Below are 131,656 nucleotides of genomic sequence, written 5' to 3' on the forward strand. Positions count from 1 at the left end.
CACATGCATGCTCGCACACTTATATGCACTTCCCTTTAGTTATCTGCAGTCTGGAGGTACTCAGGACACTTTTATACATAGGAGACCTGTACTCAGGGGGAGGATTGTTGGACCATGACCCACCAAGAGATGGATCATTCAGCCTCAACTCTACTCTACTGAACCACCCCTGTCCTTCTCTACTGAACCACCCCTGTCCTTCTCTACTGAACCACCCCTCTCCTTCTCTACTGTACCACCCCTGTCCTTCTCTACTGAACCACCCCGGCTTTCTCTACTATACCACCCTGGGTTTCTCTACTGAACCACCCCTGTTATTCTCCACTGAACCACCCCTGTCCTTCTCCACTGAACCACCCCTGTCCTTCTCTACTGAACCACCCCTGTCCTTCTCTACTGAACCACCCCTGTCTTCTCTAGCCTTGAGAGGATTGTCCACACATGAAAGACAGAAGAGAATCTCTTACTGTACCTTCTCTGGGTTGTCGTTGGGTGCAGGTTGTCGTTGAGTCCTCAGATCCCACACTGACCCACACTGAGTGCTAAAAGCGACCCACACTGAGTGCTAAAAGCCTTCAACACATGGCTGTACTGGCTCTTCCGTAACACAGGAATTGTTTTCACGGCTGCCTGAGAGTGTCTGAGAAAGGATTTATGTGGAAGGGAGGCCTGTAACAGTTGCAGAGATGAAGGACCCTGGGATTTAGTATGGAGAGAGAGAGAGAGCGAGAGAGGGAGAGAGAGAGAGAGAGAGAGAGAGAGAGAGAATGCTCCTTCATTTCTCTCTCCTCTAAATGGAATGCATCAACAGGTCACGCTCTTCAAAAGAACAAACTGAGATTTAGAGAACAAATAAATCAGTACACCAACAGAACATCTGAGGCTCAGCAGAGGAGATTACGGAAAGAGCCAAAACTTTTGCAGAGCTAATTATGCTTATTTCTCTGAGTGGTTGGAGGTTGGGTGGAGAAGACACTGTTAATTAGCCTAGGGCTGCGTTGCTCAGGGACCATACTTTAGCCTTTAATTACAGTAATCAAAATATCAAATCAAATCAAATGTTATTGGTCACATACACGTGTTTAGCAGATGTTATTGCGGGTGTAGCAAAATGCTTGTGCTTCTAGCTCCGACAGCGCAGTAATATCTAACAAGTAATATCTAACAATTTCACAACATGTATCCAATACACACAACTCTAAGTAAGGAATGAATTAAGAATATATACATATATGGACGAGCGGTGTAAGAGCGGCATGGACTAAGATACAGTAGAATAGTATAGAATAGAGTATATACATATGAGATGAGTAATGCAAGATATGTAAACATTATTAAAGTGGCTAGTGTTCCATTTCTTAAAGTGGACAGTGATTTCTAGTCTATGTCTATAGGCAGCAGCCTCTAATGTGCTAGTGATGGCTGTTTAGATAGAAGCTGTTTTTCAGTCGCTCTGTCCCAGCTTTGATGCACCTGTACTGACCTCGCCTTCTGGATGATAGCGGGGTGAACAGGCAGTGGCTCGGGTGGTTGATGTCCTTGATGATCTTTTTGCCCTTCCTGTGACATCGGGTGCTGTAGGTGTCCTGGAGGGCGGGTAGTTTCGTAATGCGTTGGGCAGACCACTCCTTCTGTGTGTGTGTCTCTAACTGCTTCTATTCAGGTCTTCACAGTGTTTGGAATGACAAAGTTTGTGTCTTTCAAAGATATGAGTGATTGGCAGCTGTCACGACTTCCGCCGAGGCTGCCTCTCCTCCTTGTTCGGGCAGTTTTCGGCGTTCGTCGTCACCGGCTCACTAGCCACTGCCGCTCCATATATCATCATTCCATTTGTCTTGTCTTGTCAATTACACACACCTGGTTCTTATCCCCTCATTAGTCCGTGTATAAGTGTTCCCTCTGCCCCCTTGTCCTTGTGGGTGATTGTTTGATGTGAGTTGAGTGTAGCTCGGTGGAGCTACTCGTACCTTGTATTACCGAGGTAGATTATTCCCCTGTGCCTGTATTTTGTTGTCGCTATCCAGCGCAACTGTGTACGACGGCATAAACTCTGTATTCTGTAATTTACCCTCCTGCACCTGACTCCTTCTAATCACACTCATCACAGCAGCAGTACAGGTTACCTGGGTTTGTTGTCCTTCCAAAATCCACATTGTACCAATAACTTTTCCTTGAAGTTCAAGATACTTAAAAAGTATGCTAACCTACTTTAGGACCTGAGTCACAGGAATAGACTGGATGGAGAGAGACAGCATGTTGGAACTTAATGGAAGGTTCCATCTGAATCAAAGGCTGGAAAGAGAAGCCACTAATTGAGTCTAGTGAGCTGAACTGTAACACATGCTTTTCCTTTCCTCCATTCCATTCCTCTTCACAGTCAACCATGCAGGTGCAGACATTTTATTCTGGAAGTGAGAGTTAGAAAAACATTTCATTACGGAGCTGTTTTTTGATAATGTACATTCACTCCGCGTCTTAATTATAATTTATAACATGGCTGTGTAGCTTTGTTCCTGCCCCAACATGGTTAGAGGCAGCCAATGTTGAATTGCCTTTGATACACCTGTAAAAGCTGCTGGCTGGTTTGGCGGTGATATGAGTATAGATATGAAAAAGGCTGACGCTTTAATGTATGACACAGCTTTCTAAAAATAACAGTCCCTCATCAAACCCTGAGCGTAGGCCATAACTCAAAAAGCATGTAACCAATTACAGGCCTCTCCCTATATTTCAGATTTATAACTAATAAATCATCTCAAATATTGTAGTGATGACGGTGAGCTGGAAGGCTGTGCGGTGTCAATGTGCCGCCCGCCGTCCTCTCACTACACCAAAACATCTCTGAAATGGTTTGAACACATCCTGGCCATGTTTAATCACCAGTGCTGAAAGATGGAAAATGGGGTGAGGTGATCAAAACTCAGGTGATTTTACGCATTAAGGCACTTGGTCACGTGGTAATAGACTCTAAATGACTTAGGTGCTCCATGTTCTAATGGGGCTGGGGTTACTTAATGTGTGTGTGTGTGCCCAATATGTAAGGGCTGTGTATTCCATCATGGCTGTAGTGGAGAGAGGGCTCATGGGAGTCCCTGTCAGTGTGGCGTCCATTACTTTTGCCAAATAGGGTAATCTGTGAGAGGCTTGACATTCTGTACTGCTTGTCATTGGCCAAGTTGAAACTTACTCAAAGATGTGCAGATGCGCTATCTTAATATGACCCTGCTTCTCAAAGCAGGAAAATAATCCTGCTACAACAGGAAATGTGAATTATTATGTGGATTATAATTAATGGAGATTTTTGTAGGGGTTGTTCAATTTTTCTTTAGGGCAAATCTAGTCTGAAATTCTAAAGTGGAAATTACACATTTTAGAAGTCTTTTTAAACCTTGAATAAACTACAATTTGCATATCGTACTGCGCAGGCAAATTCTCTGCGACAACAGATTATTGGCCCTCCTGTAGCTCAGTTGGTAGAGCATGGCGCTTGCAACGCAAGGGTTGTGGATTCGTTTCCCACGGGGGCCAGTATGAAAAATGTATGCACTCACTAATTGGAAGTCGCTCTGGATAAGAGCGTATGCTAAATGACTAAACTGTAAACTGTAAACAGAGTGATCAAATATAGATCTGTAAGAGGCCTGTTGTATCATAAACCTGACCCTAACCCTCACCGTAAACATAAGTTCACGTCCACATACCGGCTCAACCCTAAACCAACCCTAAACCTAACGCTAAGGACCATGTTTTTGGGGCCCAGGTAACAGCCCACAAGGCTCGTAGACTAAACACTGAAGTCATCTAGTGGTGCCCAAGGCAGGAGAGAGTTAGTTCAGTGTTGTTCCATTGGCATTTGCAGCAGTAACGGTGCGTGGGTATAATCACTGGGGAAGCCAAGCCAGAAAAAAAAGCCATATTACAACCTATGTGTTGTGATAATTGTGTTGTTTAATCTATAACCTGTTAGTTCATATGCCTTGACATCGTGATATACAGTGCCTTCGGAAAGTATTCAGACCACTTGACTTTTTTCATGTTACAGCTTTATTCTAAAATGTATTAAATAGTTTTTTCCCCTCATCAATCTAAAACACAATACCCCATAATGACAAAGCAAAAACAAACAATTTATTAAAAAATACAAAAACGGAAATATCATATTTACATAAGTATTCAGACCCTTTACTCAGTACTTTGTTGAAGCACCTTTGGCAGCGATTACAGCATTGAGGCTTCTTGGGTATGACGCTACAAGCTTGGCACACCTGTATTTGGGGAGTTTCTCCCTTTCTTCTCTGCAGATCCTCTCAAGCTCTGTAAGGTTGGATGGGGAGCGTTGCTGCACAGCTATTTTCAGGTGTCTCCAGAGATGTTCAATCGGGTTCAAGTCTGGGCTCTGGCTGGGCCACTCAAGGACATTCAGAGTCTTGTCCCGAAGCCACTCCTGCGTTGTCTTGGCTTTGTGCTTAGGGTCATTGTCCTGTTGGAAGGTGAACCTTCGCCCCAGTCTGAGGTCCTGAGCGCTCTGGAGCAGGTTTTCATCAAGGATCTCTCTGTACTTTGCTCCGTTCATCTTTCCCTCGATCCTGACTAGTCTCCCAGTCCCTGCCGCTGAAAAACATCCCCACAGCATGATGCTGCCACCACCATGCTTCACCGTAGGGATGGTGCCAGGTTTCCTCCAGACGTGACGCTTTGCATTCAGGCCAAAGAGTTCAATTTTGGTTTCATCAGACCAGAGAATCTTGTTTCTCATGGATCTGAGAGTCTTTAGGTGCCTTTTGGCAATCTCCAAGCAGGCTGTCATGTGCCTTTTACTGAGGAGTGGCTTCCGTCTGGCCACTCTACCATAAAAGCCTGATTGGTGGAGTGCTGCATAGATGGTTGTCCTTCTGGAAGGTTCTCCCATCTCCACAGAGGAACTCTGTCAGAGTCACCATTGGGTTCTTGGTCACCTCCCTGACCAAGGCCCTTCTCCCCCGATTGCACAGTTTGGCTGGGCGGCCAGCTCTAGGAAGAGTCTTGGTGGTTCCAAACTTCTTCCATTTAAGAATGATGGAGGCCACTGTGTTCTTGGGGACCTTCATTGCTGCAGACATTTTTTGGTACCCTGCCCCAGATCTGTGTCTTGACACAATCCTGTCTCGGACCTCTACGGACAATTCCTTCGACCTCATGGCTTGGTTTTTGCTCTGACATGCACTGTCAACTGTGGGACCTTATATAGACAGGTGTGTGCCTTTCCAAATAATTTCCAATCAATAGAATTTACCACAGGTGGACGCCAATCAAGTTGTAGAAACATCTCAAGGATGATCAATGGAAACAGGATGCACCTGAGCTCAATTTCGAGTCTCATAGCGAAGGGTCTGAATTCTTATGTAAATACGTTAATTTTTTATTTTTATAGATTTGCTAAAATATCTAAAAACCTGTTTTCGCTTTGTCATTATGGGGTATTGTGTGTAGATTGCTGAGTTTTTATAAACATTTAATCAATTTTAGAATAAGACTGTAACGTAACAAAATGTGGGAAAAGTCAAGGGGTCTGAATACTTACTGAAGGCACTGTATAGGCCTAAAGCTGAGACAATAAGAAGACACAGTGGCAGAATAAATTCAACCACACATTTCATTCATTACAAAACTTGAGAGCAACATCTGTCTGGAGAAGTCCACAAAACATATTGCATGTAACAAACAGTTACATGACCTACAGCATGGTCAAGCAAGGTAAACAACTATTGATTTAGAACCATGGAGAGTTACCGCAAGTCGCAAAGAAAACAGGAGCTGCCTCCACTATTCCAGCACCATTTCAACTTCAGCATTTCAACATCATCTAATCACCTATGCTTAGTCTAATACAGTGACAACTGTACCAAAAACGATTTAGTCCAACCAACGTAAGCTAAATATGATGTAGCTGTCCATGGAACTGATTTCTGTGTGTTCGGTGTGTGAGTGCGTGTAAGTATGTAGAAAAAACATGTTGACTCACCAATGCCATCCTCCTTTTTCATGTTACCTAAACGGTCTATGACTCTGTCATACAGTACACGCTTTTAGTTGTTGTTGTCCTAGGCTCCCTGGCTAAAATGCTTGGTTGCTGGCTAGCTTAACTTCCTTCCATGGGCAACGTTAGCTAGTTAACATTAGCCTTCTACAACTAGCTATATATTAAACTTCAGAATCAGCGTTATAATCATTGGCCAGTACGGAGAATTAAGTAAAACCACAAGTCTAAATCCTTATCTCCATCCATGGCTAATTTAGGAAAGAGGTGATTTTAGCTAGCTAGCTAGCCACCGTAAGACAACAACACAACAAGATGCAACAATTCAATTTTTTCTGTCAATGATATTTGGCTTCAGATGTGATGTGATTGGTACTGTATGAAGCCAAATCCAAACTGGTTTCCCGTTACTCTTTTTTTGGTGTGCCAGGACCATTCACAGCTGACCCCACTCAGCTTAGCTCAACGCTGATTGGCATATTTAAAAAAAAAAAGATATATATCAAGCGAAGCCAAATGCTCGCTGGCTTCCGTTGCATTCAATGCTACGGGCGACGACAATGTCATACTCATTTTGACCAGACAGCATCAGATAGATACACTACACATACTGAGACAGAGGGGCACTGTTTTGTTCGCTCGGATGCTTGCTCCGGTGAGATACATTAATCATCTTGCGAATTTAAGGACATTTCTGAAACACAGAGAGACAAAATAAAAATGATTTTGTATGTTATTTTTGTTGTTTAAAAAAAAATACAAAAATTGGGAAGCCTGGCTTCACTTGGCATCCATGAATACACACCACTGATCTGCAGACTGAGGACTGAGGTGTGAGGGGTGACGTTTACCTCTGTGAAACAGACATAAGGGAAAAGAGCACAGGGGAAACTGTGATGGCATGGCAGCACACATGGCTGTGTTGGGGCGGTGAAATAAAACTCTCCCCCTGTGGAGCTCTACCCAGGCCATGTGTTTGACGTGAAACATTCCAGAAGCGTTAAATTATTCCTGAATGAAACCCAATCCATCCCCCTTCTCGCCCAGTGCTAGCTCCAGTTCGGTCGGGTTTGATCATGCCACCGCAGTTCAAAGTTGTCCTCTGTTAAAGGCTGCTGTTTTTTCCCCTGGTTACTTCCTGCATTACAGGTAAACGTCCATAATCATTTATGTCTCTTGGTTTGGGAGCAGAACATCTTTGATGAATGAACCACCCATATGAAAGGGGACCAGGAAGTGTCTCTGGGGAGCTTAGGTTATTCATCAAAGATCCTCCATGCTCCACCAGAACCAGAACCTCCATTACCTCCCTCAAACAACACACAGACACACAGCAAATACTTCTAGAGAATTTTAGACTGGAGCCCTGATAGAACACCTGAAAGACCTGAAAGAGAACTGACCGCTGGGAAATTCCCTATCCAGCAGCATATCACAGAGGCATGGTGTAGAGTGGAGGTCTGTTGCTCTCAGAGCTCAGAGACTAATATGTAGCATGTAAATACCTTACTTAGATATATCCTTTACTGCATCTCAGACCTCATATATCAAAGTCAATACTAAAAGTAGAGAAAATGAGACATTTATCCTCAACTAAGTATTATTGAGACAGCTATTTAGCATAAAGTGAGTGTAAGTGGATGTGACTTTACGTTACGTGCATGGGTGTTGCCAGACTTTAAACTATGTGTTTCCTAACTATAGAGAGTGTTATTGCCTGTGACTTAAGAGCATGTGGGAGTTTAGTTAGTGTGTGGACTGAGGTTGTGTTTGTATATTTTGCCCTGACTCAGGGCGAGACAGAGAAGGACAGAGGGCAACTTAATGAGATGTACGAGACGTGACTGGATGACAGACGCCAACGGGGGGGACCTTATGCAAACAAACCCACTGAAGACAATGTCAATCAACAGGCCCAGATTAGAGCTCAGAGTTTCAGGCTATTACGCAATACTAAAATCCTTCCTCTCCCCTTGAAGAGAACAGTGCGCAGAGCTAAGAACTGAACTGACCCATATATAGACTACTCTGGATAAGAGCGTCTGCTAAATGACTTAAATGTAAATGTAAATGGACAGCGCAGCACATTGGAACAGGCCGCAGATATAACTTCAGTCCCATATGACTGTGAGAACACTGCATTTTTTAAGGCTTGTAGATCCATGTGTTTAGGGAAATCGCTCAATAACAGTGATCACTGTTTCAGTCCATAGAGCTACTATATCATGGCCTTCCATAGTGACAGATCTCATAGTGATTAAGGCAAGTTGATGGTCAAAGTTTTGCTGTTTAAAGCATCTGGTCTGTGTGAAGTTTATAAAGGCTGTCTGACTGTCTCTGGCTATTCCCCAGAGCCCCACACATAGAGATTTCCATTGCAAGAAACCAGGTGTTTGTTTATAATTGGCTAGCTGGGCGAGAGATCTGAAATACCAGACTTAATCCCTCAAGTACCTAACTACCATGGACAGGAGATTGTATTTCAGCCATCAATTGAAATACAGTATTCTGTAAAATATTGATGCTGGAATGTTTACAATTGCTGCATAAGACTACTTCTTCGGCTTGGCCACTGTTCTCATGATGACGGAAGTGAAATTATGCATAATCAGATTAAAAAGAGAAAGTGGGAAGCAACTTTCTGATATCATCTGATTAAAGAAACATTCTCTGTCGATGTTTACAAAGCCTCCATGCTTTTGTCATCCTGGGAAGTCCCCCTCTACTGATGGTGAGGTGAATATTTGTTTTTCTATGTTTAACGGACAGTATGTATTGTTCATGTGACGTCTGAGGTCAGTAGTGTGGTTGCTTGTACAACTTGTACAGAGTAAATGCGGAAAGCAGGAAGGTAACAGAAATTACCTCAACGTCTCACCAGTTCATATTAGACAATGTGGTATTCTTATCTTTTCTTACTCCATACTGTTTGAGTATCGGGGTAAGGATGTGGATTCCTTTCTCTATAAACTATAAATCCAGACCACTGTATAAACCGCTGGTACGCTGACATGAACCCTGGCACGCTGACATGAACCCTGGTACGCTGACATGAACCCTGGCACGCTGACATGAACCCTGGCAAGCTGACATGAACCCTGGCACGCTGACATGAACCCTGGCACGCTGACATGAACCCTGGTACGCTGACATGAACCCTGGCACGCTCACATGAACCCTGGCACGCTGACATAAACCCTGGTACGCTGACATGAACCCTGACACGCTCACATGAACCCTGGCACGCTGACATGAACCCTGGCACGCTCACATGCACCCTGGCACGCTGACATGAACCCTGACACGCTCACATGAACCCTGGCATGCTGACATGAACCCTGGCACGCTCACATGAACCCTGGCACGCTCACATGAACCCTGGCACGCTGACATGAACCCTGGCACGCTCACATGAACCCTGGCACGCTGACATGAACCCTGCCACGCTCACATGAACCCTGTCACGCTCACCTGAACCCTGCCACGCTCACATGAACCCTGGCATGTTCACATTAACCCTGGCATGCTCACATGAACCCTGGCACGCTCACTCGCACAAGCGCAGTCACACTCACACACACACATACACACAGACAGACACACACACAAATACACACACACACATACACACACATACACACACACATACACACACACACACACACACATAGTTGCTTCAGGGGTGAAGAGTGCATAAACACGTGGGATTCCCATCGTCTCTGCTCATAGTTAGCTCTGTTTTACAGCCCTGCTTTATTCACGAATCTACAGCTGGTCCTTGGGTGATTTTTTTGTATTAAAGTGAAATCACACATTTTATACATTTATAGATCTCACAAGCTCTTTTCCACACTCCAGCTACACTTGTAAATGCAATCTCTCTCTGTGAAGGGTTTTATGGTGTAACCCAATGAATTGCAAGAGGAGCAATAATGTATTTGAGTTCTTTCTCAATAGCTGCATGTGTGTGTCAGAGCAGGTCCGGTAATGTACAGAATACATGTATGTGACTTGATAACGATTGGGAAGTCAGATCAGAGTTGGAAAAATAGATCCACCTGGTTTTCAACCACAACTAACTATTTTCCGTAACAACATATTTCTAAACAAAGTTTTCCATCAGTGAATAATGCTGTAAGTCTCTCCGTTGTTTGACTTAGTGACAGGGCACAAGGTCACTGTATCTATGACATTAGTATGGACCTTTTGCTCTCTCACTGAAATCAAAACTACAGAGAAAAACACTGGAAACATTAACTTTATTTTTGCAGTACTGACTCCTCATGGGCCACTTTGTATTTAACCACAAACTACAGTGCCTTCGGAAAGTATTCAGACACCTTGACTTTTTCCACATTTTGTTACGTTACAGCCTTATTCTAAAATTGATTAAATTGTTTTTTTCCTCATCAATCTACACACACTACCCCATAATGACAAAGCAAAAACAGGTTTTCAGACATTTTTGCAAATGCATTACAAATCTCCAGAGATGTTCAATCGGGTTCAAGTCTGGGCTCTGGCTGGGCCACTCAAGGACATTCAGAGTCTTGTCCCGAAGCCACTCCTGCGTTGTCTTGCCTTTGTGCTTAGGGTCATTGTCCTGTTGGAAGGTGAACCTTTGCCCCAGTCTGAGGTCCTGAGTGCCCCTCGGAGCAGGTTTTCATCAAGGATCTCTCTGTACTTTGCTCCGTTCATCTTTGCCTCGATCCTGATGAGTCTCCCTGTCCCTGCCACTGAAAAACATCCCCACAGCATGATGCTGCCACCACCATGCATCACCGTAGGGATGGTGCCAGGTTTCCTCCAGACGTGACACTTGGCATTCAGGCCAAAGAGTTCAATCTTGGTTTCATCAGACCAGAGAATCTTGTTTCTCATGGATCTGAGAGTCATTAGGTGCCTTTTGGCAAACTCCAAGCAGGCTGTCATGTGCCTTTTACTGAGGAGTGGCTTCCGTCTGACCACTCTGTCTATATAAGGTCCCACAGATGACATGCACTGTCATCTGTGGGACCTTATATAAACAGGTGTGTGCCTTTCCAAATCATGTCCAATCAATTGAACTTACCAGAGGTGGACTCCAACCAAGTTGTGGAAACATCTCAAGGATAATCAATGGAAACAGGATGCACCTGAGATCAATTTCGAGTCTCATAGCAAAGTGTCTGAATTCTTATGTAAATAAGGTATTTCTGTTTTTAATTTTTTAATCAAACCTGTTTTCGCTTTGTCAATATGGGGTATTGTATGAAGATTAATCAGGATTTGTATTTATTTAATCCATTTTAGAATAAAGCTGCAATGTAACAAAATGTGGAAAAAGTCAAGGGGTCTGAAAAACTTTCTGAAGGCACTGTATGTGTTCATCAATATTCAATTAGTTCTCTCAATAATTCAGTTTTTTTGAAATAATCGCAGAACGTGTTCTAGACATCAGCATCTTTGTCAAATTAGACGAGAGAATATCTCATGATGTAATTGCATGCATTTTTCTTACAGAACTCATAATCATCAAACCTGAAATCATATCATGTTTTTTCCCATTTAAAGCATAACCTCTATTTCTGTACCAGACAAATCCAACATGGCAGCCGAACACAGCCAGCATAACCTAAACAGGCGACCCAATCACAGCCAAAGAAAATAGTTACATGGCAACGTAGAGTAAGACAGTTCCTCACTTCAGCGTTGGCATGTGCTAATATACATTTATACATAAACATCAGGCATTCCAGGGCTTCTGAAGGTTCCTCTCTCCACTTACAGAGGCTACACTGAGACACATGATACATATGCTGTATGCTGCTTATTAAACAGAGCTTACTGTAATTAACCCTCACAGATGCTTCAGTCTTCTCCTCTCAGAGTGATGAGTGAAGAGTAATGGGTTTCATAATGTGTTACAGAGAAATGACAGCCTGTTGAAAAGCAACGGGCTGCTTCGATACAAGAACACATTTCCAACAAACTCAATTAATCCACACACTGTTTAGCCCTGCTTGGTGAATTTGGTAAATTATTCACAAAGTCCTTGATTAGAATCTGTCGTTAAAACATAATCTTCAAAGTTGTTAAACTGCCACAGTATTGATCAAGTCCCTGTGAAGTTAATGTAAGTGATATGGCAGTGTAATTATGTCTTATATTCAGTAATATAGGAGAATGAATTATACATTATACAGTACACTAGACGTGATTAAAGACAGTGCTGTGCAATATAGCTAATGTGAAAAATCCTCTTATCAGTCAACATGCATGCCATGGTAGGTGAAAACAGGGGAGGCCGTTGAGATTGAGACGGGATAGCCCCAAACCCTCCTGTAGTGAATGACATGATGCTGGATGCAACTCTGCTTCCCCCTCTGACATCATATAAACAATTTATGAAAGGTCTTTCTCTGTATTTACCTGTTTACACAGGGAAGACAGAGCAGATAAGAACAAGTCAATCTGAAGTGAATCACCATGTTGAAAGATTAAGAATAAGATTGAGATTGGGATAAATTATACCGTTTTTAATCCATCAGCATCCTTTGTTTAAAACACTAAAACACTAAAACAAGGAAGCACTGTAATTAAATTAGTATAACTTCAGTGTACATTTACATTTTAGCAGACGCTCTTATCCAGAGCAATTTACAGTAGCAATTAGGATTAAGTGCCTTGCTCAAGGACACATCAACAGATGTTTCACCTAGTCGGCTTTGGGATTCGAACCAGCGACGTTTCAGTTACTGGGCCAATGCTCTTAACAGAAGTAAATAACATACAGGTACAGTATTAAAGCTGAGCAGACAGACTAAACGTGATGCAACATGTAACCCAGCCATGCAGAAAGGCATTAAGCAAGGTTTGCCCTACTCTTATTGCAAGCTAAAAATGGTATCAGGAACTGGTCCTTGACTGCAAGTGGTCCTGGTTCTGCATGTCTAGGCCTCCAACACCTCACTCTGGACCTGCAAAGCACACAGAACACAGAACGTGTTTTACAGAAACATCTGGCAGCATGCAGGTCTTTCTCTCTCCACTCCCTTGCCAATTAGTGTTTTTCCTCACTTCAGAAACCGCACTCCTCATTATTGCATGCAGAGCACAGCACCTTCCTCTCTCTGTTCTATTCTGTTCTCAACCTGCTCTCCCTCACCAGTCTGGACACACAGGGACACAAACATGAAGAAAAAAAAAAAAACATAAAAAGGGCTAATCTCCTCATTTTAAAACATGGAGAGTTTATTTTTACAGTCTCCAGCTGGACTTCTCCTTCAGTGTGTGGAAGCAATCAGTAAACAGAGAGAGAAAGAAAGAGAAGGAGAGAGAGAAGGAGAGAGGAGGAGAGAGTGAGGAGACTGAAAGCGAGAGAGAAAGAGAGAGAGAAAGAGGAGAGAGAAAGGGAGAGAGAGGAGAGAGAGAAATGAATAGAGAGAGAGAGAGAGAAAGGGAGAGAGAGAATGAAAATTGCGCGATCACAGACTGGTGCGTCACCAAGCCCCTAGGATAACTTATGGAACTCTTAAAATGCTCTTTGAAATACATTCTGGTGTGAGTGCTTAGACAATTGTCTCAGCAATTGATACAGCATTGTTGCTTTTTTGTCTGTGATGATGAAGGGTCAGTTTGTGAAAATTTAAACATTTCCTTTGTGTGTCTGGCCTACATGCCCCTCATCAGCCCTGGAAAGCCACTTCAAAGCCTGTTAGTCACTCAACGACTGGCCCAATGGAGTGGAATGTAAGAGAACACCATTTCCACATCTTTGCCTCATATTGGTTCTATTGATGTACCCAGGAAGTAATTGTCAACCATATGACTGAAATGATGTGACTGTGATTTGTGTGTGCATGACATATGAGTTGGCTTCAGCATTTTAATAGATCAACCAACCGCCCATCCAATAATGGCTATTTATTGTCTGTGTTCTCTGTCATCCAACATTTTATGAAAGTGTGTCCCAGTGGAGTACACTGGTAGAGACGTAGAACCACTGTGTCCCAGTGGAGTACACTAGTAGAGATATAGAACCACTGTGTCCCAGTGAAGTACACTAGTAGAGATATAGAACCACTGTGTCCCAGTGGAGTACACTAGTAGAGATATAGAACCACTGTGTCCCAGTGGAGTACACTAGTAGAGATATAGAACCACTGTGTCCCAGTGGAGTACACTAGTAGAGATATAGAACCACTGTGTCCCAGTGGAGTACACTAGTAGAGATATAGAACCACTGTGTCCCAGTGGAGTACACTAGTAGAGATGTAGAACCACTAGTGGGAGGGGAAATCCCTCTTTGAACAGGCAAGAATGTCTTCATCCACCACATGGGGTGTGAGTGAATGTGTATATATGAAATTACAAATATACAGTAGTGAGTAATTCAAGTGTGAATTTCTCTGTGTGTGCATATGTGGTATGTAACTCCATGCTTATGTGGATTAGTATGTATGTGAATGTCTGTTTGTAGCATCGGTGAGATAAAGAAGCCTCTTTAAACCTGGCTAGGATACTTGGTGCTAGGATACTTGGTGCTCCCAGGGGCAGAGTATGACTCTGCTGTGCCCCTGTTGGGCCTGTTGGTCTGATGGATGTGTTCTGTCCAGGCAAGGTGGCCCTGTGCTTTCATCAGGCCCTCTACAGGCAGACAGGCAGACAGGCCAGGAGCGATGGAGAAGCATCACATGCTTCCTGCACAGGAGATAAAACGACCATCCTATGTCACCACGCGGGAGATAAAACAACTCTGCTCTTCACAGATCATACATCAACGTTATGCAGACTGACGCCAGGAAACTGCAAGGCATGCTGGGTAAGTGACACACCTTAGAGATGGATGTCTTTAATCTGAGCAGTAAACACATAAATTATCCTGCAGCACAGGAGACTCTTAACCATGGGAAGAAGTTTTTCAAGTTTGGAGATCTAGAGATGTATGTTGAAGTGCAACAGAGAATAACAACAAAAATGACCGTAATAACCATACAAGTATTGGTAATACTAATTATGCTATCTGATTCTGATTTCTTGCTGTGAACCTGGCATGTTTTACGGTATAAATCTGATATCTGACATAAGACATTTCCTTTATGTTAGTATACGTGCGTCAGTGCCCAGAGACGCCCCGCTGGGATTTGCCATGTACAGACTGAGTAAAAGGCATAAGCTGACGCACACCCAGAAATGTTTTGTAGAGGTGCTGACTAACAGAGAGTCAACTATAAAAAATAAAAAAAATAAAGTGAAGAAACGTTGGTTGCTATACCCATTTCAATCAAGTACAGGCTTAAATGAATGAACAGAGACAGAATGCAATATGTGATTTTATTAAATAATTTGGGGTTTGCTCCTCAGAGCCAGATTCTGATGACAGGTAGCCCTTTGCTGGGCAGCTGGCATCGAACCTAGGGTAAAGGAGTTCCAATGACGGGCCTTAATGTTATTATAGCTGGTGGTGGTGGTGGGGAGGTGGATGGTTGTCGACAACTGTTGCTGTAAATCAACAAGTGAGAGAACATGGGTAAGTTGACATATAAATATATCCCAAGATTTACACCCATTGGTTGAGAGGGAGGAAAGTGATAATTGCAGGAGTGAGCCCATAGGATAAACAGCAAGCATGCGGAATGTGCATTATTGTGCCATGCTTATAGGCTAAAGGTAAATAGGTGAATGACATTCCGCACATGGCTAAAAGGAAAGAGAAGAATGAGACGTTCGTATTCATGCCCACTATGCCAGTAGAATAGGAAACAAAGTGAATGATGTTATGCTGCTTGATGAAGTTAAAAGAACATTCAGACCAGCCTTCCTGATTTAACTTTCATTACATTAAATGTTTGGGAGCATAATTACAGTGTGCGACTTTCTTTCTTTATGTACAGACTGAGTGACAGACTGACAGGCACTCTCTCATCCCCATCTCCCCCAGTGATACTCTTCATCTGAAGGTAAAAATATTTTCCTGTCCCTGGCACCATAGTGACCATAGCAGTACTCTTTTACCCCCTTTAAAGATATTCTATGAGAACGCAAATCAGCTGTCACCCCAACTTAAAGAGGTCTCTTCAGCCCTCTTATCTGCGTGTGTGTGTGAGCGTTGCTGGAGACGGATAGAGTTGTGGACGGTAATAATATACTCTGGGTGGAAGGGGTCTGACAAACAGCTGACAGACTCATTTGGCGGTTCCTCCTGTGTTCTCCACATTTCAAGAACAATTACACTTGATTGTTCTGTTATCCAGTGAGTGCACTGAGCTCCAGCCACCCTGTCATCCTCCTCTTTGCCACTTACCCAAATGTGGTTTTCATCTCCCTAACATGGTTTAGATTTCTCAGAGGAGCAGGGCTGCGTTTTCCCCTCTCTGTGACCGTGAACTGGGCTGCTGGGTGGATTACGGCGTGGTTGAGATGCGGGGAACTGTTTTGCTGCAACACTACCACCCAGACGAGAGCACTACACGCCTTAACTATTGGAGTTTGAAATGAGGCACTATTAAAATGAATGACCTCCATTAAAGCAGTATTAGCTAGAGGACAGATGCCTTTGCTGGTGGGGTGAACGTGGATCACAAGGGGGGAACACTTGACCAGACGCACAAGTGCCTGAATAAACAGCTCGGCAGGTTTTTCTTTCTCTCCATCTCTTTTTCTAAAGTCCCACTGCGACTGCCATCAAGATTACAACCACCTGGCAGTGCAGTCCAGCTCCCCCCTTCACCAAACATTTTAATCATGGATGAAATTCATTTATACGTTGCAATAATTGTCCCTAATTGTTTCTTTGAAGGGGAGTGAGGCCGGCAGCATCTGGCTGACATATGGCTGCCTGCCCGTCCACCCTGCCTGGCTGTTGGGAGAGTGACTTTGTGCCCAGCGTGAAACTGCGGGCCCTAATCCTTCCCCTAATGCCCTTTGAGCCGTAATGGAGGTATGTCTTGGTGTTGACCTGCTGGCTGAGGAGGTTGACTGAGTACCCTGGGTAGGTGTAATGTGCTAATCCTCTCCCCCAGTGTGTGTGAGCCCCAGTGGAGCTGTGTCACAACAGGGACTGGCTGTCTGGTCTGGACCTGTTCTTTAGCTCAGGAATTCAGCAGCCCTACTCCTTACTCTGGGGTTCCCCTGTCTGATTATACATTCCATATGAGCCACTTAGAGCTGGATCTGCTACTCAAAAGCACACATTTACTTCAGAAAGTATTCACACCCTTTGACTTTTTCCACATTTTGTTGTGTTACAACCTGAATTTAAAATGGTTTAAATTAAGATTTTGTGTCACTGGCCTACACGCAACACCCTATAATGTCAAAGTGGAATTATGTTTTTAGAATTTTTGACAAATAAAAAATGAAATGCTGAAATGTCTTGAGTCAATAAGTATTCAACCCCTTTGTTACGGCAAGCCTAAATAAGTTCAGGAGTAAAAATGTGCTTAATTTTACTGCAGTGGGTAAAATCAGGGTCATACAGAGTGTTTCTTGGTAGTCTTAAACAAATCTACTTTGAAACAAAAGTATACTACCTTACACACATGGCTATGGGCTTAAAGAAAATAAGACACATGTCTTATATAGAGTTGAAATGTATTACATTTTGAGTTTCCATCCCAATATTACACTTTATATACATCACAGAAGATTGAAATATATAGTTGAAGTCGGAAGTTTACATACACGTTTTTCAACCACTCCACAAATTTCTTGTTAACAAACTATAGTTTTGGCAAGTCGGTTAGGACACTTTGTGCATGACACAAGTAATTTTTCCAACAATTGTTTACAGACAGATTATTTCACTTATAATTCACTGTATCACAATTCCAGTGGGTCAGAAGTTTATATACACTAAGTTGACTGTGCCTTTAAACAGCTAGAAAAATTCCAGAAAATGATGTCATGGCTTTAGAAGCTTCTGACATAATTTGAGTCAACTGGAGGTGTACCTGTGGATGTGTTTCAAGGCCTACCGTTAAACTCAGTGCCTCTTTGCTTGACATCATGGGAAAATCAAAAGAAATCAGCCAAGACCTCAGAAAAACAAATTGTAGACCTCCACAAGTCTGGTTCATTCTTGGGAGCAATTTCCAAACGCCTGAAGGTACCACATTCATCTGTACAAACAATAGTACGCAAGTATAAACTCCATGGGACCACGCAGCCGTCATACCGCTGAGGAAGGAGACGCATTCTGTCTCCTAGAGATGAACGTACTTTGGTGCGAAAAGTGCAAATCAATCCTAGAACAACAGCAAAGGACCTTGTGAAGATGCTGGAGGAAACAGGTACAAAAGTATCTATATCCACAGTAAAACGAGTCCTATATCGACATAACCTGAAAGGCCGCTCAGCAAGGAAGTAGCCACTGCTCCAGAACCGCCATAAAAAAAGCCAGACTACGGTTTGCAATTGCACATGGGGACCTCTGGTCTGATGAAGCAAAAATAGAACTGTTTGGCCATAATGACCTACCTTATGTTTGGAGGAAAAAGGGCGTGGCTTGCAAGCCGAAGAACACCATCCCAACTGTGAAGCACGGGGGTGGCAGCATCATGCTGTGGGGGTGCTGCGCTGCAGGAGGGACTGGTGAACTTCACAAAATAGATGGCATCATGAGGAAGGAAAATTATGTGGATATATTGAAGCAACATCTCAAGACATCAGTCAGGAAGTTAAAGCTTGGTCGCAAATAGGTCTTCCAAATGGACAATGACCCCAAGCATACTTCAAAGTTGTGGCAAAATGGCTTAAGGACAACAAAGTCAAGGTATTGGAGTGGCCATCACAAAGCCCTGACCTCAATCCTATAGAACATTTGTGGGCAGAACTGAAAAAGTGTGTGCAAGCAAGGAGGCTTTCAAACCTGACTCAGTTACACCAGCTCTGTCAGGAGGAATGGGCCAAAATTCACCCAACTTATTGTGGGAAGCTTGTGGAAGGCTACCCAAAATGTTTGATCCAAGTTAAACAATTTAAAGGCAATGCTACCAGATACTAATTGAGTGTATGTTAACTTCTGACCCACTGGGAATGTGATGAAAGAAATAAAAGCTGAAATAAATCATTCTCTTTACTATTATTCTGACATTTCACATTCTTAAAATAAAGTGGTGATCCTAACTGACCTAAGACAGGGAATTTTTAGTGGAATTAAATGTCAGGAATGAGTTTAAATATATTTGGCTAAGGTGTATGTAAACTTCCGACTTCAACTGTAACAAAACTGTTGGACATAGAAACACCAGATTTTCGTCGCCAAAAAAATTACTGATCTTTATTCATTGTGAAATCATGGAAAATATTAATACAATTCCACCCATGAGGTCAAAGAGTGCGCTTTTGGTCATTTACTGATTTTTTAATGACTACATCATTTCTGTACCCCACATATACAATTATCTGTAGAGGTCCCTTGGTCGAGCAGTGAATTTCAAACACAGATTAAAACACAAAGACCAGGGAGGTTTTCCAATGCCTCGCAAAGAAGGACACTTATTGGAAGATAGGTAAATGTATATCCCTTTGAGCATGGTGAAGTTATTAAATTATTGCACAAAGAGTGAGTCAATGAAACGTATTATGTGACTTGTTAACCTTTTACTGCAGTGGGCTAACTCAGGGTCACACAGAGTGTTTCTTGGTAGTCTTAAACAAATCTACTTTGAAACAAAGGTATACACCTCACACACATGGTTATGGGCTTAGAAAAAATAAGAAACCTGTACCATGTCAGATATAAAGTTGAAATGTATTCAAATGTTTGTTTGCATCCCAATATTACACTTTATATACATCACAGAAGACTGAAATATAACAAAACCGTTTGACATAGAAACACTGGATTTTCGTGCATTTTATTTTAAATATATACAGTATATATATATTTGCTAAAATTGCCAGCTTCAGTTAGCTGATTTTAGCCATCCTTTATGGTTAGTTCTAGTTGGGCAGCTTAGTCTCCACTTTTGTTAGTGTCTTATTGGTCAAGGTCACGCCAAATACTTATCACCACATCTCGTTTAGCCTATCAGCAGCCTTGATTCCCGGGACTTCAGTTTCACTTAGTCTATGACACCAGCACACTGTGTGGTCAGAAACGTGCTTTCCCCATCCTGATGAGCACTTCCACAGTTTTTCCTCCTGCTGAACTTTTCCTCCTGTGGACTGAATCCCTGTATGTCTGATGTTTAATTAACCATAGTTAATGTCAGTTCTCACTAGACATGATTCTCAGTTATCTGAACCATGAGTGGTCAGATGTGTGTGTGATGTGTGTGTGTGTGTGTGAATGTGGACATCTTCTTCAATTAAACTCCCCTTAACCTGGACATCCGCCTCATCCTTGTTCTGACTGGACATTCTGTAGTGGTCGCTACTGGCGTTAAGCCAGCAGCTAAGGTTTCTTACTACATTCATGGTCCTTTGATTCTCTACAACCCTACCACTATTTTTCAATAATGTTTATTAATTATGAAATTATAACCTAAATTATAACCCAAATGACAGTGAAAATAAGGAAGCCTGTACATAATAAAAATATTCCAAAGCACGCATCCTGTTTGCAATAAGGCATTAAAGTAAAACTGGTTCCGTCTACTTTTCAACAGACACTGGGAGACAAATTCACCTTTCAGCATGACAATAACCTAAAACACAAGGCCAAATACAAACTGGAGTTGCTTACCAAGACGACATTGAATGCTAGTTACAGTTTTTACTTAAATTGGCTTGAAAATCTATGGTAAGACTTGAAAATGGCTGTCTAGCAATGATCAATAACAAATAATGTGCAAATATTGTACAATACAGGTTTGCAAATCTCTTAGACACTTACCCAGAAATACTCACAGCTTTAATCACTGCCAAAGGTGATTCTAACATATATTGACTCAGGGGTGTGAATACTTATGTAAATTAGATATTTCTGTATTTCATTTTCAATACATTTGTTACAAATTCTAAAAACCTGTTTTCACTTTGTCATTATGGGGTATTGTGTGTAGATGGGTGAGAAAATAACTATTTAATCCATTAAGAATTCAGGCTGTAACACAACAACATGTGGAATAAGTCAAGGGGTATGAATACTTTTTGAAGGCACTGTATGCAAACAGATTGAGACACACGTTCTCTCAAGACATGCACAGACATGCTGATAAACATACAGAAAGGCACTGGCACAAACTCTAACACGTAGTCGCACACACAAACACACGCACATGTGCGCCCTGTTTTGGTAGGCAATAATGTTTGTTTTTATGGATAACACCAGTGTGTGTGTGTGTGTGTGTGTATGTGTGTATGTGTGTGTGTGTGTGTTTGTGTTTGTGTGTGTGTGTGTGTGTGTGTGTGTGTGTGTGTGTGTGTGTGTGTGTGTGTGTGTGTGTGTGTGTGTGTGTGTGTGTGTGTGTGTCAGGACAGTCCCGTATCCTGGAGACAGGAGGCCAAAACAGTTCAGCCCGGATTTAGCGCCATCCTTAAACTATTCTGAAGTAATTATGAGGCACTAAGGGCCCGATTCAGACTTAGGAAGTAATTATTGAGATTTATGCCTTTGCTACGCAGGCCTTTCCTACGCACTTCTCAGTAGTTGGTATTCAGACTTACCTTATGCATGTGCGTAACGGACTTTGCAGGCGTGGTTCCCTTGCATGTGCTGAATAAATGTAATTCAACCACTGAAAACCGTCCCACTTGCTGGCCAACAGATTTTCTCATGGAGTTTTCATTCAATAGTGTTTTCAGTACATTTATCTAAAGCCATCCCTTTAAATACAGTGTAAGACCTACCTTTAATTCGAATTTTCTTGACAGACTCACTAGAACAGGACTGCCCAACCCTGTTCCTGGAGAGCTACTGTCCTGTAGGTTTTTGCTCCAACCCTAATCTAGCACACCTGATTCTAATAATTAGCAGGTTGATAAGATGAATCAGGTTAGTAACACCTTGGGTTGGAGCGAAAACCTAGAGGAGGGTAGCTCTCCAGGATCAGGGTTGGGCAACCCTGCACTAGAATATACACTGAGTGTACAAAAGATGACAGACTGACCAGGTGAATCAAATCAAATCAAAATCAAATCAAATCAAATTGAATCCAGGTAAAAACTATGATCCCTTATTAATGTCTCCTGTTAAATCCACTTCAATCAGTGTAGATGAAGGGGAGGAGACAGGTTAAAGAAGGATCTTTAAGCCTTGAAACAATTGAAACATGGATTGTGTATGTGTGACATTCAGAGGGGGAATGGGCAAGACTAAATATTGAAGTACCTTTGAACAGGTTATGGTAGTAGGTGCCAGGCGCACTGGTTTGAGTGTGTCAAGAACTGCAACGCTGCTGGATTTTTCACTCTCAACAGTTTCCTGTGTGTATCAAAAATGGTCCACTACCCAATGGACTTCCAGCCAACTTGGAGCCAGCATCCCTGTGGAAAGTTTTCAACACCTTGTAGTCCATGCCCCGACGAATTGAGGCTGTGCTGATGGCAAAATGGGGTGCAACTCAATATTAGGAAGGTGTTCCTAATGTTTTGTACACTCAGTGTATATCGAGAGAATGGTTTCAGAATAGGGATCAATGAAAGAAACCATCTAAATACACGCATATTCAACTCCTTTTCAGTACCAATTGTAGGCTACAAATTGAAGGAAGCTATCAGGCACTGCACTAAAGTGACAGTTATTGTGTATATTGGTATTACTGACGGTGGCTACCGATAGTGGCTAACATTTAATATGATAGAAATTGTTTTGAAAAAATACTAAAAGTCCAGGTATATAATTAAAACATCCTAGAGTGCATAAATCAACTTGGTAAGTTCGGCACTAATGTCAGTGCGCTCAGGTTTCCGTAGGCTACAGCCTCGGCTTGGGTCTCCAGATTTCAGCCCCGCAAATTCTGAAGCCATAGGCCTACAATTACAATTCTGAATAACGACACAGCTATTGATACTTCACTTTGTGCAAAAGACGTTGAAATTCCTGTCATGTTGACCTTTTCAGTTTGCTGAAATATGACTGCTTTCACATTGTCTTCAGCGATCATAAGATAGATCTGAAACAATTCTCATTTATATTTACAATTCCCTTCTCCAAACGGCTTGCTCATTTACCTAGATCTTATCAATAGCTCTTATCAATTTAAAAATTACAGTGCAGGGAGAATGGTGTTATTTCTATCAGGAAAAATACACTATAAAGTTCATTCAGAAAAGAATTCAGACCACTTCCCTTTTTCCAAATTTTGTTACGTTACAGCCTTATTCTAAAATTGATTAAATAAAACATTTTCCTCATCAATCTACACACAATACGGCATAATGACAATACAAAAACATGTTTTTAGAAACTTTAGCAAATGTATTACAAATAAAAACAGAAATACCTTATTTACACAAGTATTCAGACCCTTTGCTTTGATACTCGAAATTGAGCTCAGGTGCATCCGGCTTCCATTGATCATCCGTAAGATGTTTCTACAACTTCATTGGAGTCCACCTGTGGTAAATTCAATTGATTGGACATGATTTGGAAAGGCACACGCCTGTCTATATAAGCTCCCACAGTTGACAGTGCATGTCAGAGCAAAAACCAAACAATGAATTGTCCATAGAGCTCCGAGTCAGGATTGTGTCGAGGCACAGATCTGGGGAAGGGTACCAAAACATTTCTGCAGCATTGAAGGTCCAGAAGAACACAGTGGCCTCCATCATTCTTAAATGGAAGAAATGTGGAACCACCAAGACTCTTGCTAGAGCTGGCCACCAGGCCAAACTGAGTAATCGGGGGAGAAGGGCCTTGGTCAGGCAGGTGACCAAGAACCCGATGGTCACTCTGACAGAGATTCAGAGTTCCTCTGTGGAGATTAGGAGAACCTTCCAGAAGGACAACCATTTCTGCAGCACTCCACCAATCAGGCCTTTATGGTAGAGTGGCCAGACGGAAGCCACTCCTCAGTAAAAGGCACATGACAGCCCGCTTGGAGTTTACCAAAAGGCACCTAAAGGACTCTCAGACCATGAGAAAGAAGATTCTCTGGTCGTATGAAACCAAGATTGAACTATTTGGCCTGAATGCCAAGTGTCACGTCTGGAGGAATTCTGGCACCATCCCTACGGTGAAGCATGGTGGTGGCAGCATCATGCTGTGGGGATGTTTTTCAGTGGCAGGGACTGGGAGACTAGTCAGGATCGAGGGAAAGATGAACGGAGCAAAGTACAGAGAGATCCTTGATGAAAACCTGCTCCTGAGCGCTCAGAACCTCAGACTGGGGTGAAGGTTCACCTTCCAACAGGACAACGACCCTAAGCACACAGCCAAGACAACGCAGGAGTGGCTTCGGGACAAGTCTCTGAATGTCCTTGAGTGGCCCAGCCAGAGCCCGGACTTGAACCCAATCTAACATCTCTGGAGAGACCTGAAAATAGTTGTGCAGCGATGCTCCCCATCCAACCTGACAGAGCTTGAGAGGATCTGTAGAGAAGAATGGGAGAAACTCCCCAAATACAGGTGTGCCAAGCTTGTAGCATCATACCCAAGAAGAATCAAGGCTGTAATCGCTGCCAAAGGTCCTTCAACAAAGTATTGAGTAAATGGTCTGAATACTTATGTAAATGTAATATTTCAATTTTGTATTTTTAATCAATTTGCAAAAATAAAATAAAGCATGTTTTTGCTTTGTCATTATGGGGTATTGTGTGTATATTGATGAGGGAAAAAAACCAATTGAATCCATTTTAGAATAAGGCTGTGACGTAACAAAATGTGGAAAAAGTGAAGGGGTCTGAATACTTTTCCAAATGCACTGTATTTACAAACGTATGTGAACACCCCTTCAAATTAGTCGATTTGGCTATTTCAACCACATCCGTTGCTGACAGGTGTATTAAATCGAGCACACAGCCATGCAATCTCCATAGACAAACATTGGCAGTAGAATGGCCTTACTGAAGAACTCAGTGACTTTCAACGTGGCACAGTCATAGGATGCCACCTTTCCAACAAGTCAGTTCATCAAATTTCTGCCCTGCTAGAGCTGCCCCGGTCAACTGTAAGTGCTGTTATTGTGAAGTGGAAACATGTAGGGGCAACAACGGCTCAGCCGCGAAGTGGTAGGCCACACAAACTCACAGAACGGGATCGGCGAGTGCTGAATTGCGTAGCGCGTAGAAATCGTCTGTCCTCGGTTGCAATACTCACTACGAGATCCAAACTGCCTCTGGAAGCAACGAGTTCCAAACTGCCTCTGGATGCAACGTTAGCACAATAACTGTTCGTCGGGAGCTTCATGAAATGGGTTTCCGTGGCCGAGCAGCCGCACACAAGCCTAAGACCACCATGCACAATGCCAAGCGTCGAGTGGAGTGGTGTAAAGCTCGCCGCAATTGGACTCTGGAGCAGTGGAAACGCGTTCTCTGAAGTGATGAATCACGCTTCACCATCTGGCAGTCTGACGGACGACTCTGGGTTTGGCGGATGCCAGGAGAATGCATAGTGCCAACTGTAAAGTTTGGTGGAGGAGGAATAATGGTCTGGGGCTGTTTTCATGGTTCAGGCCCCTAAATTCCAGTGAAGGGAAATGTTAACCCTACAGCATACAACTTGAGGTCCATACAGAAATGGTTTGTCGAGATCGGTGTGGAAGAACTTGACTGGCCTGCACAGAGCCCTGACCTCAACCGCATCCAACACCTTTGGGATAAATTGGAACGCCGACTGCGAGCCAGGCCTAATCGCCCAACATTAGTGCTCGACCTCACTAATGCTCTTGTGGCTGAATGGAAAGCCTAGTGGAAAGCCTTCCCAGAAGAATGGAGGCTGTTATAGCAGCAAAGGAGGGACAAACTCCATATTAATGCCCATGATTTTGGAATGAGATGTTCAACGAGCAGGTGTCCACATGTAGTATATGTTGTTCCACTTTGAAAGGAGGTGGAATTATGAGTGAATTAAATCAAGGTTAGAATATGGCGTATTTGTAAACACACCTCCGCCACACCTTCCTTTCTTTGATCTCCACCCCAAACGAATAGTGTGTGAATAGCAGGCTATTCTCATGCTTAAATTCAAGGTCAGAATACACGTAGAGAAAAAAGTGAATCAAAATGGAATTATGTTCCATTTATGCATGCTTCACTTGGGTCGGAATTCCCCCCTAAACAAAGAGATTGCCCTGTCGCCAGTGGAGCAAAAAGTCACTCCACATTAAGGTGATTTCAAGAGATGCAAGGGCCTCTGTGCATTGGCTACAGGGCTGACTGAGGGGTCTCCAAGTGGACCTCACACACACACACACACGCTCGTACACACACACGCAACAGGGGTAATGGTCTGCAAGAGGACAACACACACACACACACACACACACACACACACACACACACACACACACACACACACACACACTGGTGTTATCCATAAAAACAAACATTATCATCTACCAAAACAGGGCGCACATACCAGACTCAATCGGTGCACTTACACACACATAAACTGAAACATGCCCTTGTGTTGATAGACAGACACACAGGTTGCCATTGAAGAGGCGATTATTGTTCTCTCTCTGCCTGAGTGATGTTTCAGTCCACTTTGAGAGCCTGTCACTCATCCCCCCTTCATTGGATGTCCTTGATGATGACATGTCACATCTGGAAGCTCTTCTGGTTGTTTGATACATAGACATTCTCATAGACATTTATTTGCTCTGCTAGGCTTTCCCATGGGTCGGGTTGAGAAGCTCCTGTGATGATGTGTAGAGGGAAACCAAGACCTCCACGACAGCAGTCAAGTCAATTGAAGTCATTCTGTTATTCACCACCTCAAGTTTTTTTTTTTCAAAGGTAGGACATTTTGGGAAATGTGAGTCTGTGCCCAAAAAGAGCGTTTAGGGCAGTTATTTAAAATCAACCATTTGATGCCATTTGATTTCTACAGGTTTGGCTGCAACCTAAGTAAAGCCAACCTTTCCTACATACAACATAGCAATATCAGTGGGTTCAGTGAGTCCTGTACACTGTTGTCAGTGTCACACCGGGTCAGTTAGGTCTGACAGTGAGATGTTTGGACCCTTGGTTCCTGTGGAAAGTGTATGGTAAGTGTGCTGTACTCTGTCACAGACGTGGGTGTTTCCTCAGCCAGAGGAGAGAGTAAAATAACCATTCATGGGTCTGAGGGGTGTAATGTGCTGTGATGATGTCATGCACACTGAATAAATGTGTAGCCGCTAGGCCATGTTAGACTAGGATATTGTTTCACAGGAGAAACTGACTGGTCCAGATTGACTCCTAGGCTCTGAGACACACACACACACACTTTGTTTTTGTGAAATTTCAGGACTTTCTGGAGTGTAAAAATGTTTGACATAAAAAATCGTATTTTCGCTAGCCCCAAACCAAATCCTAATACTAACCCTAACCTTAATCCTTAACCTAACCCTAACCTTAACCCCAAAAACCATAACCCTAAACCTAACCCTAACCCTAAACCTAAATCTAACCTTAGCCCTAACCTTCACCCTAAACCTAACCCTTAAGCTTAAAATAGCATTTGAACAAATTCAGGACCTGAAAAAAACAGACTTTTCAAAAACGTTTTGTTTTCCTACCTTTCCAGGACATTCGAGTGAAATGTTAGGACTTTGGGGTCCTGACACACACACACACACACACACAACACTGATGTAACAATGTCCACACATCCACCCAGAAGAGGCCAGTCTGCTTCCAGTTTGATTGCACACAGTTACTGTTGAACTAGCTGGTGTACAAAGGGACGGATCCACTTTCAGGACATGCTTTTAATGAAACTCAAACTGGAACACATTTCAGATCTCAGAACAAAGAGGGAAAATCAAAAGCGTAAGAGGAGGTGACCTGGGGTAGAGCATGCTCTCCGCTCTAAACACAGCGCCTCACCATGATTGTCCAGCTGTAAACAAGACCTCTCTGAAGCCCAACTGAATTACACAAACAGGTGGGGGAATGAAAGCTGCATGTTTTAATGTTGGTATTTCGAGTTAAAGCTCAATGAAATAAGCATAAACTAGAATTAAAGTCACAGCAGTAGAGCCTGAGAGAAGAGGCTACTGAAACTAACTGGCAAAGCTTTGAAGATGATAAACTATTTAAAAAATCTGTTAAATGAATGTTAATCCTTAACAAATGTGCTCAGCTGCCATCGAGAGTTGAGTTATCTTAGACGCAGCGAGGACACATGAAAAGTATCGAACACAAATGGAACAATATGTACGTCGGCAGATAAGTTATGACTTTTCAGCAGCTTTGAAAAACTCCATCTTAAACAAACATATGTTGCTGTGCAAAATGATGGAGTGAGAGATTTATTGGAAATGAAAACTCTTTGCCGAATGTTATAAATCACTACAGTCTCTGTTGTTAAGTAGTGGGCTGTTCCTCCCAGAAGAACCAAAGGAAATGCCATGTAGCCTCAAACCCACCGCCTCAGTAGTACATTACACTACCAAAAAACAGCTTGTATCTTGTCAGTGCATCATGGAAAAATTTTGATTTGATTATTGAATTGTTTACCTGAATAGATTTTTTTTCATTAGTCTAAGGATTCATAGATCTTCTCTTTAGATTGCAGAATGGGTTTTGAATTATGTAAGTTTACTTTATAGAAATTGTTTACAGAGTTACATGTGAGGTTACGAGAAAAGCGCCTCAAGCAAGTTAGATTGTGGGTGCTGATATTCTTTGATGTACTTATCTAGTGCATCTTGTATCATCAGCCTACAGTATACATCCTCAGTGTAACTACTCCACGTAGACTATAGGCCTTCAAGCCCCGAGCCCTGAGGCCACAGAACCCCACAGCGTTGTATTGTACAGCCCTGTCCTATTACCTCTCCCCTCTGAGACCCCAGTGTTTGGTGGCCACCAGGCCGCCCCCTGGAGCCCTGGTTGGTGGGTCAGAACGCACCTGTGGCCAGCGATGTTCAGAGCCGATAAATTCTCCTGCTTAATGGAGCTTGGGAGGTGGCGCTCGCTGCTCATTGGCCGTGAAGAACACGCCATTTGAAATGGCTCGGAGCAAAATGGTTCTTACAGAGTGGTATAGCGCTGCCCAGCGTGAGTGGTCCCCAGTTGTGTTGTGCATGAGTAAACTGGTGATGGTATCAGTTTAAACTGAGTGGCGGGATAGAGAGATGTGAGATCAGTGGTTGTAAAGGTTTGCTGCAGAGGTTAAATATGTGGGTTGCCCACATTCACAGGGAGAAACAAGCGGAACCATTGTGTGTGAGGTTTAGGGTTTAGACACAGAGCCCTGGCCTACACCACGCATCAAAGACTATCTCAAGAACATAGACATAAATGGTCTCAATCACACATGCTGAAACCTGAGGATGGGATCAGGGTGTCTTTCATTTTTTTTCAGATTCAATGGCTGTTTAGATTCAATGTTCTGATGAACACAAACAACAGTAGCTATGTCATATTTTGGTCTGTTTTTAAACTCTTCATTGTGCTCTGTTGTGTGTAATCCTTTTCTTCCTTGCCAACATGATTCACATGATGCTATCAGCTATTGACTGTGGTTTACTGTACACAGATGCTTGATATTTTCTGCATCTTCTTCCAGTTGCCGAGTGTGGACAGAGTTTTTATTTATAACAAGGGGATAATGGATGGTTGTGTGAAGAGCCCGGCCACTCTGTCCCCAGGTCAGCCTCTCTCTCTGTCTCTGTCTCATAAATCCCGCTCACTATGGCGGCACAGAGGCAGTAAAGGAGAGCACTATCTGATCTCATATGTGTGCTGCTGCTGTTTTTAGACATTGGCAATGTACTGTGACAGAGTTACCTTTATACTGTACTGTTATAGTGCTGTCTTTTGTAGTACTGTTTAACTTATCTTTAGATGGATTGTAATAGACAGGTGCCAGCCATTTACTGTAGAAAGTCTCTCAGTTGGTTTGGCATCTTTAGTTCATAGTCTTTGAATTATGTCCAGGGGCCAACATGGAGTTTTCTGCAAATTCAATATGGCGGCCAAAGTAGAATATTGAGTATGGGGCGGCCAACTCACATCTGATGTGACGATACTGCCACATTTTTCTGCCGTCATGTCATAATGTCCATGTCCACAGAATAAACAGCACTAAGCACTTACAGTACACATGAGAGTATGTGTGTGTGTTTAGACAAGCAGCTCTCAGTGCAACAGAGGCAGTCTGTGTTTGCAAAGCACTGAAGCCACAATGTGTGTGGGAGTGAGGCATCTTTTATGAAGCAGGACCTCAACCTTGCTCATCCGTCTCCACTCCACAGTAGCTGTTACCGTGTGTTTGTGTGTTTGCGTGTGTGTGTGTGTGTGTGTTTGTGTGTGTGTGTGTGTGTGTGTGTGTGTATGTGCGTGTGTGTGTGTGTGTGTGTGTGTGTGTGTGTGTGTGTGTGTGTGTGTGTGTGTGTGTGTGTGTGAGAACTGTGTTTGAGTGTGTTAGACAGATACGGTTAAATGGCTCAAACAACAAGACAGGAAAACTGGATCCATTACATTTGTTTGACCAATAACTTCCTGTGAAAGATAGATGTGTTTTGGCCCAGGCAGCTGTTCATTCTGACAGCAGAGTCACTCCCCTTGTATGATGTCCCTGTATGCTGGGGGAATTACCATTCGGTTCACGTATGTGTGTGTGTGTCTGCCTGTGTGGTCTGGGAGTACCAGGTTCAGCGTGCCTAATGTAAAGAGCTCAGACAGAGACCCTGTCTCACCTCACATAGCCGCGCATAAAGGACAGAGACACTGGAGGCCATTCTCAGCGTCTAAGTCACAGCTCTGTGTGTGTGTGTTTATGCGTAAATTCTTGCCTGCTTGTGTGTGTGTGTGTGTGTGTATGTTTGTGTGTGTGTGTGTTTTCAGTACAGGGTAAATCAGCAGATGAAAGGTGTGTACCCCAGGGTCGCTCCTCTCTCTGCTCTGACGGGAAACAGACCATAAGTCTGGTGTTTAGTTTCTCCATCTCTCCCACACGTGTGATTCTGTGCAACCAGCTAACTTTCAAACATAAAAACAAATCTAAAACAGAACTTCCTGCAAGAAGACAACTACATAATTGTCAGTGTTAACATACAACTCTTTACATTTTCATTCCTGTCACTCTCAAACAACAACAAACCTAAATGTGTAGTTTACTACACAACATGACATGTATTTACTTTGTGTTTGTGCGCTCCTGTGTTGATAATGTTTCAAGGCACATATGCCTTGAGTCAGTCAATGGCTACATTTACCAGTGCTATTGTGCATGTCTGTATGGGTGAGTGAGCCCTATTCCTCAGTGTATGTCTCTGTGTGTGTTCTTAGGAGATTTGTGTTGGGCGTTTCAATATAGCCGCACCCTAAAAGACGGGTATGGGAGGGTAGTGAAACAGAACGAAAGAGAGAGGGAAGAATGAAGGAGAGGGAAGAGGATGGTAAAGGGATGAGTAACTGTCTGACCAAAGCAAAAGAGAAGAAATATGGTGGGTCTCTCATCACGTTCGCACAAATGTTTTGACTAGACCATTTAAGACTTCTCTGTCATCACCAATCACCTAGCGGTAAATCCCAGAACAGCTATGGGTGAACCTCGGTGGGAATGGAATAAGACGGGGATTCCGGAAAGATGGCTCTGGTTTACAGAGGAGCGGCAGCCATTACACAGCAGAATTCAAAATGAATAAAAGAACGTGTTGAATTAGATTATGCGGCGGCTCTTGACATTTGTTTCTAGTTTCCTGTGCTACAACGAACCTTGGCAACCGGTCAGAATTTGATAGGATCTTCTGTTCAAGTAGTGGATTTGTTGTTAAGGACATTTTAAATGGAGAAAATTAAATTGTGTTAGGTGTTATGTGATGTCGGAACTCTGGTCATTGTATCTATAGTATATACTGTATGTAGTTCTCTCCACAAAGATCTCATCCTGAAGGACACATACAATGTCTTTGTTAGTGTAAAATGAACAGAGTTGAGGCAGTGGAGATTCTCCTTTTCTTTAGGTATAATAGTGTGCTTGACGACATTCCCCAATTGTCTCCCCAGTCAACAGCCTATAAGGTGCAGACAGGGCTGTGGTCACTAATGACACTGCAGGGTGAAGGCACACGCAATGCACCTGATGACAGGACTGAAGACCGCTGGGGCTATAGAGGTGGACTTACTGACTGATGCCTTTTACTCTCCCAACAGTCATGTTTTCTGTGGTATTTTGCTTTTCTCTCATCCTCTGTCCAATTCTCCTTTTTCATAATTTCTCTCTCTCGACTGTGAGAAAAAGAGGGGAAGAGTGTTTGTTGGATCAAGAGAAAGCTCAACACATTTGCCAGATATTGGTTAGAGCCTGGGTATAACCCAGGCCTGAAATACAGTTACTGCTCAGAAGGAACATAGTATCTGATAGTACAGGGAAGACAGTTGTATAAAAGCTGACATTCTTGAACTTGAACATTCTGTTTTGGGACAATGCCTGTCCAGATTTGTTCTCTGTACATTGTCACATTCATGGTGTTTCTCACGAGCCCCAGCTTCAGCCTGGAGTCTGAGACACCTTGTTTAAATCACATCCCAAATCCTGGCAGATACAGGGCAAACAATAAGGATACAATATCTGCCCTCCAATCTGCATCTTCTCAAACTATGTGAGAACACCACTATTCCTTTCTCACGGGTTATTTGCAGGAAAATAATTGTTGATGTATCTCAGTTCCCTGCATCCTCCTTTTAAACTGAAGGCTTTTCAAGACAATCACTTAAATGCAACTTGCTTGTGATACTGGGCTGAATTATGTCAGAGGAGGATTTGGATTACACACACAAACGCGCATGCATGTACACACGCACGCACGCATGCACGTACACACACAACAAGGACAGATTCATACTAGTGTGATGAGTTTGTATTGCTGCAGTGCTTTCTTAGACCAGCAGAGGCTCTGAGGTCAAACCAGAGATGTATCACTTCATTCTGTTCTTTAACTTCAACCTTCTCTCCATCTCTCTACACCTATAACTTTCAATTATCTTTACTACACTTTTCTATTACTCTTTTTCCTGCTGGTGTTGTCTTACTCACTGTCAAATTCTTGACCTCTAAGTGGTTTTGGTCATCAGGGTTTGTTGTTACCCATGAGTACCACTCCCTTGGTTTCGATGGACGCAGGCCCTCAGCTTTAAAGGAATGTCCAGGAATGTTGGAGCGGACACCCAGAATAGACCCGCACACCCTTCCGTATACATATAAAATGCCCATGGATGGCACCCTTCACGCGGGGCACCCAACAACCATTCCCCTGGTCACGGAAGTGTTCCAGACTATCTGTTACCACGGCAACGACGGCCAAACACAGTGGTGAGACAACCTTGTCCGTGTCATTCCCAACGTGACCGTGGTTTTGCCATAAACCCAGGCTGGCGTGGTAATGACACTCCATGGCGGTGCAGCAGGGCAGTGGGCATGGCTGACTGGTGTGGGGAGCAGTGGGTGGACGCTGGTCTGGTCTGGGCCCAGTCTGGCCATACTCACAGATGGGGAGGCACAGCAGGAAACGTGGGCTTCCAGTAAAAACATGCAATTAGAAACACATTGACTCGCTGGGAGCCCCGGTGTGTATGGTACTACAGCTCTGTATGTGGCAGTGGGGGCTGTCCCAAGAAAAGGGAAAAGCCTAAATATTTTAGAGCCATCAACCCTCTAAACTCTGCGTTGAGGTGAAGGAGGAAAGGAGTATTCCACGGTTGAAAAAAGTACCCATACTTTGTTTGGAAAACATTTTTAAAATGCCACTGTGTTTGAGAGTGTCAGCGCGGCCCTGAGGCCTGACCACTAAGAGCAGGCAGCGGGCAGACAGCAGGCACAGCTGGACCAGTGGGCAGCGTGGGCCAGGGCCCTGTGTGCAGGCTGAGCCACGCCCTGCCTGGAAGGCCATGTGGTGAACCCAGTTCCAGAGGGAGTAGAGGTTAACATGGCCACATCTGATCTGAGAACCCTGCAGAACAGTCAGCCACCCCAGTCCTCAGGGACACTGGGTGTGTGAGTGGTGGAGATGCGCCTGTAGAGGCACATGTGTCTCTTCCCATATCCACAATCTCCCATGAGTTTAGCAAAGCAAGAGTAGCATAGGCCTAATCAGTCTCTGGGGGGGATAGGTGTTACCCTGTTTTCTACATTGATTTATTGATTGATTTTACACCAAATCCACATAAACAAGCACCCAAACACAGAAAATAGACATACCGACTGTATTGGTTTTATTAACCGGAGTGTGTGTTTGAGGAGACTGACTGTCAAACATGACAGGATTTATAGCCACTCCAACAGCACTGCAGCCTATTTGATGACAAGCTTAGAGACTCCCAGCTCTGGGAGTCTGATCCAGGATCCAACTGCCATTTAGGAGATTCTCACAGACTCAGTAAACCCTACAAACCAATGCCTTTGAGCCCTTCAGGAGCATCAGCAGTGGATGAGTTTGAGAAATGAGTCTGAGTGAGTCCCTTTATAGAGAGAGCAGCGAGTAGAGCAACTATCAGAGAGACTCTTTAGTGAGTGGCTTTAGATCAGGCAGAGTGGTGATCAGAATGGTGATTGTGGCCTCTGAAAAAAAACACTTAAATTACCTCAGGCTCTCAGCAGACTCCCAGCCAACCCAAGAATAAGGGTTAAATTAACAACAACAAAGTGAACAATTTTAACAAACTCTCAAAGTGTTTCCGAAATACCCCAACGTCAACAGTTAACCGACACGCACTTAGAATTAACAGAGTAAATGGCTGTTTTGTAAGTAATGAGGTTTTTATGACGTTAAAACAGGGAAGTGTGATGTGAAATATTCACAGTTTGACATGAACAGTAAAAGAGAGGGAATGTGTAACAGTTTGTGGAATACAGGAAGGCTATGGTCTGGTCATATAAAAACTACAGAGAAACAATCAGAAATGCATCATCCATTAAATACATTTTCCATTTAACCTACAGGATTACAAAAACAGGAGTGTAAACACATAAAGAAACTACTTGGTCCCTCAGTATATGAAATAACTATTAAAAAAAGTCTTAGCGGATATGAAATATGAAACATTTTGAAACATATATGAAACATTATTCTTTTGACAAACAGTAACAGTAACTTTGACAATGGTAATTAATTGTACAGCCTATGTGTGGGCTGAAGGGAGTAGGCTGGCTGTGTTTGGTAAACATCTTTGGCTTGGAAACTTTTTGGAAAGTTTGTACCTGGTCACAAGCATATAGTTGTGGCAGAGTAAGACACCTGAGCAGAGGTGGCAAAGGCACTGTATGGTTGGCATGAGGTGGGAACCTAGAAGCAGAAAGTGAGATAGAGAGTTTTTGAACTAGGCTAATTATTGTATTGTGCTGCATTGTCTGGAAATGTCAATCCCAAACGTTCATATCAAAAAAAAAAATATGTAAACTATAAACAGGGAAAGAAGGGCGGTTTGGAAGCAGATCAGAACTGTGTGGGTCTTGTGCCTCAACCCCCTGTGAATTTAATATATAATGTTCATACTCCATCATTCATAAGTACAGGATATGTTTCAATATTTAAATGTATTCTTTTCCATATTCTTCATTTGCATATACAGTATTTAATAGCAACGAACATTGCTTATTGCTACATATGAAATGCATAGCAGGTCATCCTGCATGTATAACTGTAAATATAGTATACTGTATCTGTATCTTTAGTAAACTGTCTCATATAGATAAGTCCCCTAGCCCTCGGTCTCTCCATGAACATTCTCCATGTGCACTTTGAGGTAGTCGTTCCTGGTGAACTTCTTATGGCACAGCGAGCACTCTGCCATGGGCCTGTTGGGGTTGTGGGTCAGCTTGTGCCTGCTCAGCATCTTCTTCAGACTGAACGACAGATCACACACCTACAGAGAGCAGAGGAAAGAGAAGTGTGTTAGTTAGCTCTGTTAGAGAAGGGAATTATCACACCTTAAATACGGTACATACAAATCTCTGTTTTAGTAGGTCGCTGATGGAACTTACTTAAATAATTCAGTCCTAAACTAAAGGACTATGTTGCAGAGGAATATTAAGCTATGAAATCCCAACCAGCTAACTGAACCAATCACATGAGAGAAGGCTTCAAGGCAGAAATCATATTTTCCCAGTAAAGCAAAGGGGATATAAATTAAACTAAACATCCATCACAAATGATCCATTTTACACCCTACAAACGACTCCATATCAAACTATCAATCATATTAATCCTGCATTGGCATGAGCACAGCAGTTCAACACATGGACTCAGGCTTCCCAGCATGTCTTCTTCACACTCAAATACTGTATCATCCATTCAAAATGCAAACCGTGGAGAAGTACCCTAAAGTCCACCTGCAGAGAATCTACGGCTTTCTGTGACCGAGTGCGTGAGTGTGTGTGTTTCTGTGATTACGTCATCAACCCGGTTTAATCAAATTTGTGATACACGTCATCACACATAGAAGGCTGGAGATACCAAAGAAAAATAGCGATCAAAACCTTTAATACTGAATTAAGAAAGAATTTCATCAACTGAATTCCAAAATTATTACAATAAAGAGATGGCCTTAACTGAGATAGCCATCGTTTCCCAAACCCCTTAGTGCTAACCCAGACCCCCTAGTGCTAACCCAGACCCCCTAGTGCTAACCCAAACCCCCTAGTGCTAACCCAGACCCCCTAGTGCTAACCCAGACCCCCTAGTGCTAACCCAGACCCCCTAGTGCTAACCCAAACCCCCTAGTGCTAACCCAACCCCCCTAGTGCTAACCCAGACCCCCTAGTGCTAACCCAGACCCCCTAGTGCTAACCCAGACCCCCTAGTGCTAACCCAAACCCCCTAATGCTAACCCAGACCCCCTAGTGCTAACCCAAACCCCCTAGTGCTAACCCAGACCCCCTAGTGCTAACCCAAACCCCCTAGTGCTAACCCAAACCCCCTAGTGCTAACCCAGACCCCCTAGTGCTAACCCAAACCCCCTAGTGCTAACCCAAACCCCCTAGTGCTAACCCAAACCCCCTAGTGCTAACCCAAACCCCCTAGTGCTAACCCAAACCCCCTAATGCTAACCCAAACCCCCTAGTGCTAACCCAAACCCCCTAGTGCTAACCCAGACACTTTGTCCTTAAAGGACCCGTCATGTCAGACAGTTCTGAGGGTTAAGGAAACAGCCAATTAGATTGGCTTTGGGATTTAAAACTCTCTTAACTTAAAAAGACACAATTGTGGTTCTTCCATAAAACAGAATAAAACCAGTGGAAGGAAATATTTTTTCAATGTCCAGACATGGTTAGAGGAAAGTGAGGGGGATACAGAGACTTTAGAGACTTAAAGATTCTTCCAGAGCACCAGCAGGATCCTCGGTCGCGTGTTTCTCTCTCTGAGAATCATTATTACTCCTGCGGTATTATAAACAGAAGGTAATTTCTCCCTCTGATCCCCTCACTGTGTTTACGTGAGATCAGCCGACTACGCCTCTCCAGAGGAGAGAGATCTTTATCTTACTCAGCCCACATCTGGCCACATGCCACAGACTGGCTGAGTAGAGCACTGGCACACGCATACAAAGACATACATGGACATAAACACACAAACACACACCATTTGGAGTTATGGTTAGGGTTAGGGTCCAGAGAAAGGTGGTTTGAGACTCACATCACACTGGAAGGGTTTCTCTCCGGTGTGGGTCCTCATGTGTTCGTCCAGACCTCTCTTCTGACTGAAGGCCTTGTTACACTCACTGCATTTATATGGCTTCTCCTGCAGGGACACACAGACAAACACACACCTTACCGACAGATCACCTCTCAACATAACAGGGCTCGGCAGCAGGCGGCCCGCGGGGGGGATACTGTAAAATCACCAAGGATTCAGCTAAAAAGGTGTTTAATTTAGGAAATCTGTGTGTGTGTTTCTCAGTCTAGGTGTGTGTCTGACTTCAGGGAAATAGTTTTGACACTTGAAAGCTTTGTTAGAGTTAAATAATAAGCCCTGAGATAGCAAGACTTCTTCTTTGAGTGTCAGTCTTTGGGTGTCAGTCTTTGAGTGTCAGTCTTTGAGTGTCAGTCTTTGGGTGTCAGTCTTTGGGTGTCAGTCTTTGACAAGACTCACTGATAGCGAAGTCTCTACCCATTTAGGGATCAGTTGTCAAGGGTACGGGGTGAATGCAGGAAGTTAGGGTCCTGGGAAAAGGGCTATCATGTGGGCGGGACAAGGAGTGCCCAGAGACACAGGATACAAAAGGAGGTAAAGATCAGGTTCAATGCACATGTCTGCGTGAGTATGTTTGTGTGTGTGAGTGAGAAAGAAAAATAGACACGCCTAACAGAGTGTATGGGGGGGGGGGGGGGGGTGTGAGAAACTTGGGTGTGGAGACCAAACCAGAACATACAGTGCCCTCCACTATTATTGGCACCCCTGTTTAAGATGTGGTCGAGGACTTCCAAAAATTCTCCTTTTTTTTTAAACAACATAGAACCCAAATGCAAAAAAATAGAAAAATCCAACCTTTTATTTAAGTACATTACTTTGGTGGTAAAAAAAAAATCACACATTTAGAAAAAAAATAACTTGAAATCATGTGTCCCACAATTATTGGCACCCCTAACAATTCCGCTGAAAATTTTAATTGATTTTTTAAAAAATATATTTTTCCGTAGTTGCTAAAGTTGGTCAGGGTATCTAGGAACTTTTAATTAGTAATTCATGACTTCCTGTTTCCCTGGGGTATAAATATGACGTGACACAGAGGCCTAATTCTCTTACCCATTTGTCAACATGGCAAAGACAAGAGAACACACCATTCAAGTAAGGCAGATTTGTGTCGACCTTCATAAGTCAGGCAATGGCTACAAGAAAATAGCCACTCGCCTTAACTTGCCCGTATCTACAGTCAGAGGAATCATTAAGAAGTTTAAAACAACTGGAACAGTGACAAACAAGGCTGGAAGAGGTCCCAGGTTTATCTTGCCACAACGCACAGTGAGGAGGATGGTAAGAGAAGTAAAAAAAAGTCCTAAGCTCACTGTCACAGAATTGCATCAAAGAGTGGCATCTTGGGGTCACAAAGTCTCCAAAACAACCATCAGACGCTCTCTACATGCCAACAAGCTGTTTGGGAGGCATGCAAGGAAAAAGCCTTTTCTCACTAACACTCACAAACGTAAACGTCTGGAGTTTGCTAAGCGGCACTGGGACTTCAACTGGGATCGTGTGCTTTGGTCAGATGAGACTAAGATTGAGCTTTTTGGCAACAAACACTCTAAGTGGGTCTGGCGTAAAACAAAAGATGAGTATGCCGAAAAGCACCTCATGCCCACCGTGAAGTATGGTGGAGGATCTGTGATGCTGTGGGCCTGTTTCTCTTCCAAAGGCCCTGGGAACCTTGTTAGGGTGCATGGCATTATGAACGCTTTGAACTACCAGGACATTTTAAATAAAAACCTGATGGCCTCTGCCAGAAAGCTGAAGATGGGTCGTCATTGGGTCTTTCAGCAGGATAATGATCCAAAACATGTGGCAAAATCTACACAAAAATGGTTCAGCAGTCACAAACTCAAGGTCCTCCCATGGCCATCTCAGTCCCCAGACCTCAACCCAATCGAAAACCTGTGGGGCGAGCTAAAGAGGAGAGTGCATAAGAGAGGACCCAGGACACTGGATGATCTAGAAAGATTGTGCAAAGAAGAATGGTCAAGGATCCCTCTCTCAGTGTTCTCCAATCTTGTGAAATGTTATAGGAGGAGATTAAGTGCTGTCTTGTTGGCAAAAGGGGGTTGTACAAAGTATTAACATCAGGGGTGCCAATAATTGTGGGACACATGATTTCAAGTTATTTTTTTTCTAAATGTGTGATTTTTTTTTTTTTACACCAAAGTAATGTACTTAAATTAAAGGTTGGATTTTTCTCTTTTTTTGCATTTGGGTTCTATGTTGTTTAAAAAAAAAGGAGAATTTTTGGAAGTCCTCGACCACATCTTAAACAGGGGTGCCAATAATTGTGGAGGGCACTGTAAGTGACGGTCTGTGTACTGTAAACCACCAGTAAAATCTGCTAATTAAATAGGTATAACTTTTCTAATAAAGCCTCACTTTCCCACTTGAGGGAAATCTTTCCCCTGAATGGCATACAAAAAAAATACAAAAATAGTTAAAGTTCAGAGTTTAGGAAACACATGGATGTAGAGGGGTGATGTGGAGGACCCAGAATGCATCACTGTGGCCCCAGTAACATCTAACATCTGTACCTGGTGACCTCCGCTCTTCAGCAGCTGTCCACCCTAGTGACCTTTGACCTGTGCCTCTGACTGGCTCACCTCTGAATCTGGCCACTCAGGAGTCTGCAGGGTTATGAATGGGATAAAGCTCTGTTTATTTACTCTGAGAGAGGCAGGAGGATCACATTTCATATCAAAAGTGTGGTCAATGGTCATCTCTAAACCAACATGGCCACATGGCCACATGGGATGTCCTCATCTTCTGTTACCCAATACAAAATCAAACCCTTGCCCCTATACCCCTAGGCACTTCGTATAGCTCTGAAAGGATTGGAGAGGTATTAGCAATATGGTGAGAATTCCACCTAGCCTACCAGAGGTCAAAGTGGAGCAACTGCCATATTGCTAATACCCATTTAAACTGGTCCGATCACTTAATGCTGTGATGAACCAATCAGAGACTGCTATACTGGATCAATAGGAACCAGCTGTAACTGACCAATGGAAAAGTATTACAGTAAAACCCTTTTAGAGGTTTTCAAACTGAAAACAGAGGTACTTGGAAGATTATGTTGGAACTATCAGAACTCTGGGCCAAAGTCAAACAAAACCGAACAGGCACCCCCCACAGAGAGAACCAGTGGAATGTTAATCAGTGTGTTTACAGTCAGATCACTCTTGTCACCATCACAGAACCTTAAAGAGATTAATAAAAATCTCTGACCAGGCAACATGTCAGCAGCTTTATAGGAATCACGTGTTCTCATTGTTGCAGATGGTTTGGTATGTGGGATAAACACAAAACTCTAAACAGATCCATCTCTAAACTATACATTAACACTGAGCTGGAGCTCCTTCAGCCAAATTACATTGTTCTGCTGAGTAGTGACGTCAACGTCCAGCTCTCTGCTATGTGTCACAGCTCAGCCCATATTTCACTACTGCAGTCCCCGTGCACTGAGCAAAGACAGAGCCGGGAACACACAAAGCCATGTCTCAATTCAAACATTAACGTTTCATCAAGTCCTCTCTAGAGAATTGGATCTGATAGGAGTTTCCCGGTCCCGCCAGCTGCCTGTTTCCACTGTACTGTTTCAGGCCTGAAGCTTTATACCGTACCTGCAGCTCAGGTTCATTGGATGCAATGAAATGGTTTGAGCTTGAGCAAACAGGAAATGTACTCGAAACGTGTCAACAAAACCCTCAGGCCATACCCATATTAATTAATGACCATGTTAAAAGTCATAAATAAATACTGTACATGAATATACAGTCCCATATGGCTATAACCACACACACAAACACATGCACACACACACTTCAACACACATAGCTCATGGAAAACTGTGAAGCGGTGGAGAACATCAGTGGGTAGAGAAGTAGTGCAGAGGTACAGGCAGTAAATGACCTCATGAGAGACCAGTGTGAACATGCCCTTCCTCTCACAACACTGAGCTCTGAGTCAGGTTACATTTACAGTGCATTCGGAAAGTATTCAGACCCCTTCCCTTTTTCCACATTTTGTTACGTTACAGCCTTATTCTAAAATTGATTACATTTATTTTTTCTTCATCAATCTACACAAAATACCCCACAATGACAAAGCGAAAACATGGTTTTCGATTTGTTTTTGCAAAAAACAGAAATAGCTTATTCATATAAGTATTCAGACCCTTTGCTTTGGGACTCAAAATTGAGCTCAGGTGCATCCTGTTTCCATTGATCATCCTTGAGATGTTTCTACAACTTGATTGGCATCCACCTGTGGTAAATTCAATTCATTGGACATGATTTGGAAAGGCACATACCTGTCTATATAAGGTACCACAGTTGACAGTGCATGTCAGAGCAAAAACTAAGCCATGAGGTCAAAGGAATTGTCCGTAGAGCTCCGAGACAGGATTGTGTCGAGGCACAGATCTGGGGAAGGGTAACCAAAAATGTCTGCAGCATTGAAGGTCCCCAAGAACACAGTGGCCTCCATCATTCTTAAATGGAAGAAGTATGGAACCACCAAGACTCTTCCTAGAGCTGGCCGCCAGGCCAAACTGAGCAATCGGGGGAGAAGGGCCTTGCTCAGGGAGGTGACCAAGAACACAATGGTCACTCTGACAGAGCTCCAGAGTTCCTCTGTGGAGATGGGAGAACCTTCCAGAAGGACAACCATCTCTGCAGCACTCCACCAATCAGGCCTTTATGGTAGAGTGGCCAGGCGGAAGCCACTCGTCAGTAAAAGGCACATGACAACCCGCTTGGAGTTTGCCAAAAGGCACCTAATGGACTCTCAGACCATGAGAAACAAGATTCTCTGGTCTGATGAAACCAAGATTGAACTCTTTGGCCTGAATGCCAAGCGTCACGTCTGGAGGAAACCTGGCACCATCCCTACGGTGAAGTATGGTGGTGGCAGAATCATGCTGTGGGGATGTTTTTCAGCGGCAGGGACTGGGAGACTAGTCAGGATCGAAGGAAAGATGAACAGAGCAAAGTACAGAGAGATCCTTGATGAAAACCTGCTCCAGAGCGCTCAGGACCTCAGACTGGGGCGAAGGTTCGCCTTCCAACAGGACAACGATCCTAAGCACACAGCCAAGACAACGCAGGAATGGCTTCGAGACAAGTCTCTGAATGTCCTTGAGTGGCCCAGCCAGAACCCGATTGAACATCTCTGAAGAGACCTGAAAATAACTGTGCAGCGAAGCTCCCCATTTTTTATTTGTAATACATTTGCAAACATTTCTAAAATCTGTGTTTGCTTTGTCATTATGGGGTATTGTGTGTAGATTAATGAGGAAGAAAAAAAAAGTCAAGAGGTCTGAATACTTTCCAAATGCACTGTACATGCTCATCATATCAACACTAACGATACCTGTCATGTCCTCCGCTCGTATACAGTCAGGAACCCAATCACTGTCTTTCAATAAGACTGTACTCAATGTCTGCTATGAGATTGTTATGAGATGTGGATGTATTCTAGTCTACCATCTACAGCTCTAAGTAGTCTTCATTATCCTCCCCAGTCTTAAAGAAATTCACTGTGGGAGCAGCCTAAGTGAGGGTCCTGGCCGCACCGCATTGGAAAAAAGAGCTTCAACGTTCATGTTTGCAGAGCTAGACCATGACTGGAAGACAGGACTCCTCTCTCCCTCCCTCCCTCCCTGCTTGGCGGCCTGGCAGAGGTGTGTGAACCTCTATTCCTGGGTGTGTTACGTTCTACAGCTTGGCTGTGCACTGAGCAGATCAACCAAAGCACTGGAGATGGAGAGATAAGCCTTTATGGACACCTGGGAGTTGGTACCTCAGGAAATACTCAATGCACACACACAAACACACACTCGCAAACACAAAAACAGTAGCATGTGCAGATTTTCCTACATCTATAAAAAGAAAAAAGTATGCTTAAGGATATTTCATGTGACTTATTGAATACATCATAACTCATGTTGTGGTCAGAAGTTATTTCCTAATGGCCAGCTGGTTTAGAGATTAAAAACCCCCATCAAAGAAAACAGCTCACAACGAAAACAGCTCCAGAATGTTACTGCTATTCCCTGGATTTCATGACAGTTTTCTTTTACTCACATACATAAAGACATACGTGACCACACAGATACACACACACACACGCACACACACACGGGTGTGGGGAGGTGGAGGAAAATACAATAATTTCCATGCGGGCTGGGTAACACCAACACCTCAAACTGTTCCTGGAACAAAAAGAGGAGAGAGTGTGGGAGGAGTGGGTGTGGAAAGGAGACTTACCCGAGTGTGTGTACGGATGTGCATCTTCAGACCATCATTCTTGCTGAATGCTTTGTCACAGTAAGGGCACTGGTATGGGCGCTCACCTAGGGAGAAAACACACATCAGAGAGAAGGAAACATACAAAACTACCCAGAGCGTAATACAAAGACAATGTACAGATGCTCTTAAGTAGTTAACATACAGTGGGGAAAAAAAGTATTTAGTCAGCCACCAATTGTGCAAGTTCTCCCACTTAAAAAGATGAGAGAGGCCTGTAATTTTCATCATAGGTACACGTCAACTATGACAGACAAATTGTGATTTTTTCCCCAGAAAATCACATTGTAGGATTTTTAATGAATTTATTTGCAAATTATGGTGGAAAATAAGTATTTGGTCACCTACAAACAAGCAAGATTTCTGGCTCTCACAGACCTGTAACTTCTTCTTTAAGAGGCTCCTCTGTCCTCCACTCGTTACCTGTATTAATGGCACCTGTTTGAACTTGTTATCAGTATAAAAGACACCTGTCCACAACCTCAAACAGTCACACTCCAAACTCCACTATGGCCAAGACCAAAGAGCTGTCAAAGGACACCAGAAACAAAATTGTAGACCTGCACCAGGCTGGGAAGACTGAATCTGCAATAGGTAAGCAGCTTGGTTTGAAGAAATCAACTGTGGGAGCAATTATTAGGAAATGGAAGACATACAAGACCACTGATAATCTCCCTCGATCTGGGGCTCCACGCAAGATCTCACCCCGTGGGGTCAAAATGATCACAAGAACGGTGAACAAAAATCCCAGAACCACACGGGGGGACCTAGTGAATGACCTGCAGAGAGCTGGGACCAAAGTAACAAAGTCTACCATCAGTAACACACTACGCCGCCAGGGACTCAAATCCTGCAGTGCCAGATGTGTCCCCCTGCTTAAGCCAGTACATGTCCAGGCCCGTCTGAAGTTTGCTAGAGTGCATTTGGATGATCCAGAAGAGGATTGGGAGAATGTCATATGGTCAGATGAAACCAAAATATAACTTTTTGGTAAAAACTCAACTCGTCGTGTTTGGAGGACAAATAATGCTGAGTTGCATCCAAAGAACACCATACCTACTGTGAAGCATGGGGGTGGAAACATCATGCTTTGGGGCTGTTTTTCTGCAAAGGGACCAGGACAACTGATCCGTGTAAAGGAAAGAATGAATGGGGCCATGTATCGTGAGATTTTGAGTGAAAACCTCCTTCCATCAGCAAGGGCATTGAAGATGAAACGTGGCTGGGTCTTTCAGCATGACAATGATCCCAAACACACCGCCCGGCCAACGAAGGAGTGGCTTCGTAAGAAGCATTTCAAGGTCCTGGAGTGGCCTAGCCAGTCTCCAGATCTCAACCCCATAGAAAGTCTTTGGAGGGAGTTGAAAGTCCGTGTTGCCCAGCGACAGCCCCAAAACATCACTGCTCTAGAGGAGATCTGCATGGAGGAATGGGCCAAAATACCAGCAACAGTGTGTGAAAACCTTGTGAAGACTTACAGAAAACGTTTGACCTGTGTCTTTGCCAACAAAGGGTATATAACAAAGTATTGAGAAACTTTTGTTATTGACCAAATACTTATTTTCCGCCATAATTTGCAAATAAATTCATTAAAAATCCTACAATGTGATTTTCTGGAGAAAAAAAATCTAATTTTGTCAGTCATAGTTGACGTGTACCTATGATGAAAATTACAGGCCTCTCTCATCTTTTTAAGTGGGAGAACTTGCACAATTGGTGGCTGACTAAATACTTTTTTCCCCCACCCTAAGCACACATTTGTCTACACACTAGGCAATAGGCAACAAATTCTTTGAAACACAAAATACTATATGATGATCAAACATTAGACATGTACAGTGCCTTCAGAAAGTATTCATACCCCTTGACTTATTCCACATTCTTTTGTGTTAGACTGAATTCAAAATTGATTCAATGTTTTTTTTCACCCACCTACACACAATACCCCATAATGACATAGTGAAAACATGTATTGAAAATGAAATACAGAAATATCTAATTTACATAAGTATTCACACCCCTGAATACTTAAGGCACACATGTCCACCCAAAACTACTATGACCATGGTAATCTTCAAACAGAGCAGATCTGAGCTTAAAAGAGGAACTGGAGGCATGAAGAAAGGGAGGAAGAAAAACAAAGATGTTGTGCTGCGCCCGGCCACATGCAGAGCCTGATCAAAGTTCTCTGTTTCCTGCCAGCTGGGCCTCCAGCTCTTATGCAGCACCACAGAGAGAGGAGAGGGGAGGTCTACATATTTATGCCAGCCCTGCCCCAAAACTAGAGCCGCTGGCGCTGCCATGCCCGGATGCACTACACTGCACTCTGCCACTGAGCCTCCTGCTAGCTAGAGCATAAATCTGGTTCTTCTGAAGACCCCTCTTCTCCCTCCAGTCATGCTGCCTCTGTGCTCTGATGCTCCTCCATGCAGGAAGACTCTTCATCTCCAGGCTGTAGGTCCTCACAGGAACTAAAATGACGATGGGATTCTATGGTTGTCAGGTTTGGGGTAGAGGTTATTATAACGTAGATGTGTTCTGAGAAGACCCTCATTGTACAATGATGAAGCAAACAAACAGAACCCCCACAAGCCTTCTCAGAATCAGATTTAGTAAAATACCATTTTATCTTATTAAATGTTACACACACATCTGCCTAGAGTTTTATCTGAGAAAATGTGTATTATTAGTAATGTGAGAAAAGGTCCCACAGTCAGTAGTACCGCTTGTCACGTGAAAGACCATAGTCCCAGAGTAAGGACACACTACAACCCATTAGGGGTGTGAACGTTCAAACATTTAAACGAAATTGAATTGTTAACGTTAAGAAAAAATCCCTAATTTAAATCCTAGTGTAGTTATCACAAAACTACCACTAACCGGTCCCGATCATCATCATAAAGGGAAAAAATTTAACATATAGGCCAACCTAACGTAACAATGGTGTAAGGTTAGTAAAAGGGGATGCATCTTTCAAATGATTTGCCACAGATATAAAGCGCTCCACACATCATCGTCATAAAACTTTGGGGAAAAAGCGCTGATTACAGAAATTATTGCAGTTGATATCAGCCAATGTCAATGGCCTACTTGAGTTGCGAAGGTAATTTGACCGCGACTCATGCTACTGAAACAGGTGCGTCTTTCTCATCAATATCACTTTTCACCGTTTACTCCTGTTTCAACAGGGTGTTATTCACTTTATAATGGGAGTTGAGACATGCAGTGTCCACATCACTAAGGAATTAACATGGTCCACACACACCAACACAGTCGTGAAGAAGGCACGACAACATCTCTTCTCCCTCAGGAGGCTGAAAAGATTCGGCATGGGCCCTCAGATCCTCAAAAGGTTCTACAGCTGCACCCTTGAGAGTATATTGACTAGCTGCATCAACGCTTGGTATGGCAACTGCTTGGCATCCGACCACAAGGCGCTACAGAGGGTAGTGCTTACGGCCCAGTACATCACTGGGGCCGAGCTCTCTGCCATCCAGGACCTCTATACCAGGCCGTGTCAGAGGAAGGCCTTAAAAATGGTCAAAGACTGTTCTCTACCGCAACTGCACGGCAAGCGGTACCGATGCACCAAGTCTGGAACCAACAGGACCCTGAACAGCTTCTACCCGCAAGTCATACGACTGCTAAATAGTTAACTATCCTGTTGCCTAGTCACTTTACCCCTATCTATATGTACCTATCTACCTCAATTACCTCATACCCTTACACATTGACTCGGTACTGGTACCTTGTTTATATAAATTTTTTACATTTTAGTCATTTAGCAGACGCTCTTATCCAGAGCGACTTACAGTTAATGAATACATTTTTTTTTTTTATATACTGGCCCCCGTGGGAAACGAACCCACAACCCTGGCGTTGCAAACGCCATGCTCTATCAACTGAGCTACATCCCTGCCGGCCATTCCCTCCCCTACCCTGGACAACGCTGGGCCAATTGTGCGCCGCCCATGAGTCTCCCGGTCGCGGCCGGCTGCGACAGAGCCTGGATTCGAACCAGGATCTCTAGTGGCACAGTTAGCACTGCGATGCAGTGCCTTAGACCACTGCGCCTTAGACCACTGCGCCACTCAGGAGTAACTTGGCTATACTCAGGAGTATAGCCAAGTTATCAATACTCATTGTGTATTTATTCCTTGTGTTATTATTTTTCTATTTTTCTTTCTGTATTGTTGAGAAGGGCCCGTAACTAAGCATTTCACTGTTAGTCTACTACTGTTGTTTATGAAGCATGTAACAAATACAATTTAATTTGATATAGTTAACAGCATTAGAAAGTTAAAATTCTTCCCTTTTCAACCAGGTGATACCCGCATGAGTTTCCTTTTCCCTGTGTTTGATTTGTGAGCTTTGGTTAAACATGAAACAAAGTATCCCCTAGACTAATGAATATGCTATTTGCCTTCATCAAAACAACGTTTTTCTTGCATATTTCAGTCTGGAACCTGTCTAGGTTTTGGCGGGGTTGTAACCTATTCTAAATGGCACACTAGCAGTTCACAAAAAAGCCTAAAATAGACATCTATTATTCCAAAACTGCGGCTTGTGGTTGGAACACATATTTCCCTACTTTAATCAACCAGTCCAGTTTGAATTTGTGATAAAGGTGTCATGATTTGGCAAGGAATGCTGCTTGTCTACAGTTTGGTTTTTAAAGACAGTAATTTCTGTAGCCCTATAGAGCTTGGGAGCGCAGCACCCGTGCGTGTAGAGGGAGCGGTCGAATTGAAATTGAGTAAGAGACACGTAACACAGGGAAAAGAGAATGTAGGGAGAAGTTGGCTAGGTTTATTTTTTGTGGTGAGTCGCTAATGCACATAACAAATGGAAGGAACACGAGTCAACGTCAATTAACGGTTGTCTTCGGGACAACATTTCACCGGCCCATTCGAGCACCAACAAAGTAGATTCCAGATGATTAAAGCCTCGAGCACAACAATAGCGTCCACCTGTAAGTCACCTCATGTTTCAGCATTATAATGCACGGCCCCATGTCACAAGGATCTGTACACAATTCCCGGAAGCTGAAAATGTCCCAGTTCTTCCACGGCCTGCATACTCACCAGACATGTCACCCATTGAGCATGTTTGGGATGCTCTGGATCGACGTGTACGACAGAGTGTTCCAGTTCCCGCCAATATCCAGCAACTTCGCACAGCCATTGCAGAGGAGTGGGACATTCCACAGGCCACAATCAACATCCTGATCAACTCTATGTGAAGGAGATGTGTCGCACCGCATGAGGCAAATGATGGTCACACCAGATACTGACTGGTTTTCAGATCCACGCCCCTACCTTTTTTTAAAGGTATCTGTGACTAGGGCTGTGGCGGTCATGACATTTTGTCAGCCGGTGATTGTCAAGCAAATAACTGCCGGTCTCACGGTAATTTACCGTAATTAACATAAACACATTTAGCATCTCCTGGATTCCACGTATAGCCTACAAGCCATTGATGCAGACGTTTGGAACGTCTCCATTTTAAAAAGTCAAATAAATCCATTTAAAATAGCCTACACCATCACAATAAATCCATTATTTATTTTAGACAGGTCTAAAGAAACATGATATGAAGAAAATGTAGTCTATTTCAGAAGAACAGAATAGCATACTATTGAGTTGTCCTTATGTTAGGCCATGATCTGGCTATGCCATATGGCTGTGGGCTACACTAGTTTAGCAGACAAGATTTGCTTAGCATTCCGTGGCATTATTTTATAGTGTGAAGAATACAATTGAACATACAGTACCAGTCAAAAGTTTGGACACACCTAGTCATTCAAGGGTTTTTCTTTATTTTTTTATTTGTACTATTTTCTACATTGTAGAATAACAGTGAAGACATCAAAACTGTGAAATAACACATATGGAATCATGTAGTAACCAAAAAAGTGTTAAACAAATATTTGTTATATTTGAGATTCTTCAAAGTAGCCACCCTTTGCCTTGATGACAGCTTTGCACACTCTTGGCATTCTCTAAGGCTGCATGATGAGACTAATTAAGATTTCAAAAAAGTTGCATGAAAGGCATGAGCTCTGCTTAGTTTTTTGCACAGGCTGCACACACGTCATCAGTCTCTCATTCACAATTTGACAAGCACTTGATAATGCCTCGAATTTCCCGACGGCACCCCCTTTGTGTGGCCGTAATGCCCCCTAAAAAAATCCATGCCTTTTGTGGCCAGTGGCCGTTGCGCCCTTGGGCTGAATATAATAATTATAATTCCCTTCTCTCGGCTGCGTGCTCTGAAGCACCTCTCACTCACATGGCTCTCTCAGATATCTCAATTCTTATTAGCCAATGCCCGTCACCTGATCGGGTCCTTCTCACAGGCATCTCGAATCCTTCTCACAGGCTACAAGTGAAGACAGACACATCGGGGAAGCAACTGCACGTGTCCTTATCGAATTCCGAGGCGCACATTGAAGATGTTGGAAGAACTGTCCACATTTACTTTTCATCAGCCAACAAGATGAGTAGGCCTAACGAACAGCAAAAGCACTGGCCTATGTCAATCTACTATCCCCCATAGTACAAAAGTTGACCTATTCTATTGGTCAACTTGCCCTTCTGTGCGAGAAAGAAATATTCCAAACATAGTCTGGGACAGTTGTGGGATGCGATAGATCCCAAATTAATACAACCTCTAGCATCAAATAAAACTTTTAAAAGCAATGAGGCTGATGCAACAGATCAGAACACTTAGCTTAAAATGTTGATTAACTATTAGGCAATTTCTTCACATTATAAGCGCAGAAATGTGCACACGGCAGTAGGCTATAAGTGCAAATGTTCCAAAATGCAATCAATTAGCGGGAAAACACAATTCTCAACAGTGACCGCAAATGCGATTATGCACGTGATGCTTTATTATAAAGGTGCATTTTTATGGTGAAAATCATCTTTCCGAAACTTGAAACTCATGAGTCACCTACAGTGGGGAGAACAAGTATTTGATACACTGCCGATTTTGCAGGTTTTCCTACTTACAAAGCATGTAGAGGTCTGTAATTTTTATCATAGGTACACTTCAACATTGAGAGACGGAATCTAAAACAAAAATCCAGAAAATCCCATTGTATGATTTTTAAGTAATTAATTTGCATTTTATTGCATGACATAAGTATTTGATACATCAGAAAAGCAGAACTTAATATTTGGTACAGAAACCTTTTTTTGCAATTACAGAGATCCTATGTTTCCTGTAGGTCTTGACCAGGTTTGCACACACTGCAGCAGGGATTTTGGCCCACTCCTCCATACAGACCTTCTCCAGATCCTTCAGGTTTCGGGGCTGTCGCTGGGCAATACGGACTTTCAGCTCCCTCCAAAGATTTTCTATTGGGTTCAGGTCTGGAGACTGGCTACTGAGAGATGCTTCTTACTGAGCCACTCCTTAGTTGCCCTGGCTGTGTGTTTCGGGTTGTTGTCATGCTGGAAGACCCAGCCACGACCCATCTTCAATGCTCTTACTGAGGGAAGGAGGTTGTTGGCCAAGATCTCGCGATACATGGCCCCATCCATCCTCCCCTCAATACGGTGCAGTCGTCCTGTCCCCTTTGCAGAAAAGTATCCCCAAAGAATGATGTTTCCACCTCCATGGTTCACGGTTGGGATGGTGTTCTTGGGGTTGTACTCATCCTTCTTCTTCCTCCAAACACGGCGAGTGGAGTTTAGACCAAAAAGCTATATTTTTGTCTCATCAGACCACATGACCTTCTCCCACTCCTCCTCTGGATCATCCAGATGGTCATTGGCAAACTTCAGACGGGACATGCGCTGGCTTGAGCAGGGGGACCTTGCGTGCGCTGCAGGATTTTAATCCATGACGGCGTAGTGTGTTACTAATGGTTTTCTTTGAGACTGTGGTCCCAGCTCTCTTCAGGTCATTGACCAGGTCCTGCCGTGTAGTTCTGGGCTGATCCCTCACCTTCCTCATGATCATTGATGCCCCACGAGGTGAGATCTTGCATGGAGCCCCAGACCGAGGCGATTGACCCTCATCTTGAACTTCTTCCATTTTCTAATAATTGCACCAACAGTCTGTAATAAAGCCTTTTTGTGGGGAAAAACTCATTCTGATTGGCTGGGCCTGGCTCCCCACTGGCTGCACCCCTGCCCAGTCATGTGAAATCCATAGATTAGGGCCTAATGAATGTATTTCAATTGACTGATTTCCTTATATGAACTGTAACTCAGTAAAATCGTAGAAATTGTTGGTTGTTGCGTTTATATTTTTGTTCAGTATATGTGTGAAAAAATTTTTGATTTAGAATGGACCATTATCACGCACCTGTCTCGAAACGGGGGGAAAAATACATGTAATCTATGCACTTAAATAGCGAATGGAGGACGCTTTTCCCGTGGTTCATTTTCATGCCAGCCAGGTAGGCTATACTTCTGTTGTAAAGAGAAGCAATATGCTTAATATTATGTAAGTGTCACGCCCTGACCTATAGAACTCTTGTTTGTTGAGTCAGGGTGTGGAAATCTATGTTATATATTCTATGTTTAAGTTGTAGTTAGTCTATTTCTATGTCTGGCCGGGTATGATTCCCAATCAGAGGCAGCTGTCGCTCATTGTCTCTGATTGGGGATCATACTTAGGTAGCCTATTGCCTACTGTGTGTTGTGGGATCTTGTTCCTGTTAGGCTGGTATGTGTATAGCCCTTTGGACTTCACGTTACGTTGTTTCTTGTTTTGGTTTGTATGTTTATTGGGTGAATAAACATGTACACTTTTCACGCTGCACCTTGGTCCGACCCATCTCTCAACGTTCGTGACAGTAAGTTGAGAAATAAATATAGTAGGCCTAGCCTATAGAAAGCTGATGGGATCCTCCTCTTTTTAATAGAGGCCATCAACTCCGTTTTCTCACGCAATTACATAGCCTATAGAAATGTTGTGCAACATGGGCTCTCATGAAGTGTTAGATTAGATTTTGGTTTACATTGATGTCAGAGTATTTGTATTTATTATGGATCCCCATTAGCTCAATTTCCACATTATTTATTACGTGATTTTGTTGAGGTTTAGTGAATGATTTGTCCCAAATACAATGCTTTTAGTTTTAGAAATATTTAGGACTAACTTATTAGAGGGACAATAGAGTTCTGAGTGCCAGGCAGTTAGCAAGTTTGGTAGGCTACTAATAACCATCAGCAGCATCAGAGCTTGGAGAAGCCTAGTTACCGTGACTTAACGGTCACGTGGAATTTGACTGCGGTCATGACTCGTGACCGCTGGTGTGGCGGTAATACGGTCACCGTAACAGCCCTATCTGTGACCAACAGATGCATATCTGTATTGCCAGTCATGTGAAATCTGTAGATTAGGGCCTAATGAATTTATTTCAATTGACTGATTTCCTTATATGAACTGCAACTCAGTAAAATCTTTGAAATTGTTGCATATGTAATTTTCAAAGACATTCAGTCACTTGTTGACATTTTGCTAACATTATAAAAGCAATATGAACTAGAGGAGACAATGGCCTGTGCTTAAAGGTTTATTTTATTTTACATTGTGTTACTTTCGTCCCACACGTCTCTCCTGTAACTTCTAACACCCAAGACTAGCTAGCATGATACTTGAAACCTATGCTGTCATTTAGGCACTAGATGGGTTAAGAAAATGACATACTATATGTTTGGAACCTTAAACAACTAAACACAACTCTACAACTGAAAAACACTTCCGGGGCATTTAAAAAAAATAACTTACATCGCTCAAAACCACTTTTTGGGGGGGGGTTGTTTTTTGCAGGGAGGTCATCCTCCACATTAGGAACATGCTGACTTCACCACGTCATTCTAGCTTCTGTGTTATCTGAGAAAATGGGCGTGTTACTTTCGTCCCATTTTACACTACATGACCAAAAGTATGTGGACACCTGCTCGTCGAACATCTCATTCCAAAATCATGGGCATTAATATGGAGTTGGTCCCCCTCCACTCTTCTGGGAAGGCTTTCCATTAGATGTTGGAACATTGCTGTGAAGGACTTGCTTCCATTCAGCCACAAGAGCATTAGTGAGGTCGGCACTCATTAGTGAGGTCGGGCGATTAGGCCTGGCTCGCAGTCCGCGTTCCAATTCATCCCAAAGGTGTTCAATGGGGTTGAGGTCAGGGCTCTGTGCAGGCCTGTCAAGTTCTTCCACACCGATCTCGACAAACCATTTCTGTTTGGACCTCGCTTTGTGCATGGGGGCATTGTCATGCTGAAACAGGAAAGGGACTTCCCCAAACTGTTGCCACAAAATTTGAAGCGCCGAATCATCTAGAATGTCATTGTATGCTGTAGCGTTAAGATTTCCCTTCACTGGAACTAAATGGCCTAGCCCGAACCATGAAAAACAGCCCCAGACCATTATTCCTCCTCCACCAAACTTTACAGTTGGCACTATGCTTTGGGGCAGGTAGCATTCTCCTGGAATCCGCCAAACCCAGATTAGTCCGTCGGACTGCCAGATGGTGAAGCGTGACTCATCACTCCAGAGAACGCGTTTCCACTGCTCCAGAGTCCAATGGCGGCCAGCTTTACACCACTCCAGCCGACGCTTGGCATTGTGCATGGTGATCTTAGGCTTATGTACGGCTCCTCGTCCAACCCATTTCAGGTAGCTCCCAACAAACAGTTATTGTGCTGATGTTGCTTCCAGAGGCAGTTTGGAACTCGGTAGTGCGTGTTGCAACCGAGGACAGACGATTTTTACGCGCTACACGCATCAGCACTCGGCAGTCCCATTCTGTGAGCTTGTGTGGCCTACCACTTCGCAGCTGAGCCGTTATTGCTCCTAGACGTTTACACTTCACAATAACAGCACTTACAGTTGACTGGGGCAGTTCAAGCAGAGCAGAAATTTGACGAACTGACTTGTTGGAAAGGTGGCATCCTATGACGGTGCCACATTGAAAGTCACTGAGCTCTTCAGTACGGCCATTCTACTGCCAATGTTTGTCTATGGAGATTGCATGGCTGTGTGCTCGATTTTATACACCTGTCAGCAATGTGTGTGGCTGAAATAGCCGAATCCACTAATTTGAAGGGGTGTCCACATACATTTGTGTATATATAGTGTACTTTCATCCCGGCTCAACCCTATTTTATGACATTTTCTTATTGTTTTTAACGGAAAACGGATTTTAAAAACTGCTGTTTAAATGTAAAGGAAAAATTGTCCATTTGTCACATCCCTACATCCCATACACAGGCTGGCCCAGCCCAGTGTAGCTGAGCTGAGCCTGGGCCCAATGGATCAAAGGCAGGCCAGCCTAACTCCTTGAGATCCTATCTGAGCACGCTCCGTAAGATGGCAAGGAGGATGTAACAGGCTGTCAGTCAAAGAGCCAGCAGACACGTGGATCTATTTACCCCTGAGCTGATCCTCAGCCCAGATAGCACAACCAGCGCTGATTACCAACCTATATATGGAATATGAGGTAACCCATATAACCACAACGAAAATAACCGTGCCAAAGGAAAATACAGTACAATACTTGTAAGGAAGTATTTTGGGGTTCCACCACGGCTATGTTACTGGTTTTGAACTATTGAAGTCAGAGGCAGCATATTCCTTTCACAGAGGCTCACAGTAAGTTATTGTTAACTACACCTCAACAGTCACGACCAGGTAACACAAGGAAACACCAAGGTATGAAACTAAAGACATAGTGTAATTCGGCTCATTTCTGGGGTAATGGAATCAGGGTATTTTGGACAGAATGAGTCCCTTCAGAATAAGAGCTGCTCCTGCTGGTGTTAATAGAGCAGCTCCAGGGGGAGACGTGAAACTGCTAAATGGTAACTTAATAAAACACAGCCTTAAGAGGGATACAGATTACTCTGTGTGTGTGTGTGTGTGTGTGTGTGTGTGTGTGTGTGTGTGTGTGTGTGTGTCCTTGCGGGTACCACAATCTAATTTCTCATTCATTTTGTTGTAGCATAATCTCTCTTTAGTGACTAATTGTCAAAGAGAAAAAGAGAGTTGCTTTAATCAGATAGAGGAGGAATTGATGGGGGAGATGTTTTGCTCTTGTAAGTAATAAGGTTAATGAGCTGAGTGTCCCAGGGAGACGGAGAGTTAACATGCAGAGATGCTTATTCAATCAGAGGAACCACAACCACCCAGAGAGAGAGAGTACATCAGCAGAGAAATATCACCCATAACAAACATTTAGCTCTGTTTGGGGCTATTTCCCCACGGACACAACACAGACAGGTTTAAACTGGGCCTCTTGGTGAATGTCATTCAAATCCACCTTGTACTGTAAGATATGATGTGGTTTTGGGTTAAACAATATTGCTGTAGGTCTTCTATTACCAGACTTCATTGGGAGTGGACTAGCCAGCAATGGTGCAACCTTTACAGATCCACTCATTTTCGGGGGAGAGTGTCAAATCTGTTTAAGTGTTCTCTAACTCAAGGGTGGGATTTTTTTGGTTTGTTTTCAATTGTATCTGTGTGTCTGCCCATTTCTTCCAACCCAGTAAATGTTAATTAAAACCAGGCTAGCCATCACTTTGCTGTCCTCATAAACCAGCAGTGGCCACAGAGGTAGAATGGGCACACCAGACCACCCTCACAAGAGAGCTAACCAGGACCAGGGAGGTACAGAGCAGTATACCATCCAACATATAGCTTGTAAAGGGTTAACAACAGGCCTCATGTACAGTGCAGAATGATCACACATTCAGAAACATAAGCAGAGAGGACAGCTGAAAATCCCAACCCCCGAAAAATCCCCATTCTGCTCAATATCAGCCTCTAGGAGGCCTTTGTTGACAAACAGGAAAATCTGAATCCCAGATGTGCCATCTCTCACAGAGGAGAGAGAATCTGTCTGTTATGTAGCATGGTGGGGTATCAGGTTACGGCCTGGTCCTTTCCTTGGGGAGCCCTGGAGAAGGCATTAGTGTGTTCTAATATGGTCGATACAGTGTGGTAGTGTGCTCTGACTGCCTCTGCTCTGCGGCTTGCAGCGCATCCCTCTCGGAAGGGGCAGAGGAGCCGGCTGAGTATAAACTGATATATTGTACAGACATCCACACTCTGCGAACGGAGCACTCGGCAGTAGTCCTCACCATTGTAACAGCAGGGTACAATGTGGTCACTATGATCAAACTTACGTAAACGTTCAGTAACATTATCCTCCTTCCACAGTTGACTGACAAACAACCCCAAACCATTGGCAACACTCACACCAAACCAGACCAGCTCTCTCTAACACACGCCTGACAACCAGAATACTCCGAAAATATCAGCTCAATCCTTTACAGGGTACAAACATGGACCAGAACCAATCATTTCCTTGAGCTGGCATGGTTCATATGAGAGGCGCTATGTCCTTTCAGTTGAACACTAATGTAATTGGAAAGCATCCACTTATTATCTAGATTGTTGGGGATTATGTGGGGAGGCTGGGCTTTGTGTGGTGGAGATGGTAACTGATTTAGCATGCACTGAAATGGGACACCATCTCTCTGTGACCCTGGGTGTCTCTCTGCCACCCACCCCCAACTGTGCTCCTCACACCCCTTGTCTGCTAATCGATCCGTTTGGCACCCCTGACTCTGTGTGTGTGTGTGTGTGTGTGTGTGTGTGTGTGTCTGGTAAGCAGATGGTCTTGCTCGTCGCATGCCTGCCGCACAGCGTTCGTGTTACGGAGAACGCTTTGTAGCTCCAGGCCCTGGTCTGAAAGACATTATCGCTGTCCATCAGAAATGAATTCCTGGCTTCCTCCAGTCCAGCCAGACACTGGCCCTCCACGGCACCTCTCTCTCTCTCTGCCTCTCTCTGCATGCCAGCAGGGGCCACTGAGGTAATGTGATATCGATCTGTTTTAGCCGATAAGCGATTTGCCTTTGATCAGCCCCAGAAACGCCCAACAACTTTACACTTGACCTTGACATTATGGCCAGGGCCTCCAAAGATTTCTCAACTTCCTCAAACCTTTCTCTTAAACTGGCCCATGTGAGAGTACCTGTATCACAGAACTTCACGTCCTGCCCTCGGCTCTATCACACACCCACACACCACAATGATCCATACCTTAAAACTACCCTCACCATACACCTTTTTCATTGGAAACTAACCTCCTTAGGCCTTAGAGAGGATGAGAGTAGGAGATGAGGAGGGAGAGGAGGAGAGAAACGTGTCTCTGGGACAGCCTGTACTATTAGAACCAGGGGACCTCAGATATCAACATGACATCATGTCCCTACAGGCTGACGAAAACACAGAGACAAACAGCCATAATAAGTGGTCCTTCAGTGTTTTCCAGAGGTCTGCCAGATGTACATTTGAACTGCATGTTGTGACCAGAGACACTACTGCATACTTAACAACTGTCAAGACACTGGTCTCCAGCAGAGTACATGTCCCTTAGAATTATCCATCGTCTTCAGTCCAGAAGACACAGAGCCACTCCTCGCTCTGGTCTGGTCATAGGGGAACTCAAGACATCTGCTTCCCTGTCTCTATAATGACATACAGTACCATAGCTTTGCATGGGTCATGGGTGGAATGACTCAATTATTTTACTTCTCTTATATCTTGCACAGAGGACACTGCCAATTCATCTCCATGTTTGACCAATAACTGCAAAGTTCACCATTTTAATGTACGTAGGTTGAGCTAATCATACATTTGGAACCCTAAATGTTACAATTCCAGAAACTTAATCCAAAATATAAAATCTCACACAAAGAACTTCTCTATTTAGAGACACTAAATAGTTGAACTGGGCCATTCTATAATAGTGACAATTTGCAAGCGTTAAACTATGACATTTGCTATGACGTCAGTATCACTCAGGCACTGGGTTTTGTAAACATTTCCTTTGGTGTAAGCACCTTGGTCAACCCCAGGACTACAATATAAAATCACTGTACACTGTAGAAAACTGTCACACTGACCAATTATCTATTGATGGTCGTTTGCATTTACACCAGTTTTATGCCAAGATGAATCATCTGGTGAACTAATACTTAATATTCTATGGAGTCACCTGTAATGTCCCCATCCCCTTCCACTTTTCAATTTAGAATGGAAGGATTTCTGATTGGGACTTTCAGTTTGGTGGAGGATGTCCCCAGGATGACCATGACATCACCAGCAGTACACTCTGGGGAGAAGTGTCCCACCTGGTCTGTCTGCCTGGAAGAATGTGTGGGAATCAATCGGCAGCTAAATTCCATGTTACTACGTTTTAGCCAAACAACATCCAAAATTAATGGGATGGCCATTCATTTCATCATAAAAATCCCATACTATTAGTGCATTCAATGTAGCATTTTGAGATAGTTTTTCAATTAAAAGTGCGCTATAAGTTCAATTATTATTATTATTAGAGTTAATACATAACCTCTCCAACATATATATTTACATTCTGTTATGACCAGAGTGTCCAGTGAAACAGTGATTACCAGTGTCCAGTGATAACGTCTCCCGGGGGGAAAAACTTGCTGTGAGAAAACCTTGCAAAGCATCCAGTGTGTTTAGTGTTTATCAGGTAAATAAGTGAAGCTGTGCTGTTCCTGTGAAGGGACATTGGTAAAACAAACAATCCCAGGCTTTAACTTAGTACCATCCAGAGAGGCTGTCGACACACAGGCCTTTAACCTCAGCTGGGGGCTTCCTTTAAAGAGATTATTGACAGGGAGACATGCCACGTTAAAGGTTTATTTACAGAACTAGCAGCCACATGGACAAAACTACACCTAGTACTGTACAGAGACAACACTTTCATAAAGTCTTTCATAAATGCCTTATTTCTTTACACAGTTAGTCTTACAGAACCTGATAAGTGTCCTTCCTTTTTGAAGCCAAACAGACATTTAATAGTCACTCCTCCATCCTACCTGCAGGGAGGACAGATGCCACTAGAAGGGAGAGACTCTATCCCAATTAAAATACCTCCACAACTGGTTCAGTTCATATAGCATCCTTTGTAAGCCCATACTATGCATTCCCTGTATATTCAATGCATTATGCTACACTAACTAACACTTCAAATTGCTCTGGAAATAACTGTATGCCCAACAAATAACTCCTCAATGTGAAAGAACAAAATGAGCATTGTTGAGGTTTTTTATGGGAATAACTCACACTTTTCCTCAACTTTCTTTACAGAAGAATCAACAAAAGCTTGGGCGAGTGAGTTCTAGGCTATATAATGAGAGGACAGATTTACAGCCAGTCAGGGTCAAGGGTCATCCCGCTGGATGCTTTCTTGGAGTGGTCTTTTCTCTCCTTCCTCCTTTCTTTCTTTGAGGTGTCCCCTCCGCTCCCACCCCTCCCGCTGCATTCCCCCACGGCCCCGCTCTTTTGTTTATTCTATATCATTACAAACAGACTCAGCCATGTCCCACACTATCACACACACATACGATCCAGATACACGCACGCACGCACACACACACACATACTCTCTTTATTTTGTGCCTTTGGAACCTATAAAGAGGGTGAGTAGATCTGAGCAAGCAATGAAATGGTTTCAGACTAAATCCTTACCTAAATAAGTAGGATTAGGTATTAGGCTAATAGATATTTAGTTATAGATAAATAGATAAATTAGCACATTATAAAAACTGTCGAAAGGCATTTGATTGCTTAATCATAGAGCCCTGATTAGGTAGCTATTACTGGAAAACGAGACATAATTCATTAAATTGGATGGTGGTCAGTGATAGTAGTGATGGTTGTGATAGTGATTGATGCTCTAGTGATGATGTGTGTGCTTTGGATCTCAAAGGCGGAAAAGCCCATGGAAAAACTTTAGTACTAAAGCTGCAAACACATTCTAGAGATTAAGGGGATTGGGGAAGGGAAATCACCATTGTTTGTTGGGAGCTACTTAGCCTGAGAGGATTTCAGCTGATGTCTGTGGCATGACTGGAGTGAGGATTCAATCTCACATACAGGGAAGACAAGAGGAGGACAGGGAAGATAGGTGGGGAAAGACAGGGGAGAGAACAGGAAAGACAGGGGAGAGAACAGGAAAGATAGGTGGGAAAGACAGGGGAGAGAACAGGAAAGATAGGTGGGGAAAGACAGGGGAGAGAACAGGAAAGATAGGTGGGGAAAGACAGGGGAGAGAACAGGAAAGATAGGTGGGGAAAGACAGGGGAGAGAACAGGAAAGATAGGTGGGGAAAGACAGGGGAGAGAACAGGAAAGATAGGTGGGGAAAGACAGGGGAGAGAACAGGAAAGATAGGTGGGGAAAGACAGGGGAGAGAACAGGAAAGATAGGTGGGGAAAGACAGGGGAGAGAACAGGAAAGATAAGTGGGGAAAGACAGGGGAGAGAACAGGAAAGATAGACTCTCCCCTGTCTTTCCCCACCTAAGTGGGAGAGAGGCAAGAGCCAAAAAGACAAGTAGAAGTAGAGAAACAAAAAGAAAGGGAGGGAGGGAGGGAGGGAGGGAGGGGGGGGGGGGGGGGGGGGGGGGGGGGTAGATGGGACGAGTGTATCTGACTGTGCCAGGTCTGTGCACTAGTCTGTTGGTAAGGAAACACACAGGAATGTGTAGCTCTCCAGTTGAAGGCAGTTTAATGAACATACACTCTGGGACACTGTTACCATTCTGGGCTCTGGGGGAGCAGGCTAGTGGGCTGCTAAAGTGGATCTGGTAGACTGGATTGGTTTATCTCACACCGTTTTACAGTATGTGACGTGTTACAATGACAGTTGATTAATTTAACCAAACAATTATGACAATATAGTTGAATTTGTCCAAATGACCGGTTATGGGAAGCCTACAGACCTGTATGGCTGCGGATGTGGACCCTCAAAGTTCCATTGCTGGCAAACTTCTGTCCGCAATATGGGCAGATCTTCTCCTTTTCCCCTGTGTGCGTCTGGTATGGAAAAGATCAGAAAACATATTGTTGGTATTTAGGAAAGACAATTGGAACATTCAGTGGTACAACTTTCCCTCATTACAGAGCACACAGTGATCACCGATAGAGCATACGCATCATTTGGATACTATGAGCTCTGCTAAAACACTTGGATACTAAACAGAGAAGCTCTTGAAGTCCAATTAAATGCCCCATTGTTATATACCATTTACAAAGTATTTTTAATAAAGTGTTGGATAAATTATCAAAGTTGTTTAATATACTGTATATTGTCACTCAAAAGCTACAAAGCCTCAAAGTCAACCCCCTTTCAGGGTGCATTCAAGGGTGGTCTTCTGACAAACATTTGATGTCAGTCATTTAACCAGAGGTCCTGTTCAGCACTGGAAGCATCTACCCCACTGAGAGACCAGACCACACTGGTGCTAGACATTAGTGTGCATGCTACCGCTAGACACTGTTACTAGACACTGGTGTTCATGGGAAATCTACAGCTCTCCAATGGGAACTATATAGGCTCTGAACTCTACAGCTCTCCAATAGGAACTCTATTGGCTCTGAACTCTACAGCTCTCCAATAAGAACTGTACAGGCTCTGAACTCTACAGGCTCTACATGGGAACCCTACAGGCTGACTAGTGGTTTCAATGAAGTCTTTCTCCTGGAAGCTGGATTAAAGAATCCAAACGATGCAGGCCTATCATTAGAGTCAAAGAGCCAGAAGGGTGAGGGGCAGGGTGGAGACCAGAGAGATCTGGTCTGCTTGCATTCCTCTCCTCCTCCTCTCTTCCTCCTCCTCATCCCGCTTTCTGCCCTCGCTCCTCAAACACACTCAGGTCAGTCTTTTCTCTGCGCTCCAGACTGGGGGGCACTATATGCACACACAAAGAGATTGTGTACAAAGAGAGGAGCGTGCTGCACCCCCCAGCAAGGCTAAACATTTCTCACCCTCTCTCTTTCCTCCTTCTTCTCCTTCACTCCCTCTCTTTCTTTCTCTCTGCTGGTAGGTATGTTGTGAATTCTGCTGCTGGCCTGATGTAAATTCCACAGAATAAACACAAGTATAAGACGCTCAAATCCTGAGTGACAGTTTAAACAGCAGTACAACAATACAGACAGGAATACCACCTTTCCTTTCTATCCACCTCTTCTCTCCATCCCCCATCACCCCCTGCATCCCACGCCACCGGCGTTATGTTACATAAGCCCTTTCCTTCACTCTCCCTCTCTCAGACACACAGGGACAGATGTCTTCCAGATGCCTCAATGTACAATTGTTTGGTTTGTTGTTTGTAGGACAAGGAGAAATATAACTGGTGTTCTTACTTCATAAAAGGCTTCATAGTTTTCCCTGGGGAACATTATGTTCCAAAACAACACTTTTTAATGTATTGGGGTTAGACGTAATCATTAAACCATCCTTGTAATATGGATAGTATGGATGTGACATAAATAAGTTGGCTATCACCGCTGTCATTTTTTAACACACAAAACATAAACAAAAATAATATTTCCTCAATAAAGTAGCTATCAGCAAAGTCAATAGCTAGAAGGGATGGGGGGGGGGGGTTTGGGGGTCGAGGTGAAGAGGGGGATTATTTAACATACTCTTTGAAGAGGTAGGGTTTCAGGTGCTTTCAGAAGATGGGCAGGGACTATGCTGTCCTAGCTTCAGGGGGAAGCTGGTTCCACCATTGGGGTGCCAGGACAGAGAAGATCGGAGCGGGAGCTGCCATCCCGTAGGGGTGGGAGGGCCAAGAGGTCAGAGGTGGCAGAACGGAGTGCTCGGGTTGGGGTGTAGGGTATGAGCAGAGCCTGAAGGTAGGGAGGTGCAGTTCCTCTTGCTGTTCCGTAGGCAAGTACCATGGTCTTGTAGTGGATGCGAGCTTCGACTGGAAGCCAGTGGAGTGTGAGGAGGAGCGGGGTAACAGGGAGAACTTGGGAAGGTTGCAGCGTTCTGGATAAGTTGCAGTGGTTTGATGGCACAAGCTGGCAGCCCAGCCAACTGTGCCTGGATTAGGACCTGCACCGCTTCCTGTGTGAGGTAGAAGTGAGTCACTGCTTTGATGTTTGCAGAGAACGACAGGTTGTTTGTTGTCCAGGGCCACGCCAAGGTTCTTTGCACTCTGGGTGGGCAACACTATGGAGTTGTCAACCGTGATGGAGAGGTCTTTGAGCGGGCAGGCCTTCCCGGGAGGAAGAGCAGCTCCGTCTTGTCGAGGTTGAGCTTGAGGTGGTGGGCCGACATCCAAGCTGAGATATCTGCCAGGTATGCAGGGATGCGTGTCGTCACCTGGGTGTTAGAAGGGGGGAAGGAGAAAAGTAGTAGAGTGTCATCCGCATAGCAATGATAGGAGAGACCATGTGAGGATATGACGGAGCCGAGTGACTTGGTGTATAGAGAGAAGAGGAGAGGGCCTAGAACCGAGCCCTGGAGGACACCAGTAGTGAGAGTACGTGGTACAGACACAGATCCTCTCCACGTCACCTGGTAGGAGCGGCCTGCCAGGTAGGATGTAATCCAAGAGTGTGCAGAGCCTGAGACGCCCAGCACTGAGAGGGTGGAGAGGAGGATCTGATGGTTCATGGTGTCGAAGGCACACACTGCCTGGCAGATACAGAGAAAACACATGCTCCATGTAGGGGAGTAACAGGGGGCAATTGTAACAGGGGGCAATTGTATCACCTTGAAACAAGCTAGAGGGATGAAACTCTCTCATTACATGCCCATTTAGGTTCTCTGCCTGCTCTCACAATGTGCACGTTTTATGGGCAAATTATTGTTTTTGTTTTTTTCGACCAGCTGTATTTTTCTTTTACTGTCCTGAGCATTAATGCCCAAGAATTCAAACTAGCATAATTTGTATCACTATACTGTATGTTGACTAAACATTGACATGTGTCACTATTGTTGTCTCTTACTAGGCACATTATGTGTTGTCATGGCTGCTGGGTTGGGGGCAATTGTAATGCAGTGTTAAAATGAACCTGAGCCAAGCAGCCAAATTATGCTTTTGTTTTGGATTGTATGAATTACACATTCATTATACAAAAACTAACTTTAGCCTTGGGGTCCTGTAGAGTGCCAAAGAAGCTGTAAACAGATATCATTGGGCACCATCAAACTCTTCAAATGTTTTGAGAGGAACCCAATGGCCATGCACAAACATGGGTGTTACAGTAAATATTGGTTACGTACATAGAAATAATTATATTTCTTGCAAAATCATTACATGATTTTGTCTATGATAATATGATAATTCATAAACATGAATGTTTTTTAAGTTAAGTACATTTATTAGTTTATTTTTTTAGGTGTTACATTTGCCGCTGGCACAGGGCAAATGTAACGTCCTGACTTTTCGGATTAAAATCCATATTGTGATCTTACTGTTTTATGTACAGACCTATAAATGGTATGAATGATTAGGAGACAGATGTAAGTGTATTATATCAAGAAATGACTGGCCTAGTTCAAGTGGTCTCTGAGCAATAGAGTAAAATAGAAAACATTTGACCATTTCCCCCGGTCTCCCCTACACACATCTATGACTTTAAGAATAATGTTTACGGCAATTGCAGGCTGTTCTGAGAGGAAGACTAAACTAGGGCTGCCAGAGAAACACGTCATTACTGTTCATGTTCAGATCGACCTGTCAGTGGAGAGGACACTCAGACAGCACCTGGAGGAAAATAAACTCAGAATACAGAATTTAGACGATCCATACTCTCCTGTCATGAGTGGAATATGAAATGGAGGATAAAGACTGTGCTCTCTATAGTCCCGTGTAGCTCAGTTGGTAGAGCATGGCGTTTGCAACGCCAGGGTTGTGGGTTCGTTTCCCACGGGGGACCAGTATGAAAAAAGAAAAAAAAATGTATGCACTCACTAACTGTAAGTCGCTCTGGATAAAAGCATCTGCTAAATGACTAAAATGTAAAACGTATAGTGTAGTACAACACACAGTGCACCATGTACTCAGTGTCTTTCCCAGATCCCCAGTCAGACCTCTGGGGTGCATCCAAAACGGCACCCTGTTTCCTATATAGTGCACTACTTTTGACCAGGGCCTGGTCAAAAGTAGTGCACTATATAGGAAATAGGGTGCCATTTGGGACACAGCCTGGTGTTCAGTCCCAGCCAGGTCTCTTGGGCTCAGCCACCTGTCTTTAATCACTGCCAGAGCAGAGCTCTCTCTCAGAAGTCCACAGTCTCTGAACACCGACCGGAGAGAGAGACAATTCATGTGCCAGTCTGTCTTCAGTCCTACTGTACTAAGGCCATGTTATGTTTTAGTCTTTCTTTTGACATGTGCCAAGAAACAGTTTGGTCTCAATCTGATCCATAACCCAAGCGGACAATGTCAGATTGAGGCTGGTAATCTGCTTTGGGATCTGTCCTGTACTTTGAAACCCTGTGGAGCTAATGGACTAAATGCCATGTGTAATTTACAAACAGAGTCCTGATGATTCCTGGGCTGCGTGAGGAACAATGGTGGAGGATGACTATATACTGTAGCCTAGTTCCAGTCCAGCGTACAAGAGAGATAACAAGAAAACAGCGATGTCAATTTCCTATACTTTCCTTTAACTTTCGAAGGACATTCATACATAGAAAACAATGTAGAAAAAAGCACACACACACACACACATAGGGTAATTATTTGAAAGAGGATTTTCTCTGGGAAAGATTGACAATGTCTGGACCGGGCTCTACAGTATGTCAGACTGGCTGTGGTTGCTGAACTCACCTTCTTGTGGCTCTTGAGAACAGAGGGGGTGACGAAGGCCTTCTCACACAGGTCACACTTGTACTTCTTGTGTCCATCGTGCACCACCTGGATGTGCACGTTGAGCGTGTCTTTTCTCTTGAAGGTGGCGTCACATTGGTCACACTTAAATGTCCTCTCACCTGGAGAAGTGACAAAAGATGACACAGTAAAGAAAGAGACACTTTCCGTCACTCTCTTTTCTGCACCCTCTTCATTTCTAGGGAGGAAGAGACCCTACTTAAAGAAAGAGATGGATCCATTGTTGTGCTTCTAAAAGCATAACTATCACTCACAGTAGGCCTGAAAACTAATTATCCAGGATAATTGTATGGGCTAAAGAACATTGTGTGTTATGTTGCTGCTCCCTACAATGCTATTTTCAAATGTTCTGGACAGTATTATAAAAAAAAAAAAAACATTTTTCTAAAATGACGCTCATTTTGAATCCTTCCCTAGCAACAGATTGCAGGAGAGGACAGAAACAGAAGGACGGTGAACATACAAGATGCCTGCTCTTTGAATGGGTCTCTATTTTTACAGCAATAAAACAAAAACAGCAACCAGCACTTCAATTATTCATTCATTTAAAAACATTAAAAACACCAGACATCACTCTGACATGAAACAAAAGCAGAACTCTCAGCTGTTCCCAACCAGAGGCATATAAACTACAGCATGATGTTATTCTTCACACCTTAACTCAGTGACTCCATACAACAGAGGCTATTGTTGAGAAGTGCTTTTTTCCATTATAGGGGGATCAGAGGGTTGGTATCCATCAAGTGGTTTGGATAGTGTGTGTTTGCTTGGCAGATTGAGTGTTGGCTCCAAACGTGTGTTTATTCTCCCATTACGAAGAATGAACATGATGGTCAGCACAATAAAGTGGGACACAAGTAGACGCCTGTGTCCATTAATGGTCTAGTGGTCCAATAAAAGCCTTCTCTCCATTAATATTCATGTCAGGGACTCCTTTAAATACTGCCTTCATTAATGCTGAGGTTTTAAGTCATTCACAAACAAATGATTGATTATGAGAAGAGATGAAGGGCTATTGTTCATTCAATAAAGCCTTCAGAAACACATCTGGACACACGCAATTGGACACACACGGATACTCAAACACACACACACAAGCACACTGAGGATCGTAACACACACTGAGGGCTTACCACAGAGTGACATTTGACCCTACTTAAAGGTGCAATCTGTGTTCCACTGATTTTAAAACAACAACTTTATTTCAAGTAAAAATGATATGATAGCTGTTCTTCATTTTGTCACAGTGAAGGGAACACACAAGTGGACACAGACATCACATAAACATATACACAGAGACTTACTCTCTCTCTCTCTCTCTCTCTGTATATATACTAAACAAAAATATAAACGCAACATATAAAGTGTTGGTCCCATGTTTCATGAGCTGAAATAAAAGATCCCAGAAATGTTCCATTCGCACAAAAAGCTTATTTCTCTCAAACGTTGGGCACAAATTTGTTTACATCCCTGTTAGTGATCATTTCACCTTTGCCAAGATAATCCATCCACCTGACAGGTGTGGCATATTAAGAAGATGATCATTACACATGTGCACCTTGTGCTGGGGACAATGAAAGGCCACTCAAAAATTTGCAATTTTGTCACACAATACAATGCCACAGATGTCTCAAGTTTTGAGGGAGCATGCAATTGGCATGTTGACTGCAGGAATGTCCACCAGGGCTGTTGCCAGAGTATTTAAAGTTCATTTCTCTACCATAAGCCGCCTCTAATGTCGTTTTAGAGAATTTGGCAGTACGTCCAACCGGCCTCACAACCGCAGACCACGTGTAACCACGCCAGCCCAGGACCTCCACATCCGGCTTCTTCACCTGCGGGATTGTCTGAGACCAACCACCCGTACAGCTGATGAAACTGAGGAGTATTTCTGCCTGTAATAAAGCCCTTTTGTGGGGAAAACTCATTCTGATTGGCTGGGCCTGGCTCCCCAGACTTTACCATACTTTCTTCCCACATGCTGTTTCTCTTATTCTCTTTTTTCACACACACACACTTAAGCACCTGATACATAATACCAGTCCCAGCCCCATGGCCCAGTATCCTAGTGACTTGTGTGAATAGTGATCTGTCTCCAGAGACAAAAGCAGGAAATGCCTTGAGCTTCACAATCTCTGTGTCATCAGTCTAGACTGGGAGACCATGCAGGACTCCATCCTGCCAAGACCAACTGTCTGCAGGGCTCCTCAGTCCTCAATGACCACTGTGTCTGTCTGGCTATGACACTCAGGACTAGGAGGACCACTGTGTCTGTCTGGCTGGCTATGACACTCAGGACTAGGAGGACCACTGTGTCTGTCTGGCTATGACACTCAGGACTAGGAGGACCACTGTGTCTGTCTGGCTATGACACTCAGGACTAGGAGGACCACTGTGTCTGTCTGGCTATGACACTCAGGACTAGGAGGACCACTGTGTCTGTCTGGCTGGCTATGACACTCAGGACTAGGAGGACCACTGTGTCTGTCTGGCTATGACACTCAGGACTAGGAGGACCACTGTGTCTGTCTGGCTATGACACTCAGGACTAGGAGGACCACTGTGTCTGTCTGTCTGGCTATGACACTCAGGACTAGGAGGACCGCTGTGTCTGTCTGTCTGTCTGGCTATGACACTCAGGACTAGGAGGACCACAACACAGAGGACCAGGAGGAGGTTGTGGAGCCCTCAGTATCTGATGCTAAAAGGAGGTCTGAACTAGGGGCTATATATTCTATGGGGATTTGGGAACCGTATGCTTATGTGTTGTAGGGGCCCTGAACATAGGTACTAGTGGCTACAGTGAGTCACACACGTAGTATGAAACCACTCTCACACTCTGAGAGATACACACACAAACTCATACTTACTGTTGTGGATGAGCAGGTGGCGCTGTAAAGAGAAGGGGGTGCGGAAAAGGGCCTTGCACTCCTCACACTGGAACGGCCTCTCCTCTGAGTGAGTCTGGAGAAAGAACAGGACAGCATTCATGGTTGGTACACAACATCACTGAAACCTACCTCTGACTACCACTCTCTACATATATTGGTATAAACATACCAGTTAGCAGACCATCAAAACATACACCTTCCTTCCGTTCTATTTCATTGACTGATATAGAGTAAATAAGTATTTCATAACAGCTAACAGAGCTAATGCGGGGCCCTGACACCCCCTAAATACAGTGCATTTCGGAAAGTATTCGTTGACTTTTTCCACATTTTGTTTCATTACAGCCTTATTCTAAAATGGATTCAATTGTTTTTTCCCCCCTCATCAATCTACACACAATACCCCATAATGACAAAGCAAAAACAGATTTTTAGAATTTTTTGCAAATGTATTACAAATAAAAAACGGAAATATTCCATTTACATAAGTATTCAGACCCTTTACTCAGTACTATGTTGAAGCACCTTTGGCAGCGATTACAGCCCTGAGTCTTCTTGGGTATGACGCTACAAGCTTGGCACTCCTGTATTTGGGGAGTTTCTCCAATTCTTCTCTGCAGATCCTCTCAAGCTCTGTCAGGTTGGATGGGGAGCGTCGCTGCACACCTATTTCCAGGTCTCTCCAGAGATGTTTGATCGGGTTCAAGTCCGGGCTCTGGCTGGGCCACTCAAGAACATTCAGAGACTTGTCCCGAAGCCACTCCTGTGTTGTCTTGGCTGTGTGCTTAGGATTGTTGTCCTGTTGGAAGGTGAACCTTCACCCCAGTCTGAGGTCCTGAGTGCTCTGGAGCAGGTTTTCATCAAGTATCTCGCTGTACTTTGCTCCGTTCATCTTTCCCTCGATCCTGTCTAGTCTCCTAGTCCCTGCCGCTAAAGAACATCCCCACCGCATGATGCTGCCCCCACCATGCTTCACCGTAGGGATGGTGCCAGGTTTCCTCCAGACGTGACGCTTGGCATTCAGGCCAAAGAGTTTAATCTTGTTTCTCATGATCTGAGAGTCCTTTAGGTGCCTTTTGGCAAACTCCAAGCGGACTGAGGACTGGCTGAGGACTGGCTTCTGTCTGGCCACTCCACCATTAAAGGCCTGATTGGTGGAGTGCTGCAGAGATGGTTGTCCTTCTGGTAGGTTCTCCCATCTCCACAGAGGAACTATAGAGCTCTGTCATAGTGACCATTGGGTTCTTGGTCACCTCCCTGAGCAAGGCCCTTCGCCCTCGATTGCTCAGTTTGGCCGGGTGGCCAGCTATAGGAAGAGTCTTGGTGGTTCCAAACTTCTTCCATTTAAGAACGATGGAGGCCACTGTGTTCTTGGGGACCTTCAATGCTGCAGACATTTTTTGGAACCCTTCCCAAGATCTGTGCCTCAACACAATCCTGTCTCAGAGCTCTACAGACAATTCCTTCAACCTCATGGCTTGGTTTTTGCTCTGACATGCACTGTCAACTGTGGGACCTTATATAGACAGATGTGTGCCTTTCCAAATCATGTCCAATCAATTGAATTTACCACAGGTGGACTCCAATCAAGTTGTAGAAACATCTCAAGGATGATCAATGGAAACAAGATGCACCTGATCTCAATTTCGAGCCTCATAGCAAAGGGTCTGAATACTTGTGTAAATAAGGTATTTCTGTTTTTTATTTTTTATAATTGTGCAAACATTTCTAAAAACCTGTTTTCGCTTTGTCATTATGAGGTATTGTGTGTAGATTGATAAGAAAAATAAATAATTTAATCAGTTTTAGAATAAGGCTGTAACATAACGAAATGTGGAAAAAGTCAAGGGGACTGAATACTTTCCGAATGCACTGTATATCTCATCTGTTCTCTTACTCCCTCTAAACCTCTCGTCCATCTCTCCTCTTGATTCAATCTGAGCGCTGTCTCCTGTCTCTGTGTTGATGTGGGATCAGATGTGTGAGCATTGGGGTTGGGGTTAGAGTTAGAGTCAGGGTTAGGCTACATGGCTGATTTGGTATGTTGACTTGATGAAGACAAGTAGCTTGAGGGGCTTAGGTTCAAAGTACGTTTGTTTATTTGCACCCTGCTCTGCCCCCCACATGTCTGTCTGAGTGACGCCCTATTCCCTTAAGTAAACATGGGAGTCTTCAGGGGGAGACAGGCCACAGACGCCACAGAACCCCAAAGACAACTGAAGAGACCTCTAATAATGTTAGCTCTGAAGCAGTGAGAGTATGCTTGTATGTTAGTTTATGTGTACGTATGTGCTTGTTAAGTTTCAGCATTATCTCCATCAGTAAAACTTGCATATTAAAAACCACCCATTTAAATCTGTCACATCCACCTTTTATGTAGTTGAAGCATTCTGTCCTACTGAAAAGAGACTACAGCTTTCTGACCCCATTCCCTGCTCACCTTCTTGTGGTTCTTGTAGACGTTCCTGTGGGCAAACTCCTTCCCACACAACTTACACTTGTAGGGCTTTTCCTCGCTGTGTATGATCTTATGGGCCGTCACCTGGTCCAGACGCTTGAATGAACGACTGCAGATCTCACAGGTATACGGACGTTTCTCTAACCAGGAACAGAGAGAGAGAGAATATATATGATGTCTGAGTGTAGCTGTGTGTGTGTGTGTGCGTGTGTGTGTGTGTGCTCTTTTACCTGAGTGAGTGATCATGTGGCGCTTGAGCTGATTGGTCGAGATGAATTTCTTGTCGCAGGCAGCACAGTCGAATATCTCATGTACCTGGAGATACATAAAGTACCCAACAGACCAGACATACGGGGGGTTATGTAAGAGACAGAGATTGTGGATTTCGTTGCACGCTGTGTACTGTAAATGACAATGTGTGACCTTGATGTGTAACCTTTTCCACACTTGCAGGCAGAGGAATATTCACAGACACACATACACACACTCTTTCACTCCTTGCTCAACTACGTCTGCACACAGAAATATAATTAAACTGCTGAAAAGTTTGAATCCTTCTTCTGCTCTCAGCATGGTTGGAATAATAGCACATTTGATAGCTCTTCTGTCTAATGCTACAATACACTAAGACTGAATTGCTCCTCTGCTCAGAGCTTCTATAATAAAACTAAGAATGTGCAGTTCAGGCAAATTATAATAATGGCTGGTTTAAGTAGCTTTTGCGCAAACGTATCATAATGCTAAGTTTGATTGCTCTTGTGCGAATCATAATGCTAGGTTCTGACGAATCATAATGCTAGGTTCTGACGAATCATAATACTAGGTTCTGAAGAATCATAATGCTAGGTTCTGACTAATCATAATACTAGGTTCTGACGAATCATAATACTAGGTTCTGACTAATCATAATACTAGGTTCTGACGAATCATAATACTAGGTTCTGACGAATCATAATGCTAGGTTCTGACGAATCATAATGCTAGGTTCTGACGAATCATAATGCTAGGTTCTGACGAATCATAATGATAGGTTCTGACAAATCATAATGCTAGGTTCTGACGAATCATAATAATAGGTTCTGACTAATCATAATACTAGGTTCTGACTAATCATAATGCTAGGTTCTGACGAATCATAATGCTAGGTTCTGACTAATCATAATGCTAGGTTCTGACGAATCATAATGCTAGCTTCTGACGAATCATAATGCTAGGTTCTGAAGTGTCTGTCTCTAACTCAGCTGTAACATGTCTTCTGTTCAATAGAACTTTGGCCTCTTTTTTTGCTTAATGTCTTTTAAACCTCAGCACATGATTGTTCCAATGAAATCTGTAACATATAAGCCATGTAAGTATGACTAAATAAACTACTTCATACAAGAGAAGAATGAAGCATTCATTGAATTCGGGTTGCAACTGACCCAAATCTCCCTGTATCGATACACATTTTCTGTGTCTACTGTCAATGAGGAAAGAGCCTCTCTCACAGGCAAAGGCTGATGATTAGAGCATCATTAACACATCAAAGCTTGCTTAAACCTTTCTCAAGTTCATATGTGCCACATATTGAATTGATAGGACTGGCACTGGCAGCATGAAAAGGTCATAATAGGGCAATGTACTCTCCCTTTTCAAATACATTGCATGGAATTTTAGAGATAAGAAAAACCTGATTGATTGACTGATAGGTTGGTTGGCTGGTTGATTGGTTGGTTGGTTGATCTGTTCCAGAACTATCTAAAAATGTCTTAGTGATTACAGTAACATAACCTTTGCTGATGAAGTGTGTTCATTATGAATCTCTTATGACCCTGTTCAGTTCATTAGAGTGGATTAATATCTTCTGATTAATCTATTGGATCGATGTTGACAGGGAATATGAAACCTCACCCAAACACCAGCTGGGTTCACGGGTCATAAATATAAAATCCTCATTTGGATGGGAAGCGAAACCAATTTCAAAATAATCAAATAACTCACTGCAAAGATATTCTCCAAGATAATTCACTTCAAGCATATAAAGATGCTTCACTGTGAGATAGTTTGTGATGGAAATACCTTACCTCCATTAATCTCTAAAAGTAGTGTAACATAATGGTTCTGTGGTTCTGTCATTTTTCAGGGGGTTTTCTAAGTCCATCTCTGAGAGGAAGAATCCTGACGCCAGGGTTAAAGCCTTATTGTCTGCTCGCCAGTTCATGTGTGTTAAGTTTCATGAGAGTCTGTGGGGATGAGCTTGTGAAATAAAAAACAACCTTTCTCTACTGTCACACGGTCTGAAAATATAACAACTTAAACATAAAGCCAACCGCCTACAGAGACAGAAGAAGAGTGAGACAGGAGACAGAGAGCATGGGATTAGGGGACAGGGACACAAAGGAATGGAACAAAAAGAGATGGAGGGATATGGAGGAAATAGAGCTTAAAGGAATAGACATGGCCAGAGTGAAACCAACCACTAGCCCCTGGCCCTAGACACCAGAGGGCTAAGTGGACTGGGAGCCATTACAACATACACCTTACACCTATCCAGTCCTTCCAGATCTCTGAAGGATCAAAACGTGTCTAGGAATACGGGTAAACCAGAGACAGTGAAAAAGTGAGACAGTGCGGTAGTAGGTAGGAACCTGACCTTGCGATGTTCCTGGAGGTTCAGTAAGGAAGAGCATTTCCTGTTGCAGATGGTGCACATGAGCTTCCGCCTGGAACTTCCTGAAACACAATGATTGGACAAGCAGAGTGACCAATCCTGCTTTTCATGCCTCAATCTACAGTGTGATGATGTGGTGGCTAGCAATGGCAACAATGGTTAGGGCATTCCACATGTTAGTGAACAGCATAATCACTCACCTCATGGCAAAGCCAATTCCATCGGAAGCACAAGCAGACAAATACACACATTCTATCAGATAATCACTTGAGGTCAAAGTTTAATTACCAGATGTATGTTCACTTCCGACTGTCGGGGGCAACGAAAATGTAACATAAACATGACAGGGTCACTAATGAAGGCTGTCTGCCACCACTGCCCACTGGGCACACACTGGTTGAATCAACGTTGCTTCCACGTCATTTCAACAAAATTCAGCATTTTTACATGTGACTTCTAGGAAGATATTTACCCACTTAACCCCAAAATTTCTCCAAGTTTTCACCATGATTGTAAAGCCCTAGTTATTTTGCTGCTTTGACAAATTAATTTCTGAAGATTATTATTTATTTCATGTAAGGATTAATTTACGTCTGTCCCTCATTTTAAAGTCAACCCTGTTACGTGAACTGAACTCTCTTTTTAATATGATCAAACTTTTCCTTTAAAAAAACAACAACAAAAAAAACATTGAAAATCTAATAGTCAAATCATAGTGTAAAAGCAGGTGAGCTGGTTCTACTCTTTCTGGCCATTTACATTTTAGTCATTTAGCAGACGCTCTTATCCAGAGCGGCTTACAGGAGCAATTAGGGTTAAGTGCCTTGCTCAAGGGCACATCGACAGATTTTTCACCTAGTCGGCTCGGGGATTAGAACCAGTGACCTTTCGGTTACTGGCACAACGCTCTTAACCACTAAGCTACCTGCCGCCGCATTTGCTGGTGTTTTGTTGAGTAAAACTGAGCATGGCGAGCATAACACATCAACCATGTTACGGTCAACCATGTTACGGTCAACCATGTTACGCATAGATAGGCTAGAAAATGTTTTAACAATTTATATTTTATATTTATATATATTTTGTGAAGCTTGCATTCAATTGCCACTACCTGTTGCACACAATAAGCTTCCATTCCTCCAGTCACAATGGGACTCAAGATGAAATTGTCAACCCTATTACAGTCAACCCTGCCACAGTCAACCCTGTTACGGTCAACCCTGTTACTTTATTTGGCACTTACTTTAGTTATTTATTTTATTTAACCTCGAGATCGGAAAACACATTTTTTATTAAGTTAAACATGTGCTCTTTATAACAGAATGTACATTTTGTTTCTTTGGACCAAGTTACACTTCTCAAAAGGCACCAAATTGATGGAACAACCCATTTATTTATGAGTCACGTGTGCCACATCTATAGAGCCTACACCACATCCCCCTCGCCTACACACCCCTATACTGACCAGACTGGTAAAAGATCAAGGCAGATACTTGTTTCTACTTCATCACCAGTGTGGGGTATGTGTCTGTATACATTGCATACTTGCATGTGTGTGGACGTTCCCTTTGTGTTTCTTCAGAGAGTCTTTGCTCTTGAACCTCTTCCCACAGCTCTCAGCCTTACAGATGAACCTGGCATCTCCTCTACACACCTCCTTGTGCTGGTCATAACTACACACACACACACAGGAAATACAGACACAGTGACTCAAATATACAGGAACTCAGACAGGAACAGATAGCAGCCCCTGTATACATATTATGCTAGTGTGTATGTTTGTGTTCTAGTTATGTAGGTCTACCTGGACTCTGAGCCGAAGGTGATGTAGCAGAGGGAACAATGGTGGTGGGCTCTGAAAAAGTCTCCTGAAGGACACAGGGTCTCCGCACAGTGCAGAACACTGAGGGCAAAATGAAGGAGGTATACAGAGTCAGATAGGAGTAGGCTATAAAGATATGAACATAAATACTACTACATGTTCAGGTGTCCTACATCAGGAAATGAATAGAGAGGCTGAACAAAATGTACTGAGTATGTGCAAATCTGTCAGTTCCACTATATGACCCATTTGGTAGCATACTTCTGTGTAACTCAATAGAGTGTCAGGTAAGTAGAGTAGAGAGATGACGTAGGCTACACACTGGCGCTGCAGGGCTTGTTTGATGGGGAACTTCTTGCCACAGTTCCTGCACTTGTACTCTTTCTCCTCGGTACTGGGTCTCTGGTGCAGGCTCTGGAGGTGGGCTGCTAGGATCTCCTCACTAGGGAAGCTGCTCTCACACAGCAGGCACGGGTGGTCCTCCTTCTTGATCAGCCTCTCTGCACACATACACTCATTATTACACATTACACACACATGCAGCCATATCAGCTGTGTATGAGTATAAGCTGTGTGCAAGCATTACACACTTCAAGCATAAACTGTTGGACTGACAAAACACTGTTTATAAACATGGTTTAGGTAAAACTTTGTTAGGCATGTACCCATTTCAACGAGATGTTTGGCATCTTTGCTGTTTTCATCTTCATCTTCGATGCTTTCCTCTTCCTCCTCCTCTGACTCTTCCTCCATATCACTGTCCAGGTAGCCTATCAGCAGCTCTGTGTCTGTCTCAATGTCGTCCACTGCCAGGTAGAAGATATTCTCTCCGTCCTGAGAGATCAGAACCATAATCATTCCCATACACACACACACACACAGACAGAGGGAAAAAAGGGGTCGCTGAAGGTTGAACTCATTAAACCTAGACACTCGTCTGCTGAGGCTTGATTAAGGTCGGAGGTCAAACACTCCAACTCCTAAACATGTCATCATTAACTTCCACATCCTAAAGGTCACGGTCTAATCAAATCAAAGCGTCATTTTCCTTTGGCTAAGGCATTTATGAATAGACATATATATATATTAATTTAACAGAGAGAAACACAATAAATTACACTTATGATGTAACACAGACCTCTAACACACATGAATGACCTTTGAACAAGCGATCACTTTTAGCACTCTGGCATTAACGACAGAACCTCAGCCAGAAGATCACAGGTTCTGTTCCTCTTCCCTTCTACCGCGATTTTTCCTTTTCCTCTAGCTGAGATTTCCCAGGCCAAGCCCTGACTCGTGTGTGTGTGTGTGTGTGTCTGTGTCTGTGTGTCTGTGTGTGTGTCTGTGTGTGTGTGTGTGTGTGTCTGTGTGTGTGTGTGTCTGTGTGTGTGTGTGTGTGTGTGTGTGTGTGTGTGTGTGTGTGTGTGTGTGTGTGTGTGTGTGTGTGTGTGTGTGTGTGTGTGTGTGTGTGTGTGTGTGTGTGTGTGTGTGTGTTTAAGTGCATAGGCTAAGGTCATGTACACATGATGTGTGTGTGTTCATGACCTTGGCCAATAGATCTGATTGTGTATGGGTTGTCTGTTTTTGGGGGATTATGGATATAATTAATCTGATCTTAATCACAGAGATTGACAAGTTTTGTTAAATGTTTATGTAAGGGATGCACAAAGCACTAGAGAAGATTTTCATAGGAAGTTCAGACACTTTGAGAGGGAGTTACTTACAGCTGTGAAAGACGCCTCATCTCACACGGTCATCAAACAGAACCACCTTCACATCTCCTTTTGATATGGCAGGCTTGATCAGTAGCACATGGTGCAATCTTACAAGCTGTCTGCACAGGCAGACAAAACAAAAAATCCACATTCCCCATCTTCATTTCACTCTCACTATCCATCTCAACTCACTCTCACCAACTTTCCCTCGCTTCTCTTCGACTCTTTCTCTCTGATGTCCATCTTCTCTCTCTTTATTTCTCTCTCTCTCTCCTTCTCCCTCTCTCTCCCCCCTTCTCTCTCAGAGATATGTGCTGATACCCAGCTCTATCTGTGTCTCTCCCTGTAGATAGGTCTGAAGGTGTTACTATCTTCAGTGTGGGGCTGTACCTGGATGGCTGCCAGGTTCTTCTCCTCTTGTGATGGCGCCTGATGGACAAAACGCAGCCAGTTGGCATGGCGAGGGTTACTGGCATCCAAAACATAGAGCACATCGCCTTTATTACCTCGGACCTGCAACAGAGAACAGACATGCCTATCAAGAACATGAAATACTGTTGGCTGGAATTAATGTCTCATTTCCATAGACAGACCTAGCTTCTTGATCTAGCTTTCTGTTCATCTGGAGATGCAGTTTAACAAACTAAATCACAGTTGCCATGAAAAACCCTGTGATATAAAACAATGTGGTTCTATCCAATATAACATGAAAGTTATAGATTACTAGATGACTATACTACACTGAGAAAAAATATAAAACGCAACATGCAACAATTTCAAAGATTTTACTGAGTTACAGTTCATATAAGGAAATCAGTCAATTGAAATAAATTCATTAGGCCCTAGTCTATGGATTTCACATGACTGGGAATACAGATATGCATCTGTTGGTCAAAGATACCTTTAAAAAAAGGTAGGGGCATGTTTCAGAAAACCAGTCAGTATCTGGTGTGACCACCATTTGCCTCATGCAGCGCGACACATCTCCTTCGCATAGAGTTGATCAGGCTGTTGATTGTGCGAAGTTTGCTGGATATTGGTGGGAACTGGAACACGCTGTCGTACAGGTCAATCCAGAGCATCCCAAACATGCTCAATGGATGACATGTATGGTGAGTATGCAGGCCATGGAAGAACTGGGACATTTTCAGCTTCCAGGAATTGTGTACAGATCCTTGCGACATGGGGCCGTGCATTATCATGCTGAAACATGAGGTGATGGCGGTGGATGAATGGCACGACAATGGGCCTCAGGATCTCATCACAGTATCTCTGTGCATTCAAATTGCCATCGATAAAATGCAATTGTGTTCGTTGTCCGTAGCTTATGCCTGCCCATACCATAACTCCACCACCACCATGGGGCACTATGTTCACAACGTTGACATCAGCAAATGCTCGCCCACACGACGCCATACACACTGTCTGCCATCTGCCCGGTACAGTTGAAACCGGGATTCAACCGTGAAGAGCACACTTCCCCAGAGTGCCAGTGGCCATCGAAGGTGAGCATTTGCCCACTGAAGTCAGTTACGACGCCGAACTGCAGTCAGGTAAAGACCCTGATGAGGACAACTGACGGTTTGTGCAGAAATTCTTTGGGATGTGCAAACCCACAGTTTCATCAGCTGTCCGGGTTGCTCGTCTGAGACCATCAGGCAGGTGAAGAAGCCGGATGTGGAGGTCCTGGGCTGGCCTGGTTACACATGGTCTGCGGTTGTGAGGCCGGTTGGATGTACTGACAAATTCTCTAAAACGACGTTAGAGGCAGATTATGGTAGAGAAATTAACATTACTTGTGGACATTCCTGCAGTCAGCATACCAATTGCACTCTTCCTCAAAACTTGAGACATCTGTGGCATTGTGTTGTGTGACAAAACTGCACATTTTAGAATGACCTTTCATTGTCCCCAGCACAAGGTGCACCTGTGTAATGATCATGCTGTTTAATAAGCTTCTTGATATGCCATACCTGTCAGGTGGATGGATTATTTTAGCAAAGGAAAAATGCTCATTAACAGGGATGTAAACAAATTTGTGCACAACATTTGAGAGAAATAAGCTTTTTGTGCATATGGAACATTTCTGTGATCTTTTATTTCAGCTCATGAAACTTTAAATGTTGCGTTTATTTTTTTTCTTCAGTATATAATTTCAGACCACACCTGAATTCTTTATGGTTGACAGGTAATCAGTTACTTGTAAATAAACACATCATCTCACTGATCTGAAATGTAATTAAACCTGTCCCTTATCTCAAATAAATTCTAAACCTAATGATGGGAATAAAACATAATTGCACTTTGAATAACAGAGGCACAAGATGTGGGTGGAGTTTGCCAAACCAAGACTCATTACAAAAACAAGACTCTACAGTCAACAAGTGTATGTGCATCAAACTAGCTTCTCCAATTAAGCATCACCTGTGCTGTATCTGAACTGCCACATAATTCAACTATTTATCCTTTCATTTCAATAGTAGGCCTACACAGAAATAAATATTATTTATTGAATTATATAAAGTATACTTATTTAGCATCTATCTATTGTGCTTATGAAGAGAAACATGCTGTGCTGTGACTGCAGTGTTAAAGGAGTAGAGGAAGTCTGTGTTAGTATCACCTCCCACATCAGTCTGGTGTCCGTGCTCTCATTCAGCTCACTCGGCAGTTTCTTCTCTCCAGCGAAAGGGCCAAACTTTTCCCCCTTGTAGAAAACCCACATTGTCAGAATTTGAGGATACAGGATATTCATTTTTCTTGTCTTTCTTTTTTACTAGAGGTATTTTCCAGAACTGTCAGGGGCTGTGTGAAGGCAACCAGATATAAATTGTGCGATGGAATAGATGCCAAAAAGAATGTAGTAGAAAATAGTGTAAAACAGTATAGGACTATAGTATTATAATACATAGTATTGTCCATGAATCCATCCTATGCGTTTCACTTTGGACCCTACAAGAGGGGGTGTGCTCAAGATGTGTTCCTCATGAATGAAGCATTCATGTTCAAAGTTTTGAACAATGTGAGATTGCCAAATGAATAGGTAGCCTGGCCATTTGCAGTGTTTAATAACTTTCAATATAAAACATTGTTTGCACCATTTTGAACCACCATTGTTTGCAACATTGTCAACTTGGTTACAATATTGTGGAATAGCCTATAATACAATATTAATTTTGAGTATGAAAGTTAAATGACAGCATAGGAAACGTAAGTGTTCAGTGCAATATGCAATGAAACAATGTTACAATGTATCAACACATGTGTTACTGTGTAACACACGAGAGTTGAGTTCAAAGTGAGCATTGTTGTGGAGTGAGCTAGTTACAGTATCTACGTGGCACTTCACGTCAGAGCAGCATTCAAGTAGGCTATGGCTTGAGATTTTAGGAACGACTCGCAAAAAAACCAAAATACGAACAGAAAACTGCCTTTCTCCGATTCACCGAATGAGTTTTGCGCGTTGGTAAGTTTCTTCATACCCAAAACATACAAAGTTGTCCTGTCCAAAATAACAAACCTTTTTCACTCGTCTCGCCGTGTAAAGCCCGATTCCATCCTGGACCTTAGATGATTTCAAAGAAAATCTATCTGGCACATACATTCCCAACATTGTCATTGCTCTGAACGAATCCCTAAAGTGATCATTAGAAACTATGCCAGCGGGAAAATAATGACTATTGTCTGTTTTCGCACAGACAGGAGAGTTTACAGCGGGTTGTTTCTCCGTAATTCGGTCCAGGTTAAATTTCTACTCTTGCTGCGAGACTGTAGCGAGCGTCCTGATTGGTGGAAAGTTTGTTACCAGAAGCTACATATTTAGTGAAGGATGATCATGCACTTTGAAGTCCCTCTGTCCCCTAACTTTGGATGACTAACAGTAACCACAAATATGTGCCAAATCTAAAGTTGAGCAGGTCTTTACATTGGTTCTTATTATATCCTTGTGTTTTGTTTTTTATATCTACAATGTGCCTATATATATATATATATATAAACAGTGTACTGTAGGCCTATTTGACAGGACTAGTTGAAAGCTTAATTATATTTCCACCATGACATTGCTTTTATCTATTATTAATTCAGATAATTATATAACATACTGTCATAAACAGTCATGGCAGCTGATAGCAGCAACACTGAATCATTCATGAGAGCACCAGCTGTTCCGGACAACTGCGTGATCTCCCTCTCCGTAGCTGATGTGAGTAATACCTCTAAACAGGTTAAGATTCACGGATTACCAGGATGCGTATTCAGAGCATGCGCTGACCAGCTGGCAAGTGTCTTTACTGACATTTTCAACCTCTCCCTGACCCAGTCTGTAATACCTACATGTTTCAAGCAGACCACCATAGTCCCTGTGCCCAAGAACGCCAAGGTAACCTGTCTAAAAGACTATCGCCCCATAGCACTCACATCTGTAGCCATGAAATGCTTTGAAAGGCTGGTCATGGCTCACATCAACACCATCATCCCAGACACCTTGGACCCTCTCCAACTCACATACCGCCCCAACAGATCCACAGATGACACAACCTCTATTGCACTCCACACTGCCTTTGTGAGAATGCTGTTCATTGACTACAGTTCAGCGTTCAACACCATAGTGCCCTCCAACCTCATCACTAAGCTCAGCACCCTGGGACTGAACACCTCCCTCTGCAAATGGATCCTGGACTTCCTGACGGGCCACCCCCTGGTGGTGAGGGTAGGCAACAACAGATCCACCACACTGACCCTCAAAACGGGGGCCCCTCAGGGTTACGTGCTTAGTCCCCTCCTGCACTCCATGTTCACCCATGACTGCGTGGCCACACACAACTCCAACACCATCATTAAGTTTGCTGACGACACGGCGGTGGTAGGGCTGATCACCAACGACGATGAAACAGCCTTTAGGGAGGATGTCAGTGACCTGGCAGTGTGGTGCCAGGACAACAACCTTTCCCTTAGTGTCAGCAAGACAACGGAGATGATCGTGGACTACAGGAAACGGAGGGCCAATCACGCCCCCTTCCACATTGACGGGGCTGTAGTGGAGTGGATTGAGAGCTTCAAGTTCCTAGGTGTCACATCACTAAGGAATTAACATGGTCCACACACCAACACAGTCGTGAAGAAGGCACGACAACGGCTCTTCCCCTCAGGAGGCTGAAAAGATTTGGCATGGGCCCTCAGATCCTCAAAACGTTCTACAGCTGCACCATTGAGAGCATCTTGACTGGCTACATCACCGCTTGGTATGGCAACTGCTTGGCATCCAACCATAAGGAACTACAGAGGGTAGTGCGTACGGCCCAGTACATCACTGGGGCCGAGCTCCCTGCCATCCAGGACTATACCAGGCTAACAATTGTCAAAAACTCCAGCCACCAATGTCATAGACTGTTCTCTCTGCAACGGCAAGCGGTACCGATGCACCAAGTCTGGAACCAAGAGGATCCAAAACAGCTTCTACCCTCAAGCCAAAAGACTGCTAAATAGTTAACCAAATAGCTACCCGGACTTCCTGCATTGATTATTTTTGCACTAACTCTTTTGACGCATCACATATGCTTCTGCTACTGTTTATTATCTATCCTGTTGCGTAGTCACTTTACCCCTACCTATATGTACATACTGTATCTACCTCAATTACCTCGTACCCCTGCACATCCACTCGGTACTGGTACCCCATGTATATAGCCAAGTTATTGTGTATTTATTCCTTGTGTTATAATTTATTTTCATATTTTTCTATTTTTCTCATTGCATTGTTGGGAAGGGCCCGTAAGTAAGCATTTCACTGTTAGTCTACACCTGTTGTTTACGAAGCAGGTGACAAATAACATTTGATTTGATTGATTTGAGCTCATGACAACAGACACAAACAATTGTTTAAGTCAAATTGTTGTTTCAGGCTAATTGGCTTGACCTACTGTACCTCTACCAAACTAGCTTACCAGGATATGGTTTGGGTCATGCCTCTGTTACAGTAATGACAGTTTTATGAACCCCTTATGATACAAGCTAAAAATGTTGGTCTAACAGTAGGAACCCACTCATGGTGGGTGTATAATATCAGTTACTGCTGTAGGGCCAACACTGAGCAAAATCAGCAATTGTGTTTCTACTGTTTTAAAATAACTTTTCAAGGAACTATGGTCCAATTGCTATCCCAATATTCCCTTTATGGCTTCTGGTGTGCATGCGTGCCTATGTGTATGTGCGCGTGTGTGTTTGCGTGTGCGCTTTTGCGCTTTTGCGTTTGCACAATAATGTGATGACTTTGCTATCCTTAGCTAAACATATCTGTCACGATCGTTAGACAGTGTAGACCAAGGCGTAGCATTGCAGGCAAACATCCTTTATTTAAAGAGAGTAAACACTCGAACAAAACAACAAACAATACGTGCAGTCCTACGGTACAAACCAAAAGGAACAAACCAACTGGAACAAGATCCCACAACTATTGTGGGAAAACAGCCTGTATAAATATGGCTCCCAATCAGAGACAACCAGCAACAGCTGACACTCGTTGCCTCTGATTGGGAACCACTCTGGCCAACACAGAAATACAAAACTAGAATCCCGACATAGAAACACAACACATAGAATATACACACCCTGGCTCAACATATAGAGTCCCAGAGCCAGGGTTTGACAGTACCCCCCCCCTAAAGGCGCAGACTGTGACCGCGCCTCAACATAGACCAAACAGGGGAGGGCTGGGTGGGCATTCCTCCTCGGAGGCGGTTCCGGCTCCGGGCTCGCCCACCACCCTCCAATAATCCCCCCGTAGCGCCCCTGGTCCGGTCTGGCCCCGCTGGCTGGAGCTGGACTGGACATCGTAGGAGCGGATTGCTTAAGCTCCGGTGTGGAGCAGCTGACCGGTACCTGACCAGGCACCGGTGACCCAGGCACGGGTTGTGCCGGACTGACGACGCGCACCCCTGGCTTGGTGCATGGAGCAGGAACGGGCCGGACCGGGCTGACGATGCGCACCCCTGGCTTGGTGCGTGGAGCAGGAACGGGCCGGACCGGGCTGACGATGCGCACCCCTGGCTTGGTGCGTGGAGCAGGAACGGGCCGGACCGGGCTGACGATGCGCACCCCTGGCTTGGTGCGTGGAGCAGGAACGGGCCGGACCGGGCTGACGACTCGCACCCCTGGCTTGGTGCGTGGAGCAGCAACGGGCCGGACCAGGCTGACGATGCGCACCCCTGGCTTGGTGCGTGGAGCAGGAACGGGCCGGACCGGGCTGACGATGCGCACCCCTGGCTTGGTGCGTGGAGCAGGAACGGGCCGGACCGGGCTGACGATGCGCACCCCTGGCTTGGTGCGTGGAGCAAGAACGGGCCGGACCGGGCTGACGATGCGCACCCCTGGCTTGGTGCGTGGAGCAGGAACGGGCCGGACCGGGCTGACGATGCGCACCCCTGGCTTGGTGCGTGGAGCAGGAACGGGCCGGACCGGGCTGACGACTCGCACCCCTGGCTTGGTGCGTGGAGCAGGAACGGGCCGGACCGGGCTGACGACTCGCACCCCTGGCTTGGTGCTTGGAGCAGGAACAGGCCGGGCCGGGCTGGCGACGCACACCGTAGGCTTGGTGCGAGTGGCAGGAACAGGCCGGGCCTGGCTGGCGACGCACACCGTAGGCTTGGTGCGAGTGGCAGGAACAGGCCGGGCCGGGCTGGCGACGCACACCGTAGGCTTGGTGCGAAGGGCAGGAACAGGCCGGGCCGGGCTGGCGACGCGCACCGTAGGCTTGGTGCGAGGAGCAGGAACAGGCCGGGCCGGGCTGGCGACGCGCACCGTAGGCTTGGTGCGAGGAGCAGGAACAGGCCGGGCCGGGCTGGCGACGCGCACCGTAGGCTTGGTGCGAGTGGCAGGAACAGGCCGGGCCGGGCTGGCGACGCGCACCGTAGGCTTGGTGCGAGGAGCAGGAACAGGCCGGACCGGGCTGGCGACGCACACCGTAGGCTTGGTGCGAGGAACAGGAACAGGCCGGACCGTACTGGGAACACACACCACTGGCCTTAAACGGGGATCAGGAACGGGCCGGACCGGACTGGCAATACACCTCAGTACCTCTCGCCGTGCCTCTACAACTTCCTTCCCTCCTCTCACCAATGGCTCCCGTAACCCGGTGGCCTTCTCTCCTCGTCTCCCATTTCGCCCTGTGGCAGCCTCCTGCTGCCCAGTCGCCCATGCCGTGTGCCCCCCCCTAAAAATTTTCTGGGGTTGCCTCTCGTCCGTCCGACGACGACACTGTTGACGCCGTTGCTCCTCTCTCGCCAGGGCCTTAATCTTAGACCATGGCCCCTTGCCCCCGAGCATGTCCTCCCAGGACCACGATTTGCCCACCTGGGCCATCGCCAACCTTTCCAGCTCCTTTCCCGGCGCTTCCTCCCATGTCCAGGCCGCCTGCTCCTGGACACGCTGCTTGGTCCTGGTATGGTGGGATCTTCTGTCACGATCGTTAGACGGAGTAGACCAAGGCGCAGCGTTGCAGGCAAACATCCTTTATTTAAAGAGAGTAAACACTCGAACAAAACAACAAACGATACGTGCAGTCCTACGGTACAAACCAAAAGGAACAAACCAACTGGAACAAGATCCCACAACTATTGTGGGAAAACAGCCTGTATAAATATGGCTCCCAATCAGAGACAACCAGCAACAGCTGACACTCGTTGCCTCTGATTGGGAACCACTCTGGCCAACACAGAAATACAAAACTAGAATCCCGACATAGAAACACAACACATAGAATATACACACCCTGGCTCAACATATAGAGTCCCAGAGCCAGGGTGTGACAATATCCCAATGGGAACAGTTCAACATCTAGTTTTGATTTACATTTGGTTGAGTTGTCAACTAATGTGAATTCAACGTGGAAATCCCCCCCAAAATTCACCATATCATTGGATTTAGGTTAAAAGTTGGGTGAAAAAAAGACACAATTCAGTTTTCACATTAAATTTTTTTGTTGAAATGATGTGGAAACAACATTGATTCAACCAGTTTTTACCCAGTGGGATTGCACTTTTTTTGTTGAAGATCTCATGTACCTCCTAATCTCAAATCCAATCCAATTTTATTGGTCGCGTACACATATTTTGCAGATGTTATTGCAGGTGCAGCGAAACGCTTGTGTTTCTAGCTCCAACAGTGCAGTAATACCTAACAATACAAAACAATACCTACATATACAAAACAAATTAAAAGAAAGGAATTAAGACTTAAGAAATATCAGGACAAGCAATATCAGAGTCCGGAATATAAATATATGTATATGTATATGATGGTCTATATAGACATTATAGACAGTATATGAATATTAAAGGTGTGTACAGCAGTAATTATATAGGATAAGCCTTGACTAGGATTCATTATATACATATGAACTGCAGTCTCTAAGGTGCAGGGTTGAGTACCAGGTGGTAGCCAGCTAGTAACCATGACTAAAGTTCAGGGCAGAGTACTGGGTGGAGGCTGGCTAGTGGTGACTATTTAACAGTCTGATGGCCTGGAGATAGAAGCAGTTTTTCAGTCTCTAGGTCCCAGCTTTGATTCACCTGTACTGTCTCCGCCTTCTAGATGGTAGTGGGGTGAACAGGCCGTGGCTCGGGTGGATGAGGTCCTTGATGATCTTCTTGGTCTTCCTGTGACACCGGGTGCTGTAGATGTCCTGGAGGGCAGGCAATGTGCCCCCGGTGATGCGTTGGGCTGACCGCACCATCCTCTGGAGAGCCCTGCGGTTGCGGATGGTGCAATTGCCATACCAGGCGATGAACAGCCCGACAGGAAGCTCTCAATGGTACATGTGTAGAAGTTCATGAGGGTCTTAGGGCCCAAGACAAATTTCTTCAGCCTCCTGCGATTGAAGAGTCGCTGTTGTCAGTGATGTGCTCGCCGAGGAACTTGAAGCTTTTCACTCTCTCCACTGCGGCCCCGTCGATGTGGATGGGGGCGTTCCTTTTCTGCTGTCTCCTGAAGTCCATGATCAGCTCCTTTGTTTTGTTGACGTTGAGGGAGAGGTTATTGTCCTGGCACCACTCCGCCAGGGCCCTCACCTCCTCCCTGTAGGCTGTCTCGTCATTGTTGGTAATCTGGCCTACCACTGTTGTGTCATCTGCAAACTTGATGATTGAGTTGGAGACGTGCGTGGCCACGGAGTCATGGGTGAACAGGGAGTACAGGAGGGGGCTGAGCACGCACCCTTATGGGGCCCCCGTGTTGAGGATCAGCGTAGCGGAGGTGTTGTTGCCTACCTTCACCAGCTTGGGTCGGCCCATCAGGAAGTCCAGGACCCAGTTACACAGGGCGGGGTACAGACCTAGGACCCCGAGCTTAGTGATGAGCTTGGAGGACACTATGGTGTTGAAGGCTGAGCTGTAGTCGATAAACAGCATTCTTACATAGGTATTCCTCTTGTCCAGATGGGATAGGGCAGTGTGCAGTGTGATGGTGATTGCGTCATCCGTGGATCTGTTGGGGCGGTATGCAAATTGTAGTGGGTCTAGGGTGTCGGGTAAGGTGGAGGTGATATGATCCTTAACTAGCCTCTAAAAGCACTTAATGATAACAGAAGTGAGTGCTACGGGGCAATAGTTATTTAGTTCAGTTACCGTCGCTTTCTTGCGTACAGGAACACTGGTGGACATCTTGAAGCAAGTGGTGACAACAGACTGGGATAGGGAGAGATTCAATATGTCTGTAAACACTCCAACCAGCTGGTCTGCACATGCTCTGAGAACGTGGCTTGGGATGCCGTGTGGGCCACCAACCTTGCGATCTGCCTATCTAGGTCAGAGTATGATGAGTTAACTAAAAAGTATACCTTTCTGTATTTAGAAACCATCTGTGCAGGAGGACATCACACTGTCTAAGTAACGTCACACGTGAATGCTGGATGAGAGAGTATACACAAATACGTTATGCCTCCGTTCAAACTCAATCTCGGACCATTAGTGAGGGGGAAATACATCACCTACCTCGATTTGTTGACTTTCACCCTGCACGAGAGAGATAAGTGTAATGAAGTATTCAGAAACACTGTGTCTGTTGGAGTGTATTGTCTGTCTGAAGGACTGTGTATGTTGTTGGATGCAGACCTTAAACAAATCTCCTTTCTCGCTAATCAGCATTGTGTCTGCGTTGTGATAGTGTTGTTTACAGTGTTTGTAACTCTTGTTTATCTTAATGACTTCCTACGGCATTATGGCTCCGCGTTCCACTCTGCCATGACTGGTTCACATGACCAGTATGGGTTGGCTAGGTTACCACAGAGCCTCAGAGTCATGATGTTCTTGTTTTCTGAAGAGTCAATGAACTGACATTAATCTATGCTCTGTTTCTTTGAAAGAGGATGAGTTTCCATGGGTAGGAATAGTTGTTTAAGACTCAGCACTCTGGACTCCATCGTCCAAATCCTAGTAAAGCTGTTTATTGTTTGTTTCCCTTAAACTGTGTCTTATTTATGTAGATTTCTCCAAAACTGTTTTTTTTTTTACTACAACACTTTTATTTCTCTCAGTATATTCTAGTAGTAGGCTCGGCCCAGATAGACTGGAAATGGTCCCTTACTTTTGTATCACACCAAACCTGAAGTAACTCATCTAGATATTCTTTCAAATTCTTGTCTGTTTCTCCTCGTCTGTTTGTGTATTTGTTTCTCAGTTCACCTTTGTATTTGAGGTTGTCTAACCAGTAGCCTTGTGTCATGTTCCAGTTGTGCTCTAAGACCCCATTGACATTATATAAGAACAGGCCTATGGAAAGTGCCAGTAGGAAGTCTAGGTGGACCTATTGGATGATGGGAGTGACAAGAGGACTGAGACGGTCTTTGTGTGCCCCCAGCCCCCCTACACCTCCTGTCCCCTCCTGACCTCCCTGTCAGCGCCATGGTCTGGGGAGTCAGGACCGAGACGATTAAAGGCCATGACCTCTTTATCCCCCATGCCCTCTGTAGACCCCCTACCCCATTAACTTTCACTCAGCTTGACTACCCCTAGGTGATCCAGACTAACACTGGTCTCCTACTGTTGACCAGTGACCACACACACACACACAGTCAGACATATTTTCCTGGGAATTTCATTAGGTCTTATGTTGATGTACCTTATTCAGTAGGTGGCAACAAAGTTTATTTTACCTGCTAGATTCAGGTTAGATTCAGGTTAGATTCAGGTTAGATTCAGGTTAGATCAGAAACAGGGCCGTATCAGACCCAGTATCAGACCATTATAAAGGTTCATAAAAAGACCAGAGGATCCCTAACACGACAACAGGACCAGGACTTAGAACCCAAAGAGTAGTGAGCCATGGAACTTTGGATCCAACCATTCGCTCACTGTACTGCCAATGGTGCCTCAGAGGGCCAAAAAGCACAGAAACCACATTTAGGACATGGCAGAGGATTGCACTGAAATAAATACTTTCAGAGTTTCTTTTTTTCTAAGTAAATATTTTCACTACAGGGAAACCTCAGTTTGGCAAACACACAAATGGTTCCATACAGGATTTTCCGAATGTCTGTGCATTTTTGTTGAAATACCCAAACCTGATACTGTAGGTTTAGGGGCCAGGCCACCTTTTGTTTCATGTTTCACAATCCTCCCCAGTCCCCCCACCACCCCAACCCCCTGTTTCAAGTCTGTCGTCAAACAGCCAGCAAACCATTTCCTGCAGCTCCGAGGTCACTGGATAAATTATGTTTTCGTTTGTCAACCCCTGGTCCCCGAAGGACCCTGTTAGAGCAGGTTCTTCTGAGGGAGTCTACAGAGATTACAGTACTGATGAAGCATGAGAAATTACAGGCACTTAGGAGTGATTTTATGAGCACAAGAGAACTGAGGGACCACCCCTACGAGGGTCCTACTAGCGTACACAATCACACGTTGCCTTTCATGTTCATGTATTACAATCAGACACACACACAATCATACACAACAAGGAAAAATCACGCATTCATACGAATACACAAAACCAACATAGACTTAGTACACATTGCACATACTAAAACACACACACACATTCCTAGATGGTAAATTACTGGCAGTTAAACAGTGAATTCAGTGTTATGTATTATCACAGCAGCCATATGTTGGTTGAGTCCTTCAGCTGGGGTTTGTAGATGGAGGTTGTTTGAAGTCTGGGGGTCCCAGGTCTCTCCCTGCCCTGGGCAGGACACTGAGTGCTGGGGATAGCTCTGGTCATCAGCCCCAGACATCCGCCTGCTTGGCCTTCTGTAAAATAGGAGCTATGCAGAGCTGGTTTGTAGCAGAGACCCAACAATGATATTTTCCCTGAGCCGCAAAAGTAGAATCATGTTCATCATAATCTACCCCTCTGTATTGTCCTGCCAGAGCGCAGTATGTGTGTGTATATGTGTGTGTGTATGTGTGTGTGCTTGAATGTGTGTGTGTATGTGTGTGTGTGTGTGTGTGTGTGTATCTGTGTGTGTGTATGTGTGTGTGTATGTGTTTGTGTATGTGTGTGCGTGTATGTGTGTGTGTATCTGTGTGTGTGTATGTGTGTATGTGTGTGTTTATGTGTGTGTGTATCTGTGTGTGTGTATGTGTGTGTTTATGTGTATGTGTGTGTGTGTGTGTGTGTATGTGTGTGTGTGTGTGTGTGTGTGTGTGTGTATCTGTGTGTTTATCTGTGTGTATGTGTCTGTGCATGTATCTGTGTGTGTGTAAGTGTGTATGTGTATGTGTGTGTGTATGATTTCTACTACACTAACTTGGAGCATCACAGTGCCCTTGTTATGGTGGTGAGTTTCTAGAAAGAGATGAAGTTGGCTCCAGTGTGGAGCTGAAATGTCTGACTAAATCCATACTCCGTCCACATCTTCTTTTCCCATAGTAGCCTAGGAGCCTTGGCCTCATTCTGCTCCACAAAGCTTGTGATAGTCATCAGAGTGTCTACGGTTTCACTGCTTTCTCTGCCAAAGGGATTATCATCTCTGAGAAGCGCTCTGTGGTCTTTTTTAGTTTAAAATCTCATGAGATTGTCTTAAACAGAGGCTGTGTGTTAGTGTGTGTATGTGTGTGGTGCGCGGCTGTCTGTCTCTGTGGGCCTGTATGCATGCCGGCCACACTAGTGACTGTTTCTCCTTCACAAACTCTCTCCAAAAGTGTCACTGAGCTCTGAGGTCAGTAGCAGGATGCACTGTACATGCTCACATACCCACTGACATTAATATTTTGTAATTATACGTCTAACATAATACATTCCATAGCAATTGTGGCTCTGACAATATATTATATATATATGTCTATCCCTGCTGCATTTGTGCTCAACTAGCAGTCCTGTGGTTGTTAGTCTGGCCGTTGCTCCAGAGCAGTCTGCAATGGTTCACACTGGACTAGCAAACTTCCCACACCAGCGTAGTGAATTTGAGGGGCAGGCGAGTCATGCTAACCCTGGCCAGGGATCAAAGCTGGGTCTCTGGCGCAAAAGTCTTGCCATTCTACCACTCCTGCAGGGTCATGGATGTCTGTCTCCACTCTTCATTCAGCTGCATATATACGTAACGCACAGATCAAAGCTCCATGATCATTACTGTGTTAGAAAACAAACGGACACAGCCCACCAGAGGGTGGCTTTTCTGTGTGTCGCACTTGGTTTGTGCGTGCATGTGTCTGTGTGTATATCTAGAACAAAGTCTGAGTGTTTATATTTGTTTCAGGCTTATTCCTCCTGAGTGACTAGTACAGAGAAAATGAAGGAGTGCCTTGGCTTCATTAAAAACCCATCTACTCCCATTCAGACCTTATTCATGACTGTGTTGACCCCCAGAGCATAGCACTAGTAGTCCCTACTGACCGGCTTTATTAGTAGGAGTTTACAGGCCTATCCATGACATTCCCACAGCTCTCTGGGAGCTCCTCCACATTATTCCAGGGCAACAGCAGGTTAATGTAAGCCAGGTGGAGCCTCCTCTACACTTCCTCTGAACAAGTTTGTTTGATTGACAGGGAGTTGTGGTGGTGAATCGGAGCGTTGCTGCTCAGGATCAGGTCGTGATGGAAACATGGCGATTCACAAGGAACAACTGTTTGACTTGGCCACAACAGAGGACTTTTCCACTCACCTGTGACCATTCTTAATTACAATGTGTGGATGTGTGTGTGATTGGGTCTGTGTCTGTGTGTTTCAGTGCATGTAGAACTCCTCCTCGTCTCTTACATGTGGAAAGTATACTGTAAGTGTGGTTAAAACTGTGTTAACCTACATCTTAAAACACATGAAAACTAAACGATTGCAGACACTAATGTGACATAAGTTCTACATTGTACCTGTGTACACTACAGATGTAGGATCTTAATTTGAGACAGTTTAACAACAGGTAAAGTTAATTATTATGTGGATTATAATCAATGGACATCTTTGTAGGGGTTGATACATTTTTTGTAAGGGAAAATCAAGTCTGGAATTTCAAAGTGGAAATTACAAACTACAGAAGTATTTTTAAACCTCAAATACACTACAAGTTTTACATTTCCTGCATTGCATTCTCCGGCAACAGGGTGATCAAATTAAGATCCTACACCTGTACCTTTGAGAACTTTTGACAGCGGGCATATAACAACATTTACCAACATTCAAATACGTTCCTCCAAATAATTCACTCTGTCAGTCCCATTCATCCTGATGCATTATGTCCATGGGAAAATGTTCTTATATGTCAGTAATTGTTTATGTCAAGGATCATGTTATGCTTACATGGACTAATGTAAACTCTATAAACACTATATATCCTCCTTTCTGCCGATACACTGCTGTCTGACACCCTCCATCTATCTATGTGATGTTAACTAGCCCACAGAAGAACATGACACCCAGGGTGACACAGGGATTACTTGTTCTATATTTAGTGTTTATGTACATGAATATTGGCAGGGCAACTCTGTACATGTGACACACACAGTGATACAGTGATAACACAGACCTCCAGCACAGAACACATTTACAGACGGGCTCTAGAGTGCACACTGGCTGAGAGGGAATGTCTCCACAATGACAATTTCCGCATAGATTTTGAATTTCCTCATAACAGTAATAGTCATCATCACCAATAAATCAAACAATCAAACCAAAAGAGGCACTGAGAGAACTATACAAGGCTGGTAGCTATTGTTTCTCTGCAGGTCAACGTGAATTGAAACTGAAGGAACAACCCATTTTGACAGACGAACGCAAGAGTCATGCAGCAACAAAGAAACACACAAGATGAAACAGTCTCTTTTCTGAAGCTCTGAAGTGTCCCCGTTGGCAACGAGATGCTAGGTCCCCAAGCACAGGCGACAGAGCACCTCGCTATGGATCGCCCCAAAAACGTGCCAACAATGAAATGTAAACATAAATATACAGGTTGATATCTCTCTCTACAAACAGTTCAGTCTCTGCCACAGGCCCATCAGCTGTGTGAGTAGTCGGTCTGTATACACTCCTTAGTAGAATATCACTTAGAGTTAAATAAAACTTTTTTAATATATATATTTATAATAGATTTATTCTGTGCAGTCTTTTAGCAGTATTTCCTTGTTTTCACCAGTTTGCTCTGGTATTTTACTGAGTGACCACTGTGGCCCACAACATAAACGTCCAGCAGGTAGGCCTTGCCCGGCTCCAGCCCTGTGATGGTTTCCGTGGTAACGGCCTTCTGCAGGTTGGGGCTGTGGAAGTACTTGCAGAGGACCTTCTCTGACTTCCTGCGCGTCTCGGGCCCGGCACACTGGTTCTGCTCGCGCCGCCGCTGCTCCTCGCCATAGCTCTCTGCCACCTCTTTTCTGTAGACGCAGTACTTGTTGCGGTGCTGCGTTCCCAGCCAGGCCACAGTGGCAGAGGAGCAGGTACGCAGCTTGTCGAAAGCCTTGATGCGCGTGTCCTCGGGAAGCGAGGGGAAGGGCTGCTTGCTGCTGGGCTTTGTGGTGGCCAGCACCTTCAGGGTGGACGCTCCCTTCCTGCTGCCTCGCAGACGGATCAGGTACTTGGCCTTGGGCTTCCCTCGCAGCTGGAACTGCCGTACCCCTTCCACATTCTGGGAGAGCAGCAACTTTCCATCACGCCTCACCTGCACCTGGACAGAGTCCAGACAAGCGTGCACGAACAGAGTGAACCTCTGGTGGGAGGAGACCGGGGCGAAGCGTAGGAACTTACTGCCCTTCCTCTTGATGAAGACATCAGACACTTTGCCGTCCTTCAGCTCCAACGTCTTCTGCCGAGCTTCCTCCTTGGTGCGGGCGAACGTGCCCACGTAGGCGGTGCTGGTGTTGGTGGCAGAGTTCACAGCGAACACGTCAAAGTAGTACTGAGTGTCCGGCTTCAGGTCCGACACGGTGAAGATGTTCTTGTTGCCGATGCAGACTTTTTGAATGTCCGAGGCCTTGGGCTTGGCTGTGTAGGAGCGGGAGATCTTGTTGCTGGTGAGACCTCTGTCCTTGTTAAAGTCATTGTTTGAGCGGACAAAGCCAAAGTGGGCAAAGTCAAAGGGGCTGAAGTCCCGGCCTGGCTTTGGAACTGCCATGAAGGCATCGTCAGCACTGATCTTAGCCTCGGCAGCACACAGGCTTTTGAAGTTGTGCTCCTTGTTTATGACAACACAGTACTGGACAGGCTGGCCCATCAGAACGCCTGTGGGGGTGGGCTTCCAGGCCAGAGTGACAGTGGTATGGCCCAGCGCGGTGACATCCACCCGGGGATCGTAGGGTAGCTCGGGGTAGGGCTGGTCAGACTCTGGGGTGGTGGTGGCATACACCTTGAAGTTGCTGTCCTTCTCTGTGGAGAGCATCTCCAGTTGGTAGAGGCCGGAGGGAGAGCTGGTAGCCACGTAAGACTCCACATCGTTCCCCTTGTAGGAGAAGAGCTCTGTGCCCTCATCCACTGTCACCTGCTTCTGCTGGTCCAGGGGCTCCGGCTTACCTGGAAAACACACAGAGACACAGGAAGAATTAACATGACTTATTTTCATATCACAGCAACCACATCATCTCCTGAGATATCTTTGCTAACCTCCCCTAATGCTTTTGTTTTTTATGTTTGGCCCTGAAGTAAAATAATTTCCATAGGTGGCAAAATATTTCCCATTTAATGTGTTGATCCTGGTGAGGTCATGGTGAAGCTCTCTCCGAGCCTCACAGACAATTAGCCCCTCACAAGCCAGCAGCCATGCTTTCACTCTAAACATCTCTAAACATCCCAAAAGATCACAGGCTGATATTCACTTGGCCCTTCCTGGGAAGCTGTGCTACAAAGAGGCGCCTTTTAGCCTCTCCTTGAGGGAGTCAGTCCCAGGCCTTTTTTCAGTTGTGCTTAGAACCATAATATTATGTTTGTCATCCAGAGAGTGGGCTCAACAGTGTTCTAGATTAATGCTAAAAGATCCAATCTGAGGCTGAGACATTCAGCAAACAGAGGAGTAAGATGAATAGACAGAGAGGTTATGCATTTGTGTATTTACAGTGTTCACTGGAAACTAGTGCACACACATCGCCTTCTGCCTATATGTGAATGGCTCCTTGGTCTATGTTAAGATGCCATGTGTAGCACTTACAGTATTGGAGTTTTACTGTGTTACAGTATTTAGTCTCTATTCTGTAATATATTAGGACAGTGAACATCAAAAAAGCAGGTGGTATCAGGCAAGGAGCCCATTTATTCACTGGCAGAGATACATGTGCATACATATAGTCATACACGTGCACACATGTACTTTCACACCCTCACATATGCACACTCTAAAACCACCGCTGCAGTCCATGTCTGTGCTCTAATGGGACTGGGCTTGAGGGAGTTGATAGATTTTTTGTGTTTCAAAGATACTGTCCAGATGGAGAGAGAGAAACTGAGTGTGTGTGAATGAGAGAGAGAGAGAGAGAGAGAGAGAGAGAGAGAGAGAGAGAGGGAGAGAGAGAGAGAGAGAGAGAGAGAGAGAGAGAGAGAGAGAGAGGTATTCCATTTGAAGGACAAAGGGAGTATATGTTAGTAGTGGACAAGGGGATTATTGTACCTAGCTATCTAAAGATGTTTATGGGGGATTAATGAGGAGGGCTTAATCACATTCTAAACTCTTTACTTATACACTGTATTTGTCTGCCAGCCAACCAGCCAACCAGCCAACCAGCCAACCAGCCAGTCAAGGGCAGTCTGTTCTACTCAGAGCTCTGTGCCCTTTTCACAGACTACAGACATCAGGTGTGGTGAATCCAGACATCAATGTGGCCAGTTCAGACACTGTGTGTCACGCTCTGGCTCCGGGACTGTGTATTTTGAGCCAGGGTGTGTTCATTTGGTTGTGTTTGGTATTGGTTGTGTTGTATTTGGTTGTGTTTCCTTGTTTGGTCGTGTGACTCCCAATCAGTGGTAACGAGTGTCAGCTGTCGGCTCGTTATCTCTGATTGGGAGCCATATTTAAACTGTCAGTGTTCACCTTAGTGTTGTGGGTTTTTGTTCCTTGTCAGTCATTGTAACTGAGGACTTCACGATTCGTCATTGTTTGTTGTTTTTTGTAGTGAGTACTTTAATTTAATAAAGTCATGTTCGCTCAACGCGCTGCGCTTTGGTCTCCCTCATTAGACGATCGTGACAGAAAAACCCACCTTAACCAGATCAAGCAGCATGAAGAAGAGAGAGGATGGACTTGGGAGCAGTTGAGTAGGAGTCTCGACTGGGCCAAGCCAAGAGAAGAGGAGAGAGGTTGGACTTTGGAGCAGTGGGGTGATAGTCTGGCGAGAACGATGGAGGCCTGGTCCACGAAGAGGAGAGAACCCCAGAAAATTTTTAAGGGGGGGCTCACGACGTCGGACCAGCAGGAGGCCGCGATAGAGCGGTCCAGTGGGTTGCCGGAGGAGGCCGTCGGGTTACGGGGGCCACTGGTCGAAGAGGGGATGGAGGAAGTAGAGGCACGGCGAGAGGTACTGGCGTGTGTTGCCAGTCCGGTCCGGCCCGTTCCAGATCCCGGTGTAGGGCCAGTGGTGTGTGTCCCCAGTACAGTCCGGCCCATCCAAGCTCCCCGCACCAAGCCAGTGGTGTGCGTCGTCAGCCCTGTCCGGCCCGTTCCTGCTCTCCGCGCCAAGTCTGTGGTGCGCGTCGCCAGCCCTGTCAGACCCGTGCCTGCTCTCCGCACCAAGTCTATGGTGCGTTTCGTCAGCCCTGTCCGGCCCGTTCCTGCTCTCCGCACCAGGTCTGTGGTGCGCGTCGCCAGCCCAGTCCGGCCCATCCAAGCTCCCCGCACCAGGTCAGTGGTGCGCGTCGCCAGCCCTGTCCGGCCCGTGCCTGCTCTCCGCACCAAGTCTATGGTGCGTTTCGTCAGCCCTGTCCGGCCTGTTCCTGCCACTCGCACCAAACCAGGGGTGCGAGTCGCCAGCCTGGTCCAGCCCGTTCCTGCTACTCGCACCAAGCCAAGGGTGCGAGTCGTCAGCCGGATTCTGCCTGTTCCTGCCACTCGCACCAAGTCAAGGGTGCGAGTCGTCAGCCGGATTCAGCCCATTCCTGCTACTCGCACCAAGCCAAGGGTGCGAGTCGTCAGCCGGATTCAGCCCATTCCTGCTACTCGCACCAAGCCAAGGGTGCGAGTCGTCAGCCGGATTCAGCCCATTCCTGCTACTCGCACCAAGCCAGGGATGCGAGTCTTCAGCCTGGTGAGGCCTGTTCCGGCTCCACGCACCATGCAAAGGGTGCGTATCGTCTGCCAGGTCCGGTCCATTCCTGCCTCACGCGCCAAGCCAGGGGTGCGCGTCGGCAGTCCTGATCCAGCTAACTGGGTCAGATCGGACTGGGGGCACTACGGGGGGATTGTAGTAGGGTGGTGGTCAAGCCCGGAGCCGGAGCCGCCTCCGAGGAGCAATACCCACCCAGCCCTTCCCTATTTGGGGTGTAGGCGCGGTCGGAGTCCGCGCCTTTAGGGGGGGGGTACTGTCACGCTCTGGCTCCGGGACTGTGTATTTTGAGCCAGGGTGTGTTCATTTGGTTGTGTTTGGTATTGGTTGTGTTGTATTTGGTTGTGTTTCCTTGTTTGGTCGTGTGACTCCCAATCAGTGGTAACGAGTGTCAGCTGTCGGCTCGTTATCTCTGATTGGGAGCCATATTTAAACTGTCAGTGTTCACCTTAGTGTTGTGGGTTTTTGTTCCTTGTCAGTCATTGTAACTGAGGACTTCACGATTCGTCATTGTTTGTTGTTTTTTGTAGTGAGTACTTTAATTTAATAAAGTCATGTTCGCTCAACGCGCTGCGCTTTGGTTTCCCTCATTAGACGATCGTGACACTGTGTCACTAGTTAAGTAACAACCATGTTAGTTACTGCTCATCCTGATGAATTTCTGAAATGATTGTTTATGTACTTGTTGTACATCAATCATATATTGCACGTTTTACAACTTAATTACATTGTAATAGTCCCATTTACATTAGCTAATAGTTCCATAAATCATATTTATGTAAATTCCCATATACACTACATGACCAAAAGTATGTGGACACCTGCTCGTCGAACATCTCATTCCAAAATCATGGGCATTAATATGGAGTTGGTCCCCCATTTGCTGCTATAACAGCCTCCACTCCTCTGGGAAGGCTTTCTACTAGATGTTGGAACATTGCTGCTGGGACTTGTTTCCATTCAGCCACAAGAGCATTAGTGAGCTCGGGCACTGATGGGTTAGAGGTGTTCGATGGGGTAGAGGTCAGGGCTCTGTGCAGGCCAGTCAAGTTCTTCCACACCGATCTCGACAAACCATTTCTGTATGGACCTCGCTTTGTGCACGGGGGCATTGTCATACTGAAACAGGAAAGGGCCTTCCCCAAACTGTTGCCACAAAGTTTGAAGCACAGAATAGTCTAGAATGTAATTGTATGCTGTAGCTTTAAGATTTCCCTTCACTGGAACTAAGGGGCCTAGCCCGAACCATGAAAAACTACCCCAGACCATTATTCCTCCTCCACCAAACTTTACAGTTGGCACTATGCATTGGGGCAGGTAGCGTTCTCCTGGCACCTGCCAAACCCAGATTAGTTCGTCGGACTGCCAGATGGTGAAGCGTGGTTCATCACTCCAGAGAACGCGTTTCCATTGCTCCAGAGTCCAATGGCGGTGAGCTTTACACCACTCCAGCTTGGCATTGCGCATGGTGATCTTAGTCTTGTTTGCGGCTGCTCAGCCATGTAAACCCATTTCATGAAGCTCCCGACTAACAGTTATTGGGTTGACGTTGCTTCCAGAGGCAGTTTGGAACTCGGTAGTGAGTGTTGCAACCGAGGACAGACGATTTTTCAGCACTCGGCAGTCCCGTTCTGTAAGCTTGTGTGGCCTACCACTTCGCGGCTGAGCCGTTTTTGCTCCTAGATGTTTCCACTTCACAATAACAGCACTTACAGTTGACCGGGGCAGCTCTAGCATGGCAGAGATTTGACGAACTGACTTGTTGGAAAGGTGGCATTGTATGACGGTGTCATGTTGAAAGTCACTGAGCTCTTCAGTAAGGCCATTCTACTGCCAATGTTTGTCAATGGAGATTGCATGGCTGTGTGCTCGATTTTATACACCAGTCAATAACAGGTGTGACTGAAATAGCCGAATGCACTAATTTGAAGGGGTGTCCACATACTTTTGTATATAGTGTAATTGGTGTTTACCTGATCCCTCGCCGCTGGCCTCCTCAGGCAGCTCCTGCAGAGTGAGCTTCCACTCCAGAGGAGCATCACATGGTGTCACCGTCACAGACAGTGGGGTGTTGTCCTCCTCCACCACAAAGTAGTACCTGCAGGAACAAGAAGTAGTACCCAGGTAAATGACAGGGTTAACTACTGAAATCATCCTACACACTGAGTCTATGGTCACTCTATGGTTGTCTCCGAGTGGTCTTTCAGCAGACATTACCTCAATCACATGAACATCTCTATCTAATCTATAATGCAATTCCTCATCCTAGTATCCATTACAATGCATTCCATATTCCCCATGGATTCATTTACAGTAAGTCATCATACAGTGCTATTTAGTGTGAGAAGGCTTCAACGCTGTTTGTTTTCGATCATACACAGCCTCGTCTCATGCATTTGCTAAGACAAGACATACAGTACATGTACATGTTTGGGGCAGTAGACCTACATGTTGGTAATGGTTGTTGATAGTGATGGCTGTATTTATAGCAGTTTAGCGTTTTTTGTCATGAATCTTGTTCTGGAGGCAGCTCTGCGGAGTGGTCACTAGCTAGCACAGCCACAAGTCATACAATCTGATTTTAAACCTAACCCTAACCTTAAACCTAACTTTAACCACACTGCTAACCCTAATGCCTAACCATAACCTTAAATGAAGACCAAAAAGCTTTGTTGAATTTTTACAATATAGCCAATTTTGACTTTGTAGCTGGCCTATCTACAGGGAAATCGCTCAGTTCTGCCTCCAGGACAAGACTTATGACAATAAACGTCAACCTGCGTATCGCTATAGACCTGGACTCGTTACCTTTTAGGTGTGTCCCTGAACAGGTATCCACTGATCTCGGCGCCGTCTGGGATGACGGAGGAATCATGGAACAGGGTCTTGTCTCTGATCTGCATCTGGAACAGGCCCTCATCACGCGTGGGCAGCTTCTGGCCCACTACAACCCCCAGCATTAGAGCCAGGGCCAGAGGCCAGCCCTGAGGTCCCAAGCACAGCCTCATCTTCCTGTAACACACAAAATAGTAATGCAGGACTGTCAGAACAGTTAGAAACGCCAAAGTACACTCTTAGAAAGAAAGGTTCCAAAAGGGTTCTTTGGCTGTCCCCATAGCAGAACCCTTTTTGGTTCCAGGTATAACTCTTTTGAGTTCCATGTAGAAGCCTCTGTGTAAATGGTTCTACATGGAACACAAAAGGGTTCTACCTGGAACCAAAAGGGTTCTACCTGGAACAGAAAAGGGTTATCCTATGGGGACAGTGAATATTGGAAATATTTCAATCAATACTTGGAAGAAGAACTTGAAAATGTTCTTCCAATTTTGCCTGTTAAGTCTCAGAATGGAAGGGAAACCAGTAAGACGCTGCCAAAGAGAGGAAAGTGAGAGACAGAGATGGAGAGATAGATGCCCAATCTCTTGGAAAAAAAGAGAAAGTGGAAGGCAGACAAAAAGAGAGAAGACAATGTGGACCAGAAAGAGGGAGAAGAGCAAGAGAAAGACAGTGGCTAGTTTAAGAAGGCTTCCCCAAAGTCAGAGAAACTAGATTTAAGGGGATAGAAGAGGAGGAGACATTGGCACCAGTAGCTACAGTGTACTGTTCAGTAGATATCCCCACAGCTATGGGATGTGGCTCAGTACACGGGTCTATGCAGCTTACTGAGGCTCAGGAACACTCAGATATCCTCTGTCTATTGATTTGACCACATTGATTGCAGCTGATGGGAAAGCCAAATCCCTGCTGATTTAATCAGGGTAATGATGGCAGATTAGCCAGATACTTTACTGCCATTTACTGCAAGTGAGAGTGTGTCCTTTTAATGACCCCTCTTCCCTCTCTCTCTCCCTCTTCCTTGCCCTCCTTTTCTCTCTCCCTCTTTCTTTTCCACCCTAGCTCTCCATGTATTTCTTTCCCACAAATATAGCTAATCTTATTTTTCTTCTCTCGCACACACATATACAGTAATCTCTATCCCTCCCTCGTTCTGTCCTTGTCAAACAGACATTCTCTCCTCCCTCCCCTCCCTCCCTCTGGAGAGACATAAGTCAAACCAGAGAATCCAAAGCTGGTCATACTTCCATGCTACAAACATGGCTTCATTACTACATTATCTTCCTTTTCAAACACAATCCAGAGAAAAGCCCTTGACAGCTCCTGTCAGTGTGTCCATCTCCCCTCGTGTCTGAGCTGAGCCTCCCGTCATCCTGTCAGACTTCAGAGAGGCGGAGGAAAGCCTTCTAAGTGGTACTTTGAGGTTTGACTCACAGAGAGGAGATCCTAATCTCCTCAGCTTGTCTCATTCCATTTCAGAAGTGCGTCGGGCGGAACAAAGAAATGTCTATTAATACTCGAGACAGCGCTGAGGTGGTATGTACAGAGCTCTACAGAGGCTCCCAGAAGCCTCTCCCAGTCCCTGCTGCACCAAGCCCACGCAATGACACTAACAGACTGATGTCATCCGATATGGGATATGTGCTTTCTCAATGGTTAGTGTGGTATCGTTCATCAGATTTGCTTGCGAACGTAGTTATCATAACCCAACATGCACTTGATGTGCTGTTTCCAATGTAAGCAACTTGCCCACCGCGTGTGGTAATACTGATTCAAACCAATGGCTTTGGTTTGAGTTGGTCAAAGTGCTGCAGTATCCCAAGTCTGAGAAGTGTTACCACTAAATGCTACGTTCCTTCATCCAGACTCAGATCCCATGTATGAGCCATCACTGAAAGATGACACCTGCAAATTAATATAGTTAGATTTGACTGTGCTAATGTCTGGGCCTTGTGGTTGTGTGGAGCAGCACAGACAGTATGCATGGGAATACAGGCTGGAATCTGGAATGGTTGTGCATGCATGAGACTGCTCAGGCCATGGAGTTATCTCTCTTTACCAAAATAAAACTTCAAAAAAGCTGCATCTGGAACAAATAAAGCCTAATGTTTAATTAGAGTAAGGGAGAATGTATGATGGTAATGTGGGGGAGGATAATTTGAAGGCGGAGCCGGCCACAATCGTGTCAACTTTGTTTTGCTGCCGTTTTTTATTTATTTATATATTCATTTATTTTTCAGTTTCACTCCGACTGGAACATTGTTCAAAACTTGAAGCACTTTTGGTCGTTGAAGAAAAAAAGCCTAATGCATAATAAATGGCAAGTTGTGCATAGCCGCGGGAAGTAGATTGTGGGTGGGGCTGTGATTTTTTGCCGGGGTGGGGGGGGGGGCAGAAAAACAGAATTGCCCGCGCTGAAGACATATATATCGGTCTGCTAATAAAGGACTAGTAAAGGCCCAGTACACTACTTTTGTGAAAAAAATGTAACTAAGGCCTATTTGATGTTTACCAGCATTTGTAACTTAAGTCTGATAATTATATGTACAAAACAGTTCATCTGATAATACTTGTGGAATATAAAAATACTTGCTTGATATATGTTTGCAAATGCAACTTATTTCTATGTGAAAACTGAAATGGTCTATTCATTACTTTTCCATTTTAGTAGATGCTGTTTTCCAGGGCAACTTAAAGTAGTGTGTGCATACATTTTCATACTCTTTCGTACTGGTCCCCCGTGGGAATCGAACCCACAACCATAGCAATTGAGCCACATAATCACATCACGTCATCACAAACCACACCACAGGACGTCTCAATGTACTCAATTACTGTATTGTGCATTGTTTTTCTTCATAGTGATGGAAAGTCTACAGGCACAAAGACGACCAGCCGATGTACAATACAGTAATGTACATTTACATTAAGTGGTTTGTAAGGATGGTAAATTAATACTGCCCAGAAAGTGGTTGATTTCAATGTTATTTGATCAAGAAAAATATTTAATTTGATGTGGATGTTTTGTGGCTTTGCCCATAACTTTGCACCTTTTGATGTAAATGTTTGAGGACAGGGTTTTGTTCTTTCTGGATTCCATTAGAAGACAATCACAGAGAAAGGGACAGACAGGGCAACAACTCTTACAATTCCAACTATTGAATCCTGCAAGATACTGCTCTTAATTATACAACTACTTTTTTGCCAAAGTGGAGATGCTGAAAAAAATGTTTGCCCGCACTACAGACGTCTATATTTTTTTATTATATATATTTTTAGCATTTTTTGTTTTTAATTCTGATTATTCAAGGTGTGCTGCAGCACCCTCAGCACCCCTACTTCCCGTGGCTATGAAGTTGTGTCAGCTTGAGGGGTGGGGGGAGGGGTCAATAATAATACTGAACAGCTTAGGCAGAAAGCATAATTAAGATTTTAATGATAGAAATATGTATGTCTGTCACAGTTTAACTGTATAACCCGTAGTAATAACTATGTAATAACCACCTAAATTATAGGCGGTTGTTCCACCTGAATTCCTATATGGCAACAACAACATGAACCATGCAGTGTTCACCCTGGGCCTTTGTTATGCCTTTAACAGAACTACGTGAATGACAATTTAGCCAGATAACAATATTAACACAATAGACTAACTATACTATCACCTCCCAGGTGGATACACTCGTTAGAATAACACCAATCATCTAGTTCATATAAATGCATCAACTAAGATTAAAGCAAAGTGAAGAATAATCTCATCAACTAATCAATCAACCAATTACTCAATCAATCCATACATCAAACAACTGAGATGTTAAAGAAGTCATTGCGTGAATATTTAGTTTGGTTGTAGGATGTAGGTGTTTGTTGTTGTTATTGGTGTGTACTGTTTGATATCAGTTGGTGAGTCAGTGTGCGTGACTGAGCTGGTATTCCGGCAGTCAGTCAATGTGAAGCCAGCACACACTGATGACTAGCACATGTAATCCGTGTATAGAGCAATTTCTGAGTGACAGTGAACATGTATGCACAACAGAGCAGCTTACACCTGTCATTCACACGGCACTGCAGTAGTCCTGCCCTCCAACTGTCCAACATGAAAGACCCATGTGGAGTGTGTGTGAGGACCTCTGCGTGTGTGTGTATATGAATGTGCTCACACGTGTGAATGTATAAGCATGTGTATGTAAAAGAAGATTGTGTGTGTGCATGTCTGTGTGCTTGCCTGCCTGTGTCCATGCGACCATGCATGCCCTTGAGTGTTTATACTAGGCATCCCCTATACTACCACATCCCCCCCTCCATCTCTCCAATGTGTTCTTTGGGTCGCCCTGCCTACCTCCTTCCGCAGCCTCAGCCCCAACCCCAGTCTCAGCCTCCAGCCCCGCAGCTCCATCCTCCCTCCAGCCTCCCAGCCCCAGCTCCATGTCTCCCTGTCAGGACGGGTAAACCTCCTGCCTGCTCCCACATGGAGCTCATTAGCAGGACGGGAGGGAAAAAATACAATTATTTCACCACAAATAAAGAGGCATTTTGGATTCCTCCCAACGAGACGCCTGGCAGGGTTCACAGGACCTGGAGCCGCTGTGTGTTTTCTTAAAGCCGCTCTGAAGGCAGATTTATGGTCAGTAGGTCTTCGGTAGCAGACTCCATCACTGCTGAGCTGTCACTTCAGGGCCAACTGGGGGATTGGGGATACAGACAGGCAGGCAGGGCTGAGGGCTCAGAGCCTGAGATGGAACCAACCACACATAACCTGGGCCCATGTTGATGGAGAGCCAAACCCAGAGCAGGTCTGGTGCTCTTGGAGAGCCAAACAGCTCATTAATGAATTGGTAGAGACTGTGGTTTAGGGCCCCTGTCCAGGGGCAGAACTTTTGTCTGCGCAGAATGTGAGTTTATCTGCATGTGTGTGTGTCTTCTAAACCGTCAAACTCCTCTCACCCAGAGTGTGTATAAGTCTACATCATCACTCACATTCTGTCTCCAAACCATCCACATCATCATCAGCCCACAAAGACTATGCTGCTGCTCCTGGCATAATAGCATGTTCAGAAAGGGGAGCCTACTGTATTTTCCATCCTTGCCTCTCGCTCTCTGTCTCTCTCTGTTTTATGGTCCATCTCTGAGTGAGGCCTGCAGTTAGCACTGCATCCTGGAATGTTGCATGGTGGAGCATGTCAGGTCACGGGGGCACTTTCTATTACTGCGCTACAAATGAGCCATTCAAATTAGGGGTGCAGCTCTGACTGATGTGCAATTAATTGCTGTCATTGTGACTTAAGGGAAGATCACACAAGATTAGTCCACAAAAAGAACCATGGGAAAGAAGTCGTCCACTCTCTGCCCATCAGCAAATCAACGATAAGGGCACAGACTAGCATCGTGGGAAATGAGTCAATCATGTATCCGCTGGACAGAGAGCACAGACCCCTTCTTCAGGAGAGATACGGCCGCTAGTCTGATGGCACTGCCTCTGCTTGTGTCCATTTGAGGAGGCATAATGAGGGCTTTGCAGAGTGAATGTCCTGGACACTGGGAGAGGGTGTGGTGGATATGATGAATAATTTAAGGAAGGGAATAAAAACCTGTCGCTATGTCCTTAATCTTCCAACAACGACTCTGGACGTGACATCCCAGTCCAGCGGTCCGCACAAGCAAAGCCAACGAGGAGACTGTATATACACTGCAGCCCGTCACTTCTCCCGACGCATAAATGGCTGTAGCAACACTGGCGGAATTCTTTCAGCCCAGAGTTTTCATATGCAAATCACGGTTTAGTTACGGTATGCAACACAGACCTTCCCATTTTCAGACTTTTGTTCATTATTCATTCTCCTGAAAAAGTAAAGGAGGCTGTGTGGCTTCTCTCTGCTACTAAGTACAGTTATTCAAATTCCCATTATGAGTCTGTCTCTCATTATACTACTCCTGAGCCCAATGGGGACTGCAACTGAAAAAAATATGAGTCTGACCAAGGATGAGCTGAAAAACAGAAGCACAGAACATGGAATTCCTTCCCCTCTAAAATATCTGCGGAACATTCTCAACACATATATTTAATATAGGCTACATTTATTTATTTTTAACGAATAACACTTTTTATCAATAAAATATATTAACAACTCAAATACATGTTATTATCTACAATAAGATAGTAGCTTGTCTAAGAACATCGCGAGAGACAAATTAATAAGTACGAATTAATATAAGAAACTATGTAAAAATCCAACAAAAAATTATGTTTACTACTTTTCATACATTTCAATAGCAGTAGGCTACTTTGTCCAGATTTTAAGAGGGAATTTTATGTAGGTTCCCCAAATGTGAGATGGTGTGTGGGGGAGGAATCAGAGCAGGATAGCGGTAGGCTACTTGCAGGTGCATGGGCTCGCTCATTGGTAAAAAAAGAAAACTATCCTATTCAGAAACTGACGCCCCAGACCAGTCTAACATTTTCCCAACATTTGTGGCATGTTCATCCGCAGCCCACTATATAAAAAAAAGGGCCAGTGAAGAGAATGTATGCCACGTACTATAGAAGGGGGCGAGAACGCATATTGATGAATTGCGTCTGGCGGGTTTAGAGGGTGCTCCGTCACCCCTGAGAGCATGGGAACTCCGTTATGCGCACAGACCCAGAGCCCCGAGTGCCCGGACACTGCCTTCCGCGTGTCCTTTTCAACTCCCTCAAAAGTTCATCCTTTTTACGCGACATTCATCGTGCCCTGTGAAATACAGCCAAACTAAGGGACCCAAATTAAAAGAGCATGCGAGCCCAGGCTTGATTGAAATGTGTTTTGAAACCCTTAACTTCCCGGAGTTGTAAACCACAAAACCCCTTCCCCTCTATCTGGCAGACGTTTCAAAGGCAAGCGTTCTTTATTCCGAGAGTCCCTCTCTGTTTTTATTTTTTATGGAATGGTCTCTCCAAAAAGCGCTCCACAAACCATTTAGACTTAATAGGCTACAAAAGCGCAAGCTTATTGCTTTAAAGAACAGTTCTTAATCGATGTGGTTTATCATAAATTCACTTCATGGAATATTTATATAAAGCCGTGATCATATGAGCCACGGATAGCCTAAATATAAACTATTTTGTGAATGAGCGTCTGTCTTACCTTTCAGATTTAGGGATGATAAAAAAAAGTTGGAAGGTTCTCTCAACCAGCGCAACACTTCTGAGACCACCACAATAAAAAAAAAAACGAAATCAAACAAAAACACAATAAAGTTGTCCTTTTCAGTGTCCAATAGATTCCTCGAGTCAGTTCTGGTGTGGTGGCAATCGGACTACAGCTGTGGTGCGTGTTGGCACTTCTGGAGGATTTAACCTTGTCTGGGTATCCTGAGTTATGGCAGCGCGTCCGTCCCCTGCACTGCGGCTGCTATTGAGACTGAACGGACTGAATTGTAAGACAAACTGATACGAACTTCTGTCTATGCGCTCTCCCTAGGAGCACTCCGAGAACCGGCCCACTCCTCCCCCTGGACAACACAGCCCCAACAAGTTAAAAAAAACAACCAGAGACCAGGCAGAACCAGCAACCGACCTATCACAGACACGGACTCAAACTGACATCACTTTATGAATGAAAAACCTATATTTCAAAAGCACTTTTAGGACTACTTTGAATTGCTTTAGCAATAAACAACCCACTTGGCAAAAACAGGTTGCATAAACGTCATTTCCACGTCATTAAAAATAATAATCGACGTGATGAGGTTGAATCGGTATGGAAAACTGATTGGATTTGAAAAAAGTCGTCAATGTAAGGAAATCTTGTATTTTTTCCAAACAACTTTTAACCTAAATCCAATGACATGGTGAAATGTTTTGTTGATTTCACGTTGAATTCAGGTTAGATGACAACTCAACCAAATGTAAAACTAGACGTTGAACTGAAGTCTGTGCCCAGTGGGAAGTATAGGCCTAGGCCTAATGAATATACAATTGATGACAATTAGGCATATACACGTTTTACATAGCCTTCATTATACATAGCTTTTAATATTTTCATTCAAAATATTACTTGTACAACTTTTTTCAATCGAAGGCAATATCGCTGCAATGTGAGCACTAAAGTTGAACTGATTCGAAATACTTTAAAGAGGTGTCTGTTGCGCAAAGCAAAACAATGCATAAATATCGTGTCTTCGCCTGTTATTTTAAGCGCGGGGATGCCGCTCATAGTTCTCGTTGTGAGCTGTTTACGTCGTGATGGGTAGCACCCTTTTCAAATTCACGCAAACCTCGGGGTTACATCAGATGTGTGTGGGCAATTTTTATGATGGGCTTAGATAGCTGGACCATTTAATTGCTTCATCTGTCGTGCGTAATTCATGTGTAAAATAGAGAGTGAGTTCTCCTGGTTGCTCTCGTTTGTCCGTAGTGTTTACCCGAAACCAGTTTCACTGGGTCCAATGTGTTTTTGTTGCTCAAAGTTATTCCGTTTAAAGGTGTGAAAACGCCGGCGGGACAGGGATGCTTTTGTTTGTTCCCGGGCCGTAACCCAGGGAAGTAAATATTTATCCAAGATAAGGGCCATTGACAAAATTCTGTCGCTGATGTGAATTGCACTGAATTTATGACGATGGGGAATGCTGAGCTATGCTGAGTAGCCCGATTAAAACGATGCCGTTATCCCTGCCCGAGAGGATATAGATAGGAGCTTCAGGTTACCGTTTTAAACAGTTGTTTCATTACCCCCAATCCCTTGACGCATGAGCAGGGACAAGTGTAGCAATGATGCATAGGCTATATAAAGGGATACATTATTAAGGAGCGCGAGGAACGCAAAGTTGGATAGGAGAGAACATGGCAATGTTATAACATTCTGTTTAAAAGGAGCACCTAACATTTCCAATTTGACCTCTAGCCTAATCATATAATTGAATACAGGGTAATTCAATATGTAGCCTGTTCTATTAGTATAAAAAATGTATGCACTCACTAACTGTAAGTCGCTCTGGATAAGAGTGTCTGCTAAATGACTAAAATGTAAATGTATTAGATATTTTTTCAGCCAATTAAAAATTCCAAATGCGTAATATACATTATGCCTAAGCATTAGCCTACACTTTAAGCATATTAATTCGCCTTTATGTTATCTTAATTTTAGCCAGTAACAAACATCCCCAAATTACAGTGAAGACCATTGAGTGAGAAGCCTTAGTCCAACAGCATCATCTAGCGTCAGTGTTCATTCTGGAGAAGTAAACCCGCTCACGCCAGCCTACACTGGTTAGCGCGCTGGCTGGTGAATTACCGAAGGACTTTCTATGACTACTCAGACTATGAATATCAATATTATTTCCAGGGAGAAGCAAAAAGAACACGAAGTTTATGAACTTGGATCTTGTTATGTCCACTGTAAATTAACAGTTCTCCAGCACAGGCCTGCCACCATCACAATGTGGTCTAGTCAGCTCATAGGGTTGAATGGGTTTGAGTCATTCGGACCAGGACCATGGTGCCACAGTGGTAGGTCCTGTCCACTCCTGGCTCCTCGCATGGTCTGGACTGTCTTGATCCTGTAGGGAAGGTTGTGTGAAGTTTTATATATTGTTTGGGAGCAACTAGATGTAGAGCTCCAGACCCCTATCTTTCTGACCTTATTTCTCTCTCTTACTCTTACACACACACACATACATACACACACATGGACACACACAAATACACGTACACACACAGCATCACCCAGGCAGACCTGTAAATCCTACAATAGGGTTGGTTGATGGCTCTGACGGTGATTAGACTGCTGTGCTGTGACTCTTGTCTTTCTGAGATTAAAATATATGCCAAATTCAATCTGCTCTCAGCTACACCCAGTGGCGATTTTAAGTGGGATGCATGCCAGCAAAGCCACGACACAACACAACACTAAACAATACATTAATTGCACTATAATGGTGACAAACGGTGCCCACAAACTGTTAGGGCCTACATAAAGCTGTCCCAACATCTTACCACTGCTACACCTGGCTATCAGAGGAGCCTTGTCTGGCAGCGAAACAGTTCATTCAGCCTCATTTACTGCCTTTAAAAAAACATAGCTGATATGGCTGACTTGCTTAAACAAATGTGGTTTCTAATGACAATTGAGATGTACAAACTATGGCATAAGGGGACGACAAGAGGATAAGAGGCAATCCGTAATTTCGATTAAGACATTAATGAGCGAGCTAGGACGGAAGTAATCAATATAACTATTTGTTTAGCACTTTTGAAATGTACAGCGACATAATTCAGAACATGGGCCATTCTTAGAGTGTTCTCCCTGTACACCAAGTCAGAACCGTAGGATAAATAAAGGGGCCATATAAGCAGACAATGAAAGCTGTTACAATATTTCATGATTACATTTCTCTTAAACAGGTTATAGGCTACATGTGCACCACCAAGTCAGAACAGTAGGCAAAAATAAAGAGGGGTAAATAGACCAAATTATTAGGGTGAGGCACATGGGCTACTAACATCTTACTACATAACAGACACTTAATATTACTTTCTTAGCTACAGTATATATATCTCCCTGGCATATTACATCATTTATGCAGCAGCATACAATACATTTTTGGACTCACCTTGTTGTGCTGTGCTCACTAGAACAGGAAGGTGGCGCGGCGGTCCTTCATGGTCAAATTCTGTCATCAAAGAAAGAGAAAGAGGCCGGATTTACAATTCCGAGTTGGATGACCGTTCAAAACGTATTTTCCCAGTCGGAGCTTGTTTATTCCCGACTTCCCAGTTGTCTTGAACTCACTGAAGTCAAGTTTTCGCAGTTCCGAGTTAACAGTTATTTTGAGCGCGGCACAAATCATGCTTCATTGACAGCATGGCCAATGTTTAATGTTTATCATTTTAAACTTGGAAAAAATTCCCTTAATCCCAGATTTGGGGCCACACAGCCACGCCACTGAATAGCAGGATAGTTATTGCTTTGCAATGCTTGCAGTTAGCCACTGTAACTGATTCCTTCCAAACCACTCATTGTTGAATTTGCGATTTCCAACTTGTTGTGTAATGTTTATGTCCAATGGCCGATGAGCACCGGTACATTTTATCTATAATTTCTCTTAATTATTTATCTTCATATGACAAGGATTAAAAATAATTTGCCAGTAGATTGTCGACTTGATTCAAGATGATGACTGCTAGCTAAGGTTTTGAAAGTATGATGTTAACATGATCAGTCCAATCAAAGCTACTATAACGTCATTTGACGTCACACAGAAAAAACTTTGGCTATTTATATGCCAAAGTACAGTATTTGAAACGTATCCACACTAGGGATAATTTACTACAGATGGGGGAAGGACTGGAGGGGGGTAATGAGGTGAAAAATGTTCATGGCATAATTCTCTCCACTGTAATTCAGCCCAATGGCAGGGCAGAGAGGTACATTACATGACCAAAAGAACCTGCTCGTCAAACATCTCATTCCAAAGTCATGGGCATTAATATGGAGTTGGTCCCCCCTTTGCTGCTATAACAGCCTCCACACTTCTGGGAAGGCTTTCCACTAGATGTTGGAACATTGCTGTGCAGACTTGATTCCATTCAGCCACAAGAGCATTAGTGAGGTCAGGCACTGATGTTGGGCAATTAGGCGTGGCTCGCAGTCGGCCTTCCAATTCATCCCGAAGGCGTTCGATGGGGTAGAGGTCAGGGACCTGTGCAGACCAGTCAAGTTCTTCCACACCGATCTCGACTAACCATTTCTGTATGGACCTCGCTTTGTGCACGGGGGCATTGTCATGCTGAAACAGGAAAGGGCCTTCCCCAAACTGTTGCCACAAAGTTCGAAGCACAGAATCGTCTAGAATGTCATTGTATGCTCCAGCGTTAAGATTCCGCTTCACTGGAGCTAAGGGGCCTAGCCCGAACCATGACAAACAGCCCCAGACCATTATTCCTCCTCCACCAAACTTTACAGTTGGCACTATGCATTGGGGCAGGTAGCATTCTCCTGGCATCCGCCAAACCCAGATTTGTCCGTCGGACGGCCAGATGGTGAGGCGTGATTCATCACTCCAGAGAATGCATTTCCACTGCTCCAGAGTCCTATGGCTACGAGCTTTACACCATTCCAGCCGACACTTGGCATTGCGCATGGTGATCTTAGGCTTGTGTGTGGCTGCTCGGCCATGGAAACCCATTTCATGAAGCTCCTGACGAACAGTTCTTGTGCTGACGTTGCTTCCAGAGGCAGTTTGGAACTCGGTGGTGAGTGTTGCAACCGAGGACAGACGATTTTTACGCGCAAGCTCTCCAGCACTCGGCAGTCCTGTTCTGTGAGCTTGTGTGGCCTACGACTTCACGGCTGAGCTGTTGTTGCTCCTAGACGTTTCCACTTCACAATAACAGCACTTACAGTCGACCGGGGTCGCTCTAGCAGGACAGAAATTGGACAAACTGACTTGTTGGAAAGGTGGCATCCTATGACGGTGCCATGTTGAAAGTCACTGAGCTCTTCAGTAAGGCCATTCTACTGCCAATGTTTGTCTATGGAGATTGCATGTCTGTGTGCTCGATTTTATACACCTGTCAGCAACGGGTGTGGCTGAAATAGTCAAAACCACTAATTTGAAGGTGTGTCCACATACTTTTGTATATATAGTGTATCTCATTTTCATACACCCACTGACAAAAGCATTCCAAGCACATTCCAGTAAACTATTAGACACATTTTAGCATTATACTACATATAGCCAATTGCAATTAAAAACATTATGTTAAAGTGGTGTAATTATTCTATACATATACCATTTAAAGCTGAGTCAGCTTTACCCCCTATTGTAGCCCACTCCTACAGATGTAGGATCTTAATAATCACCCTGTTGCAGCATATTTAAAACGTTTAGTGTATTTCAGGTTTAAAAGGCTTCTGAAGTTTGTAATTTCGACTTTGAAATTTCGGACTTGATTTTCCCTTATAAAAAATGTATCAACCCCTACAAAAATGTCCATTCATTATAATCCACATAATAATTAATATTTCCTGTTGCTGCAGGATTATTTTCCTGCTATAGCAAACTGGCTCAAATTAAGGTCCTACATCTGTAACATTCAGCCTCAGCACGCATCTCTATACACCTCCTCTCCTCCAGCCTATAATGCAGTAATCCTGGATTTGTCAGTGTGTCTCTCTGAGAGTCATTGTTATCACTGACCTGCAGTCTGTTAGCATTGGGTGATGCTGTAAGGCAATGACTGATTGTTACGTCTCCTAAATGTGCCCTTGACACACTTCCCAACTGCTCCCCTAAGCCATTAATGCAGGGAGTATGGAATGTCAGGCATTCCAGTTTATCAGGCTGGAATGTATTTAGTGTGTGTGGATGTGGGGTCTAGTGGGGCGGGGCAGGAGGGGGCGCGGGGGGGCGGGGTAGGAGGGGGCGCGGGGGGGCGGGGCAGGAGGGGGCGCGGGGGTGCAGGGCAGGAGAGGGCGCGGGGGGGCGGGGCAGGAGGGGGCGCGGGGGGGCGGGGTGTTCACACTAGATACAATACAAGAGTTGGTAGGGAGGAAGAAACATGGACCCCAGACAAAAACATGAACATATGAAATCAGAACACACACACTCTGAGAATCACACTCACTCTAGGTAATTCTTCCTCAGAGCTATGGCATGCTAACTAGGAGAATGTTCCCTGGGCAGTGCGCCCTGCTGGCTAACAGAGCACTCCGCCACAGATAGAACAAGGAGCCAGATGTTTCACTGGATGTATAAATCTGAGGTATTGCCATAGCCCACTAAATATGATGAGGAGAAGAAGCCCAGTGGCCGGCAGTGGGAGAGTATGGAGCAAGATGGAACTGGGCTGACATTCTGATGATTTTCTCATCGAAGAAAAGCCTGATCCAATACAGCTTTCTGTTCCCAAAACTAAAATCTGTTACGAACATAGTGCACTATGTTTTGTAGTTGTGACCCTTTGCCAAAGTTTTAAAAAATTGCGTTGTTTCCAAGGAGTGCCAGGGCGAATTGAGTTATTACACACGTACACTTCACAGAGGCATTCCCTAATGAAAATATGCAAATACATTCTAGAACGCACCAATAGGATCTCGCTAGCACGTGCTTGGCTCTGCCCACCTCCTTGCTTGTTCTGCCCACTATGCTTCATTTGCTCTCATTGAAAACACAGATGAACTATATTGGGTTAGTTATAAATATCTTTGACTCCGCTACACATCTCAGCTAATCATTAACTCTGGACAGAGCTTGTGCCATGGCAACAGTTGATGTGTAAACAGCTTTCGTCATTTATGGTTTCCCCTTCCTGTTGTCCTGTTGTGTTGTAACAAAACCTAAGGGACCAGGGAAGGAAGAGGCATAATGGCTGAACTCTGACCTCCAACGGTCACTACTTCTTCAAGTCGTTCAAAGACATTAGCAAAATATATTGTCACAGAGTTGCCAAAGAAGTAAAACCGATCAAGTTGATCATTCCTGAAGAGACTAGTTTGGCAGAGAAGAGAGTGGGAGAGAAGAAAGAGGGTCACAGTTCAAGGTAAGGACAGAGGATGATAGCGATAAAGAGAGAATGTGATCAAGCATCCTATAGCTGTAGCAGTAAGCCTTATCTGAACACAACTTGTCTTCTAGTAAGTATCACTCTCATGAAAGCCACCTGTAAAAGAACATACACTATGTGGAAGAGCCCGCTCTGTTGGAATAACAGTTTTAATTAACAGTATCTTTGGTTGTCAACAATCCATCCTTGCGGCTGGGACTTTCCTTGGAAGGTTTGGCTTTTCTTTTAGAGTCTGTGGCATTGAGGCACTTTAAAATGCTCAGATACACACAGATAAACATCACTGGATGTTCTGGTGACTTGAGGGGTTCATTGTTTCTAAAATGAGTCTATCTTTCCCGCTCTCCTTCTCTCTAAAAAGCTCTTTCAGTCATGGGGAGGAAGAAGATGAAAAGCCACAATTGAAGCCAGATGAAAGAAGACAAGAGTGAAGAGTGAATGTGGTGTCAGTGTCTAACTTCCTCTCATTATCCAATAAGAGCCGCCGTGTGTCAGCGTCCGATTTCATCTTATTATCCAATAAGGGAGCAGCATGTCAGTGGTACCCAAAATACCCAGGGGACAGCAGACATAAACTTAGCCCAAAGTTTGGATTCACAATCACATACACCCACACGCCCCTACACACACACACACACACACACACACACACACCTGTACACACACACGCCTGTACTCAAACACACGCCCATACACACACACACACACACACACACACACACACACACACACACACACACACACACACACACACACAGAAGTCTAGTCCAAGCCTTTTTACTGAAACTTTAGAGCACAGCAGCCAGGGGCATGGTATGTGTATTGTAAACACAGCCGTGGAGAGTGAGAGAGAGACGAGTGGAGGAGAGCTTGACTTCCTAAATGCACTTTAAATAAAGTTTGATTTGATTTAGTCCTATTCTTTAACTTAGATTTTTGGTTGAGATGGAGAAATCAATCCAACATATAAATTGTTAATTTGTAGACAAACTGGAATTAAAGCCAGACTACGTCAGAGGCACAGATGGAACTATACAATCAGAAGATACATCTTCAAATGTTGATATTTGGTTATGTTGACAACCAAACACAATTAATTATGACTAAATATCATTACATTTTAAATCAACCAGAGCTTGAAACTCTAGGTCTATTGTAGTCTATTTTTACGTAGTTTAATTCTGGGTTGAATTTAAACAACAGCTGTTGATGGCTTTGTAAATGCTATATAGGCCGAAATACCTTAATTGATGACATATGAGTGATAAAGTATGGTGACATTTACAGTTTTTTTCCGATTGCTAACAAGCATTGTTCAATACTGCGGATACATGTGCAAAACTCTAAATACAGTTATCACAACAACACTCTTGTGGCAACCTGTGGATCCATCACGACTGGTCTGCCGACGTAATTGTGGATCCATCACGACTGGTCTGCCGACGTAATTGTCTGTGGTTTCAACAGGCTTCCCGTTGCGACGACCACGAAGATCCATCTGCTAGCCCCGGCTCGCTAGCACACTTAAACGACAGCCGTGCTTCCTGATCGCTGTGCTGTAGTACCAATTCGAACTGCTCTCGGACTCACATATTGCTGTTCACTGGACCTTATGATCACTCAGCTGCACAGCTGATGCCTGCTGGACTGTTCCTTTACACAGTACCCTGTCCTGTTTATCTGTTTAGCTTCAGCCCAAACTTTATCGCCATTACCAGTTGTTGTCTTAGCTCTCTCTAATAACACCTGTGATTGCTTTAAGCCTCTCTCCCATGTCAATATGCCTTGCCTATTGCTGTTCCAGTTAGTTCTTATTATACAATTTCACTGTAGAATACCAAGTCCCTCTCAAACTGCCTCAAATAGTTCCTTTGTTCCACCCCCCATACACGCAGAGACCGGCTCAATCTCTTTCATTGTTACCTAACGCTTAGGTTTACCTCCACTGTACTCATATCCTTCCATATCCTTGTCTGTACATAATGCCCTGAATCTATTCTACAACGGCCGGAAATCTGCCCCCTTTATTCTCTGTACCCAACGCACTAGAAGACCAGTTCTTAAAGCCTTTAGCCGTATCCTTATTCTAGTCCTCCTTTGTTCCTCTGGTGATGTAGAGGCTAACCCAGGCCATGCAGCCCCCAGTATCACTCCTACTCCCCAGGAGCTATCATTTGTTTACTTCTGTAACTGTAAAAGCCTTAGTTTTCTGCACGTTAACATCAGAAGCCTCCTTCCTAAGTTTGAGTTATTCACTGCGTTAGCACACTCCGCCAACCCTGATGTTCTAGCAGTGTCTGAATCCTGGCTTAGGAAGGCCACCAAAAATTCTGAAATTTCCATCCCCAACTACAACATTTTCCGTCTAGATAGAACTGCCAAAGGGGGTGGAGTTGCAATCTCCTGCAGAGCTCTATCATACTATCCAGGTCTGTGCCCAAACAGTTTGAGCTTCTACTTCTAAAAATCCACCTTTCCAGAAATAAGTCTCTCACTGTTGCCGCTTGCTACAGACCCCCCTCAGCCCCCAGCTGTGCCCTGGACACCATATGTGAATTGATTGCCCCCCATTTATCCTCAGAGTTCGTACTGCTTGGTGACCTACATTGGGAGATGCTTAACACCCCGGCCATCCTACAATCCAAACTAGATGCCATCAATCTCACACAAATGATCAACGAACCTACCAGGTACAACCCTAAATCCGTAAACATGGGCACCCTCATAGACATCATCCTGACTAACATACCCTCGAAATACACCTCCGCTGTCTTCAACCAGGATCTCAACGATCACTGCCTTATTGCCTGCGTCCGTAACGGGTCCGCGGTCAAACGACCACCCCTCATCACTGTCAAACGCTCCCTAAAACACTTTAGCGAGCAGGCCTTCCTAATTGACCTGGCCCAGGTATCCTGGATGGATATCGATCTCATTCCGTCAGTAGAGGATGCCTGGTTGTTCTTTAAAAGTAATTTCCTCTCAATCTTAAATAAACATGCTCCATTCAAAAAATACAGAACTAAGAACAGATATAGCCCCTAGTTCTCCTCAGACTTGACTGCCCTTGACCAGCACAAAAACATCCTGTGGCCTACTGCATTAGCATCGAATAGCCCCCGCGATATGCAACTTTTCAGGGAAGTTAGGAACCAATATACACAAGCAGTTAGGAAAGCAAAGGCTAGCTTTTTCAAACAGAAATGTGCATCCTGTAGCACTAACTCCAAAACGTTTTGGGACACTGTAAAGTCCATGGAGAATAAGAGCACCTCCTCCCAGCTGCCCACTGCACTGAGGCTAGGAAACACTATCACCACCGATAAATCTACAATACTCGAGAATTTCAACAAGCATTTTGCTACGGCTGGCCATGCTTTCTACCTGGCTACCACTACCCCAACCCCCCCCCCCCCCCCCTCCCCCCAATCTGGACCCTTTCTTTCTAAAACTAGCCGCCGAAATTGTCGCAACCCCTATTACTAGCCTGTTCAACCTCTCTTTCGTAACGTCTGAGATCCCCAGAGATTGGAAAGCTGCCGCGGTCATCCCCCTCTTCAAAGGGGGTGACACTCTAGATCCAAACTGTTACAGACCTATATCCATCCTGCCCTGCCTTTCGAAAGTTTTTGAAAGCCAAGTTAACAAACAGATCACCGACCATTTCGAATCCCACCGTACCTTCTCTGCTATGCAATCCGGTTTCCAAGCTGGTCATGGGTGCACCTCAGCCACGCTCAAGGTTCTAAACGATATTATAACCGCGATCGATAATAGACAGTACTGTGCAGCCGTCTTCATCGACCTGGCCAAGGCTTTCGACTCTGTCAACCACCGCATTCTTATTGGCAGACTAAATAGCTTTGGTTTCTCAAATGACTGCCTCGCCTGGTTCACCAACTACTTCTCAGATAGAGTTCAATGTGTCAAATCGGAGGGCCTGTTGTCTGGACCTATGGCAGTCTCTATGGGGGTGCCACAGGGTTCAATTCTTGGGCCGACTCTTTTCTCTGTGCATATCAATGATGTCGCTCTTGCTGCTGGTGACTCTCAGATCCACCTCTACGCAGACGACACCATTTTGTATACATCTGGCCCTTCATTGGACACTTTGTTAACAAACCTCCAAATGAGCTTCAATGCCATACAACACTCCTTCAGTAGCCTTCAACTGCTCTTAAACACTCTTCAATCGAACGCTGCTGGCACCCGCCCACCCGACTAGAATCACTACTCTCGACGGGTCTGACCTAGAGTATGTGGACAACTACAAAAACCTAGGTGTCTGGATAGACTGTAAACTCTCCTTCCAGACTCAAATTAAGCATCTCCAATCCAAAGTTAAATCTAGAATCGGCTTCCTATTTCGCAACAAAGCCTCCTTCACTCATGCTGCCAAACATGCCCTCGTAAAACTGACTATCCTACCGATCCTTGACTTCGGCGATGTCATTTACAAAATAGCCTCCAACACTCTACTCAGCAAATTGGATGTAGTCTAGCACAGTGCCATCCGTTTTGTCACCAAAGCCCCATATACTACCCACCACTGTGACCTGTACGCTCTTGTTGGCTGGTCCTCAATACATATTTGTCGCCAAACCCATTGGCTCCAGGCCATCTATAAATCACTGCTAGGCAAATCCCTGCCTTATCTTAGCTCATTGGTCACCATAGCAACACCCACCCGTAATATGCGCTCCAGCAGGTAGATCTCACTGGTCATCCCCAAAGCCAACACCTCCTTTGGCCGCCATTCCTTCCAGTTCTCTGCTGCCAATGACTGGAACGAATTGCAAAAATCTCTGAAGCTGGAGACTCTTATCTCCCTCACTAATTTTAAGCATCAGTTGTCAGAGCATCTTACCGATCACTGCACCTGTACACAGCCCATCTGAAATTAGCCCACCCAACTACCTCATCCCCATATTGTTATTTATTTTGCTCATTTGCACCCCAGTATCTCTATTTGCACATCATCTCTTGCACATCTATCATTCCAGTGTTAATACTAATTGTAATTATTTTGCACTATGGCCTATTTATTGCCTTACCTCCATAACTTGCTACATTTGAACACACTGTATATATATTTTCTGTTGTATTTTTGACTTTATGTTTTGATTTACCCCATATGTAACTCTGTGTTGTTGTTTTTATCGCATTGCTTTGCTTTATCTTGGCCAGGTTGCAGTTGTAAATGAGAACTAGTTCTTAACTGGCTTACCTGGTTAAATAAAGGTGAAAAAAAATATATATATATACAGTGGGGAGAACAAGTATTTGATACACTGCCGATATTGCAGGTTTTCCTACTTACAAAGCATGTAGAGGTCTGTAATTTTTATCATATGTACACTTCAACTGTGAGAGACGGAATCTAAAACAAAAATCCAGAAAATCACATTGTATGATTTTTAAGTAATTAATTTGCATTTTATTGCATGACATAAGTATTTGATCACCTACCAACCAGTAAGAATTCCAGCTCTCACAGACCTGTTAGTTTTTCTTTAAGAAGCCCTCCTGTTCTCCACTCATTACCTGTATTAACTGCACCTGTTTGAACTCGTTACCTGTATAAAAGACACCTGTCCACACACTCAATCAAACAGACTCCAACCTCTCCACAATGGCCAAGACCAGAGAGCTGTGTAAGGACATCAGGGATAAAATTGTAGACCTGCACAAGGCTGGGATGGGCTACAGGACAATAGGCAAGCAGCTTGGTGAGAAGGCAACAACTGTTGGCGCAATTATTAGAAAATGGAAGAAGTTCAAGATGACGGTCAATCAACCTCGGTCTGGGGCTCCATGCAAGATCTCACCTCGTGGGGCATCAATGATCATGAGGAAGTTGAGGGATCAGCCCAGAACTACACGGCAGGACCTGGTCAATGACCTGAAGAGAGCTGGGACCACAGTCTCAAAGAAAACCATTAGTAACACACTACGCCGTCATGGATTAAAATCCTGCAGCGCACGCAAGGTCCCCCTGCTCAAGCCAGCGCATGTCCAGGCCCGTCTGAAGTTTGCCAATGACCATCTGGATGATCCAGAGGAGGAATGGGAGAAGGTCATGTGGTCTGATGAGACATAAATAGAGCTTTTTGGTCTAAACTCCACTCGCCGTGTTTGGAGGAAGAAGAAGAATGAGTACAACCCCAAGAACAACATCCCAACCGTGAAGCATGGTGGTGGAAACATCATTCTTTGGATGGATGGGGCTATGTATCGCGAGATCTTTGCCAACAACCTCCTTCCCTCAGTAAGAGCATTGAAGATGGGTCGGTGCTGGGTCTTCCAGCATGACAACGACCCAAAACACACAGCCAGGGCAACTAAGGAGTGGCTCCGTAAGAAGCATCTCAAGGTCCTGGAGTGGCCTAGCCAGTCTCCAGACCTGAACCCAATAGAAAATCTTTGGAGGGAGCTGAAAGCCCGTATTGCCCAGCGACAGCCCCGAAACCTGAAGGATCTGGAGAAGGTCTGTATGGAGGAGTGGGCCAAAATCCCTGCTGCAGTGTGTGCAAACCTGGTCAAGACCTACAGGAAACGTATGATCTCTGTAATTGCAAACAAAGGTTTCTGTACCAAATATTAAGTTCTGCTTTTCTGATGTATCAAATACTTATGTCATGCAATAAAATGCAAATTAATTACTTAAAAATCATACAATGTGATTTTCTGGATTTTTGTTTTAGATTCCGTCTCTCACAGTTGAAGTGTACCTATGATAAAAATTACAGACCTCTACATGCTTTGTAAGTAGGAAAACCTGCAAAATCGGCAGTGTATCAAATACTTGTTCTCCCCACTGTATATGTTGTCATTGCTTTGACACAAAATGCATTCCATGACAACATCTTTCAAATTACATAAATACTTGTTTCACAAAAACACATTTTCCAACAAAACTCTTTGTATCTACTGACCATTTTGCACATGTTAAGATACCCTTATCAAAACTGTTAAACTCAAGTTCAAAAGCTACTGAAAATTGAATTAGACTGCAATTTTTGACATTGCTACAGTAAAAGCAAAATATAAATAATAACTCTTAATTATTCACAGCTGATTTTCATTTTACATTACGTAACTGAAGATCTACTCTACAAAAGGGGACATCTTTGGAATATATTTTACATAAACATGGACCCAGCCAGAGATCGTATAGTGGCTTACAGCGGTGGAAGAGTTGCCGGGAGAGGCAGAGGATTACGTATCCATGGTGGAAGAAGACTGAAGGGAAGACCCAGAGTTGTAGTGTCAGATGAGATTAGGGCTATAATCATTGATCACGTTGTCAATCATGGTCTATCAATGAGAGATGCTGGTCTCAGAGAGCAGCCACATTTGCAACGCTCAACTGTGTCATCTATTATAAGAACCTTCCAGCAAACTAACAGGTAAGATATGCATTCTGCATGGGCATCTAACTGTACTGAATATTACTGTAGACTAGTAAATCGAGCAAAAGCTCTCCGAACCACTTGTGTGTAATTTTATTTCTGTTTTAGGACCCAACGGTTAACAAATGGAGGGGGGAGAGGTAGGATTTTCTCTGCTCAGCAGGAAGCTGTAATTGTTGACATGGTCATTAGCAACAATGCCATAAAACTCAGAGAAATTCAAGAGAGAGTGTTGGCAGACAATAATACATTTCAAAATGTTGAAAGTGTAAGCACTCATTCTAGGTAATCTATAGGTCTTCCTCAGAGCTATGGCATGCTAACTAGGAAAATGTTCCCTAGGCAGTGCGCCCTGCTGGCTAACAGAGCACTCCACCACAGATAGAACAAGGAGCCAGATGTTTCACTGGATGTATAAATCTGAGGTATTGCCATAGCCCACCAAATATGATGAGGAGAAGAAGCCCAGTGGCCGGCAGTGGGAGAGTATGGAGCAAGATGGAACTGGGCTGACATTCTGATGATTTTCTCATAGAAGAAAAGCCCGATCCAATACAGCTTTCTGTTCCCAAAACTAAAATCTGTTACGAACATAGTGCACTAAGCTTTGGAGTTGTGACCCTTTGCCAAAGTTTTAAAAAACTGCGTTGTTTCCAAGGAGTGCAAGGGCGAATTGAGTTATTACACACGTACACTTCACAGAGGCATTCCCTAATGAAAATATGCAAATACATTCTAGAACGCGCCAATAGGATCTCGCTAGCTCGTGCTTGTCTCTGCCCACCACCTTGCTTGTTCTGACCACTATGCTTCATTTGCTCCCATTGAAACTGTTAGCTTTCATTTGGTAGAAAGATTTGCTTTTGAGACATGTAGGATGTGCATTGCCAAGTTGCATGTTGTTTTGATAACTGTATTTAGAGTTTTGCACATGTATCCGCAGTATTGAACAATGCTTGTTAGCAATCGAAAAAAACGGTAATTTGCTCTGTTAAACCTACCCTTTGGAATGACTGATAGCAACAGTGAATCTATTTCATTTTTAAGTGGAGATATCTCAACAATCATTCTCATGATAGCACATTGGTAATAGTCAGTGACAAATATCATAGCTAAGTAGGGCTGGGCTTGGTTAAAACCCTGGATGGGAGACCAAAGGGTAGCTGAAGATAGATCAGTAGGAGGTGCTGCCCAGCCTGTTATTTTTTCAGATAGTGGATAGAATGTTGAAGATCTGACATTGTTTAAAAGGTACAAATTCAACATATTTTATACAAGGTTTGTCTATGTTTAAATTTGACCATGATAACAGAATCCTGTGGTTGAAATTTCACCCTCAAAACAACATTTTACGTTAATGACTTTATTTCAAATTCAATGTATTTTCCACATAGATTCCACGTCACAATATGTTGACAAATTATGTTGAAACGTCGATTCAACCCGTTTGTGCCCAGTGGGATGTGTGTGTCATACATGACAGTGCACCAAATGGCCTGCACACATGCAAGGAACATGTGCCTGAAAGGGAGAGAGTACATACAGTCGTGGTCAAAAGTTTTGAGAATGACACAAATAAAAATGTTCACAAAGTCTGCTGCCTCAGTTTTGATGATGGCAATTTGCATATACTCCAGAATGAGAATGTCATGAAGAGTGATCAGATGAATTGCAATTAATTGCAAAGTCCCTCCTAGCCATGAAAATGAACTTAATCCCCCAAAAAAAAATTCCACTGCATTTCAACCCTGCCACAAAAGGACCAGCTGCCATCATGTCAGTGATTCTCTCGTTAACACAGGTGAGAGTGTTGACGAGGACAAAGCTGGAGATCATTCTGTCATGCTGATTGAGTTAGAATAACAGACTGGAAGCTTTAAAAGGAGGGTGGTGCTTGAAATCATTGTTCTTCCTCTGTTAACCATGATTACCTGCAAGGAAACATGTGCCGTCATCATTGCTTTGCACAAAAAGGGCTTCACAGGCAACGATCTTGCTGCTAGTAAGATTGCACCTAAATCAACCATTTATCGGATCATCAAGAACTTCAAGGAGAGAAGTTCAATTGTTGTGAAGAAGGCGTCAGGGCGCCCAAGATAATCCAGCAAACGCCAGGACCATCTCCTAAAGTTGATTCAGCTGCGGGATCGGGGCACCACCAGTGCAGAGCTTGGAGTGGTTGAAAAACAAGTTTTAATGACTCCAACCTAAGTGTATGTAAACTTCTGATGAAAATAAGATATGAGGGAGCTAGCTTACCAGTTCTTATTTTGTTTTCTGAAGAGAAAAACATTTGAGATGAGATCTAGAATGATTAATGATTTCATTTCAAACACAGAGGGTAAGTAAATAAGCAGTTACTCTCTGGAGAACAGTATTATTGACCATTTTCCCTTACTGCAAAACATCACATTTAACAATATTTACGTTTTCATTATCATAAATAGAGTCAAGATTAATCTGATATGGGATAAGTATTTGTATAGTAATTCATCACTATCGCTCTCCCTTTCTCTCTCTCTCTCTCTCTCTCTCTCTGTAGTCCAGCTCTGATCCAATGCAGCGTATGGAGAGCAGTGCCCCCTGATTGTTGACTGCCAGAACAGCTGCCAGTGACCAGCCCTGGACCAGGTCAGCATCATCTCCAGCTGGACCACTGGACTGGGTCAGGTCAGCCTCTACAGCTGGAAGAGCAGGACCACACCAGGTCAGCACAAACACTCAACACAAATATTAGTCTAAGCTTACAGAGAATGACCCATGTACGCTCACACAGAAACTGTGACCATTCCCCCACACACACGGCCATGTGCTGTAATCCCTGTGTACACACACAGATACGACCTCATATAGCCCCCACGGTCCACACATAAGCACAGACAGACACAAAGACCCATAACACAAGCTGTAGAACACGCTCTGCATAGAGACAGGAATGTAACTAGCCCTTAAAGTGAGGTCTGCTGTGGAGAAACCGGAAAAGTACTTGAGTAAAAGGAAGCCATTCTTCCGGGTCTCGGTGTTTTCTGGCTCCTCTGAGGCTCCTTGTCTATCTGCTATACTGCATCTGTCTGTGAGGTGTTCTTCTTTATAGCAGCTCATCTGGGTTTCTCGTGAAACCTGTTTAAGAGCAGGACTTACTATACTATCATACAGATCAGCACTAACTAAACAAACAGAACTTACACTGAGTTTGGATGAAACTCTCCAGATCTATGCAACAAACAGGTCTATCTGTACTCATCAGCACAGCGATGATGTATCAGATGCACAGGGTGCATATAGTATGTAGAAGTAAGAAGCACAGAGGGGTATACAATACCGTATGCATCATGAGGAGAAAGCTACATAGTGTACATATACAAAGTTGTCTGAGAATCTATGAGATGAAATACTGGTCTGTTTATTTAAAGCACACATATTCTACTGGTCGTTTGAGGAACAAGTAGTATGTTACTATCATTAAGATATCAGAGATCCCAGGGAGATCACTACAGTCTTTATTTGAGTTGCTCTACCGTAGTCAAGGGAAATATCAAACAAAAACATTGGAGGACCATCTTTTTCAGCCAGAGGTTTTTCAGTCCTTCCCAAAGAGAGGCTGTACAGGAAAAGCCACATAGAACTCTCTTAGAGAGATGTCCAGAATCAACAGCACATTCTAGCCAAGCTTGCCAAAGAAGAGGTTGAAGAATATATGAATGGGTGGAAATGAACACGCATAGGTCTACTCACACACAGTCTGAAAAAGGGCCATGGAGAGTTTAATCTAATCGCTGTCAGGTCTACAGTATATGGAAACATAATAGTAAATACATTCAAATGGTCAAACTAAAAACCATGACCTTTACCCTACAAACTGTATGTAGCCACATGTAATGATGTCTGTAGTCTGTACATCATATCTTCTTATGACACACTCAAAGAGTTATTACAGTGTTACAAAATAGTACTTCAAGACTCCAATGACTACCAGGTGTCAGAAGGATGAGACAACATCCAAAGATATTCAGAGGGTATTTCTGTTATGAATACAGAGACTACCCTCTTGTGGCCAGAGTAGTATGCTGCACCCACTAAACCCAACATGCATGTTGATGTAATACACCCTAATAAACACTGGAGGACAGTCAAAGATTATATGCTATCAAGCAAACCAAGGTTACAGTGTCTTAGTGATGGAATTCTGTACAACCCATAGAGATAGATAGAGGACTCATCTTTGTATCTGTGCCATTATAGCGTCTGTGACAGCATGGGCAGTGCAATTGTGGCTAGCTCCATTTTAAGCAGTGGAGGCTGGTGGGAGGAGCTATAGGAGGACGGGCTCATTGTAATGGCTGAAATGGCATTAATGGAACAGTATCAAACATATGGAAACCACGTTTGTCTCCGTTCCATTTCTACCATTCCAGCCATTACAATGAGCCATTCCTCCTATAGCTCCTCCCACCAGCCTCCACTGATTTTAAGGTAGTCAGTTTTCTTCTTCACGATTGGCTGATCCCTCCTGATGACATGACTCCTGAAATCCTGCAAATTTTCTCATAGAATAAACATTTGATCACAATACAGTTTTCTGTTCCCAGAACTAAAATATGTTATGAACAGAGTAGACACATTTTTGTAGACTTTACACTTTGCCAAAGTTTCAAAGAATGGCGTTGTTTAGCAAGAGAGAATTGAGTTATTGCACACGCGCACTTCACAGAGTAGGCATTTTCTAATGGAAATATTCAAATACATGCTAGAATGAGCCAATACGATCTCGCTAGCTCTTGCTTGGTTCTACCCACCTCCTTGCTTGTTCTGCCCTGTTATGATGTCTTGTCATAGTGTTGTGGGAACCAGGTTACATTTAGTAGATAAGTGACTTGGTGGCACAGTGTCTGAATACAGTTTTTTTACAATCACTTTGGCACTAATTTCAGAACCTTGACGTCATTTTTCAAAACTCTAGACACAAAACTCATAACCAATGATCAAAATGCACATTTTTCAAAACTCTAACACTTTTTTCAATACACATAAAACTAAGATCATTTGTTCATTTAACAATAATCACCTGTTCAATATGACACAACATTACATTTCAGATGAGTGTCTATTCATTTCATTACAATTATCCAACTATCAATTGATACAACTGCTCAAAATGATAAGTAACTGTTGCATTGCTCTTAATGCATAGTTGTATGGAAACAAACAAACAATATTCCATGTTTAGATCATGAAAGTTTCAAGATAACGAGATTCATTGCCACCAATTAGCGTGGAGCATGAACCAATTAGACTACATTATCTATGGATGTAATATTTCATCATCATTCTTTATCAGACACCGTTTCTATGGTCCCCTTGTAAACTTCCTTGATGAGCTCGATCAGGTCTGTAGAGCTGATGGCTTGACCTATGTCATTGTATGGGATAATGTCAGGTTCCACCATGCTCATATGGTGCAAGCATGGTTTCAGGCCCATGCACAATTTACCACCCTGTATTTACCCCCATACTCTCCTTTCCTTAACCCGATTGAGGAATTTTTCTCCACATGGAGATGGAAGGTTTATGATAGGCGCCCTCATGAACAAGTCACTCTTCTCCAGGCCATGGATGATGCATGCAATGACATCACGGCAGACCAGTGTCAGGCCTGGATTCGCCATGGCCGAAGGTTTTTTCCAAGATGTTTGGCTAATGAAAACATCCATTGTGATGTAGATGAGAACCTGTGGCCAAATCCACAAGACAGAGTTGATGAAAATGTAGAAGTACAGTAATCACTCCTATGTTTTGCTTTTTACAGTACAAGCAAGCAAGTTGAGGAACACTGCATTTGATGTTTTACAGTACTGTATTGTTTTTCATCAATATATTTCAGATTTTGTTCAATGATTCCACTGTGTCTGTAGTATTCTCTCTACTACTGCAGTACTTTTACAGGGATGTATTTACATGTAGTACCATAATGAAACATGTATCACCTATTTTGTACTACAATATTTAATGATCGTACGAACAATGACACAGTGGAACTATCGGTTGCTTGTGTGTGGGTGATCTAAATTAACGTTTCATTGGTATTTCACAATCAATTTGTTTTTTGAACCAATGATTGTGCAAGTGCAAGATTTATTTAAAGATATGAATGCACAATGCAATGTTTTGAACATTGGACAGCCTGTGTTACAAGTGATGACCGTTTTGAGTTTTGTGTCTAGAGTTTTGAAAAATGACGTCAAGGTTCTGAAATTAGTGCCAAAGTGATTGTAAAAAACTGTAACAAGGATTCCATTATGTCAAGGGAGCTTACTGGTGGTTTGTATTAGAATGATTGATGGACATGATATACTGACTTAGGTACAGGGTAATACCATCAAAGAAGTGAGTGCCCACTGAGGGTTAACAGATGTTGTTGAAGAAACGTGTAACAGAAGGTATATAAACTGAGATATTTTCTTTGTTCAGTTCGAATGGCAAGAGGCGAAGCACGTGCCTTTTGTTAACGAACCACGGTACCGACTATAAAATATTTGTATTAACTCTCCATCTAAGTGTTAAATATCTTCTTGCATCATTAATTAATAATGACTTGATACCCTAGAAACTCATCATAACATGCCCACTATGATTAATTTGCTCTAATTGGAAATGACAGGCTGTGGTATATCTTGGGTTAGTTACAAAAAATCTTCGACTACATTAAAATGGTGGAAGCCCTCAATGGCGCTGCACATGCTAAGATGGCCTTTTAGCCACTAGAGGCCTCTATCATTCTCTATGGTTCAACCCAATGGCTCTATACTGTACATTTTACATTTTAGTCATTTAGCAGACGCTCTTATCCAGAGCGACTTACAGTTAGTGAGTGCATACATTATTTTTATTTTTTATTATTTTTATACTGTCCCCCCGTGGGAATCGAACCCACAACCCTGGCGTTGCAAACGCCATGTTTTACCAACTGAGCTACATCCCTGCCGGCCATTCCCTCCCCTACCCTGGACGACGCTGGGCCAATTGTGCGCCGCCCCATGGGTCTCCCGGTCACGGCCGGCTACGACAGAGCCTGTACTGTAAGGTCATTTGTATCGTCCACTATGATATTGCATACCGTATGTGTATGCACGCCAGCCTGCCCATGTGAAACAAGAGACTGCAGGTAAGTGTTTAGTGAAGTTGATGTCTCTCCAGGTACCTATTTACAGTAAACACACTGTGACGATTGTCCTATGTCCACCTTCACCGTCCTAGCTGAGGAACGCTCAACTCTCTTATATCGAAGCGGAGTTGAGTTTTGAGAGCTGGTCGCAGGATTTGCTAGCAACAACATTGAGTCCCCATCAGTCGATTATCGTGAAAATTGGTTGTATTTGCTAAAAGTTTTTATTAAAAGTATGAATTTCAGCACCCTGCTGAAGGACCGCGGTTGTACATGACAAACATAAGTAGGCTACAGGTAAGCATTTTCAGAATTTACTTTTTTACAAGAATCGACTGATGGTGACTCAATGTTGTTGTTAGCAAATCCCGCGACCAGTTATCGAAACTGAACTCTGCCTCTATATAAGAGAATGGAGTTGAGCGTTCCTCAGCTGACCGTAACCTAAGCTTATAGCCTCATGAAGTACGGGTGATAGAGGTGCTGCAGCACCCCCTGGTGCTCAGATGGTAAAACTGCACGAATTTGCATTATTGATATAAATGACAATGGGATTGGGGTAGGGGAGAGAAAAAAACATGGGATATTTATATATGGGCCCCATTCTGCATGGAGAGCTCTCAGCTCTGTTTTGTAAGTGGTGCGCTCATAATATGATCTTATCTATTCAGTTGGAGGTTTGGAGTTGGACACATGCTCTGCTGTAAAATCCCTCTCCCCTCTCCCCTCTCTCTCTCTCCCTCTTCTCTCCCCCTTGTGGTGGAAATCAAGT

At 44.0% G+C, this 131,656-nt stretch overlaps 2 protein-coding genes across 2 annotated transcripts; both read right to left on the minus strand.

The window, feature by feature from the left end:
* Positions 1-34,781: 34,781 nt before the first annotated feature.
* LOC311130282 (PR domain zinc finger protein 5-like) lies at positions 34,782-81,973 on the minus strand. The gene is made up of 15 exons (XM_084163011.1): positions 81,797-81,973; positions 80,900-80,983; positions 78,667-78,789; positions 77,224-77,392; positions 76,881-77,058; positions 76,282-76,409; positions 74,719-74,798; positions 72,317-72,401; positions 72,069-72,226; positions 69,608-69,701; positions 66,678-66,838; positions 61,830-61,923; positions 43,998-44,083; positions 37,672-37,776; positions 34,782-35,902 (listed from the first exon to the last, which is right to left on the minus strand). The coding sequence occupies exons 1-15, from the start codon at positions 81,893-81,895 to the stop codon at positions 35,738-35,740; spliced, it is 1,809 nt and encodes a 602-aa protein (XP_084019137.1). The 5' UTR covers positions 81,896-81,973; the 3' UTR covers positions 34,782-35,737.
* Positions 81,974-94,719: 12,746 nt separating this feature from the next.
* Positions 94,720-108,966, minus strand: LOC311130437 (protein NDNF). Its single transcript, XM_084163163.1, has 4 exons — positions 108,890-108,966; positions 101,742-101,945; positions 100,907-101,031; positions 94,720-96,198 (listed from the first exon to the last, which is right to left on the minus strand). The coding sequence occupies exons 2-4, from the start codon at positions 101,939-101,941 to the stop codon at positions 94,805-94,807; spliced, it is 1,719 nt and encodes a 572-aa protein (XP_084019289.1). The 5' UTR covers positions 101,942-101,945; positions 108,890-108,966; the 3' UTR covers positions 94,720-94,804.
* Between the last annotated feature and the right edge of the window lie 22,690 nt (positions 108,967-131,656).

The sequence above is a fragment of the Coregonus lavaretus genome (assembly GCF_964263955.1).
Source record: "Coregonus lavaretus genome assembly, chromosome: 6".
NCBI lineage: Eukaryota > Metazoa > Chordata > Actinopteri > Salmoniformes > Salmonidae > Coregonus > Coregonus lavaretus.

Bases quoted from the DNA above. Each gene is read 5' to 3' on its own strand.
- LOC311130282 (XM_084163011.1), bottom strand. From the start codon at position 81,895: ATGACAATGTTGGGAATGTATGTGCCAGATAGATTTTCTTTGAAATCA. The intron at 76,410-76,880 runs GTGTGTAGCCTA...GTGTGTGTGTAG, and splicing joins AAACAAGCCCTGCAGCGCCA to TTATGACCAGCACAAGGAGG. The intron at 66,839-69,607 runs GTAAGTATGAGT...TCACTTCTCCAG, and splicing joins CCACCTGCTCATCCACAACA to GTGAGAGGACATTTAAGTGT.
- LOC311130437 (XM_084163163.1), bottom strand. From the start codon at position 101,941: ATGAGGCTGTGCTTGGGACCTCAGGGCTGGCCTCTGGCCCTGGCTCTA. The intron at 101,032-101,741 runs GTAACGAGTCCA...TTGTTCCTGCAG, and splicing joins TTCAGGGACACACCTAAAAG to GTACTACTTTGTGGTGGAGG. The intron at 96,199-100,906 runs GTAAACACCAAT...TGTGTTTTCCAG, and splicing joins GGCCAGCGGCGAGGGATCAG to GTAAGCCGGAGCCCCTGGAC.